This window comes from Manacus vitellinus, unplaced genomic scaffold (assembly GCF_001715985.3).
Source record: "Manacus vitellinus isolate BGI_N305 unplaced genomic scaffold, ASM171598v3 scaffold_61_pilon, whole genome shotgun sequence".
Taxonomy (NCBI): domain Eukaryota; kingdom Metazoa; phylum Chordata; class Aves; order Passeriformes; family Pipridae; genus Manacus; species Manacus vitellinus.
Genome location: NW_021940696.1, coordinates 670,965 through 813,242, shown reverse-complemented (window position 1 = coordinate 813,242; position 142,278 = coordinate 670,965). Strand labels below are relative to the sequence as shown.

The 142,278-nt window shown below is 48.2% G+C and overlaps 2 protein-coding genes across 3 annotated transcripts in view; one reads left to right on the top strand and one right to left on the bottom strand.

The window, feature by feature from the left end:
- Positions 1–49,567: 49,567 nt before the first annotated feature.
- Positions 49,568–100,722, top strand: SMOX (spermine oxidase). Of its 2 annotated transcripts, none has more exons than XM_018083199.3 (7): positions 49,568–49,677; positions 76,252–76,486; positions 80,613–80,839; positions 88,612–88,785; positions 91,666–92,365; positions 98,793–98,953; positions 100,236–100,722. In XM_018083199.3, the coding sequence occupies exons 2-7, from the start codon at positions 76,279–76,281 to the stop codon at positions 100,371–100,373; spliced, it is 1,608 nt and encodes a 535-aa protein (XP_017938688.1). In that variant the 5' UTR covers positions 49,568–49,677; positions 76,252–76,278; the 3' UTR covers positions 100,374–100,722. The 2 variants fall into 2 exon arrangements, with proteins under 2 accessions (XP_017938688.1, XP_017938687.1); XM_018083198.3 differs by lacking the exon at positions 49,568–49,677 and adding an exon at positions 74,751–75,131.
- Positions 100,723–123,166: 22,444 nt separating this feature from the next.
- Positions 123,167–142,278, bottom strand: part of ADRA1D (adrenoceptor alpha 1D) — a 44,229-nt gene continuing 25,117 nt past the window's right edge. Inside the window, exon 2 of the mRNA XM_008934627.3 lies at positions 123,167–126,340. Within this exon, the coding sequence (XP_008932875.1) occupies positions 125,772–126,340 (569 nt within the window). The 3' untranslated portion in view covers positions 123,167–125,771. The remainder of the gene's footprint in view (positions 126,341–142,278) is intronic.

The window sequence follows — 142,278 nt, the reverse complement described above, 5'->3', positions numbered from 1 at the left end:
ACAGCTCTCACTGCTGTGGCACTGGCTCTGTGAATCAGCAAGAGAGTTTTGCTCACTGTAAGGTCTCACACAACCAAGGTCTTCTGAAGGACTGCCCAGCCCCTTGGCAGCAATGTCACAGCCCACGATCCTTCCTGCGGACACGGAAGCTTCGCATGGATGCTTGCATGGGAACTGACCTTTCCTAAAGCAGAATTCAGAATCAGTTTTTAGTGTAAATGCATAAAAAGAAGACAGCCTTCCTTCCTTGGGTGGGACTCTTTCCCCTTCCAGCCACATGCCTTTGTGTGCTCGTGGGTATGAATGTTCGCAGGAGATAATAATCCCAGAGCCATCGGTTGGCGTCAGAGCAGGATCATTTCCCTGCTGGGCTGCAGTAAAAAACAGGCACTCTGGAACATAAAACACCGGGATATCTAAGCTCCTTAATTTCCAGCTGCGTTATCCACTGATAAGGTGATTTCCACACTTCAAAGGGTGGCAGAGAGGTGACACAGGCTTGGAGGGCTGCTCTTCTGGACTGAGGTGGCACCGCTCGCTTGAGGGTCTCAAACACTTCACTGTGTAAGCCCTGGAGTTGGAAAGACGTGATGCTGAAGGGAAACACCCCTAAAATATCTGATATCAGCAGGAGGGATGAAGGAGAGTGTTTATAATATGTGAAAACAAGGTATTTGAGCACTTCTGAGGGCTTCTGATGTCCCTTTTGAGGTTTGTGTCACCTTTGTGGCTCAGTCACCTTTGCTGAGGTGTTCCACTCATGTGGCTGCAGGGATAGCTGTAATCCCCCAGGAATGAGCTCCATTAGCTGCAGGTGTTTTCTGCCTTTGGAGACATCCTTGGTGTCAAGGCTGTGAGGGCACAAATCAGACTTGATGGCCATAACCAGCCTCACCTGCAGCCTCCACCCTCATCCATGGGCTCTGGGCTCTATTTAAGCTCAACCTGGGGCAGTCAGACTCTGAGGTGTTTAGGAAGAGTGTGTGTCTCTGTCTTGGCTGTTATTTTCTTTTTAGGTGTCTTGAGACTTGGGTTTTGTGTCTCTTGGATGTCTTCCAGCCTTAACTGCAGCACAAGAACTTGTGGTACCACCTGGTCCTTGTGTGCTGGCCACAACCAGCTCTGTGTCAGCATCTCCAAGGTGCCAGTGTTCTGAGTTTGGATGTCCCAAGGTAGGTGGACTGCCATTTGGGATGACTGAGAGATCCCAAGCTTCCAGGGAGTGCTGTCTGGGACAAGGTAGATCTTCTCAATAATTTTAGAGGCCTTCTTCAACATTTCTGTGCTTCTCTATTCTTGACCAGCAAAGGGGGGAGGAAGGCATAAAGCATCTCCAAGGGCCCTGGATGCCTGAGGAACTGAATGGTGGTGTTCCAGCCAGACAAAATCCAAACTTCAAACTGGTCCTGGTGGGATGGTGAAGAGTGGGAGGAACTCCAGACCCTCACGTCCTCAGCATCCCCTTGATTCTCACAGTTGCTGCCCTTCACCTTGTTGCTGTCACCTTGCTCGCTGTATCCATGGGGTGATGCTGCCTTGTCCCTTGGATTTTGCTTGGTGGTACACTGTCCTTTCCTTCCCTTCCTTGTGGACTGCACTCCCTGACTGCTGAAGGCTGGCAGGCATTGGTGTGGGCTGGCTGTGCTGCAAGGTCAGGATACAGTGGGAGATGGATCCTTTGCCACTGGGGGTTGGAACTAGATGACCTTTAAGGTCCCTTCCAACCCAAACCATTCCGTGGCTGTGTCTTGCTCCTTGTGACTGAGACTTGCACCTTCTCCAGATCCCGCTAAGGTGTTCTTTCTGCTCCTGCATCCCAAGTGTAAAATCCAGGTGCTCAGTCTGCTCTGTGACTGACAGATATGTGGGCCACAGTGTCCCAAAATGAGAGAGGAGCCGAGGGAGGCTGTCCAGAAAACTGTCTCCTTGCTCCATGAGGTGGGATCACAGGCACCGCCACTTGGCAGGTTGCCCCCCAGAGCAGAGCCAGGGCCATGCTCCTGTCACCAGCTGGCCTTGGCACAGCTGGCAGATGCTCTGGGGATTCCCAGGATGGTGGTTTCAGTTCAGGGTTTGTCATGCAAGCCAGCTCAGCTAAGGGTTGCCTGCTCTGGGATCAGGTTCCCGGGAGTGGCTCGTGGCTCAGACTGTAGCTGTTGGATACGAGCACTGAGAAGTCAGATGTTTGCACTGGGCATTCAGCAAATCCAGAGATTGATGGCAGTGGAAGAGTCAGCTCTTAGGGTGCCTGAGAGCATGGTCCAAATGCTCCTTGAGCTTTGTCAGCCTTGGTGCTGTGCCCACTGCCCTGGGGAGCCTGTTCAGTGCTCAACCACCCTCTGGGGGAAGAATCTTTTCCTGAGATCCAACCTGAGCCTCTGACACAAATCCAGCTGTTCCCTTGGGTCCTGTCACTGCTCACAAAGAGCAGAGATTGGTCCTGCCCCTCATGAGGAAGCTGCAGACCCTGATGAGTCTCCCCTCAGCCTCCTCATCTCCAGGCTGAACAAGCCAAATAACCTCAGCTGCTTCTCGTGTGCCTTCCACTTTGGACCCTTCATCATCTTTGTGGCCCTCCTTTGGACGCTCTCTAATAGCTTTATAACCTTACATATTTCTATGTTTGTCCTGCCTTTCAGGCAGCCTTCCCAAATTCCCCTCTCTCTCCTGATTAACACCAGTGAGGATTTGTCCTTCCCAGAGACCTCCCCTGCCTATTTCAGGTGATTCAGTGTCACAGCAGCAGAGGTGGCCACAAGCATTTGCAGGCAACATGCAACGGCTTTAAGTGGGAAAGCAGCTGTCCTTATCTTTAATATCCTGTCCCTCACCTATGACACTGTTTCTCAGACAGAACAATTTCCTCGGGGAAACCCACAGATCCTGATTTCCTATGACATAGTTCAGATTCAATCCCAGAGCTGCTTCATCCCAGCACTTGTCCCTCACAGGGACAAGTGTGTGAACGTGTGTCCAAGCATCCAGGGTGAGGAGGGGAAGTTCACCTAACCAAAGCATCTCCCAACATTTTAATGTCAGCACCTTTGTTTTATTAATGTAGATTTCTTTTTTCTGTTTGTTTTCTGAGTGTGAATAATGTGATGAAGCTGAAACACACCTGAAGGAGTTATCCCAGCAGGAAAACTACATTTCTAATTATTTGAGACTGAAGGTAGTTTCTGAGGAAGGTACTTCATAGAATCACAGACAGGTTTGGGTTGGAAGGGACCTTAAAGGCTATCTTGCTTCAACCCCCTGCCATGTGCAGAGACACCTTCCACTAGCCCAGGTTGTTCAGAGTCCCATCAAACCTGCCCTTGATTTCATGTGGAAATCAGCTATAAGTAGTGAAATTTAATATCTTAAAATCTTCAGGAATACCTTCAGCAGTAAGTCACACAGATAAAGAGCGGGGCATAAGTAAAACCTTTTTTTTCCCCCAAACTGCAGATCTTTTTCCCCATTTAGAGGGATCTAATGTTTCTGTCTACTTACTGGCCTTTACTAGTCTGGAGAAGCTGGCTGCTCTCAGACTGTGAGGAGCTTTTGTTTTGGAGACTCTTGGTTTGCTGGGAACAAATTTTCCCTAATATTCAATCTAAACTTACCTGGTGCAAACTAAGGCCTCTTCCCCTTGTCCTGTCCCTTGTTCCCTGGGAGCAGAGCCAAACACCCCCCAGGCTCCATCCTCCTGTCAGGGAGTTGCAGAGCCAGGAGGTCCCCCCTGAGCCTCCTTTTCTCCAGGCTGAGCTCCCTCAGCTGCTCCTGGTGCTCCAGACCCTTCCCCAGCTCTGTTCCCTTCCCTGGACATGCTCCAGCCCTCAGTGTGATCTCAGCTGATGATCATCTTTCTCTGCCCTGAAGCACGAGGGCTGTGAGATGCTGCAGCTGCCTCTGAGCCAGAGTGACAGCAGATGCTACTTGTGGAGACATCCAAATATTTAATCCTTTGTTGGAAACCATCATCTGCAGTGTCACTGCGAAGGTGGAAGATCAAAAGAACACAATAAATGTGTCAGAACAAAACCAGGGATGAAGGGAAGTCGCTTGCAGGGGATAATTAGCAAACAAAGCATGGAGATCTTTTAATCTCTGGAAATTCCCTGTTCTGTAGAACGTCACCAGGTGGAAGTCAGGGGCCACTGTTCCTCACCTCAGCTCAGCTGCCTTCCCGTGGGAGAGAAACAGGCTCTCTGCTCCCGTGGGCCAGGAAAAGCTGTGCTGGGGTTTGGAATGTGATTTCTGGGGTTTTAACTTTAGGGCTCTTAAAATGCAATTTTTTTTTCCTTCCTTGTCGATTCCCTTTATGTGAACTCTGTGTTTCCTTGCCAGGCTGGAGGAGCCACAGGGCTCTCCTTGCTGACAGTGACTTATCCTGTGCTCCTTCAATCACGTCTCTCTGCCTGCTTCATCCCAAAATGATTTCCTCTGGATGAGTTGTGCTGGCAGCACTTGTATATATGGTTTGTATTGGGTGTGGAGCAAGACTGTCCCCAACAGTGCCCACACCTGCCTGTGGGGCTTTAATTCCAGAACATCCTTCTGCCCTCTACAGAGTCTGCAAAATTCCCCTTTTTCTGGGGGTTCAGACTTGGATTTAACTGCTGCTCTCCTCGATGGGCACCTTGCCTGGACTGGAAGGGGGTTAGAAAGCCAGGGCACCAGCATCTTTCCTCTTCTACCTTTGTGTTACTCTTCCTCTTAGAGGTGAGTGGAGGCATTTGGTAGTTTTAGGGCTTTTTTTTTTTTTTTTTCTCTGGCTATTTGTTTTTAGCCATGATGGAGAGGGACTATAAAATCATTATGAGCCACAGTAGATTTTGATGCTGAGCTTGGGTCTGGATCTGTCCCTGTGTGTCCTGAGCAAGGGATCCCAGGAAGAAAAATCTCAGCGTCCTCACTCTGTCCATGTTCCCTGTCTGTTTTTCCTATGGAAATACTTTTTGTCCCCTTTTCCAAGAGGCTTTCTCTGCAAAGCCAACACAAGGAAGCCACCTGGGTGTGGTGGGAGATGTTCCCGTGCCTGGTGCAGTGGCTTTTTGTGGGAAGTGTTCATCTTGGATAAGTGGTTATCCAGACAGTTTGGGCAAGCAAAACCACACATGGTTTGTGCTTTCAGGGTTCTGCTTTCAGCAGGTTTAGCTTTGATATTTAGTCTCTCATTCTCTTTTCTTTCAAACTTGTGCCCATGTTTGGGGTGTAGTTTCCACACAACCCCAGCCATCACCCCGGGCCACGTGCAGTGGTGTGCTCAGACAGGTCCTGTGGGAAGCAGTGCTCAGGTGCTGGGCTGGAGGAAGAGGTGGGATGCAGACCCAGGTGGACTGGCAGCTCCTGACCTGGAGATGTACCTGGTGGCAGGGAACAGGCTCCAGTGGTCGGTGTGGGAGTGGATGGGGCAGATCCAGCTTTCACCAGCAGGACCCCCATGAGGAAATCTGCCTGGGAATGCCAGATTTCAAAATCACAGCCCTGAGAGCTCCTCAGGAATGTGTAGCCTCTTGATTCAAAGGGAGGTGCCACCTAAGGGCTTTCCAAAGCCAACCCCTCCTCCCTCTCCCCCTTTCTTGGTGCAGATACCTCTACAGGACAGAGTGACAGGGATTCCCAGGAGCCCAGCAGACCCCCAAGAGATGATTCAGCTGGAGCTCCAGGCAGGCACTGTGCTGCTAGCTGGCTGCTCTCAGAGCAGGTCACAGCACCCTGGAAACACGGGTGGGCTCTGGGGCCCCTTGCAGCTGCCTGCCTGTGCACCTGGGTGTTTGATCTCCCTGTTCCACAGGGAGAGGGCTGCCAGGTGCTTTCCTGGGGAGCTGGGGCCTCGTTGCTGCCTGTCCCAAGGCTGAGCCCTTCTGGATGGGCTCTTCACAGATCTTGTCTCCTCTGGTTCCCCCTGCACTGACAGGAGTCCCTGGACATAACACCTGCACCCTTGCTGTAGGTCCCACTCAGGCAGGCTGAAGCCACCATGGACTCAGGAAAGTCTAGGAACTGGCTTAGGAATTAGAATATTTTTTTTTCTAGAATTATAAAAGCAAGAAAAGCTCTTCAGAAAAGCAAAGCAGTACACGAGGGATGTTCACCAGGATGAAACCTGGGGTCACGTCCTGCTGCAAGAAGTGGCAAACACAGAATCTTAGGATGGTTTGGGTCGGAAAAGACCTTAAAGCTCATCTAGTTTCATATCCCCTGCCATGGGCAGGGACACCTTCCACTAGCCCAGATTGCTCTAAGCTCTGTCCAGCCTGGCCTTGGACACTTCCAGGGATCCAGGGGCAGCCACAGCTTCTCTGGGCAACCCTGTATCAGGGCCTTACCACCCTCATAGGGAAGAAACTCCAAACACAATCTAACCCTGTCCTCTGCCAGTTTAAAGACATTCCCCCTTGTCCTGTTGCTCCCCTGGCATTTCACAGGCATTGCATGAGCATGTGAGGGACTCATGCTGGGCTCCGTGGCTACGTGACCAAAAGCTTCAGTGTGTGAGCTCCTCGTGAAGGGAAAGACTTTCTGCAACAGGCCACAACAGCACATGCCCTTATACAACATCCCCCCACATCCCTGGGAGATGGGATCTGTAACTGCACAGATGAGAACTGCTGTTGTGTTCTCAGTGCTGTGTCAGGGCCTGTGTGGGTGCTGGGAAGGGGTAGGACCACACAGCTGAGTAGAAGCAGGGAGGGATGGATTGCTGAGGATCTTCCCTCTGCTTGTGGGGATGGCTCAGCTGCACGTGGACCTTGGCCACAGAGTTCATTTTGCAGTTCTTGCACATGCCTTGGAAATAGGTGTATCTCTCTCTCTCCAACTCCCTGACAGGAGGGTGTAGCCAGGTGGGGGTCGATCTCTTCTCCCAGGTAATGAGTGACAGAACAAGAGGAAATGGCCTCAAACCGTGCCAGAGGAGGTTCAGGTTGGACATCAGGAATAATTTCTTCACAGAAAAGGTTGCCAGTCATTGGAAGGGGCTGCCCAGGGAGGTGGTGGAGTCGCCATCCCCAGCAGAGTTCAGGAAATGGCTGGATGTGGCAGTGCTGTGGTTTAGTTGACAAGGTGGGGATCAGTCAAAGGTTGGACTCTGTGATCTTGGAGGCCTTTTCCAACCTTAATGACTATGGTTCCATAACCAGGACCTGAGCAGGTGGGTTTGGTGGCCCAGGCCTCTATTAAAGCATGTCTATCTTCTTAGTACTCTGTTAGGTAGTGATTTAGAGGCAGGACTGCTCACAAATGTCCTAAAGCATGACATGGCTTAATGCTCCAGGGAATGTGAGAGCTGGTTGGGCACAAGGTCCACTTCTCAGCAGTGAGTGGAAGTGACAGTGCTCACCACAACATCCTTTTCATGACAATAAAGGTCTGACTTGGAGAGATGAAACCAAGAACGTTTGTAGCTGAAGAATGTCCTTAAATCACCTCTCAAGGCCCTCGCTGGATGCAGGTGGGAGGGAAGCACAGGATGTTTTGTGTAAGCTCAGCACACTCGGTCTCATCCCGAGGAAAGGGGGTGTGTGTGGTCTGGAGCAGAATCAAGAGCTGTTTGCTCTGCCTGGGTCACCTCCTGTAGCTGTGAAGAGATTCTTTGCTGTGAAGGCCCTGGCACAGGCTGCCCAGAGAAGCTGTGGCTGCCCCATCCTTGGAAGTGTTCAAGGCCAGGTTGGATGGGGCTTGGAGCACCCTGGGATAGTGGGAGGTGTCCCTGCCCATGGCAGGGGGATGGAACTGGATGATCTTTAAGATCCCTTCCAACCCAAATCATTCTGTGATGATTCCATGTAAAGGCTCAAGTTATGCAGGGGGTAACTGTGCCCAGAGGGAGCTTGAACACCTTTAATGAGTAGAGGTGGGCCCAAGGGAGGGTTTCCTTGGTCCTCACCCCCAACAGTGAAGGGAATCCTTGGTGAAGGAGGTGCTAGAGTGACAAGAGGACAAGCAGCATGAGGCATTGAAGAGCCTGCGTTGCTTTGGAGTAAACTAATGTCCCCTCTGAGAGGAATCTGTGCATGATTCTGGGCTTATTTGCACTGGAAGCCCTCCCTTTTCTCATCCATTTCATGTTGCATGGGTAAAATTGATCTAGACCTGGCTCTTTTTCTCCTGGGCAGTCCTCTAGCCCTTCCAATCCCCAGTCTCATGCTTGGATTCCACGCACAGGAATGTGACCCTTTGCAACAGGATACTGTGCTACAAACAACTTTCTGGGCTGTGACACTGCAGGGATGTTACTCAGGGCACTGTGAATGGGACAGAAACCTGAGAAATGACTGTGGGCCCAGGAAAGCCACGGGAGAAGCAAAGGGGAACCAGCCCCAGGAGATGCAGCTGGAATGTGCACAAGTGTGGTCTAACCACGAAGGTGTGAGAAACTCTGCAATGCAGGGACCTGGGGGCAATCCTCTCCCTCCAGCTGCCTTCAGAATGTATGTGAGCACTAGGAGGGGCAAAAAGGGGAGGAGAGAAGGAAGCACAAGGAAAAAAAAATGAAGTGCCAAAGAAGGAGAATGAAGCTGGGGAAGAGTCTGGAGCACAAGTCTGATGAGAAGGGGCTGAGGGAGCTGGGGGAGCTCAGCCTGGAGAAAAGGAGGCTCAGGGGAGACCTCCTCACTCTCTACAACTCCCTGATAGGAGGGGGGAGCTAAGGGGGGGGTGTCGAGCTCTGCTCCCAGGGGACAAGGGACAGACTTGAGGAAACAGCCTCAAGGTGTGCCAGGAGAGGTTTAGGTTGGATATTAGGGAAAATGTCTTCACAGAAAAAGAGGTCAAGCATTGGCACATGTTTCCTAAGGCAGTGGTGGAGTCACCCTCCTTGGATGTGTTAAAAAGCCATGTGGAGTGGCACTTGGGGACGTGGTTTAGTGGTGAAAATGGTGGTGCTGGGTTAATGGTTGGACTCAACGATATCAGAGGACTTTTCCAATTAATGTTATTCTAGGATTCCAAGGATATTACAGAGGTTAGAGGAAAGCAGAGGAGCAACAACTCTCTCCACCCTTTCCTTTATCCCACATAGGATAAGACGCAGGGAGAAAGCAACACAGGTGGAGGGAGGGGATTGTGCAAGTGGGTCACTCACTTCTGTGAGACCTGTGCTAAAACTATGGGGGAAAGGTAAGAGTTAAAGAACAGAAGCTGTTTCTTCACACCCTGGGAGGGGAAGGAAACCCCTTGCAATTCAGGAAAGCACGAATATAGAGCCAGATGGGGGGCAGGACACAATCCACTTGATTTCCCATCCCTGCAGTGGATGTACCGCTGCGAGATTTGCTGGCAAAGAGCTGCACCCTCTCTGCCAGTGGTGTGAAATAGCATTTCCTCCTGTTTGCTTTAATCCTGCTGCCAGGCTATGTCAGGACCTTCCAGTGCTTGCACAATGGGAAGGTGGTTGGAAGCACAAAGGCTTGGTCTGAATTGGCCCCCGGCCGTGGGAAGCTGTTGTGACCAAAGGCTGGGCACCCCAGTGCCTTGGGCTGTGCAGGTCTGGCCTCTCACACCCTGGCTGTAGGTGTTTGATGGGAAAATGACCCCAAGTAATAACAACAACAACCTCTTGGTTTTCTCTGCAGACCCGAAGAGGTGGCAGAGGTGGAGATAATGATGAGGTTGGGGGAGAACCACGTGCATCTGTGATCCCTGGCAGAGGCTGAGTTCAGTCTAATGGGACTTTTTGCACAGGCAGATAGTGATAGGGCAAAGGGGAATGGTTTTAAACTTAAAGAGGGGAGATTAGGATTAGATATTGGGAAGGAATTGTTGGCTGTGAGGGTGGTAAGGCCCTGGCCCAGGTTGCCCAGAGAAGCTGTGGCTGCCCCTGGATCCCTGGAAGTGTCCAAGGCCAGGTTGGAGGGGGCTTGGAGCAACCTGGGCTAGTGGAAGGTGTCCCTGCCCGTGGCAGGGGATTGGATCTAAATGATTTTTAAGGTCCATTCTAATCCAACTCTGATTCTATGATTCTAACCTGACCCCTTCCACCAGCTTAAGCCAGACTTCTCCTGACCAAGGATATTAAGAGACCAGCTTTGAAAAGCAAAGCTTCCTGCTGGAAGCACAGCCTGGTGACCAAGGGGAGCCAACACAAACACCTGGCAAGCTTCCCTGGCCAAGTTTCACACCTTAGAATAAATCAAAACATCTTCCTTCCTGCTTGGGCAGCCCCCGAGGAGCTGCCTGCTCCTGCCACACACACGTTCTGTTCTTTCCAGGACAAAACTTGCTTCCTCTGGGAAGTTCACACCATGAAACCTTTCATTTTAGACTGGCCCCCTTGACCGTGGTTCCGGCTGAGGGCTGGGAATAGGGAATGCTGGTCCCTCTCCTGTACTGACTTCAGGCACACTTAGCCCAGGAGGTCTGTGCATCTGTCATTAATTAGGGCTCCCCAGTGAAAAAAAAGACGTGGCAAAAACCTCACAAACAGCTCGGGGTGAGGAGAAAACACCCTCCCACTGATGGAATCTCTTTGGGCTTATGGAACCTGGGGTTTGGTCATTGCCCAAACAGCCCTGGAGTCACGTGGGAGTGACCAGGTCCCCTCAGCCTGCCTCCCTTCTTGTATCCTCTGTCCAAGCCTGCTGGTTTCAGAGTGATAGAGTTGCCCTGATATGCCAAGGTAGGTGGTCCTTGATTTTTATTTTTGCTCTGAAAGAGCCATTATTTGCAGGAGAGGGTGAGAGCTATGGCGAGGAATTTAGACTTCAGAACAAATCCATCAGGAAATAACCCTCTGTGCTCCTATGGAGGAAAATCACATCATACACCAGACAACAGGTGCCCCACCAGCGCCTCCATCATCCCTGTGGTTTCTCTTGATGATCAGTATCCCATCCAGCCTATTCCAACTGCTAAAGTAAATTCCAAGTGCTGTTTGTGAGCTGGGATTTCCTGTCTGTCCCCTGGTTGCTGGCCCAGAAGGACAGGGGGCCCAACCAGATCCCTGCGTCCCCGTGAAGATGGTAAAGGTCTGGCAGGAGTTCTGTAAGAGGAATGTTTAGGCTGGCCAGGACTTCCTAGCAGGTCTATCAAATCCAGTGTGACATGGAGGACTGGGAGGGACCAACTTGTTCATAGGGAAGTGGGTTTTTTGGAGGAATTTCTGGCTGCAGTTTATGGGGGATTTTTGGCCACCAACACCAGCGTTGTGTCCGTGCATTTTGCACCGCGGGAGAGGATTCCATGAGCTGGTAGAATAGCAAAGCAATCCTCTGGTTCAGCTTTCCATCACAAAAATGCCCTCAAAAACAACTCCAGAGGCAGCTTTGTCAGCCCAGTCAAACTTCAGAGCAGAAGGAGGAAGACACAACCAATTCAACGAGTTTATTGTTTGTCCAAGTACGTACTTGGACAAGAAGCATCCTACTGTATTCCTTTGGAAGAGGGGTAATTCCAGGCTGCTCCAGGAGCAAAGGGGTAGCAAGAGATTCACCATCCTGCAGCATTTAACTTTCACATACTTGGGTGAAAGTTGACACAAGGCTGCTGTGTGATGTGGTAGTGGAGGAGGATTTTAATCCTCCTTCTTATTCTTTTACAAAGTCTTCCTCCTGAATGACCTGCTGACCTAAGATCTTAAATTTGGGATTACCTTAAGAGGTAATTACCTCTTTTAGGATTGCTCTCCTATCAACAGCAGCAGCAGAAAGCAATGAGGAGGAATATGATTTATTATTATTTTTTTTTTGTCTATGGCAAATTTTGCTCCATTTTAGAACAAAGTATTCCTTGTCTTAGCTATTAGCTGAAGTGATTAGCTTATTGTCAGTGATTTATGACTCCTCTTAAGCTATTCCCAGGGTTAGTGGACTGACATCACCAAATTGCTCCAGTTAAGAGCAGGCAGAGCCAGCAGATAAGCAATCCTGAGGAGCTGCTGTTGTTCCAGGCAGGATTTGCTGAAGTACCAATGGTGTGAAATGCAGAGGCTGAGTTTTCTCACCCTGGTCCAAGCTCTGGTGCTGTTGAACTGTGAGCTTGAGCTTCTCCATCCTGAAGTTTAATTTTAAATGCCTCCAGGGGCTGGCAGCCCTCAGGTTATGAGAGAAAAGTGAAGCATCTTAAAATTGGCTCTTCCTTGCACCCCTGATAAGAGGCTCTGCAGTTGTGTGCAAAGCAGAACTTGCTTTTCTTTCATCATCTCAAATCTCTCTGCTCCTCTGGGTCTTCTGCCATATCCAGGACCATTAATCTATCCTGTAGGCACATCTCTGGTGGTTTCCTCTTGCTTCAAGCATTCTTACTTTCCCATTTGGTGTCCTCTGCAATAATGCTTCGTCCTGGAGCTTGAATCCCCTCTAAAACCAGACTCTGTGCCACTGCCACTGCTCTGAGTGGTTCTCCAGCTTGGATGAGAGAGGAGATGGTGGCTGCAGAATGTTCCTGGCAGGATCAGGGCTGGGCAAACTCTTGGAAATAGCCATCTGGTCATTGCATCTCATTCCCCACTCTTCTGGCTCTCCTCCTCCTCCTCTCCCTTCTGCAGATTCCCTCCCTTCTGGTGTCCTGGTGGGAACAGGTCATGGTCGAGCTGGAAGCTCATCCATACAAGCCAAAATTTCAGCAGTTTCAGCAGTTTGCAGGTGGTGGAGTCACTTGGATTTTCCATATGAATCCTCCTGCTGGCCCTTATGTGGATGGGGGCCAGGTCTGGCAGACCTTGACAGGCAGGGGCTGAGGTTCCCATTGCTCTGTGAGCTGCACAGCAAATGTCCATTCCAACAGAGGAATATGTCTCCCTGTCTGCTGGACTTGCTGAGAGGGAAAGCAAGCAGGGGGATGTTGCTCTGCAAAGGGGCTATGTCCTCCTTCCTTCCCTGGGCTGCTCTCCTGCAGGGCTTCACTCTGCATCCAGGGATGCTGCCTGGCTCCTGCTGCATTGTCTCTACCCATCTGCTCCCACTCAAACAGAAGTGCCCTTAAATGCAGCCCAAACACAGCCCTGTGCCCCCAGGCTGGGAATCCTTGGTCTGGAGGAGACAGACTGGACATCCTGGAGGTGGCTGTGGGTGGTGCCACCTCCCAGGTGCGTTGATGGGACACCTCATGGATCAAAGCTGTGGGAGCACATCCCTCTCCCAGCTCTGCAGCAACTGAGCTGGGGCCTTCTCTGAGCTGGAACCTCTGATCTGAGCAGCTCCTGTGTGTCCAGATCAACCAATACACCTTTTGGGGGGGCAAGTCCTGGCTGCTCCCTGTTCTTTAGTGGTTACAGGCTGCAGGCAGAAGATGCTGGAGAAAGATGATGGGGGCTATGCAGAGTCTTGGGGTGATGGATCCAAAGTCATGTTTAGTAAAACTCTCCTCCACTGCCCCTAAGCAAGGGCTTTGCTGTCCTGCTCCCACCCGGAGCTGCACAATCCATCTCTAAAACAGGATGCTGGCTGTTTTGTTTTCAGGGTGGACACCCTTGTCAAAATAAACCTTCTGAGATAAATCCTGCTGCTGTTCACCCCTGGGTCACTGCTTCAAACAGCCTGAGGTTATCAGGTCCGACCTGGTCATGGGTGGGAGATGACCCGGACACATCCAGCAGCTGTTGGGAGACCAAACTGGTGGTTCCTCCATGTGCCTGGTGGACAGACACCTCCCTTGGACCTCCACCCCATCAGCAGGGCTGTCAGGTGGCTGCTGTCATTGCTTCCAGTCCCTGCAGAAGAATTAAGAGGTGACTGGGTGGCAGCTTGCATGTCCCTCTGCCTCCCCTCTGGGCTATTCCCACCACAGCTGGAGCCTCCTGGCATCACCTCACTAAACACATACAGCACCAGCCACCCCTCTGTGGCAGCTTCATCCTCATAGCAGGGTCTGGGAGACAAATTTCCAGCTCACCACTGACTTCCTGTGAAATCACATGCCTGTCCCAGCCACTGTGTGCCTCAGTTTCCCCATGTCTGGAGATGGGAGCTGTCACCTCTGTGACCCTCAGCCCAGGACGGGCTGTCTCCTGCTGGGTCACCCCCTGCCAAGAACATTGGGGGTCTCTTGGGTCTCCTGGGGACAAGTGGTGGCCATAGGTTTGTCATTACTGTAGCAGTGGTAGCTTCTCCTGCCATGGGTTGTTCACCAAGCCAGCAGATAATTTTCCTCAACTTTCTACTGCTGATCCCCATCTTTGCCAGCTCTGAGGGCCCGAGATGTGAATGCTGGGCTGATAAAATGGTTCAAGGGAATCATAGAATCAGCGTGGTTTGGCTGGAAGGGACCTTAAAGATCATCTCATTCCAACCCTCTGCCGTGGGCAGGGACACCTTCCACTAGCCCAGGTTGCTCCAAGCCACATCCAACCTGGCCTTGGACACTTCCAGGGATCCAGGGGCAGCCACAGCTTCTCTGGGCAACCTGGGCCATTGTAAGAGGAAACCATCCAGATTTACACTCCAATTGAGACTGGAGGCAGAGCTTGCAGTGGTTGAAGAAACACCTTCAAAATGGAACAGCAAAAGGCTGTTATGATACCCCCTGCCCAGAATTTCTGCTCATCTGATCTGGGAATGGTCCCACCGAGGGATGTACACACGGAGACAGGGAGGGAGATGCCAGAGGACCTTCCTGCGCTCAGTGATGCAGTGAAGGGATTTGTTTGGTCTTGGACAACCCTGACTTTTTCTTTTTTAATACAAAACCACCCAAACCTAAAGGATGGAATATAAACCAAGAACCTTGAAGTTGGTGTGGAGTCTGTTCACACGGACAGCAGGGCTCAGTCCAGTCCAGCAGCCATAGGCTGTTGGAGGTGTCCTAGGATCTGCTGGCCTCCAGCTGTGGTGGGTCTCCTGCAGGACGTGGAGCATCTGCAGGTATTTAAGGTGCTGTAGAGCGTTTTTTTATGTCACCAGGGAGTCAGCTGCCCACCCCACCCCAGAGACTGTGCTCTGCCAGCCAACTGCTGTCCGAAATTCATCCACTGCCTCTCGCGGCTCTGAAAATGCAGCCCGGATCAGTTTGGAAGCAGCAGCAGCAGCAGCAGCAGAGGGAGCTGCTCGGCCGGCGGATGGCGGAAAATTGATACTAAAAAGGTGTTCTTGTTTAACCGAGAGCGCTTCAGGGGCTGGGCAGGAGCCGGCCTGGAAATACTGCACCCTGCTGCTGTCACTGGGCTGGATCCCGCGTGGTGACCGGGAAAATGACCTTCTGTCCTCTCAAACGAGCCCGGGAGGAGCAGGAGGGGTTGCGGAGTCCGAGCCGGGAGCTGCTGGGAGGCAGCTGAGCCGGGCTGAGCTCCACGAGTACACCAAGTGCGTCAGCACAGCCCGTGCTGGGTAAATAAACCCCGTCCCGCGTGGGTCCCCCTGAAGGGCAAGCCTTGGAGTGACACTGCCGGGGTCAGGGATAAATCCCACCCCGTCAAAACTCTCTGGGTTTCCCAGAAAGGGGGATTTTTCCCTCTGTTGCAGGAGAGAGTTGCCTGAACTCCCCTAGACTGAGCTTTTTTTCTGCTCCATTTGAAAAAGCGTTCGAGCTGAAGATGCCTCTTTTCCTTTGCAAGGAAAATCCTCTCAAGATTATCTCCTCTCCAGGAAGCAGATGTTGGCAAAAATCTTAGTTTCACGTCACTGAAGTTTGCTTTGATTTTATTTTTATTCTGTTTTTTTTTCTTTTTTTTTGGATAATCACTTATTTTAAATTACAGTGGAAGGTTAGCTCCATGATTTAGAAAGATGATTGTGGTTCAGGGAGGAAAAAAAAAAAAACATTCCCCTGGTTCTGCTTGTAAATCTGAGGGATCTTGGTAAATTTTTAACGTATCAACCACTGAGAGTCCATTAAAGTTTAGGTCCTTTGAATGAATGGCAATTTGGCAACTTTAGGGTTTGGGTTAAAATATGTTCTTGCCTTTCCTTTGCTTGTCCTAATTCCTTGTTTCTGTGAAATGAGAACCACTCCATCTCAGTGGGCTCTTGGGATGATGCTGGAGATGCTCAGGGGTCTCTGGAGCTCCCACTTGGGCAGCAAGGCCACGTGTGAAGGGCATCCCCTTGGTCACATCCCCTGATGGGGTGTCACACCCCATCCCACGATGTCCCCCAGCTGCCCCACTTCCCTGTGGTTTGACAAAGAGGTTCCCAGGGTGGAATCTGCTTGGCTGTGAAGGCTGATGGAAATCTCTGACGAGCCCCTGCCTGCTCTGCATTTCCTGCACATCTTCTGCAATCTCTGCACTTTCAGAGGGGACTTTTCCTCTGCTTAAACTTGATTCCCTTTTGGGCTTTAAGTCTCGAGAGCAGATCAATATCTCACGAACCTCCTCGGTGAGGATGGGTGTGATTTGCTGGGAGCTGTATCACCCTCTTCCCCCTCTCCTCTCCTTATTCCCACTGTAGGCACATGAAGTCATGCCACAGGCAGGGATCCATCCAAGGCTGTAACTGCTGTGGATGTTTCCTTAAGTGTCTCATTCAGAGGATGATGAGGTTTGAGTGCTTCTCCTAATGCAGGCACAATCCAGAGTTACTGGTGTGCTCTTAACTAATAAACTGGCAATTGCAGCCCAGAATAGCAAGCTCTGTAATCATGGAAAATTGCTTTCTGATGGGTGAAAATGCACGAGCCTGGGGTGGAGATTTGCTTCCCTCCCCCCCTTCTCCTCATTTTTTAAGGCAGTGAGTAGGAGGCTGGAGATGTTGCCTGATGGGGGAGGGAGGCAGGAGGATCCATCCTCCTCTCGCTGTCATTATTTCTCTTTTGGGCATCTGACTGGTTATCATTGCAAAGGGAGATTTTAGGATGAGTGGGAAGGGACATCCCTGAGGCACTGTGAAAGCTTCTCCACTCTGGGCTTCATCCAGCAGGTTGCTGGGCCTTCCATTGGTGGTGCCAAGTTCTCTCTTCCCTGGGAAAGTGCATGCTCAGCATCACGAGGAGAGGTGCCCTGCACCAAGAGGGAAGGGATGGGCTGGGAGCCTGGTGGCCCTCATCCCTTCATCCAAGTTTTCTGAAGCATCTAGTCTTCACTGGGGGGAATATGTGAGCTCCAGAGAGAGCTGGGAGAGCCAGAGACATCCCTCAGGGTAATGCCAGAGTGGAGAAGGGGTGAAGAGCTTTTCTGGTGGGTGGGAAATACTCCAGTCTCTCCAGCTGGAGAAATCCTGAATGGTCTGCAAGAGGCAGTGAGGGAAGGAGCTACTTGTGCTGCAGAGCAGTGACTCGGGGGACACTTGGGCTTACGGGTGTGGGCTGAAGGGCCACGTGTAACAAGGCTTGGCAGGTGATGAGATGCCAAGCAGTTTATGGACAGAAAAGGTCCCCTCTCACTGCCAGGGCAGGAACATCCCCCTCCATGTCTTTCTGGGGGGTGCACAGCTCAGCAAGGTGTGTGATGGGAGGCTCTGCAGGGAGCACGTGTCAGTGCTGTGCTGTGGGACACGGAGCCCTCTCCAAGGACACTTCCAGGGCCAGGAGCACGGCGAGGGAGTGACCTCGTGCAGAGCAGGGGGCACTCCCTGGACAGAACAGGGTTATCCTGATGTCAACCCGGGTGACTGCAGAGGATGTTCCCTCCTGGAGCCTGGCCTGGCTGAGGTCGGATTTCCGGGAAGGATAATGTCCCTGGAGACATCTGATGCGCTGTGTGTGCAGTGACAGTGGCTGACAGATAATAAACACAGCCCTTGGATGCAGCACATGCAACACATGGCAGTGAGGGGGTATGCCCAGCAGCCATAACTCACATCTTTGCAGCTCCAAAGTTGAACTCAAACTTCAGATTCAGTAAAAAAAAAAAAATATCTTAGATCCACCTTTCCTTCTGTGAGGTTTGGCCTTAATTAGGGCTTCTGTGTTCATTCTGGATTATTCATGAATAATTATTTTTCTCCATGCACACTGGTTTGGGTTATCCTGCTTCACCTCAGGCTGGCTCGTCTAATTAATTGGCACCTATGAGAATATGAGACACAAAAATCCCTCCAAGCCCTTTCAAGGACTTTGTATCTAAATTCAAAGACTATCCAAGGACTGAGGTTCTGGCTGCTAAATATTAATACTCATAAAGTAATATTTATCCTTATCCTCTTCCACTCCACCGCTCTCCTTCCTTTATGCTTCTCTTCCTTCAGTAACAAGATGAGACCATCGATCAGCATCACCCAAAACCTTCCTGGGGCTCCCTGCTTTGCAGCTTACCTGGAATAACTTGGTATCTGTGTTCCAAAGCACCTCATGAACTTTACTGGCAGCAGTAAAGGTGCTCTCCCAGTTGGTTTCTGGCTGAGGGGAGTAAAACACGGCCTGGAGCTCGTGTGCCAAGAACGGGAGCAGAGGGGCTCAGCCAAAATCAGATTCTCCATGGGAACCATAACTGGAATCACAAAATCATAGAATCTCCTGAGTTGGAAGGGACCCACAAGGATCATCCAGTCCAACTCCTGGCCCTGCCCAGGACACCCCAACAATCCCACCCTGTTCCTGAGAGCGTTGTCCAAACCCTCCTGGAGCTCTGGCAGCCTTGGAGCTGTGAACATTTCCCTGGGGAGCCTGTTCAGTGCCCAACCACCCTCTGGGGGAATAACCTGTTCCTGAGACCCAACCTAAACCTCCCTGACACAGCTCCAGCCGTTCCCTCAGGTCCTGTCACTGGTCACCAAGCCAGGGTGGCCACCAGTGACACCTCAGGGTTGTAGAAGCCCACGCATGGCTGAGGGTTGTCCCTCTTTCGTGTGTGTCTTGTGCCATTGAGTGGTGTCAGAAGACACCAAGGGGTGTCTGACAGAGCCAGCACCAGGCCACTGCATCCCTGGCTTCCCATGGTGCTGGTCCACCGAGGAGATGAACTTTGATTGCACCAGAGTTTTTCCAGGCAATGTGCCTTTCTTCCAAGGCAGAGTAAGACACAACCATCAAGCCTGGAGATCCCTGATCTGTGGGAAACTGCAGCCAGGTCCGAGGATGGGCTGATGAGGTGTCAGATCAAGGTCAGGGCCAACTGGGAGGGAGTGTATCTTTCCCATCACGGCTGCTGGGATGCCGGGGGGAATTGAAGAGGACACAGAAGCTGTGGGATGACGTGATGGTCAGAGGGCAGAGGTCTTGAACAAGAGGAAAGTCTCCAGTGGCTACAGCTTCATCCACACTCTGCCTCTCTTTATCTCACTGTGTTCAGGCTGGAAAAAACCCTCGAGGGAAAGAGGACCCTCTTAGTACCCTGCCAAGGTCTGGGGGGGTCTGGGCCAGGACAGAAGTTGCATCACTGGCTATTCCCACAGCAATGATGTCCTGCATGGGAAGGTGTTTGGGTCTTGAAGGGGGCTCCTTGGGTCTCATAGATGAAGGTCAGACCACAGCCTTGCCTGGCCAGGACAAGCAGGAGCCCTCTCTTGTAAGACCTCTGAGCTGCTTCAGCCCTTAGAGCAGCTAAAGAGCAAATCATGAAATTAAATAGGCACAAGCAAGCACAGAGATCAGAATTCAAGGCTCTCCGGCGCTTCTGGCCCGGGATTTGAAACAAAACCTTTTCTCAACTGGCTTTGAAAGGGAAACCCACACAAGCTCCTTTTGCTATTCAGCCCAAACACAGGGCTGCTACTCATTCGAGCCCTCAGAATGTTCCCTTAGCTCTGGGTTCACGGGCTGTGCCAAGAGCACAAACACTGAGGCCACTGGCTGTAGGTGGGCAGGAAACGACAGCGGCGCAGCAAAGCATTTTCCAGAGCAGGGCAGTCAGGGCATGTCCCAACACTCTCATCCCATTTTGTTTGCTGTAGAAAATGGGGAGAAGTGGAAGAGAGGACATCCTGGGGGCTGCTTGGCTTGCCCCTGTCATTTCTGTGACGGCTTTGGCTCACTTCACAAGGCCAAGCCAAAACTGTTCCTCCTCGTCCAGCTCCAGCAAGAGCGGGGCCAGCACAGGAACCAGCACCTGAGATATCTGACATGGGCTGGGGGATTGGCCAAAACAGCTCCAGAGCTCAGCTGCTGGTTGGGAAACTGCCTGCTTCATCTGCTGGGAATCTTGGGGGAAGGCATGGCGCTGGGATCCTCTCCTTGGGATGCACATCTTGGCTGTGCCTCAGTTTCCTTTCAGCCTTTTTGCTGCCTCACTGGGCTGCTGAGTATTTCATTAACTGTTCCACTGCAGGAAGTCCTAAAATTAGGCTCAGCAGCCCTGTGTTGATGTGCTCCAAAACCACGTGAGGGTTTCAGCTCACCTCCATGCCCTGGTTGTGCTGCCTGGGGTCCTCCCCAGGAATGAAACTATGGAGCAGTGTCCCCTGGATTGTCTGGGACCATGGCAGAAAAAGAACAGTGATTTTACACATTGCCTGCATTCTCTTTTCTGCTCAGGGGGAGATTTTGTCCCGTCTCCATGTTCTGTGGCCACTTTCAGGATGCACCTCCAGAAACCATTCCCGAATGCTTTGATTTTTAGCCCAAGGAGTATCAGCCAAGGGACGTGGCTTGTCCTCATAGCCAGGTCAAGGAGAAAGTGTCAGGCTGTAATCCATGCTCCTGCTCTTGCTTGTCCCTGGAGTCTCTGTGCTTTCCCTTCTGTTATGAAACAGAAGTTACAACACTCCTTTTACCTTCCTGAAAGCCTGGGATGTTCCCAGAGGTGTGTTGACCTGTAGAGATGGGATCACCCACGGCGGTGCTTCTCCCAGCACAGAGGCTTTTGCTCTGTTCTCTACTACAGAACAACCTCCAAGTATCTTCCCTTCTCAACTGCCTTGGCTCATCCCAAGGAAATTCCATCAGAAAACTCCTCCTGCCCTCTAAAGTGCATTTATATTTGATACCTGCCTGTGCCAGGCATCACCACCCCACAGCACTGGTGCTTATATGTGATTTTAAATCCCATTTTAGCTAACAACACAAGGATTTGAATTTCCAGCTCGTGAGCATGGATCACGCTAGGAGGGCTGGCCATGCCAGGAAATTCTTTGCATTTTCTTGGGCAATTTGTTCCTCTGTGCCTCCTTGCTGGAACGGGCTCTGACACAGCTTTTGTTTGGTGCAGCTGCTGGAGAACAGAGCCATCATGGTTCCTCTCCTTCATGGGTGAAGCTCCTTGCTTTGGGAGGGGAGTTGGCATTTTTAGGAACCTGCTGCACTGGCATCCTGGATCCCAGAGTCCTCTTGGGCCAAACCTAACACAGCCCAAGCTTCTCACTGTCCTATTTTTTTTGTGCTCACTATGGGATGGACACGCACCTGGACTTAGGCAATGATTCGATTGCCTAAATACACATGCACAATCTCCTTCCTGTGCAGATTATGTGGACAGGAGGGAGGATAGTTCAATCTCCTCCATCCCTATCTCCATCTCCATCCCCATCCCCATCCCTGTGCCTGCTGCTGAATCCCTTTCTCCATGTTCTTCCTGCTTGGATATGTTCACTCTTGGGTGAAGCTGTGGGTGAGGTGCCAGGAGCTCTCGTGCTGGAATTAAGAACCCAGGGGAAGCACCAGAACAGCTTTGTGCTGTGCCATGGATACAGTGTCTGTGTGCCAGAGGAGCTGGAGCTGGGAAAGGTCCAGAGAAGGGCAGTGAGGGAGGTGGAAACAGGGTGTCATATTCCCACGTGGAATAGCCAGGTTGGTACTTCTTGGCTTTGAAAGATGATCACGGAAGGACACAAGAGCAGTTTAGAAACTCATGGATGGTCTGGAGAGTGTGGACAAGGACTGGCTGGTCTTTGCCTCATATAGCTCAGGAACCAGGGATGATTTCATGAGACTGACAGGACAAACACTTTAAATTCCAGGAAATCCCAGAGATTATCCCCCCCTCCCACACCCTTGCTTGTGTTTCAATTGCTTGGTATCTATTGGAATAAACAAGATGGTTGACAGCATTCCCTACAACATCCACTCAGAGTGGAACTGCTCTTCCCAGTGGAAAATCCTTTGGGGATGGCTGCAGAGGACTCCACTGTTATTGCACACACTGCCCTAAGTTGCTCCTCCTCTACCACATCCCCCAGGATGGGTTTGGAGTGGGGCTCAGTGACTCCAGAGCCTCTCCTCTCTCTCTGTGGTGACCCACGGCTGGAGATGCCACAGGTTTCATGACAGATCTGGGTCCTGTGTGATGCAAGACCCCTGAGCTCCTTGTCACCCTCTGGGCCTCTGACTTCCTTTTCTCCTTCCAGTTTGGTTCCAGTTCTCCTTTGCCTGCTCACACAGGGGCAGCGTGTTTGTCTTTCAGCAGCTCCACAGGGTATTTTGTCTAAAAACATTTCCATTTTTTCCCCTGGATGATTTGGTACAGCTTTAGCTTTGGTCCCAACCCAGCAGTTCTCACTTGGGCACCCCACTGGGCATGGTTCACAATGTCCTGGGGACCAACAAGCCTCATGGGAGGAAACTTTTAAGTGGACAAGTGCCCAAGATGCCCTCCTGCACCCCAAGGGGAGGAATGTTGTTCTCAGTGGTGGAATATTTTATCTGGTCATTATCCTGAGGGAGTGAAGGACACGAGATCTCATCCCTGAGGAGCTGCATTGTGTCTTCCAGCCCAGCAAACTCTCCCCTGGGTGTTCATGCCCCCTTAATTTGACATGTGATGGGTTGATCTACATCAACCTGTTCTCCAGGACAGGCAGAAAACGCACAATCACAGAATGGTTTGGGTTGGAAGTGACCTTATGGACCATCTAGTTCCACCTCTCTGCCATGGGCAGGGACACCTTCCTACCTATCCCAGGTTGCTCCAAGGCCCGTCCAACCTGGCCTTGAACATTTCCAGGGATGGGGCACCCACCAGATAGATGTCACTGGATGGATTCCACAGAAATATTTGAGGATCAGAATATTCCATTAAAAAAAAAAAACCTCAAACAACATCATGAAAGAAAGTGCACCCAAACAAAACTTCTGTTTTTTACTCCTACTGAAAGCATTTGAGCTCTATGTGGCCTCTTTGTGATGCTGGTGCCAAGTGCTGACCAGGGTAGATGTTCTGCTGGGCCACAAATCAGGACAAACTGGTGTGATCATTGTGGGCACCTTAATTTTTATGGTGTTTTTCCCACATTTTTAACACACAGTTGGTGAACCCTTGTGCTGTGAGCTGACGCAGTGCTGCTGCAAATGGTTGGCAGGGGCCGAGCAAGATTTTCCACAGAGGTTTCTTTGTGTGCCTGAGTGAACCTCTCACCATGTAGGAGATGTCTCTGTGAAGGAGCAGTGGCCACTAGAGGGTGGCCATGCCATAGCTGGTCCCTTGGGGGCAGTGCCTTCCTGGGGCAGCTCTGAGCCTCAGGAACCTCATCAGTCTTCCAAATTCAGGCGTGTGACCTGCCCAGGTACCACATTTCTGATCTGAACGAGGTTTTGTACACCCTGATGGCTGATGGACAGGCAAGGGGTTTCCATATCACGTGTCAGAGGAGGAACAGAAGTGTTTGGACACCTGGGAAGGAAGAAGAAGAAAGGTGTGAGAGCTAGGTGGTTGCCTAGGCAGGGACAGGAGTCTCATGATCCTCTCAAGTTAGGGGCACCAAGGCAACATTTCCATCTGCTCAGAGCTGAAATGCCAGCTTTCTAAGCTCCAGTTTTTATCTGCTTGCACCATGACCTAACTTAACACCCAAGCCAAGGCAAACTCTGCTTTCTTGGCTTTTGCTTGAAAGCCTCGATGCTGTCAGAGGATGTGATGAGTCCCCCACCCCTCAGTTATCACAGGTCTCTGTGGCACGATGGAACTGCTACCTGTGCATATGTGTCATAAACTTCAGGACCTTGTTCCTGGGCTGGAGGTGGCCCTGGGCTAAGGCACCGTGTGGGTTATCATTGTAAAAGGACAAAGTAACTTGTCTCCCCAGTGCCTGGCTCTCTGCGGGTCCCCCAGGCCATCCCACGAGCGCTGGCCACATTCCATCATCCGCTTCCCCTCCTCTGCTCTCCTGCTGCAGGATATCTTGTGATGAAGCTGATTTCCTCACTCGTTCTCCCCCTGTTTTGGCTCTGAACAGGAGCTCTCTGTTCCAAGGAGACTTTGGCAAACAAGCACATTTCTTCCTTTCCCTCCAAGAGCCCCTTTCCTGCCCCAGAACTGTCCCCACCACCCTCCTTGCTCCGTCACCTGATGCTCCCTTTTGCGTTGGCTCTCTTTTTGCTTACCCTTCCTCTGGCTTCTGGTTCTGTTCCTCACAGCCCAAGCACATTTTAATCCTTCCCATCTGAAACAACTCTCCCTCGGCTCTGATCTCCTCCCTGATTGCCACTTCTGTGCACACACCACGCCAAGACCCAGCTCATGTCTTCACTAAAGCCTTGGCCCGTGTCTGACAAGACCTCGTGGATTTTTGGGTTGTGCCCAGCATCATTAATTTGTTCCTCCTGTGCTCTCTTGGTGTCTTCTCTTGAAGCCTGAGGACACCACTGTGTCTGCTGACACAGTGAATTTGTCCCCTCCTGCTTACAGACGTCTTATCCCAGCCCCAGAAATTGTGCTGTGTCCAAACCCTGAGGATGTTTTGCTGTTCTGTGTCCACCTCACCTCCCTGCTCAGCTGAGGGTCTCACCCTGGGCATCTGAACCCTTCATCACTTCAGGGATTCCTTCTGGCTGGTCACTGCCTTTCTGTACTGAATGTCTGACTCTGGCTTCTGTTCAGCCCATGGTGGCTGCACCCTTCTTGCTTGGTGGGGAGAATTTCTTTTAAACATCCTTATTCTCCTTAAATATCTCCTTAAAACACCACGACTCTGCAATGGCAAAAAAATTGAAAGCCTGTGAAGTCTCAGTATTGGTTTTTTTTATTATTTGTGCTTGTTTTTATTCATATTGATGTCTGCTGATGGTCTTTGACCCCATGTACTTGACTCCTGTGTTTATGGGACTTTGAATGAGCAGGAATTCGAGTGAACCTGAAATGATGAAGTGTCTTTAATCTAAACATCTCTTTTGCTGGAGTTGTGATATCAACAGCATTGAGTATGGTTTCCTGAGGTGTCCCAGACAGGCAAATCATAGAATATAGGATTGTAGAATATCCTGAGTTGGAAGGGACCCAAAAGGATCAATAAAGTCCAGCTCTGACAGGCAAAGCTGTAGGATGCTGCTCAGAAAAGTGCTGGGGAGACAGAGGATGTTTGCATGGCAGGCTGTCATTGCCAGCCAGCACCAGCTGGGCTCCAACAGGATCTGCTGGTGACTCTGTAGTTCAGTTTGAGCCTCTTAAAGCCTTACCTGTGTTCATGGAAAGGGCTGGTTGTGTTTGTGCACCCCTGAACACCCCGCAGTCCTGGGCCCTGAGCACCTCTCTAGATGCTCTGCTTAAGACAAAGAAGCAGGGAGAGGGGTGAAATTTGTGATTTCTGTGATCAGGGACAGAAAATACTAGAGAAGTCCTCTTACACTTCCCACCTTCTCAGGCTGTAGATCGGGATCAACGTGCCTCTTGCTTTGGCTGTTGAAGGTTCCTCGTGTGTCAGTGTTTGTAAAACGAGCCTGACCTTCCCAGACTTGTTCCTTTCTCTGCTGACTTTGCAAACATGGAGTGTTTGCCCAGCAGAGCACGTGTGAGATCTGCCCTGTGTTGTCTGTGCAGGGAAGATGTCGCTTCATCAGCAGGGTGGGGGCATGGGAGGGTTTGCCCATCTCCTGGGACAGTGCAGATGGAAAGGGAATGGGGGTTCCTGGAGGATAACACTGCTCAGAGATCTCTGCTCTGTCATGTCACCCATCCTTCAGGCTTTCTCTCAGGGAAATCACCCTGGAGAAATTCAGATCTTCTCTTTTTCTCCCTTCCAGTATCCCTGGAGTCTAATACAAAAATATTGGCATTTTTCTCCCTTTTTTTTTTGAAAAATGCCTCTCTTCAAGACCATTTGCAAACTCCTACTTCCTAAGGTGAGCAAGAAGAAATGTGTTACTAGAGCTGTTAGAGCTGCTTTGGCCTGATGGTCCTCTGTGTTCCAGGCTGAGAGGGCTGGGGTTGTTCAGCCTGGAGAAGAGAAGGCTCCAGAGACACCTTCCAGCACCATAAGGGGGCTTATGCAAAAGAGGGAGAGGGACTTTTTACACAAGCAGATAGTGATAGGACAAAGGGGAATGGTTTTAAACTGAAAGGAGAGATTTAGATTCGATATTAGGAAAAAATTCCTCCCTGAGAGGGTGGAGAGGCCCTGGCCCAGGTTGGCCAGAGAAGCTGTGGCTGCCCCTGGATCCCTGGAATGTTCAAGGCCAGGTTGGAGCAACCTGGGCTAGTGAAGGTGTCCCTGCCCATGGCAGAGGGGTGGAACTGGATGGTCTTTAGGGTCCCTCCCAACCTAAACCATTCCATGATTCTGTGATTCCATGCTCCCGTGTTTGGCAGCCCCTTTGTTTTGAGCCCATACAGGATGCACAGACCCTCACTGGAAGAGGCTTCAGCTGCTCATGGTCCCCTTGAGGAGCACCTGAAAGATGTTTCCCTGGCCTCAAATGACAGGTGAACACAAAGGGGAGTTGGAAAAGACTCAGGGCACCGAGATGCCCAAAACTCTGTTGTAGCTGCTGTATCAGTAAGTACGTGAGGACTCCTAAGGCTGGAAGGGAGACGTGTGAGAAGGGTTATGACAGAGGAACTATAAATCACTGGGTGGTGTGGGAAGGGTGGACTGGAAGAGTATGTTCCCCATCTCTATCTCTGCAGGAATTACAGGACATCGGGTGAAACCAGAAATTGTAAGTCCAAAACAAACAAGAGGAGGTGGCTCTTCTCCCAGCGTGTAATTAAGCGGTGGAACTCCTTGCAACAGGATGTTGTGGATGCTGAAAAATCGATGGGGGTTCATAAAGAGACGAGACAAACGGATGGAAGTTAAAATCATTGTGGGTAATTAAATATGAAATCGATCCCTATGGTACATGGACACAAATTGTTGGAAGCTAACTGGATGTTTTGGGGAAGTATCTCAAACTATTTGCTGTATTCTGACACTCTCCTCTAGACATCCACTCTTGGCTTTGGCCAAGGAGAAGTCACTGGGGTGAATGGACCTTGATGGCCGTTCTGATGGTCCCACATTTTTCTTCCTGAGTACCTGATGGTAGGTTAGGGCCCCCTTAATTTTTTATATTCCAGGTCTTGTGAGGGTGCTTTGGAGTTTCTCCTGTCTTCTGGCTTTGCTCACCTCCACAGAGACCACACATAAAATGGCTTAGAAACTGTTCGTGCCACCCCTGTGTCCTTAACATTCCATGTTCCCCATGATTTCCAAACCTCATAATATCAAGACAAAGTGCTTGTTTAAGCTGCATCTACAGACCAGTGGATCCTTTACAGTGGGACTCTCTGGCTTCAGCGGGAACCATCCCAGTGTGGAGAGGTCCAACTGCATCTCCAGTGGAGTTTAATCACTTGCAACAAGGCTGGTTGTGATGAGCATTTCATAGTTTTCCTGATCCTAATTCATGAGAGTAATCTCAGCAAGGCTTAGACCAAGCTTTGTTAATTCTACATATTTCTCTATTTGCAATTTTGAGCAAACACCTGTTTTATAGCCGAGGCACATCAGAGAAGCTTTTGTTGCCTCCTTCCACAGCCTTGTGTGGAGCAGGATCCTTGGGCAGATCAAGCAGCACCTTTGGGACCTGAAGGCACTTGCCTGCCCATGTGTTTGCTTATCGTGAGCGCCTCAGTACTAGGAAAACATAAACATGCACCCCTTCCCCAGTGCCCATCCCTATTTTTATCCAAGCCATCTCCTGTGTATGTCCACTCACCATAGAGAGGTGCAATTATGGGAGTTGATCCACTTGAAAATACACCTAAACATCATCAACACCATCAATGAGGTTGTTTTGAAAGCTGTGCTGGTTGCAACCCAGAGGACAAGGCAGGGGCACCGTGTGATGATGGGTGGGGAGGGATGAAGCAGCAATGCCTTCAGCAGGTTTTTCTGCAAAAACTCGGTGCTGGGAAGCCACAGGCTCGATGTTTGTTGATGTTTGCACAATACCACTGGCAAAGGTGCCGGTTTTGGGATCTCTGGGTTCACGTGTCTTGAAACAGGACTTGTGTGTTGGTCGAGAAGAATGGAGGCTTCAGGTGGGTTTTAATTTCCTTGTAAAACTGGCTTCTCGTGGGGAACACAGAGGAATCAGCAGGGATGGAAACTGCCACCCCCAGTTTCAGGACGTGACCTGTGAGCTCTCTGGTCCTCTCGAGCGCAGTTCCCCTCGGTGACCTTTAAAGGCACAGCACGTTCCCAGTGGGTGACCTACCGAGCAAAGAAAGAAGCTCCTGTGCCTGGGAAGCTCCAGGCAGTGCAGTTTCCCCATGAGGAGCCTGGCTCTCCCACTTCCCACAGATCACAAGGGAAGGGGGAAGTCACAGTGCTGGCACTCACTGTTTTGACGGCTGCGAGTCTCTGCTCTGCTGCAGCTGCAAATTAACATCAGCTTCCCCATCTGCTTCCCTCTGCAGGGCCAAGGAGGGCATGTCAAACTAGCCCAAGAAGAGGGAGTTGTGCACCTTGCTGACAACTCCCTGCCCTGTCCAGAGCCAAAAGTGAGAGGTGACTTTATCCCCAGGTTAAGACACGAGGCTGGTCAGTCATCCTGTGACAGCCCTTGTAGATTTGCAGCTGGAGGGTCCAAAGGCTGGAGGTGAGGGCACAAAAGACAGGCCTGCAAGTTCCCAACCCATTAACCTTTGGGGCAGGGCTGTGTGAGCTGCAAATCCAACATCAGTTAGCCTGTTAGGAGCTAAACAACATTATTGGGATTCAGAGGCGTGAGGTTCATAGGCCACGTCCTGAGCTAATAACAGATGGAGATTTTGAATAACTGCACATTGCAGCAAATGATGTATTTATTTATAATCTATTACTGCATTTAATAGATTTTAAAGCTGAGATATCAGAAACCTTTGTAGGAGAAGTGACCCCGTGTGCAGAGCTGTGGGTTTCTGTATGTTTAAGACCCATTTCACCTCACAGCATAAAATACTCTGGAGGTTTTTCTGCTCTGTCAGCAGTGGACACCATGAACTGAGGAGCTGGGAGTCCAGGATTCATCACTCTGATCACAGCTTGGCTTGTCTTCTCTTCAGTATATATAACATGTCCTGCCAAGCTGCATTAAGGAGGCACCTGAGGCTGGTTTAATGAATTCTCTTATATCAAGTTAAACTATCCCTTGAGTCCACTCCAGTTTAGGTGTGCTGCTTGGTCAGTGATCAGACAGGACATCTCAGGTTGAATGCCTGAAAAAAGCCCACTTCCCCTGCTGGGGCCACATTTTAGTATTAGGTATCAAAATAAGCCACCAGATTGACAAGGGAGGTCTGTGTAGGGTGGGAGGGACTGATATGCTCCCAAATTGTGGTCCAAAGGCTGTCATGGTTTGCAGTTCTCACCTTTGCCACATGCTGTGCTCAAAATCTGTGCTGTGGTTTGGTGCCTACGTGAGATCTGGCGGCAAAATTGTTAATTCCTCACAAATTCAGCTGAACTGAGGTGCACCTGAAGGATGGTCATGCCTCTCAAGATGGTCATTCCCTCTGGTTTTCTTTCAAAAGCCCAGAGAAGGATTTGGTTTTGCATCTTGGCCAGAAGCCAGACTGCAGCACCCCGAGTCCTGCCAGGCTCTGCCAAGGCAGATGGTACTATTTGACCTTCTGCAGTCACCTCCATTTTCACCAGCAGCTTTATAAAGTTTCTGGGCAAAGGGACATAATCTTGTTTTGTTTTATGATCCCTACCAGGAAGATCCTCCTGGAGACAGCCCTACATTATGTGCCTGCTCCTTTTTCTGTGGTGGGCTCTGCTGCAGGAAGGGGATGAGTCTGTCAGGCGTATCCTGCATCCTGCTCCTTCTGCTGACCCAGAAGGTCAGCATTCAGCCTCTTCAGCTACTGATTTAACTATCCAAGGTCAGTCCAAAGATGGAGCTCTCCCTCCTGACCTTCCCAGCCTTTTCCTGAACCTTTGGGCTGTTCAGCTAAAGCTGAACAACTCTTGCCAGAGAAGGCAGGAGAGAGGCTTCAGAAACAGATGGATATACATAAAAACCCAGGGAGAAATGGCACTTTGGGGTTACTTACGTGCAAAAACTTTCCATTGGGATTAATTTCCCTTACTTCCATAGCATCATGGAATCATAGAATGGTTTGTGTTGGGAGGGACCTTAAATGCCATCTTGTTCCAACTCCTTGCCATGGGCAGGGACACCTTCCACTATCCCAGGTTGCTCCAAGCCCTGTCCAACCTGGCCTTGAGCACTTCCAGGGATGGGGCCATACTTCTGGCCTTAAGAAAGTCAGGTATGGAATCTAAACTTTGCCCAGGCTCAGAGAATGGGCTGAGCTTTACCCCAGTGCCTGAGACAGTGATGAGCAACTTCCCTGCTCCAGCTGTGGTCTGCATGGAGAAGGTCTCCTTGCAGTGTCCCAGACTTGTGTTTCACTCTTGGCTGGCTGCTTGTTTCAGTCCAAGTTTGTCCCTAAAGAGATGGAGGGGGTGGAAAAGGACTTTTCTCTTTCAACCCACCCACCCCTGGGATTGCTGCCTCTGCTGCTGAACACGAACAGCAGCCAAAGGTCACAGTTTTAGCCCTCAAATGTCCCAGAAGAGGAAGTGCTGTACATGCTGAAACTGTCTCCTCAACAAAACAGTGAGACAAACACTGCAGCTGGGGCTTAAACAGCCTGACCTCGAGTAACAGGGGCTTGCCAGCTTTAAGGGAAAAGTAAATGTTGTGCTTTGGGGTAAGAAGGCAACTGTGGGAGGGCAAGTTTGGCTTCCAGAAGAGAAGATCTCTCTGGATCTTAGTGGAAATTGCTTCACTGAAAGGGTTGTCCAGCCCTGGCACGGCTGCCCAGGGCAGTGGTGGAGTCTCCATCCCTGGAGGGATTTAAAAGCCATGTGGATGTGGCACTTGGGGACATGGGTCAGTGGTGGCCTTGGCAGTGCTGGGGAACAGTTGGACGCAGTCTCAGAGGGTTTTTCCAACCTTTGTGATCCTGTGATTCCATGATGATGCTCCACATGGTGCCAGCACAAGGAATGGTGTGTAGGTGCCCTGCAGAGCAGGTCTGTGCCCCACATGTGCATTGCCAGGACCTTTGGGACAGCCAGGCTGGGTGGAGGCTGATCTCCCAGCAGTAGATGTGGCTGCTGGAGCTGTCCTGGGGATAGGGAACTGGTCCCTTTATTGAGATCAGCAACCCAATGAGCATGGTGACAACTGTGAGCTGCAGCCTGTGATGGGCGCTGACAGATCACCCTGGTCATGGGGATGTGCTGTCCTGGCCCATGTTTGTAAGTGCTGGGATCGTGCTGGGGATGAGGAACACAGCCTGGGGCTTCATTCCATTCATTCCTTGTTAGGGCACCTTGGCTTAAAGCATTTGAGTTGAAGTCTGGCTCTTGCCAACCTACAGGTCTCTCCAGCACCACTCCAGCATGTCTTGCACCATCTGCCATGGCCATATGCCCAGGGTTTTGTCCAAGGGCACCAAGTACATACCCTGGACACCACTCTGGAGGGTTGCAGCACAGTCCTCACAAGGTCTTTGAACTGAAAAAAAACCATTATAATTTAATTTTGTGCCCAAAAGAATCAGGGAACCAAAAAAAAGGGATGTGCAGCAATCCCAGTTCATAGTGGACATGGTTAATCTGTCCAGGCAAACAGTAGAGAAGAGCCTGCAGCATTTAGCCTGGAGACCAGAAACTGCTTCCTGGGGAGGGTGAGTGGCAGTATGGAGATAGTCCCAGTTAATTAGATCATTTGTAGCTTGTTCAAAGGGTGTGAAGGATCCGTTTGACCTTCTGTAATGAAAAAGCCCATTTTACACAGTGAAATAGGAAGGTTTAAGCCCTGGAGAAGGTAGTTACACACAGAAAATATGACTGGCTGTATGGACAGTTGACCTGTAAGGACCTTGTTTGCAAAGAGAGGCTGGAACAGGGTAATGGGCTGTCCTGGCCTGGATTGGTTTGGGAATTTCTGTGCGTTGTTATGTAAAGGAAGCAGTGGGAACAGGGACAGTGGGAAGGGCATTTCCCAGCAGGAGAATGGGAAGGGGTCCCTGACTCCCTGCCCGTGGAGCAGCCACAACTACCCTTGGCTTTTTTTGGTTTAGAGGTGGTTACAGACAGGAAGCTGGAGAGGGACTTTTGACAAGGGGATGGAGTGACAGGACAAGAGGGAATGGCTTCCTGCTGCCAGAGGACAGGGTCAGATGAGGTATTGGGAAGGAATTGTTGGCTGTGAGGGTGGTGAGGCCCTGGCCCAGGTTGCCCAGAGAAGCTGTGGCTGCCCCTGGATCCCTGGAAGTGTCCAAGGCCAGGTTGGATGTGGCTTGGAGCGAGCTGGGCTAGTGGAAGGTGTCCCTGCCCATGGCAGGGGGATTGGAACTGGATGATTTTTAAGGTTCCTCCCAACCCAAACCATTCCATGATTCTATGGGAACTTCCAAGGAAATATAAGGATAAAATCTCCCCCATGAGGATGGCCAAACAGGGAACCAAGGCAACAAGAGGGGGTGGACACCCCTCTCCTTGAAGATATTCAAAACTCAACAGCAGAAAGCCCTGAGCAATCTCAGCTCAGTAGCCCTGCTTTGAGCAGGAGGTTGGATCACCGAACTCCAGAGGTACCTTCTAAACTAAAATGTTCAGTGTTTCTAGGACATGTGAATGTGTGTGTGTGTGTGTGTAGTGGGTGTGTGTAGATGCACACCTCAGGAGTGATTACTATGTGATTTTTGAGGTGCCTCCTGGAGTTATCCATAACACCTCACTGGGCAGTGTTCCCTGATCCATTAGCAAATGAGAGAGTGGATAACCCACTGTAGGCATAACTTCTGGGATGGCATCCCCAAAGAAACAGTGAATTTCACCTGTCCCTTGATACTCCTTTACACTTTTTCATTATTCTTTTGTTCTGACTAACCTAAAATCTGAGTTGCTGTTGTGTCCCCCCTGGGCCCCTTTAATTGGGTCACCAGCCTGTTCAAGCATGAGTTCTTATCTGGCACCTCAGCTCGGTGATTTGTAGAGTGGGGGGTGAGAGGAGAAGTGATTTCCATCACTCTTTTCTGTCCCCTCCAGCACCAGCAGCAGGAGGAGCAAGCCTGGCTCTCCTGGATTCATACTCCACTCCTTTGTCTCATCTCCATCCACTTCATCTTCCTTCCTGAGGGATGACACCAACTCTTCATCCTATGGGAAAAGCCACGAGGCTGCTCTGGCTGCAAGGAAAAACACAACACCCCCAGTGTTTTAATGTTCATAAACCTCCCGTTGTTGGCACCAAATGCTCTTCCAAGTCCATGAAAATCCTCTGCCAATCTCTACATCAGGGAAGAAACTGCTGGGGTTTTTTTATATGCCTGGCTCAGCTTCCTTGTGGAATTTGCAATCAAAACACTGCAGGACGGTGCTATTGAACATGTTCTCCTACGCAAATCAAATGAGAAGTTCAAGAAAAATGGCACGTTGAGATTGCAGACTTCTCAGGAACGTCACTGTTACATAGAATCACTTATAGAATCACAGAATGGTTTAAATCATTATTTGAATCATGGTTTGAATCACAGGATCATAGTTTGGGTTGGAAGGGACCTCAAAGACCACCTCGTTCCAAGCCCCTGCCATGGGCAAGGGACACCTTCCCCTAGACCAGGTCATTCCCAGCCCCATCCAACCAAACTCTTGAGAATAACCCATCTTTTTCTACCTTGGTCACTTTATCTGCCAATACCTGCAACAAACGAGGTAAGGGTTTGGAGTAAAACTGTTTCCATTCCACTCATCGGGGCTATCAGGGCCAATAAATGGTGCAGGAGTTCTGCAGGAGAGAAAGACTGTGCAGGGACCACCTGGAATGTGTTACTTCCCAGCCTCCACACAGCTGATGGTTGTTGGTCACCGTCCCCCCTCAGCTGTGTTTCATCTGTACACAGAATTGTTGGCCAGAGTTGCCAATCCTTTGACCTGAGACAGGAAAAGGTGGATTTCAACCGTATTAGAAATGTAGCTTGGTGGGACCACATATCTCCTAGAAAGGCAAGGCTAGCAGAAGAATTGGAAGGGTTCTTGGTTGTCAGAGTGTGAGTGCAGACAGCATTAGAAATTTATTGGAAGGGTAAATTTCATTTAAGTCCTCGCTGGCTACAGAAATATGTTTTTTTCCCCCTCCAAATGGAAATCTCATAACATTTCTGTCTGAGGCCATGCCAACTCTGAGTGCTTCCAGACTCAAACCCCAGGACCCAGCTGAGGACTGAGGGCTGGAGCTGGCAGGATTCTTGCCAGATTTAAGGCTGCTATTTCCAGCCGTGCTGGTTTCAGACAGTGACTGCAGGGATTTTTAGGGGTAAAAGAAGCAGCAACTACTTCAGGTAACGCAGATTTACCTGGCTGGTGGGGCAGTGAAGCTGCCAAAAGGACAGTCCAACAGCCTGGAGAAAATGTGAGTTGGGATGGATCTGAAATGAGCTGCTGCAGGGCCATGAACTGCCAAGACAATCCCAATATTTGAGCCGTAAGAGAGACTTTTGTAGCAGCTCATCAAGTCATCACCTGGGATCCTGACTGCAAATCTACAAGCCTGGCTCCCTGGAATTACGGCCAAGTTGGTTTGTGAGGAGTTCCTCACGCCGTCACACGGACTGGCAGTCAGGTTCCTGATGGAAATTTTTCTTGTCCAGTGGAAACACTTCCCTGGCTTTGCTCCACCAGACGTTCAGCAAATGCAATGTGCTTTCTGTGAAACGTCCAGCGTTCCACAAATTAGCACATTCTGATGGGGGGGAAAAAAAAGTTTGCCTGGAAAATTCCCAAGCATCTTGACTGACTCTGTGTGGTGTGGTGTTAGGAAACATGACTGTGTCACGCTGTCCATCCCATCTCTTGGGTGTAACCTCATCTCAGACCTGAATAACCTGTCACTCTTGGCTCCCCTGTCTCCACTGAGCTTCTTTCCATGGATGTCTTCCACTGACGTGGCTTTATCTTGGTCTCCTAAGGAAAATTCCATGAGCACACTTTGTATATGTACAGAAGAGGCCTGGCTTCATCTGTGACCTTCTCTACTTAACCCTCTCTTAAAGCAGAGTTATAAGGCTTTTACAAGTTGGTGGTCAACTTGCACCAGAGCGAGACCACAAGGCAGAAATCCACATGGAATCCTTGGGCATTATCAGCTTAGTTGCATATTGAGCTACTTCTTCTTGCTGCCTTTCTCTTCCCGTCCCTGCAGGGTGAGATTGAATGGGCTAAGAAAGGTCCACTTGGCTGGCAAAAGGAATTTGCAGAGTTATCTCCCTATTGCCTCCCGTTGGGGGTCTGTAGTAGCTCTCCACAACTCAGAGTCGGGGTTGGGGTCTCTTCTTTTTTCCCCTCTGGGTGTTGCCCAGTGGAGCAGAACCCTGGGGATAACTGCCCATGGAGCTGCTCTCCAGCTCCTGTTTTGGCCTCCAAAATCCTCTGAGATTCTCCCACTTTACGAAAGGAGGTTCATTTTTCATGTCAATGGAGCAACTTCTGGCTTAGCTAGCCAGAGGCCTGCAACATGAAAACAACAAACATTTCTGCTTTAAAATTCACGTGCTCCTCAAGGGATTGCAGGGAGGCTCCAGGAGCAACCTGCTCACGGGTTTGGAAGTCATAAGTCAGTCCTTCAAACTCCACAAACTGGAGGCTGGAAAATTCAATGGATTCTGGCGTGTGTGTGTGTGACTCGATAAAATCTGGGTTTCTCCATTAATTGAGCAACTGCAAGGATGGGGTTTAGGAAGGGTGATGAAGATATGGACACTCCTGATGACAAGGTGTGAACTGGCAAAGTCCTTTATCCCAGAAACATCTCAGGTGGATAAAGTGGATAAAGTCAACACGGAAAGGACAAGTTTTCCTGCATCTGGTGAAACCTTTGAATTCTGGCATCCAGACTCTGCCATGAGTGTAAAATGGCCACAGTTACCACCGAAAGCAAGAGTCCTGTGTTGTCTGCACCTACACAGGATGTCTGGGACAAGCTCCAGGACTCACCTCCCACAGGGATGGCAGAGTCATTGGAGGAAAGAGGGACTTTTTTTTATAAAGCAGCATCTCCAGGGATCTTTGGAGAAATCCAGGTGCTGCCAAGCCTGCTCTGCACCTGCTCCTTGCTCTGCCAGAGGCAGCAGACTCCAGCCCTGCAGCTCCACGTTGGATGCTGTGCTAAGCAGGCTGCACTGCCCTCTGACCCTGCTCTCCTGGAGACACGACACATCTGCTCCTTGCATTCCTCGTTTGGAACAGGAGTCTCCCTCCCAGCCGTCCAAATATGCAGCTGCAGTGCCAAAGAGGCTTTCACAACCACGGCAGCAGTGGATGTGGGGAGGGTGGTGATGTCAAGGGTGGTTGCTGCAGCAACCCCACGTCAGGGTGTGTGCACCCTTTCTGAGAATGTGGCCGTGGTGCACACCTGACATGGAATCACAACCTCTGACGAGGTGGATGGAACACGGGGATCAGCTCGACTTTAAACCAGAAAAAACAGGGGGAGGAGAGGGCTAGGAAAGAGCCACAGAGGAATTTGAGGGGAACAATGGGAATCCATGAAGGACAGTATGATTAAAGGCCTGATCCTGCTGCTGCATACCAGCTCTGGGAGTGGCCACAGCTGACCCTGGTGTTGGTGGCATTTGACCACCAACATGCAGTTTCTTGCTGACTTGGTTTGACCAGACATGGAGACCCAACGGTGGAGGGAAGGCAAGAGGCTGCTCTTGCTTCCCTGATCTATGCCTAAAGCAGAATGGACATCTCTAACTGGTTAGAGGAGCTTTAATTAAACCAAAGTTGGAGGAGAAGCGAGGGTGTTGCTGAGCTGGTCAGTGGGGTGACAGTATCATCCACCACTGGATGGACCCTGGGCTCTGAACAGGTGGGGGACCCTGCCTTGTCTCTCTCTTTGGATCCACAGAGAGGATCCCAGTGGAAGGCAGGGAAAGACCATGGAGGTGTTTAAGGAGAGACTGGAGGTGGCACTGAGTGTAGTTGACTTGGTGGTGTTGGGTCATAAGTTGGACTTGATCGCAGAGATTTTTTCCAACCCAATTGATTCTGTCATTAGATCACCCTCTGCAGTTCTGTAAAAAAGGAGGAGAGTGACTTTTTCCCCAGCTAGAGAGTGATAGGATGGAGGGGGTGGGGGTAATTTTAAACTAAAAGACGAGAGATTTAGAATAGATATTAGGAAAAAATGCTTCCCTGTGAGGGTGGTGAGGCACTGGCACAGGTTGCCCAGAGAAGCTGTGGCTGCCCTATCCCTGGAAGTGTCCAAGGCCAGGTTGGACGGAGCTTGGATCAACCTGGGCTAGTGGAAGGTGTCCATGCTCATGGCAGGGGGTGGGACAAGATGATCTTTAAGGCCCCTTCCAACTCAAATCACTCCATTATTCTATGAATATATGATTCTATGATCTCCCTGATCTCAGTGACAGGCCTGCAGAAAGGTCTGGGGAGCCCAAGGAATGAATCTTTATGCTTCAGGACCCCAACACACCCTCCTTTCCTGTGGGAAAAGCACCTGAGTGGCCCTTAATCTGAAAAGGTGCCAAAGTGCTCTCTTGCCTCCGAGGAAGAACCAGACACAGCACTTACACTGCTGCATAACTCACACAGATCTCCAGGCTCCCCCCTGGATGGCAGCCCAAAGGTACTTTGTCTTGATTCAGTAACGCTCTCTGATGTGTGGGATCCACCAAAATATAAGGACATGTATCAAATTCCCTGTGTACAGCAAGGAGAGGGTTCAGCACGTTACAGCTTCCCCAACTTGCAGCTTGATTCTGTGGAACCAAAAGATAGGTCTTGATTTCAAGTCCCCCCCCATTCCCTCAGAATCCCAGAGAAACTCCAAAGAAATCCTCGGCCTTCCGAAAACACAAAGTCAACAGACTGAAAGGGCTTTCTCAGGGTGCCTCCAGACTGACAGCTGTTCACCAGATAAGCCAGATACTCTTCTTTTTTCCTTTTAACAGCGAAACCACCCTATGCAGGCAATCGATCCGATGTTTCTTGGTGAGCAGGGATAATTAGGTGGCTGTAACTATACGATACCAAGTGCTCTTGCTGCTATAAATAAAGGTCAAACACAAGACACTTCCTGCTACTTTTGCTGACACGTGGCTGCCATTTAGTGATTCATAAGCTCTACACACGGCTTGGCACACACAGGGGATTTTTTTTTTTTTTTTTAATAGGAGCTGTTTTCCACTTGTGCAAACACAACAAAGGATTTTAAAGGGACCTGCTTTGATCCACCTACACCACCAGCACAATCCAGCTGAAGGTAACTAAGGTGAGCAGGACCATGGGCTGTAGGTTGAACTGTGCACAAGTGGGAGTTGATCCTCTGCTGGCTTTCAGGGTCTTCAGGTTGGAAAAAGTTTAAAGCTACGCCTATTTTTTTATTTTCTATAGCATTTTTCTTCTCTCTATCAAAGTGGCTTGTGCAACTGCATAAAAACTGATAGGACTGAGCAGCAGAGGGGAAAATGGATGCTGGGAGATAGGAAAACCTGACAGTCTTTGGATAGGATTGTGGTGAGCTGTGGTCTTCTGGTCCACAGGCTGGGCTTTAGTTGTGAGATGGGCTCTGATGAGATTAATTTCATTGTCTGGACAGGAATGGGAAAAAATTGCATGTGAATTAAGTGCTTTCCCATGTTGGGCCTGTTCTGTGGTTCGTACAATGTACTTGGTAGCAGGAGTACAGGGGCAATCACAAAAAATGAAAAAAGCCCTTCATGTTTAGGAAGAAAACTGGGCATAATGTACTTGTTTCATCAAATGGGCGTTCTTGGTTTTGAAGAATTGTGTTTGAGTTACGTGAGATTGTGGTTATTTTATTTGAGACAACTTCTGTCCGTTTCTGTGGAAAACATCTGCAAGATTCAGACAAACCTGAAACATCAGGACATGGAGATCTGCTGGGTATTTGGGAATTTGTCCTGAAAGCAGTGAGAAAGAATGACTTTTTTAACACACTCTCACAATTTCTCAGACTGCACTACAAAACTGCCTTGTCTCCTCTTTTGATTTGTTTTAATGACCTCCTAAGAGGTTTCCAACTGGAACTAGACTGGGGGATGTGCACCTGTGAGCATGTAATTCCATGAAGGATTGTCTATTACCTTTGATGGTTAGTCCACTTAATTTCCTTCTGGTAACTTTATTTTTCTGCTGTGTACTCATGAAAAGTTCAGGGCAATGTTTTGAATTCTGTTGTTTGAGTGAATTCACCACTCAGTCATGAAATCATAGTCATGGAATGGTTTTGGTTTGAAGATGCCCTTAAAGATCATCCCATTCCAACCCCTGCCATGGGCAGGGATACCTTCCACTATTCCAGGTTGATCCAAGCCCCATCCAGCCTGGCCTTGAGCACTTCCAGGAATGGGGCAGCCACAGCTTCTCTGGGCAACCTGTGCCAGGACCTCTCCACCCTCACAGGGAAGGATTTCTTGCTAAAATCCAGTCTAAATCTTCCTTCTTTCAGTCACCTTGGGGTTTGCATTACAGCCCAGCTTGGAGTTTCCACTATGCTGGGGACCATTTAGATGTGCAGCAAGACCCAGTCCTTGCACAGGGAGCAAACAGCTGAGGGGAACAGGAGAGAAAAACCTGGCTAGGGAAGGGAAATCTGGAGTGACTGGCCAAGTGGGAGCCTTGCAGTCCATGGTCCTACCGACTGAATCAGGCTACTGATGTCATTTATTGAGGCTGTTTCCTGGTGAGGAAGAGACTCAGCCCCACACAGGTCACCAGCTGGTGCTGGCACACCCCAGAGCAGTGAATCACTGAGGCTGTTTGCTGAGTCCAAGCTGAGTCACTTGTGTGGACACAGACCTCCCATAAAATGCTCCTCTGTGAACAAAATACCCCCCCGGCTGGGTAAAAAACTCCAGGTCCCTTTTTTGGTGTCCTTTGCCTGACGAAAGGAGCATTTTGCTCAGTGGAATGCCTGCTCCTGAGGCTCTGCCCCATGGGGGTGTCCCGGTGCAGAGTGACCTGTGTTTCCAGCTGGCAGAACAAAGGCAGGGATCGTGTTTGCAGGCTGTTTGTTCAGCGTCCCAGTAACAGGACATCGGGCACCTGGAAACTCTGGCACGTCAAACTTGTATTTCATTATCTTTTTTTTTTTTTTTAAATTTATTTTCTTCTGTACCCTAAAGGAACAGGGGGGAAAAAAAAGAAGTTTTAATATGTTGGGGTTTTTTTCTTTCATTTCAACAAAAAAGCAAATTGTGCAAGGAGGGGGAAAAAGAGGTTCCAAGGCTAAATTGTCATCTGCTCACTTATAAATATTGGCTCAGATGAGATAAGTAAAAGCAGAATGTGGCCCTAGAGACTGAAGGAGAACACAAAGGAGGTCTGGAAAATCCTGTGTGCCAGGGACAGGCTAGTGAGGAAACAGCCATCCAGGGGCTCAGCCTCTACAGGGACTAGTGGCCAGCAAATGAAGTTGGTGAGATACGGGCTCCAGGCAAGCCCATGAAGGTGGGTCCTCATGCAATGGGTAGCTGAGCTGTGACACCTTTCTGAAGGATATTGTGGCTACAAGAAGGTCCAAGTGGTAAATGGGCAAGTGAGACGTGATGGAATTTACTAAGAAAGATCTTTGGGGATTTGCTAAGCAGACAAATCCCATCAGGCTCAGGACATCTCTTGAGCCTGAGGCAGGGAGAGTTTTGGGAGGACGTGTCGTATGTGTTTGACCCAACCTTGAGCACCTGCTCGGGGCCACTGATTTTATTTTTTTTCATCATGCTAACCTGGAGCAGCAGGAAGCAGAACAAGCTTGGCCATCAAAGCCACTGCACCTCACACCATGTGACTGGAGTTGGGAACAGCATCCTTGGTCACATGGGGCAGGAATGTGTTCTCTGCACGTCTCTACGTAGATAATCCCAGGTTTGAGATGCATCTTGTGAGGATGCTCAGCTTTGTCTTACATTTTCTTTTCCAAGTCCCTTCCCACATTTATCTGTACCTGCCAAAGGAGCTGCCCAAGCTGGAAAGGGCCTCGGCCAGAGCATTGACTGTTTTATTCTCTTAATGTGTCCCAGCAACACTGGGCAGCCAGCCTGGCATTTTGACTGAGATTTTAATGGCTTGCTATTACCAGTTCCCCTTTTCCATTTCTCTCCTAGCAACACTGGGTAATTTTACCTTTTTTTTTCTTTTTTTTTTTTTTAATTTTTTGTTTGTTTTGGTTTTGTGGTTTTTTGTTTTTTTTTTGGTTGGGGTTTTTTTGTTTGTTTTGTTAAACTCTTGTTTTGCCCTTCCTTTGGGGATTAGGACAAGGGGCATGGTGCCACAAAAGAGATTTGGGTGCCAGATCGCTGCTAGCGCCCGTCGCCAGCTGTAGTGTGCTGCTACCTCTCTCCTTCCCCACCTCAGAGCCAGGCAAACGCATTCTGTTCTTTTGGGATTATATCCTAGAGATCTGAATGTCACAGCAGGCTGCAGAGTTTAACACAGGAAACATTTGTGCCTGCTATTTAAGAGAAATAAGTTGCTCGTGTTTCCCTGGGAACCAGCCCGTCAATCGGGCTCGTTTGACTCCCCTGTTATTAAAATAAAATGTGAAAGAGCAAATGGGTGTGTTTTGCAAGCTGTAGAAGGGCAAAACGCTATCTGGGTATATTTTGTATCCAAAATACATATCCTTATGTAGAGAAGGAGCTACACTGGAGTGTTTTTCCAGCTTATTTCGATGGATTGTTATTCTTTTGGGTTACTTTTGGTAGCATGCCGTGTCTTCACACACAGAACTTGGAGCTGACTGTAAAAAAACCCCTGTAGCTCAGCAGTTGTCATATTATGTCTGTGTGCAGGTTACACACAACGCTTGCTCCCCTTGGCACTGGTTTCCTTGGCTGCCTGTGGGTGCACCGAGGCCGTGCTCTCTATTATGCTTCCTAGCCTCTTTCTTCAGAGCTTTTCTCTTCCCCCCAGGAGTGTTTTCACTTCTCATTTTGTTCAGGTTCACGGGAAGGTTTATCTTTAAGACCTGCGCCTCCTAAAGGCGGCAGGTTATCCGTGGGGCAGGCTATTTTTAGGGAGCGCAGTCCCAGGATGGCTCAGAGCCCTTGGCAGCGGACACGTGCGGAACACAAAGGCAGGCTCTGTCCCGGCTCGGCATCGCCAGGAGCTGAGACTGGCACGGGCAGGGAGCGGGGCACAGCAGAACAACAGAGCTGTTCTGGTCAGGGAGAAGGGCTGCAGGCTGGGAGCGGGGATCTGTGGGAATTGCAGTGCCCGGTGCCAAGGCAGGGGCTGCGGACACCGGGATGGAAACAGTGGAGCTTCTCAGGATTATTCCCTGGCTTTTGTAGGTATGACCCCTCGGCCTTTAAGGGGAAACATCCAAACTAGCAACACATTGCCCGGAAGAGAGATATATTGTTTTTAACACCGCTGTCACCTGGCCAGTGCTAGAGATCCAAAAGACTCGTAGGACTAGTTTGCATTTTCCCACTGTTCTCGCTGCCGTTCCTTGCGTTTTCCTCTGCTGCCTGCTGGGAGACAAGGCAGGAGCTGAGCTGCTGTCATCAGCAAAGCCTCCTCCCAGATTTCCTCATTCAGCCCCGTTCCTTTGTACCTGCCAAATATTCGTTTCCTGGATTCTTTGTGTTTGGAATAATTCAAGTGGTTGGGGTTTCATGTGAACTGTGATGAATTGGTGACAAACTGGGGGGAAAGGTTCATAACTGCTTTCCTAGGAAGGCAGGTCAGGTGAGATAGGTCTGGATCTCCTGGGAATAACTTGTGAAGGATGTGCTGGAGGTGTACAAAATAGTGATAAACTGCCAAGAATTCAGCTGTTCACTGCTTCACCCAATACAGGAACATGAGGGCATCGAGGGCTGGAGCACCTCTCCTGTGATGAAAGGTTGAGAGAGCTGGGGTTGTTCACCCTGGAGAAGACTCCAAGGAGAACTTAGAGCTCCTTCCAGTGCCTAAAGGGCTCCAAGAGAGCTGGAAAGGGACTTTGGACAAGAGGGAATGGCTTCCCACTGCCAGAGGGCAGGTTTAGATGGGATATTAGTAAGAAATTCTTGGCTGTGAGGGTGGTCAGGCCCTGGCACAGGTTGCCCAGAGAAGCTGTGGCTACTCCTGGATCCCTAGAAGTGTCCAAGGCCAGGTTGGACAAGGCCTGGAGAAAGCTGGGCTAGTGGAAGGTGTTCCTGCTCATGGCAGGGGGTTGGAACTGGATGATCTTTAAGGTCCCTTCCAACCCAAACCATTCTGTGATTGTTCTGTGCCTTTCCAGCCCAATTTTTCAGTTTCTCTCTCTCTTCCCCCTCCCCCCCCGCCTTTTTCCAAGGCATCTTCTTTGGAAGGTGGCTGGGGTACTGCCATCCTTCCTGGTGTTCCCCGGAGATGACTTTCTCCAGGATTTTTGAGCGACACACCAAGGCACAAGGGAAGAGGGAGTGCAGGAAAAGCCTGAAATGCTGACACCAGGATCTCTGCACCAATAGCCCTGCTCACCTGATGATGCTGAGGCCAAAGGTCTGGGAAGGAGTTGTCTCCTGTGCACTTTCTCTTTCCAGTACAGTCAGACAACAGCCTTGGCTGTACCAGCTCAGGTTGTTCCCACCATATATCCCAGAGAGTCCTGCAGCACTTGCACAGCCCATGGAAGATACAGCAGTTATCCAAGCTCCTTGCTGAATGATCCCAATGCTGTTTATAGGGAGGCACTGGGAGATATCCTGGCTGTGGGACAGCACAGCCCCTGGTCAGCACACAGGTGTGTGTGTGAGATAGTGCTGCCTTTGATCCCGCTTTCCACCTGGTCTCCAGGGAAAGTATTTCCAATTTTCCTAGTCCAAATGAAACCAAAAGGGTACTTTAGATACGAGAACTCACAGAAATGTAACCATGGGGGAGTTGTAAATTTAGCAGAGAGGAAGTTGTGGTAAGAATAAGTATTTGGGACTTTGCAGATACAAGCCATAAATACAAGCAGCAAATTTCAGGCATTCGGGGTGTGTGTTTGCTACAACAATTTATTGAGGATTGTTATGGATCTTTCATACAAAGGTATTTTTTTTTCCCAATTTTGTTGATTGGATACTTTTCTCAGCAGCTATATCCTTTCCAGGAATCCATGTAGGAAAGCCTGTAGCTCCCAGGATATCAGAAGAAATTACCATTTGAGCTTTATCATTCTGGAAATCACCTTCCTAGAAGGGAATATGGAAGAACAAACCTGAAAGGGGTAATTTCTCCTCCTCACCTGGGCTGGTTTTATTTCTAATCACAAAGGTGGGTTGGATCGTTGTTCTGTGTCTAGACTGTTTATCATCACAAGGAAATATTTATGATAGAGCTCCCTGTCCCTTGGACAGCTTGTCAAATGATGACTGAATAGCAAATGTCATTATTACTCATTCCCACGAATTGCAGCAGCTACACTGGGATGACTGGAAGGTCACAAAGGCTTTTTTAGCAAAGGGCAGACTCTCTGAAGTGACTTTTGAAACCGCCTGTAGCCTGAATATACTTTCAAAGGGAAGCTCCTGGGCTTTCAGGTTCCCTTTGTAGTCTTGGTAAAACCTTTCATTGAGTTATTGTCAGGGGAATGTGAGGAAAAGGGGAAATACACTCACAAGAAGCAATACTGTTTGATCTTTGCCCTTCCCTGTTGTGTTTGTGATCCACAGTCTTGCTTCAGATAGAATTTCTAGCGGGATTTTGTGTTTATGTCAGAATGTTTCTCCTGCGCCGGACGTGGTTTTGGTTTTTCTCCTGGGAACGTGTGTTTTTGTTTGACTGTTCAAGTGTTCCTCAAGTGGGTGAATGAATCATGGAAATTCTGTATTATGGATGGATGGAAAGATAATAAAGCATTATATCTGGGCCCTCCACGGTCAGTTTACTTTGCCTGCTTTGTGGGTAACAGAGATTAGTCTTTCTCTAGTAAACAAACAGTGTAGAGGATGGAAAACTCAGCTGGGCTGTCTGGAGTTGTTGTAGTTATTTAACACAGGTACTTTCAGACGGTTCTTGGTGTCCTGCTTGGGGAAACACAAATGGCTTTGTCACTGTGTGTCACCCAGCCCAGAGCAGAAGCCCAAATCAGCACCCAGCCACCCTTATGATAAAGAATCCTGGCTTAGAAAATCAGAAAGCCCTGTTCTAAGCTACCTATTTTCTGTTTGCCTTTGAGAGTTATATTTTAACTTGACAAGGGTCCTGCTAGATTTTAGTGTGGGGTGGATCCCTCCAAGATCTGAGCACGTGCCAGAGGCCTTTTCACTGCAGACCTGCTCTCAATGCACACGATGAACCTTGGCAAGAGTGGGCAACCTGTAAAGCACAACACAACCCCTGGCTTATATCAGGTGTCTTTGCACTGAGAGATTCCTGGCTTCAGGTTGATAACGGCATTTTAACCAATATTTTTAAATCTGAGGATGAAAAACACTGAGTGAGAATGGTAAGAGGCAAAGGCTTTTTACTCCAAAAGCCAGCAATGCCGTGTTTTGGAGCCTGGAGGGGTACTGCATGCTGCCTGTTTTTTCTTTTCCAGGCAGATGGATCTTTATTTTCCTAAAAAACAGCTTATACCAGGCTTGTTCCTCATCTTGCCTGACAGTTCTAGGAACGGGGCATTATGTTGGTCAATAGGAATCTGGAGAACAATCTCTTAATGGCTCTAAATCATTATTTTGCTTGTCAGGGAAAGAAAATAATCAATCCATCCAATAAACCTCCTTGGCCAGGCTTCAAACAGCCCCAAACCCAGAAGTACAGTTTCATAGAGTGTCCAGGTACCCTTCCACCCCAATTGTGCCCACCTTGTGCTCTCCTGATTTGTTTGCTGGACTCCCTTCCCCACCTGAATGTGTGTGTTGAAGGATGTGAGACCTGAGCTATTTCTGTCCATTCCTGAGAGATCTCTCCATGGTGCAGAAAAACCTCTCAGAAAGAGATCTTCCAGGCAATAATACACTTTTCTTTCTCCATTTTGATTATGTCTTGGGATTGCAGGTCTTGGCTATCGTTTCAGGTGTGTTGCACAAGGAGGTCTGTCTCCTCCCTAGTTCTTAGATTACTCTCTCTGGACATTTATCATTCACTTTATATTTCACTCATAAACCTGTCCTTCATGTGTTCTTCCCAGGAAAGATGCTTTATTTTCCACGTGGTCTATTCACAGAAGACAAGTATGAGTAAGTAAAATCAGCACAAAAAATGCTGATTTTAGGATTTCATCAAATTTCTTTGGAACTACTGTCTGAGCATGACACCAACCTCAGCCATATCTGTCATTTCCTCTTCCTTAATGCATCAAACACTGTATTAAACACAGACTTGCAATGTATTTTAGCTTTATTTTCCCCCAGGTTATTGCATTTCTGTGTACCCTCAAAATGCCTCATGAGCATGCCTGGGGCTTTGGGCTGGCTGGGCTCTGTTGCCAAATTTAAACTGGAGAAAGAGGGTAGAGCCCAGGGGACCCCAGCTACTCAGAGCTTTCTAGATATAGTTCAAATCCTTCAAATTGCAGCCAAGAGAGCTCAGAGCTGGTGCAGCCCTGCAGCACGGTTGTTTATTTGCTATGGAGGAAATAGAAGTGCCATTCAGTAGGAGTTGGCTCACCAGCTCTCCCAGCTGCTGGATGACTAGCATCCCTCATGGGTCAGCTTCTATGTGGGAACAGGGAGCACCAGTCTGTTCTTTGGGGCTCCTCTTTGTCTACAAACTAACAGAGCCTGGATTAGAGGCAGCCCTGGGGGCAGGTATTGCTCTGTGAGATGCTGAGGATTCCAGGCAGGAAATCCTGGCTTCCCCACTGTTCCCTCCAGACAGGTATCTCCAAGCTGGACCATCAAACTGATCCCATGATGATGATCTCGGACTCTGTCCGGTCTGGTGGGAAAGGCTGCTCTTTCCAGCCAAGGTAACCAACCTTGTTGCCAATTCCTCTCTTTGCAGATATAGCTGGTTAAAAGAGGCATATGGCTCATTTCCCTGAAGTCCTTTAATTTGCAAAGCTCTGCTTCCATCTGTAGGCTCAGTGGACACCCAGTGCTGAGGCTGTGGGGTGTGTGTGAGAGGGCAGAGCAGTCTCAGAAACCACCTTTCAAACACAGGGTGTGGCCATGAGATGTTATAGAATCACAGAAGGGAGTTGGAAGGGACCTCCATGAGGATCATTAAGTCCAACTCCTGAGCCTGCAGAGGACACCCCAAGAATCCCACCGTTTGCCTGAAAGCTTTGTCCAAATGCTTCTTGAACTCTGGCAGGTTTAGGGCCGTGACCACTGCCTTGGTGAGCCTGTTCCAGTGCCTGGCCCCCTCTGGGGGAAGAACCTTTTCCTAATATTCAACCTAAACCTCTCCTGAGGTTCCAGCCATTACCTTGGGTCCTGTCACTGGTCATACAGAGCTGAGATCAGTGCTGCCCCTCTGCTGCCCCTCGTGAGGAAGCTGCATACCCTGATGAGGTCTGACCTTAGTCTCCTCCACGCTGAACAAGCCAAATTATCTCAGCCCCTCCTCGTGTGGCTTCCCCTCTAAACACTTTGCCATCTTCATGCCACTCCTTTGAATGCCCTCTAATAGCAGTGTATCCTTCTTATATTGTCTCTTGTCCTACACTGACTGTCAAACACCACAGTGGCTTTGAGGGGCTTTGCAGGTATCGGTTCCAGCAGTGACAGCAGCAGTGAAGGGCAGTCAGGGAAGCGCAAGGCCTGGAAGAAAATGGTCTTCAAGGAAAATATGTATGAAATGGAAAAGTTTGCACAGTTATTTAACATCTGAGGGAAGCTGGGAAACCCAAATCCATGTTATTCTTGCTGTTTTCTTCAGGTGTTTCAGCTGGCTCAGCAACCTCAGCCCAGCTGTGCAGGTGTAAAACCTCTGGCAGGCAGCTGGCCGTGTTTTATAAAGCCCTAAAATGCTTGAAGGCAGTTTGCAGACATGACTGATTTCTATCCAAGGTGCACTCTTTCCTCCAGACTTTCTCTCCAGGCATCCAAGAGCAATTTCAGCCGGCGTTTAATGGGAAGGCTGCAGGATGTCTGTGTGTTCCAGCTCTGTGATGGATCCTCATCCCGTGTGTTACACATTGCTCGATTCTGGTCACAATTTTTTTTTTTTTTTTTAAAGAAGATATAACTTAATAAAACATGCTGTTTACAGGGCTGCTGCTTGGAGAGGAGACTTTTGCCCTGTAGCTGCACCAAAGGCATCAAACTCAGAATGAGCAGAGCTGTCTTCCCTCTGCTTTAGGGTTCTAAATGCTGTCTCCCAGCTAGTGACAATGGAATAGCATTATTTTGGCTTTCCCCTCCCTTTGGGAGAGATCTCCATGGCAGAGGCTCTGTGCCTCTATTTAAGGGTGTGTATATATCATATTTAGAACCACAGAATGGTTTGGGTTGGAAGGGATCTTAATTCCAACTCCCTGCCCTGGGCAGGGTCACCTTCCACTAGACCAGGTTGCTCAGAGCCCTGTTCAACCTGGTCTTGAACACTTCCAGGGATGGTGCATCCAATATGTACCACATATTATATATATAATATATATTATACATATAGTGTATATTTATTTACACTTGATGTGTTATTATATATATATTTAGTATATGTATGTACATATGTGTACATATATACACATTATGTATACATTATGCATTATATGTATATATGTATTATAGTATCTATATAGTGTATAGTGAGAGTTTATATATGCATATATATACACACACTATATATATGAATTATAGTATCTCTATATTTACTATATGTATTTTATATATCTATATATACTATATAGATACTATATATATTGTGTTAGCTGAGTGGTCTGCCTGAGGGCCACTGTGGGGTGGTGCTGGGACCCCCACTGCTGTACCCTACCCCTGAAGGAGGAGGTAGGGGGTTTATTAACCCTGAGTCTCTGCAATGGGCTTTGGCTGAGACGTCCCTTGTTCTGAGGCTGCTTGCCCTGCAAGAGGGACATAACCCTCCAGTGGATTTTAGAGGTCTTCGGGCTGAAAAAAGCTTAAAGCAACGCCTATTTTTGATTTTCTATAGCATTTTTCTTCTCTATATCACACTGCCTCGAGCAACTGCATAAACACTGATAGGACTGAGTGGCAGAAGGGGAAAACGGACGCCGGGAGATAAGAAAACCTGACGGCGTTCGGAGAGGGTTGTGCTGGGCTGTGGTCTTCTGGTCCCCCGTGGGCTGGGCTGTAGTTTGTGAGATGGGCTCCGATGAGATTAATTTCATTGTCTGGACAGGAGCAGGAAAAAAACTGCACGTGAATTAAGCGCTTTTCCACGCCGGGTCCGTTCTGTGGTTTGCAGAACGCCTCGGAGCGGGGACACCACAGCAGCCTCGGAGCGCGGCGGCGACCGGGAAGGGCGAAAAAGACCCTTCGTGTTCAGGAAGAAAATCGGGTTTAACGCGCTCGTTTCGTGGAATAGGTGTCCTTAACCTTGAAGTTTCGCGTTCCAGCCGCCCGGGCTGCCGGGCGGGGAGGAGGAAGCGGCCGAGGAGGAGGGGGAAGCGGCGGCGGAGGAGGAGGCGGGGCCGCTCGAGGCGGAGCCGGGGCGGGCCGCAGGGGAGGCGGCTGGAAAACAGGCCGGCGCTGGTTCTGGCCCCGCAGTGCCCGCAGCCGCCGCTCAGCAGCGCCGGGAGCCGCTCAGCCGCGGGAGGGCAGCGAGGCGAGAGCCGGGCGGGCGCCCAGACCCCGACAGTCCCCTCCGGCACCTGCACAGAGAGGTACGAGCCGGGCGGGGGGCGGCGGCGGCGGCGGCCCCCTGGTCCCCTCGAGGGTCCCCTCGGCCCCCTCAGCGGCACCTGCGGCCGGAGGGCCGGTGCCGCCTCGGCGGGGGCAGCCCGGGCGGCCCGGGGAGAGAGCGGGGGCTGTCTGAGGGGGCGACCCGGGACCCGTCCCCGACACCCACCTGCCCACAGCACTCCAGGGGCCGTTCGCTGCGCCCCATCCCACACACCCACCTGCCCCAGCCGCTCCAAGGTCCGTTCCCCGTGCCCTGTCCCACACACCTGCCCGAGGCGTGTGGTTCCCTGTGTCCCATCCCACACACCACCCTGACGGTGCAGCCCGGTGCCCCGTCCCACACTGAACCCTGAGGGAATATTCCTTGCACCCCATCCCACACACCGTCCTGAGGGGTCACTCCCTGTGCCTCATCCCACACACCGTCCTGAGGGGTCACTCCCTGTGCCCCATCCCACACACCATCCTGAGGGGTCACTCCCTGTGCCCCATCCCACACACCATCCTGAGGGGTCACTCCCTGTGCCCCATCCCACACACACCAGAACACCCCAGGAACGTGCCAACCCTCGTTCCTCAGACCCTCGACACCCCAGCTCAGGTGCAGAGCAGGAGGCTGCAGGTGCGGTGTCATCCCTGCCCCTGTTTTTGGGGAGGGTGGGAGAGTGGATCGCTGTTTCGACTCAGGGCAGAAAAGCCCGTGGTTGTGTCGGGATTTTGGGGTGCTTTGCATCTCTTTTCCCCCCTCTGTGTGTTGATGTAAGCGTATCTCCCGCACGCGATGCGCGCCTCCGCATTCCCCGCCTTGGCATTCCAGGCGATGACACGAAGAGGAAAGGTTAAGTGGGGAAGTCACCGTGGTCGGGATGTAAATGACGAGCTGTGAAGGCTCGCTCGGTGTTTCTTGTTTACACAAAGCTGTTACAATACCGGGGGCTTGGCAGTTCGCACCGGTCTGGCGTTTTCAGTCAAATCCATTGACTTCTTCGGAATTGCTCCTCTTTGAGGTCGCTGTGATAGATGAGGGGTTAGCCCTGAACTCGCGGCGCTGAAATGCACAAAGCCAATTGTCAGCTACCGAACCTGCCCTCAAAACAAAGCATTTCAGCAATTTACATCCTCACCCCGAGACGCGGAACTGCTCCGCTGGATCCTTGCTCTGATCACCCCAAAAAGTGCTGTGTGTGGTGTATGGACGCTCTGCCTCAAACCCGGTGCCGGGGCCAGCTGTATGTGCTGATATATCAGATGTAAACACAAGCTTTATGTAAAAGCGAAACCATATGTATCAGCTAACGTGCATCCACTCCACGATCCTGCACAAACAGAGTCGAGCCCAGAGCTCTGTCCTTAGCTCACCCTGTTGATCCACTTTTCCCGTAGCCTGTACGACGCAGCCCTACTCCCAGAGTTACCAGACAGGTTTAGTGGAGAACAAGAAATCAGCCCAGGAGCATTTCTGTGTTGTGCAAGAACGCTGTTATGTTCTCAGTCCTTTACAGATGTTGTTTTATTGACTTAGTGATAACATTTTGCTCTCCTAGGTCCTTTTCCCTTTCCAGACTGTTAGCCCAGCACTTACTAATCTTTTATGGCACTGCTGTGGAACAGATGTACCGTGTTTTGTAGGGAGTAGCAAGCTCCGTGGTTTCAGCTGGCTGTGCCTCTAAAAAAAGCCAGTGCTGCCTTTCCCCCGTGCCGCTGTTGTGGAGTGGGTAGCTGGACTAGGAAGCAGTTTTGGATGACTACTGAGCTGGCAAAGATCCAAAGGTCTTGTGTCTGACTCAGTGCCTGGATCCAAATCATTGTGTAGTTGCTCAAATGTTTACCTGGGCATCTTTTGGTTTGGAGGAGCATCCAGCTGGTATTTTGGCTGAGCTATGTATGGGAATGGGCGCAGAGTTCTGGGGCTTTAAGTCCTGAAAATGCTGGCTGATGTTGTTAGCTGTGGTTGTTTTTCCTTCTCCATCCTTTGGCTCCATGGAGCAGCTGCTCTGGAGCTGTACAGCTTTGTGCCACTCTTCCCTGGAATGCTGGGGTGTGTGGCTGGAACCCCACAAACACACTGCAACATGTCCTGGGATCCATGAGGGATCCCCTGTCCTCATCTCTGCTGCTGCTGAAAGCACTCCTGGATGTCCCTCTCTGGTTTGCGCTGAAAGGGCTTTCTCCTGTTGTGTGTCTCCCACCAAAATGTGCTGTCATGAGTCAGCTGTGGTGTCTCTGAAACCTGGGATGTAGGGATCTCACTTGACTCAGTGGGGTTGAAGGAGTTGAGGTGGAGTTTGGAAAGCTCAGTCAAATTGTTAACATTCCTCACAAACAGGGGACTCAGCAGCTTACGGGCTCCCCACAGCATCCTTTGGTCTAAGAGGTGTGATGGGGCTTTTACTGACCTCCACCTTTGCCAAGTAGTGCAGTTTGGGTTTTTCACCATCTTCCATCCCTCAAATGCTGTTGGATTCCTGCCTGTCTCTGCCTCAGAAGGCTGGAGGAGTATTCCTGCATCCTGCTGCCTGCCTCCAAAGTGTATCTGCCTGTCTCTCAGTGCCACTTATATCACTTTGTATTTTCTGCTCCTGTCATCCCACGGAAAAGTAATCCCTTCTAATCAAATCTGAGGTTCTCCAGCTAAATTCCTGCTGGCCCAAATGAGTTCCCAAGGAGAATGGTGATGCTGACTTCTGAAGTCTGTGGATTTACTTTGTGTGATTGGGTTATACAAAAAAGAGAGAGAAATTATTTTCTCTGTTCCTTTTACAAATGTTAAAGCACAGCCTGCTGTGTTTCACAAGTCTCACCGCTGTCTCCTTCTCTCTCAGTAATTGTAATTAACAGACCAGAAAATGGAAAAATGTAGAAATACCTTCTCCCAGTGGCCACAAACATTAGTCCTCTCCAGAAGTTAATGAAGTCAAGTCTATGGAAATTAAATAACTGATTTTTTAAGCTCTGTTGGTGAGCTAAAACATTATGTCAGAGGGATAAATAATAAATTAAAGGGGTATAAAGATTGCCTCTTGGAACTGATGTGGGTGAAGAATGGATTTGAACTCTCCCTTCTCAAGAGGGAGTCTAAACCTTTGGCTTAAGGATGTGGCTTAAGGATCTGTCCTTCTCTGCTTGAGTGCAAAAAATAATCTGTAGCACAGCAGTAACATGGGAGGGGGATGGTAACCCACCGTGGGAATAGGGAATAGAAGCACTGCCATAAAAAAAAAAACCCAAATGCAACCAATTCATCCCATTACAGACTCCTGAGAAGCAAATGATTTAACAAATGGCATCTCGAAACCACCTTTGTGGTTTTTCCAGGCCATGTTACCGTCCTTGTTGTCTTGCTGTCGAGGGCACATGAAAATTTCCAGCCACCTTGATGCTGTGTCCCGTTCCCATCGGCTCTGTGGATCTGTTGGCTTTGCTGTGCTCCCCGTGGAGGGCCTGTGGGTGTGTGCACTGGAGTTTATAGGAGTCGCCATGGAAATTAGTCTCAAATCTCTGCTTTATATATATATATATATATATATATATATATAATATATAATCTAATATTTCAGTGGTTTCTTTGTGTTTTAAGAAAAGATTCCAGAAATACCACGAGTGGGAATATGAACTGCTCAGAAAATAAAACTTGGTGGCTACTCCAGTTACCACCACGTGCACGGGTGGCACCTGAAGAGCACAGGGATGTGGTGCGGCTCTTGCACGGGGGTGTGGCTCCATTCTGGAGGGTGGGTTTTCAAGAACCTTATTTCGAGGTCCTGTTTTTGTGTCTGTGTACAATTATAAGCATAATTTTGGGGAGTCTGTGAGGTTCAGCTCCTCCCTGTACCTTGTGAAAGGATGTTGCAACCTGTAATAAAGCCTGTTGAGGTTAAACTCGACCACGTACGACTGACTTTTATTAAAGAGGAGACCATCAGTCGGTGTTGCATTGGGTTGCTGTACAGGATGTGTGCTCCTTAGGGAGTTCATGGCACAGTCCTTCCCTTCATCTGACCACATGTGGTGCCCATTGCATCACCAAAATACACAGTGTGTTCTTTATTTATTGCATGGGAAAAAAAGGCTTTGGATACTAGAGCCAGAACGCTGAGGGACCCCGGGCTAGGGGTTGGACTGTAGGTGAGTGCCTGAGAGAGCTGGGGGTGTTCAGACTGGAGAAGAAAAGCCTCTGGGGACGCCTTCCAGCATCTCCCAGGGCCTTAAGGGGACTCCAAGAGAGCTGGAGAGGGATTTGGAAAAGGGCTTGGAGTGGCAGGACAAGGGCAAATGGCTTCACACTGACAGAGGGAACGTTTAGATTTGGTATTGGGAAGAAGTTCTTTACTCAGAGGGTAGGGAGGCCTTGGCACAGGTTGTCCAGAGACACTGTGGTTACCCCATCCCTGGAAGTGTTCAAGATCAGGTTGGGTGAGGCTTGGAGCAACCTGATTTAGTGGAAGGTGTCCCTGCCCGTGGCAAAGGGTTTGAACAAGATGGTCTTTAAGGTCCTTCCAACCCAAACCATCCTGTGATTGAACCAGCAGCTCTGAGCTGTGGATAACACACCACACAGGGTTTTTATAACAACATATTTGCCATCTGAACCTGACAGCACTGTGACAGGGACGTTTGCTTTGGAGGATGTGCTCTGTGTACTGGTGACCTTTTCCTGGGGAAATCTTTAAATGCAGTAGATTTTAAACCAATGGTGGTGTTTGGTGAATTTTAATCATATCCTTGGTTTTAAGTGAAATTTTAGTGTTTTTTTTTTTTCTTTTTTTGGTGGCTGGAGTTTTTGTTTTGAGACATTTTGGGGCCAGGGCCATGACGTTACAAGGCTGAGATGTGAGGGAAGGTGAGAGGTGCAGCAGGGAGCGATTTGGCACCGGGAAAGGCCTGGGTTGCTCGGAAGGTAGTGAGATGAGCTCATCAGCAGGAATGTAATGCAAGAAGGGTCAAAAAGCTCGTCCTTGCTGTTCATGCTGGAGTTTGATCCCTGAGCTGTTCCCGGCTAGGTCTCTGCTACCAACCCATCCTTTAAGGATTGGTTAAACAAGGCAGCTATTGTTACTGCTCTGGGATAACTCAAAATGATGGTGGCTGGGAGCTTGCTGGGCCTGAGGGAAACACATTTTGCAGCCCGGGGGTAGTGATTTACACAGGGCTTTGGTTGTTGCATATTCCCTCTTCGGAGGGGTTTTCCACATCATGCTCTGAGACCATGTTAATCCCACTTCCAAGAGGGAGAACTGGAGGCCATGGAGCAGATCAGTGGCAGAATGGAGGTTGCAGTGAGTGAGGAGAGTCTCAGCTGTGGGGAGCCCAGAGAGCTGCAATGACGTAAACACAGACAATTTCAGCTTGTGGGGAATTTTTTGCTTTGGTCACATGCATTTCTTTTATGCAATAGGTCTTTAAAGGGCTGCAAAGTCTTTATAATGGTTTGAAAAGTTCATTTAATTCCACTTTTACTTCATGTGTATGTGTGTGTGTGTGTGTGTGTACCTACTGAGTTCAAAGGCAGGAACTACTGTTTAAGGAGTAGGAAAATATTTGTTTTCCTGGCTGACGAAGAAGAGAACTAAGTGGATGTAGATAATTTTTGAAGAATGGATATTTAGTTATTCATTTCTTCATTCATTATTCTGCATAATGCCAGATTTTTCTTTAGTGTGTCCTCTAGATTGAGCTGAGTGGCCTGGAACAGCGTAGGTTTTGCTGGCATGCTTGGCATGACTGAAATATTGGACAGGATATAATGATGTTTGCACACTTTGAGGAGGAGAGAAAAAAAAAAAGGCATGTTGGTTTGGATCATTTCTTTTGTGAAGTGCCTGCTCAAGCTCCCTTGTAGCTGATATATCCAGAAAATGCCTTGTGCTAAATGAAGCAGGTAGTCCTGGCCTATCCTTAAGCTGGAAATTGCATAGGAAAGGAAGAGTTTCGTTCTTTTTCTAAGAGTCAGTTCAGTTTAGTTCATTTTTTGGGACAGGTGGGGAATGGATTTTCTCCCAAGGCCCTCATACAGGTGTAATATGCAAGAGTTTCTGATGTTTCTGTTGGATGGGCACTTAGTCTGAAGCTGAATTAAAAATTCTCCTCTCCCATGGGCATGCATGTTCCAGGATGTAGGTGTAACCTCCTGCTTTGATCTCCAATCTTCTTCTAACAGGATTTTCTTTTTTGGAATCTGACAGGGCTGTGATCCCAGAGGACTCTGCGGGGAGGACGTGTCTGGTAATCCTTTGCTTGAGCTCCTGAAGCTCACAGACCCTTTGGGACAGCCTGGGAAGCTGGAGGGAGCGTTGTTGTGCAAGCCCCTGGTTCCAGGAGTGGAACTGCACAGAGATGTTTTCTCTGAGCTGTCCTGTCTCTGACTGCTCGTTTCCTCTCTTGCATAACTGTTCTCCAGCCCTGGCAGGGCACAGACTCTAGGGTGACTTACACAATTTTAAAACACTACTTCTAGTAAAAGGGTTCACCCCATTCTTGTGCATGTCCTGCTGTGACTGTGGGTGACAGGTCTTGGTCAGGGAACCCACACACCTGGCAGTGGATTATTACTTATTTTTATGGGGTTATTTTTCAGTTGGATCCAATCTTTGGCCTGTCCCGTGACTGCTGCTGTCAGCACCACAGAGACAGGGCTGTCCTTAAGGACAGTGCAAACTTGGATCTAAGGTTTCTGGAATTGCATAACTGTGCCCTCAGATGTGCTGGGGTGTGCTGACAAACACACACATGTGTGGGTATATCTGGGATGTGCTCCCAAACACACACACATGTGGGGTTATATCTGGGATGTGCTCCCAAACACACACACATGTGGGGTTATATCTGGGATGTGCTCCCAAGCACACACATATGGGTATTTTTCCCTGGGAACACTTTCTTATTGTGTTCTTCCATGGGCTGATGCGACTGAGAGCTTGGAGATTGACTTTGGATTTGCAAGAATAAGCCAGGAGGAGTTGGGGGGAGACTGGGGAGGCATGTGAGGAAGCAAAAGTTCCCTAAAACCCCTTTGATAGGCCAAGCTTTAAAGCTGAGGTAAAGGTTGGTACTTTGGAGGTTGCAGTTTACGCTCTGCTGTTTGGATGTTCTGATCCCACAGAACAGTTTGTGCTCTTCATTAAATGCTTGCAGGAGCACAGAGTCCTCCAAGCAGACTGAATTGAATGTCCCTTTCTTGTCGTGGGGAGCTCACACCATCTCTCCAGTGTTCCAGTGGCATCTGGTGTCTCTGTTTGGGCTTTGAGGAGGACTTGGCTGAATGTGACTGTGGGCTTTAGGGTGAAGTGTTGGGTCATTTATCTTTTTGTGTCCGGATTCCCTTGGGGTGGGATCCAGGGCTGAAGATCTTACGCATGAAAATAGTCCAGGGAGAAACAGAAGAAAGACCTAAGGTAAAAAAAAACAAACCACCAAACAAAAAAAAAAGAGAGAGCTGCTCTGACTGCAGAGTGAGATGGGAAGGAGGCAAATGGGAGGAAAAGTGTGGATTGTGCTCCTGTTAATAACTATCTCCATGCTGTGGGGTGGGAGAGGGGCTTTCTCGTTGGGAAGGCTGTGCTGGGAAGCTCAGGCTGTGCCTGTTCTGTGAGTCCAGCTCTATGTTGTCTCTATTACTCCTCCAGGAATGGAGGAAGCAGGTACCATGTGGGAATGGGCAGCTGCTGCACATGGGATCTTACAGAGTTTCTCCAGTGTATGATACAAATATCAGGGAAGCTCTTGTGCTCTGGGGCTGCTGTTGACATGTTCTGCTGTCATGTTTCTGTTACAAGCAAAGAGCAGCGGGGCCGGAAGGGACCTTAAGTTGTCTAATCCGACCTTCTGCCCCAAGACTGGGTCAGATCTATCTAAACTTTCCCAGCAGATGTTTGTCCAACACAGTTGTTAAAAGCCTCCAGTGATGGACTTTCCCCGTCCTCCTGGGGTGATCCTTGAAAGTCCTGCATTGTTCTTGCCATTACCAAGATTTTCCTAGTTTCTGACTTTGATTTCTTGTGCTGCAGTTGGGGATTGCTGCCCTCTTGCCCTTTTGTTACTGTACAGAGTGAGCTGTTCCATCCTCTGGAGCAGCCTTTGGGAATCTCTGGATCGTGTCTTTCTTGAGCTTCAGGGCCCAAAACTTGCCTGGACCTGCCTGTAGTGAGCCAGCAAACACCATTTTGTGACTCTCATGTGGACCTTGGGGTATGATGGATGCATTTTATTTTTGGACAGAGCACACATAAAGTGTTTTGTCACAAAAGGTTTCCTTATGGCTTCTTCTTTCTACCCACTATAGAAACAGGGCACATGCTCTTCTTGCTCAAGTGCTTTTCCACAGGCATGTGTTATGGATTTCTGGCTGTTCCAGAGTGGTTCCTCCCTGTTGTAAGGTGAAGGTCCTTGCCAGCTGCTCAGACCAAGGCTTTGCCCACGATTAGCTCGATTGCAGCTCAGGCATTGTGCTTTCCTGCTCTGACCTCCCAGCTGGAGCTCAGGAGTGACCTTCTCTTCTCCCTCCCTGCAGTGGTTACTCTCCCTGCATCTGATTTTGTATCTCCTGTATCTTTGTTTCCATGAAGGACTCGGTTATTCATGCATTTCTAAAGCTGGTAAAGCGTGGATGTGAAGATTATTCTGAGAGCGCTCAGACATAAAACGTGACAGAAAACGCAGCAGATAAGCACTAGAAACATTATTTACTAAGGTAAACTGCTTCACTTTATTGTGGGGGGGGGAAGAAGGAAAAACTTGTCTGTGTATATTGTTCCAGGCATTTTCTCTGGATCTGTTAACACCTCTTATACCTTTCAGTGGGAGAGAGTAGGAAGTTTGTGTGAAAGGTGTGTCTGCACACCTTTGTCCTGAGACAACTGAGGAAGCTCTCACCAAAAAGGAGGCTGGTCTGGACAGGTCTGAAACATCTCTTGGCATCAGCTCCTGTTTATTGCGGTGGGAAGAGCAGGTAGGGAGGAGCAGTCTGGATTTTATTGTTTGAACTATCACTATGTATCTTCTTTGAATTCCTCACAGTTTTCTCCAGAGCTTCTGTACAGCTTGCATAACGTGAGTCTCCAGTTTCTCTTGTTCTGTTTCCAGTGGCAGTGAAAGTTTTTAGTGTTTAATTCCTTACTCTTTTTTTCTCCCTCAGTTACAGATGCTGGCAGCTTTAGTCATATGGAAGGTATTTTATTGACAGCTTTTGAGTCTAAAGTACTTGTTAGCACTGAACAGGTGTAGAGTGATGTAGACTACTGGGCAAATTCCCTTGTTCAGTGTTCCTTGATAAAGATTTCTTAGAACTGGAGATTAACTGAGGTGGAATAGGACATCTGGAGCTCCCTTGTCTGACCTCCTGCTCCAGACAGGGCCAGGATCAAAGGTAGGTTTTTTGTGAACATTTCTGATCAAATTTTGAGCCTTTTCCAGTCAAGTATGGCAGGTTGATGCCATGCTTACTACTCTTGTGGTGAGGAATATTGTCCTCTTGTCTGATCAGAATTTCCCCCACTGCCAGTCATGCCCATTGTTTTGTTGCCTTTTGTTTCTACCATTTGAGTCTGGCTCCATCTGTAACCCCCCCCAGTTAGATAGTGGAAGGTGTAAGTTGAATCCCCTACTAATTTCCATTTCTTCTCCAAGTTTAACAAACCCTGTTCCCTCATTCTCTTCTCTTCCATCATGTTTTCCAATTTGCTGGCTCCTGCCTTTCGAGCTCAGTGATCCAACCAAATTTTAACCAGAGAGTCACAGAATCACAGGATGGTTTGGGTTGGAAGGGACCTTAAAAGACCATCCAGTTGCAACCCCCTGCCATGGGCAGGGACACCTTCCACTAGCCCAGGTTGCTCCAAGCCCCTTCCAGTCTGTCCTTGGACACTTGCAGGGATGAGGCAACCACAGCTTCTCTGGGCAAGCTGTGCCAGGGCCTCCCCATCCTCATAGAGAGGAATTTCTTCCCAATATCCAATCTGACCCTGCCCTCTGGCAGTTTAAAGCTGTGTGTTCCACCCATCCAATCCGTATCTCCCCGTTCATGAGAACAAGTTAAGTGTCTCTAGGATGGTCACACTTTAAAAGATCTGCTAATGAGGGAGTTGCTTCAAAACAGTGAAAAATTTGTCTATTGTCAGTGAAAAACTGACCTATGTGGAACTTTTCAGTGGGGTGAGTGAGCTGGGAGAAGGGGGGTGAGAAGTAAAAGCACATGGGATTCTAAAAAGTAGTTTTTGGCCTCTTCTTCTATGTTGATGAGCCCCTGGTCTTTTGTTCTTTCCATACACATTCATGGCCATTACCTTTGTTTTAAACAAAGATTAAAGCCAGAGGGTTAAACTCAGGAGAGTGAAACTCTGAATTTTCCTGCTGGATTTGGATGGAGGAGACTCCCCTCAGGCCGTGTCCTGCTTGCTTGCCTGAGCTAGTCTGTTCTTAGGAACATGTCTGGCTTAAATGGACCCAGCTAATCTCATACCTGGTGTTTTTTAATTTTGTTGTTCTCCACAGGATTCTCTCAGGTCTGCTTTCACAAAAAGCACAGCAGCTGCACACAGTGAGCACCCGAGGGCAAGACTTTTCAAGGCATAGCTGAGTCTTTCTGTGCATCATACCCTGAGCTTTGCCTTTATTCAGCTATGGGACACTGTTGAACCTCCCAGTTTTGCCTTGACCCTCTCAGAGTCTTTTCTGGAGTCTTGCTGAATAGGAAGTTGCTCCCCATTTTTGCATTTGTACCTGTGACTTCCCTTGCTCAAGTATTTCCTCTTGTCATAACTAGACCAGCGCATCAAGATAATTTAGAAATTGAAATCTGTACGCCACGGTGCTTGCAAACCCTCCCGGCTGAATCATCTGCTGGGTTTGTGGCCATACATTCCAGTCTGTCATCCAGACTGGTAATGAAAATATTGCACAGCCCTTGTGCCTGGCTGGACCCGCTTCCCAGTGCTCTCCCAGTTAGGTAACAAACCCTTGATAATTACGCTCCGAGAACGGTGTTGTCATGCAGCCGTTTGATGGCGATTGCATCCGATTCGTGTTTCCTTACGGGAATATCGTGTGAAACAGCATCAGAGCTAATAAAGAAGCATTTCTGAATGTCCTTATCACTTCTGGACGTTTTTCTTTGTTGCTCCATAGATTTCTGAAGCTGGAAGGGACCATAAAGGTGATGGGATCTGCCCCGTCTGTACTGAAAGTTTAGGTGAGCAAGTCACAGCAGATTTATCAGGAGTTTCGTAACAGGACGGTTGCGATGTGACAGCTCCAGGAGATCAAGAGGAAACAAACGTGATGTGCTCATGGGTCCCAAACAAAATTAAACAATTACCTGAATCCAGTCTTCAGAGCAGCCTTTGAACCAATCCCAACCCTTTTTCTGCAAGGGCTGGAAAAATAAGGAACGTGTCTAATCCGTACCAGGTATCAGCCGGCAGTTATCGGTGCCTACGTGCTGCTACTCAGATCTCGTTAGCTGTCTAATTGGATAATAGGCAGTACACTTCACAACTACATAAGTTTATTAAGCTTAATCTGCTTTGGAGCAGGGAGGGGAAGATGTGCTCGGTGACAAATGGGCACAAGAAGATGCACAGTGGGGCAGTGGTGTAAATACGGGGCCGTGTCCCCCTCACTTCAGTTCCAGCAACTTCCTGAGGCAGGGGCTCTGTATGTCTGCAAAATTTACAGTAATATTTGAGTCCCAGAGCAAAGAGTTGCAGCACTTTCAGACTTTGCCCACGTTGGCCAGGCAGCTTCACTTTTAAAAGCACAGTTTTTCTAGTGGTTAAATCCTTCTCAGAGGGGACTTTTGATAAAACGTGCAGGATCACTTTGTCCCTGTTGATTAATCCAATGTGTTATAGCAAAGAATATGCTTCTCTCTTTCTGTGTGTGTGTGGGACACCTGGACTTTGCAGCAAGTTCCTGGTCCTAAAGCTTGTTTCCAGTACATGAAGCTGTGCAGGATCAGAAAGCTTTCACAGGAGTTGGTATGACCAGTTCTATACGTGGAGGGGAGGAACCTCTTTGATTATTAAATACTCTTCCCTTTCTTTCCTGAGAAGATGAAATTACTGCAGTTACCCAGTTCTAAACTTTTGGAGTGGATTGACTCTTCAAAGGCATAACGAAAACAAAGCCAGACTTCTGTAGATGAGTGTTTTTATTTAAAGATGTGTGAATATGAGCACATTTCATGAGTTGTCACCACCTGTTATATTCTCAGGAGAAAGTTCTACAAGGTGCAAAAGATCCATCTGCCAAGGGGATCTTTAGCTCAAGGTAATGGGAGAGTGACTGTGTGAACTGTGTCGTGTCCAGATGCTGGATGCCTTTGGGATGGATGCCCTTTGGATGGATGGAGGGTTTTAGCACAAAGCTCAAGCTGAGCCCAACTTTTGGCCCTGTATCTTGGGTGAGCTGCCTACAGCTTTTCAATTATTTCTTACTTCACCTCATCTGAAAAGTACCTTCACCTTGTTTTGCTGTCCAGCATCTGCCTGTAGTTGGCAGGAAAGACAGGAGCAGGCCTCTTAATCTTCAAGTGTCTTAAGGAAATGTAAACTCTGCTAAGTGTGCTTATCACAGAGCAGCTCATTTACCAGCTGTGCAAAGTACCTTGTGGTTCATTTACATGAGATGTTTAGAGGATTCTCTGCTGCTTTCTGTCTTGACATCTGTGTTTGTGGTCAGTAAGGGTTAAGAGGGAGGCACTTGTATTGTGTTCCACTGTATTGGGAATTTAGAGCCTGTTGACTTTCCCCTGGAAAATCTTATTTAATAGGAAAACTCTTAAATCGCTTTTATTTTGGATGGTGGGAAAAGATTTCAGGGCGTTTGGTCCATTTTGGTTTATACAAACTCCCAAACCACCAATTTATTTTGGATGATCTAAAGGATATCAGCTGAATACAGAAGAGTTTTTATAGTTATCCACACCTGAACTAAAAGCATGGTCAGCGGGGAAAAATCATATTTTTTCCAAGGGGTAGCTCACGTCTCAGCATCCAGATTACTGGCACAAGCTCTGTGTCCTTGTTTTCCCTCCGTAGTCCCACTGAGGCACTGATGGGGGGGAGCTACAGGTAACTTTTTCCTTTCTGTTGCACATACCTGGGTCACATTGCAATTGGAGGCATCCAGAAGGAATGAAGGAGAGTGGTCTGCTGCAGAAGGTTCCAGAATGAGGTGATGGTTGCATGTTTTCTGTTGCAATATCCACTAATAATGCCTTTTATCTCCTGTCCCAATCTGCTGTGTAATGACATGGACTCCCATTCTCAATCCGTCATCAACTTCCAGTCAGGCTCGACTTCAACCCGTACTTATTAAAGGGTGAAGAATGCTCTGTCATGTGCAGTTGATAAGGGAATTCAGAAATAAAAGTGCATATTAAATTGTCAGTAGCCTTTTTTTTTTCCCCTTTAACTTTAGCTGGAAAAAAATGATGGCATAGCTTGTTTTCCTCCTCCTATGTCGGCAATATCTGGGCATGCCCAGCTCTGGCAGGATTGTTTTTCAAAACCAAGGTAACCCTTAGGCTGGTCCTGTCTGGCTGCTGCCTGCTGCAGATCAAACCTACACCCAGAAATGCAGAAATCAAAAGCAGAACACCTGCTTGCTTGGTCATTAGTGTCTTCTTGACAGATTTTAAAATGTGCTGTTTTCAGAAAAACGAGGAGTTGACAATTGCGCGCTGAGGATTCGTCCTGCCGCCCTGGCTGGGCATGGATGAGCTGTCCTTGTAGAGGGATCCACAGTGGGATGATGTCACTGTAGGTCTTCATTAGGGTCTTTAAGCACTATTTTAAGTTTCCTGAGCTTAAGTCATAGAAGATCTGACGCCTGGAGTCAAGGCCTTGCCTGTGACAGGCAGGGCTCTGGAGAGCTGCGCAAAGATCCTCGTGTCTCCCCAGAGCGGTGCCCTGTGTTTCAGAAAGGGACATTGTGAGTGAGGAGAACAAGTTTCGGATCACATGTCCCCCAGCAAGTACTGTTCTTTCGATAGGAAGACTTGTTGGAGAATGTTAATTGAGTCCCTTTTTAAATGAAGGAGGCTTTGCTTCCTTCCCAAGTTTTCAAAACAAATTTTCCAAATACAGTGCCTATGTTTCATTCAAGTGTAAATCCTTTCTCTTTAACCTGGAAGTTATCCCAGAAAAAAAGCCTATCCATTCACTGCAGGACAGACCTTTGTGGTTGTAGTGGAGAAAAAAGCAGTGGATCAAATTGTCCAAACAGGAAGGGAATTAAGAAAAGCCTTTGCTCAGTGAGCGGAGCTCTCATTTCGGTTTAAATGGTTGTCCTACAAACTCCACTTTACATCTCCATTGCTTTTGAAGCATCACACAATGATTGAAGTGTCTGCTAAATTTAGAAATGACAAATTTTCCCTGCCAACATGCCAGCCTATCTGTAGGGATTTCAGCATGTAGTTATGGGATGGATGCAAGCAGTGATTTGAAGTTTACTGGCTTGTTACCTCATCTGGCTTGCACATGGCTCAGTCCTGGTGGGGATCTAATACCTTACGCTGATTCCTTTTCATTTGAGGGCATTAATGGAAATGCTTTTTTGCCACAGCCAGGTGCCTGTGCTGTTTTACACTGGGTGAAGCCGAGGCACTGGGAGGATCAAGCGTGGTGTGCCGAATAAAATGAGCTCCCACCTGAACACGTTGAAATTGTGCTAAATTTTTAGCAAGTTACGGGTAGGATTGTCATTCTTTTACCCCAGTCACATTGGAAGACTGTGGAAGAAGAGATAAATCTCAAATGTCCCAGTTCCAAGATTCTGCTGTTTACCATATGACAAGTCTTCCTGCTCTGTGAAAAATCTCTTAGATCTAAAATCTGTCCTTTTTTTTTCTCAGCCTGAGCTATTTAATTTTTCTCTCTCTGAGCAACGTTTTATCTCAATTCTGTGAAGCTGTTTGAGGCACAGTTTCACGAAGAGGATCAATACAAAGTAAACTTCCTTTTTTTCCATTAAAATGTCTTGATTGTCACAGAGAAGGATTGTTTTGAGTTCAGGTGTGTCGGGAGAAATGAAAGGCACCTTGCAGCAGTGATAATCCATCACTGGAGTGCATCCCATGGCACTCCAGGCTGCACTTGCCTGCAAGGCACTTACTAACCTCAAAGCACAAGAAGTCGATGGGAGGAGGTTTTCTGTTGAAATCTCCAGACAAAATTTCATCCTCGGGCTTTGTTTTGAAGTTTGCAACAAGGTGGGAACAAAGCCCAAGGTGTCACTGTGGTGTTTTCATCTCCTTCCTCACCCACCCTTCTGTTTCTTGTCTTTGATTTCGTTTGACCTTTAAAGGTCCCCTGCAGCCCAGACTATTCTGTGATTCCATGATTCACGAGCTGTTTCTGCTCGCTGCTCCATTTCACACACGGGAGGAAAATCACTCAGCAAGGATGAGTTGCTTCTGTTGCTTTATAGCAGGGATATATTCCTGTGTAAGAGGTTTTCCATAGCAGTGCTGATTTCCTTTGGATATCTCCAGGTTACCTGGATGCACACAATGTATAGGGAGGAGAAGGTCGATGCTTTTGTGTTAAAACATTTCTTGTTGCTGCATGCAAATCTGTGGGGAAAGCTCCAGTCTTCTTCAAGGGTGGGTACAGACCTCAGCCAGCCAGTCTGCCAGCCATAAACCAGGCCTCCTCAGGATCCAAGGACATGCTTCCCAACCTGAATTCCCCTGCCTTGGGCTCTGGGCTGCTGTGTGAGCATGTTTGTGCAGACAGCAGGATGGAGAAGGCTGTGTATCTCAGCGTGCTGAGGCGAGCCCTGGTTGTATGTCTGCTGCCTTAAAGCTGGAACATGTGGTTTACCTTCAACCACGAGCCCAGGAGAAGTCCCCTCCACACAGCTGCACCTGGAGAGACATATTTTTCCTGGAGTCACGTCTGGTCTGTTCCAGGCTGCAGTCGATCCAGTTATTGTGGGAGTAAATCCATGTGGTGTTTGGCTTTTCTAATTTTGGCTCTCTTCCCGTGGTGTTTCTGTTGGATTTAGTGATTTTCCCTGTGGCTTGAATGGTGAAGAAGTGGTAACTGCTCGGGGATGGCTTGAAATCAAAGACTGAGTGTGGGTGTTGCTTTCAAAAAGAGAAGAAATGATGCTATTTCGAGAGCTGTGCTGCTATTTCAGGGCAGTTTGGTTGGTCTGGGTTCTGAGAAGTGGTGAGAAAAAATAATTGCTTTTGGGCTAGTGTGTCTCATATGGTGTGTCCTGAAATGATCCTCATGTACACATTGAGCTGGAACCAATACTGAGCCTCTCTGCATTGTAGATTTATTCTGTCTCCTCCTAGTAGAGAGGATGGGAGGAGAAGAAAAGACTCCTGTTGGAACTTTGCTCCCAAGCTTGCTGCAACGAATTTAAAACCCCAAGCCACAGTGAATTCCCAAGTGTAATTTGGACACCAGTGTTTATTTGACTGAGACAGGATTGTGTACTGAGTTGTGCAAACACGGGCATGTTTCCTATTTAATTAAGGCTGGTTTTATCAATTAATTTTCCCAAACAATTGGAGAGAGAAGGAGGGTGGAGAAGATAAGATCACACGGTTGTGCAGGCGGGATGGGATACAGCTCCTTTTGGCAGCTGGAGTACGAGTTCTGCAGGAAACTTGTTTGCAGAATTGTTCTATCCTTTATGTCAGTGTTTTTTAGTTTATAACCTCTTTTTTTTCCCCCTGTGATTTACTGTCTCTCTCTCCTTCCCTTTACAGTCCTGAAACACCAAGCTTTGCTTTCAGCAGGAGCTCAGCAGTGGCAGATACTTCCTAATGCTCAGTGTGATTGAGGAGCTGGAATTAGGGGAAGATTCCCACTAGGAGGTCAACCAGAGCCTGGGAAGCTTGCAAAGACATGGGGAAAGGCAGGCCAGTTTGGGACTGGTTGTTGCTTTTGTCCTAGTTAGTTCAACAACTCTGTTCCTGAGCTGTTAACCCTTTGTCCTGAGCTTGCTGTGCTGGTTTAGGTTCTGGCCAGCTGACAGTGTGGATAGGTCTCTGGTGGTCAATAGGATTTGGAAACCAGTGGCATTAGAGCTTTTGGCTAGATCACTGTTTCTATCCCCAGGGTTAAGATGAGGATATCCCATTCACTGCAGCAGGTTGAACACCACTCTGATGTCCCTGTTCTCTCCAACTTCTCCTGATGCAGAAAAGGAGTGTTCTGGCAGTGAAAGCTGTCTCTGTGATGCAGTAGAGGGATGTTGTGGGATGCCTTCTGGGTAGGTGGGACCTTTTACCTATCTGCAGCCTTCCAAAATCAGGGGGGTACTGATGCTTCAGCTACAGCACATGCTTGTTCAGTCTGCAGGGGATTTGCAGAGCAGTGGAGTTCCTGGATTTCCTCCTCTGTTGTCCAAGGAACATGCCCAAGCTGTGCTTTTTGTTGCTGCTGTGATAAGCTGTGTCCTGTGTAATAAATACTGTAGCCTCTGACACACAAACACAGTGCTACAATGTTCTGATCTTGCTGGCTGTGTAGGCAGGAGAAACTCCATAGCCCAGACTTCATTCTCAGCCCATTTCTCTGGGAGTCACTTGAGGATGATGACCTCCTCCAACAGGAGTATCTGATGGTAGAGAAAATCTTCCAGTCCTTAATTTTATCCCCTTGCTGTAAATCAGGATGCTGAGCCACTGGCCAAGGGGTGTTCCAGAGGCTGCCAGAGGGACCTTTGCAGAGTAGTTCCAGATGGCCTGCTCCCATCCCATCCCCTTGGAGCTGGCAGGGCCTGCCACGTTCTCACCGTACCCTTCAGCCAGAGGAACGCAATTATTTTAATTTATTTTCTTTTCTTTTCCCTCAGATGAGGAGGATTTGGAAAAACACATAATGGTGCATTTTATCAGCGAGTTTTAAATGGTGTGATTCATCCCCCGTGTTCTTGGCGTGACATTCCTTGGTTTATTTTTTGGATATCCGTGCAGTTCTGTCAGTGCCAAGCACTGTATGGAGGTGCCCCGTGGCAGACAACCTGCTCTGCCCATATGTTCACTTTAAAGAAAACAACATCCAGCTCATAATAGGAAGTCTTTATACTGCATGCCAAGACACTTGGGGCTTGTTAAATATATTCTACTTGTCAACAACTACCCAATTTAAGAAGTAGCCTTGGTGTGAATCAGCTTTGAACAAGTTCATTTGACTCGAGGGATATTTGCAGGCATTAAAACAAGTTGGATCACAGTGGTAAAAATGTGCAGTGGTTTCCTGATCAAAAGCACCAGCCAGTGACCCATTTTTTTTTCTGTTTAAATCTCCTCCAAACGTTCAAAAGTACTGAGATTTTCACAGTTAGCAAATTTTCGGTGATTCTGGAGGATGGGGGAGGCTTAATAGGACAAGTGTTTCAGGAGTGGGTGCTGGTGGCTCATTCCAGTGCTTCCCATCCCTCCTTGTCTTGAAGACCCACTTGTCCCAGATGCTGTTCCATCCCCATTTCCCTCTCTCCATGGACTGATTAGTCAAATCACTCAGGGATTTGGACACAATATATGTCTTTTCTTGCAACACAGCTTCTGATAAGCTACTCAGAAAATTGAGTGGCAAAGGAGGTGCCCGGTACCTCTGAGATAGCAGGAGGTCTTATCCTGGAACCTGTTCCACCATCTTTGCCGATTCAGACTTAATTATAAAATGTCAAATTTCATGGCTAAGGGTCTTTTCCAACCTGAATGGTTCTATGAGTTCTGTGGTTTGTTCTCTGTCTCCCCCCTGCATTTTTCCTGCATGATGATGGTGTGGAAAGAGGCAAAGGGGATGCCTGTCTTGGGTCATACTTGTGAAAAAATACCGTTTGTCAGAACTGTTTGTTTTTGTTGTTGTTGAAGAACTCGAACATTTCTGTTTCCTTTTCCAGCAGTGTAAGACCACGCAGTGGTGCCGTGGTGGGAGGCTGCATAAGATCTGATGGCCTCAACTTTAATATCCAGCAGCTTTGGGTTGCTTCTCATTAATAACTAATGGAGTAGTTTAGAGAGTCCATTATTTGTTGTGTGTGTATTGAAGAAGCACAGCTTCTTCCCAGCTTGGGAAGAGGAGACAATTTAGTGTGGCCATTTCTCTGTCCCTCCTGAGATGAGGGGAGGTTATATTTTGGGAAGTGAGTGGGTAAATGAAGTTAAAGCTTTCAGGTAAATGAACAAAAACCCAGCTAAGGTCAACTTCTAAGGCTGAAGACCTGAGTCTGGACTCTGTTTTTTAGTGCTGTGTTTCCCTCTGTCTCTTTTGCGATGTGTCCTGAGGAAGAAGAGCTCAGAGTCAGCCTGAAGTTCTCTCCTGCCTTGAAAAAAGCAGGATGCTGAGGAGGTTTTGGGCATGAGGCTGCAGGTTTGGTGTATGGGAAGAACAGGAAACATTTTGGCACGCTGCTGTCCAGGAGTACACGTGGGGTGTTATTAAAGCCTTTCCTTCCTTGATGTCTGATCCAGCCCTGCACTCCCTGTGTGTCAGTCACTGGGCTGGGTCAGTAATTTGTAACTGGGGCTGGTAGGTGCTAATGGAAGATCAGCATTTTCGGTGCCTCGAGCCACACTTGATGGCTTGGGCTTTTACCTGGGTTTATTTTAGTGGATTGTAGCTTTTGTCTTCAGTTCCAACTTCAGTTTCTCTCTCATAGCCACCCCTATAAATTCCAGAAGCTCTCTGGATATCAAATCACTTCATTTCAGCTCCTGCCTATGGAAATACAAGGGATTAATGAGTTGCTCACTGGCAGCAGGAGTGCTGGCTTGTTTGTACCACCATGGTGAGAAAGATGAGCATGGTCATCTCTCTTTCCCCAGGGCTGGTGGGGACAGGGGAGGCACACAGGACAAATGGATTGTGGTGATGGTGTGGGGTGCAGTGGAGAGGGTGCTGCAGAGGTGATGGAGGTGCTCCACTCAAGACCTGCTTGGGACCAGGGAGAGTTGCCCACTCTCACGTGTCCCCCCTGCAGCACCTGCAAGGCTCCTCGCTCTGGTCAGGCATGACAGGGTGATGAGGAGCATGGGGATGGAGTCACAGTGATGGGAAAAGCAGGGATTTTGCATCTGTCTTCCTTGTTTCAAGTGCTGGAAAACACTGTGTTCAGGGAGGCCGTGCCGGTGATGGTCCTGGTTTGAGTAGGGTCTTTCAAGGGCTGCTTCTGACCAACACTTGAGTTTCTGTGAGCTGTCAGAACAGGTCTCCTCTGCCCACACCTGGCAGCTGCCTGCAGAAGGGGGTAGCAGCGCTGGTCTGGGGCTGAGTGACTGTTCCAGCTGCTCCATCCACCTGGCAAACCTGTTCAGACTAAAATACTGACTCAGGTGAAGCCTGAGCTCGAGGTTGCCCATGAAGTGCCACTCTCCAGGTAGTTTCAGCCCAGCAGTTGGAGGTGAGCTGCTGGCATGTGCAGGAGTAACATGAGACAACTGTGATCTCAGTGGTACTTGTGCCTGAGTGACACAGGTTTATGAGCTTGGGAAGGGCTCTGGTATGTATGTAGGAGGCTGAGGACTGTTATCCTGCTCCTGCAGCTCTCCAGGTAGTTGAGTAAACGAGGTGTGTCGGCTTCTGATGCCATAAAGCTCCCGTTGGGCTGCAGTCGCAGCCTGGGCTGGTGTTTGCACAACCACTGTACAAAGGCAGTTTGTAACAGCAGGCTGGGTTCACCTGGGGGTCTGACTGACGTGGGGGACTTGAGTTCAGTTTATAACACTCCTGCCTCGTCCTGAAAGGGTGTAAATGGTGATTCTGGAAAGGATTGTGAGTTTGACGTGGATGAAAAAAAGAGGGAGAAAGGAAAAAGAGACGTACCTTCCAGTTTGACATGTTTACAGCCTGGAGAGCTTGGAAAGAGCATCTTGAAATAACAGGCAGTAAGGATTAATGTGCTTGTGTCTGAGGAGGCTGATGAAAGGGGGAAAGAGGGAGAAGTTACAAAATGCCTGTTTGTTGTGCCAGGAGCTGTGGAGAACCACAGGAAACAGCGCTGGGAGGCACTGACAGGCAGTGCTGGGGCCAGCCCAGAAATCCCTTCCACTTCATTTTTGTATCTATTCAGAGATATGATCTGTTCTGCCCTGACCTGTGCTCAGGGGACAGCCTGAGTCTGAAGCCTGGAAAGGTGTTAAGAGAGATAAAATTGCTCTGACTAGAATAATCTTTCCAAGCACTTCTCCCTCAGCTTAGGGAAAAAAGGTGCATTAGAGATGATAATTGAAAATTCTGTTGCTGCAGTTGCTTAGGCAAAGGTTACTCATTACAACTGTGCACTTGCTCAGTACAAGTAGTGCTGGGCTGTGTAATGAGTTAATGGCCTAAAAACTGCAGTGTCTCTGCATCTGCTGAATAACTCACCTTTCTGTTTCTGTTGTGGAGCTTTTGCAAATGGGTTTAGCTAACAGAGCTTTCAGATAACCACTTTTCCTTATGCAGCTGATGAAATAATAGAGATTATTGCATCTATTGGAAAAAGGCTTTTGAAACTCTGTATGAAAAAGTTTGCTGGTGTTATTATTATTTTTTTTATTGCTTTCTGAGGCCCAGGAGATGGGCCTCCAGATGCTCTGGACTGGATGGTGATCACAAATTTCCATTCCTCAGGCATCTCTGGAAACTACCTGCATGTGTGTTCCATCTCTACAACACCCTGCTAATAATGCAAGGGCTCACAGACACAGTTCTGCATCGTGGTAGATCCCTGAGGTGCAAAGACCAGAAAATTTTGTCTTACAACTCTGCCCTGGCCACACCCATGGAATGGGCAGGAGCATTCCCGGAACCACAGCCCTGTCTTCTGGTGGGACTGGAGTGTAAACGTCTGTGATAGATTGAATCCTGATTAGGAAGCTTCAAGCAATATCCTCTCTGTCTTCAGTGAAAAGGATTTCAGCAGCTGATTAGCGTCACTGTTAAAAATGAGATACTTTATTCTTGTTGTGATTTTTTTTTTCTAGCTTCTGCTCTTGGTTGCTCAGTCTCACTTTGTCTCTGCTTAGATTGAATGAAGCCTTTTGGTGTCAAGCATTCTGTGTTTGTAAACACTTTGAGGCTGTGATGACAAACCTGCATTACAAACACGTGTGTGTGCAGTGCCCCGTCATGTGCTGATAGGATCTTGAATAGCTGCACTTAAAATAATGAGAAAATAGTGGTGTGTTTATTTCTTGTGCTTCCATTTAGTCTTTCAGCTGAGTCTTGCTGGTTTTATCCGAGTTCCTTTCAAACACATGGGATATTGTTGCTTAGTTTTTCTGATTAAGGATGATGCTTAATTCCCATAGTTTCAAAACCTGGAGGGAATAAAGTGATTCTGGTGCATTTTTATGCTGGGGCTGCTCAGTCTGTGCAGTCAGCAGGGAATTTGTTTGTGTTGATGCTGCATTTCTCACCCTCCAGACTGGCTGTTACACTTGTTAATGTGAAGACTGTTGATATAACACCATATAAGAGCACTCAGGAAGGTTGGAGGTCTGTTTTAAATGGTCTGTAAGCTCCCTTTCAGCTTGTCCATCCTGAGATGGGAATGACAGAGAGCAGCAGGATGGATTGCTCCTCCTCTCCACGACCTGAAAGGCTGAGGGCAGCAGATGCAAGTTGGACACCCAAAATAATGGGGTTTGTAGAATGCCAGGAGCTCACAGCTATGGCTCATGGGTATAAGACAACCTGAAGTCTGAAGAAAGGTCACTTTTTAAAGATGAACCAATCCTGATGGAAAAAAAAAACCCAGCAAACAAACCCCAAAATCCCAACCAACCCCCAGCCAAGCCTTCAAGCACACAAGCCTTGTTTTCAGCCTTGCCCAAATCTTTGTATCGTGACAGCTACAACAGTACTACCACGGGAGCCTTTGGGTGAGCTAAGAATAGCAGATTTCCTTGAGAAATGCTTTTGTTTATTTGGGTTTTGTATTTTTAAGTAGTTGGAGCCTTGGTGACCTTTTTCTGAAGGGTCCTAGAAGAATAGCCTGCTCAGAGAGCATTGTTGTAATAAGGAGGGCAGTTGTGAACTGCCTTAATTCTCTGGCTTCTTCCTTGTGACCTGCAAGGTTTACTGGCAAAATGAGGGAAAAAAAACCTCATGAAGTTGTCACACCTCTGAACTTTTCATAGCTGAGATCAGCAGAGATTAAAGGATGGGGAGCTCAGAGGATTGAAGGGTAAAAATGCCAGGAATGGAAACCCATGATTCTGGGTTGGTAGAATGATGCCCAGCTTAGAAAACATATTTTTGCAAAGATTTGTCTGCTGGGAAACAGCAGTTATGCTCAGGATTTATTTTCTTTTTCAGGGAGGGGTTGGTTTCAGGGATTTTTTTTAAAGGGTTTTATTTTTTGAATGAAGGAAGTAGAAGGGGATCAATGAAGGGGTAGTGGCACGTAGGGAGGCAGGGGCAGGATGATGATAGTGAGGAAAGGGAACAGGTCTGGGAGTAGAAGTGATTTAAATATCTTGAGTGAAACACACATGTGATAAGAGGATCAAAGCTGTATATTTAAGACAAAAGAAAGATGTGTATTTGGATATTTAATTGTGGCCTGTTGGCTGTTGGGCAGGAAGGCTGTAAGAAAGACAAAGCGGGGGAATTTGACTTTCAGTGACACTGTGCTTTAGTGCTACCCTTGCTCTTAGATGGACACAAAGCAAAATTACAGCCTGAGAGAGACTCACAGTACAACAGCCAACACACTTCCTACCCTGTGATTAAAAGAGAAAAAAAAAAAAGAGAAAGAAACAACTGGTTTTGGCAACTAAGAAAAAGTAAAAAGCCAAACTATCTTTGTGTCAGGGGACCTGGTGATATTCGCTGGCTCGAGCCCTGACTGGTGGCTTGGCAAGTGCTGAAGGGAGAGCACTGAACACACTGAACTGTGTTTTATGTGCTTGTCTTAACTTGGGAGCCGAGAAAAGTGTACAATTGATACTGAAATAAAGTGCAGTGAGGATTCATGTATTTGTATCACCTGTTCATTTCACAATGGAACGTGGATCCTGGTTGGAAAGCTCGAGCTTTTGCTAAATTTTAATTGCCTTCTCCTACTGATCATACAGTAAAGGTTGTTTGCTGAGTAGGGGTGGTTTCCAAATCAGGGTTCTGTACACACAGAATACCCTGTTATTTTCTCATCTGTCTAGACAGGTCACCTAATCCAGTATTAAAATGCTGAAACGGGAGGGAAAACATTTTCTGGAAGCTTTCATGTGAAGAATTCACAGGAGCTCGCCAAAGCCAGGATTAGGAAAGCTGTGCTTGAAGAACTGAGCTGACCTGTTTCAGTTTCTATAGGATGGCAGAAAAGATGTTTCCTTCTTGTGGCAGTTAAAATATGTGGATCAAAGTGTTATCTGGAGATTGAGGAGTGTTGTAGAATGTCTATGGGAGTGAGTTCTCCCCCTCTGTTCTGCCCCAGTGAGACCCCCCCCTGCAGAGCTGCCTCCAGCCCTGGGAACAACAGCACAAGGACGTGGAGCTGCTGGAGAGAGTCCAGAGGAGGCCCCAGAGATGCTGCCAGGGCTGGAGCCCCTCTGCTCTGGAGCCAGGCTGGGAGAGCTGGGGGGGTTCCCCTGGAGAAGTCTCTGGGGAGACCTTCCAGCAATTATAGAAAAGAGAGAGAGTGACTTTTTACACAGGCAGACAGTGATAGGACAAGGAGGGAACAGTTTTAAACTAAAGAAGGAGGGGTTTAGATTGAATGTTGGGATGAAGGTCTTACCTGTGAGGGTGGGGAGGCCCTGGCCCAGGTTGCCCAGAGAAGCTGTGGCTGCCCCTGGATCCCTGGAACTGTCCAAGGCCAGGTTGGATCAAAGGAGCAACCTGTTCTAGTGGAAGGTGTCCCTGCCCATGGCAGTGGGGTGGAACAAGATGAGCTCTAAGGTCCCATCCAGTCAGGATTCTATGGCTCTCCATTCCGTTGGGCAGTGGCAGTTGGGAGCTGCTGCAGTGGCAGTTGGAAGTGGTGCAGTGCCAGTTGGAACAAGCTCTGATGGCAGAGCCAGAGTTTGCACACACTGTGCAGATCCCTAGTGCAGGTGAGTCCAGCTAAGGGTGGATTGAGCTGAAGCTGTTCCAGTTTAAAGATTTTCAAAACAGTTCTCAGAGCCCCATTGGGGCCACCCTCCTTTTCATACCACTGCTTAAAACTACAGTCTGGTGTCAGCTCTCCTCAGAGAGTGGATGTTGCTTGGTCAACATACATAAATGCTCTAAGATCCTGGAGAAAAAGGGACTCTCCAAATGAAACTGCTGTTACCTTGAACTTCGTTAGTACATGTGATCAGAAACTTCAATAGTGTCTTCAGTGCAAAGGTTCAACCCTTCTGGTGATGGAAGAGAGGAATAGTCAACACTTTGACACTGGCCAAGCGTTGGGTGAATTGAGGAGGAACTCAGAAGGGGTATCCAGCAGCTTGGCAAGAGGAAGAGGCAGAACACTGTCTCCTTGCATAGCTCTGTATTCAGTAAGTGTTTGGGGAGGGAGGATGGTAAAGCTAGGAATTGTTTTATCCAAATCATTGGGCACCAACAGATTCCAAGGGCGATGAATTGTGGGCTGTGTGTTTATCCTTTGCAAGCTGGGACTGATGCCAGTGTGGGCCTGGTGGAGTTTGGGTCTCTGTATCCTGTTGCTTCACACTGTGGAGGGCAGGTGTGAACTGCCCAGAACCAGATGTCTACACACTGACATTTGTGTGTAAAGACATCCTGCATTGGTGATCCCTGATTAGGGACCCTTAGCCATGGACTCAGGCTGCTGAGTCCCACCTACTAAAATAAGGTAATGGGACCTGAGAACTAAGGATGGACACTGGTATAAAGATGACTTCTGGGAGTTTACAAAGGAAAATTGGGTCATGCTCAGAGGAGCCGTTGGATGTATTGGGTAGGTGGAGGTAGGGTTGAACTGGTCAGGACTGGTGTGGGTTTGAACCTCTCTTCATCAAAGCCCAAGGCTGATCCTGATGTGGCAGGACAGCGTTGGCTCCAGAGGCTGCATCACGTGCCTGTGAATTTCTGAACTGGCCCTTGTTGGCTTTCATCAGTTGAAACGTTTTCCCGTCTGTCCCATTTCTGTAATGATTGGTTTGATATCCAGTCTCCATGCTCAGAGCTAAACCCTCCCTACCTAGTGCCCTGGTTAGAGGATCTGAAGCTTATGCTTTGTGGTTGCCACAGTGGCACAGTGGAGCTTCATCACTGGGTCGTGGAGCTCGTCGGCACTGGGGACGTCGTTCTTTTGTCTTTATTTTTCAAAGCCTTTACCACAAAATTGCCACTTTCAGAGGTTATATAAAAACATGAGAGTTTGAAAGTCCTTTGGAAATAGTCTACATCGTACAAGAGGGTGGAGATTTCTGCAGTTTCCAGTACTGGTCCTCCAGGCTAAAAAGTTTGTTGCATCCCAGTTTGACCTCAGTTATCCTTTCCGTGCATCCCATTTTGAAAGGCTGGGTCCAGTTCACAACTTTCTTTTCTCTTCTGCCCGGCTTCTTTATTTCCAGTTTTCTTTTTGCCTTCCCTGGGAACTTTTAACCGCGGAGGATAAGCGTTTGTAAGCACTTGTTTGCTTTCTCCCCGTAGGTTCCTTAGAAAGAGAGCTTGGACGGCATGCAAAGTTGTGAAATATCTGCAGACAGCACGGATGATCCTCTTAGTAGTGGCCTACGGAGAAAGCGACAGCCTCGAATAGTCGTTATCGGTGCTGGGCTCGCGGGCCTGTCGGCAGCCAAGGCGCTCCTGGAAAGTGGCTTCACGGATGTAACTGTCCTCGAGGCGACCGACCGCATCGGGGGCCGCGTGCAGAGCGTGAAACTCGGTAAGAGGGGCCTTTCCCTGCCCTCCCGGGGAGCCTTTGTGTTGTCGTTGGGTTAATCCGGCCTCGGGAACGGGATATGTGCACGTGCAGCGTTGGGTTGGGGCGTGGTGATGTCGGGAATGTAAATCCCCGGGCTCCTTTCGGGGTGATCCCGTGCTGTCTGGTGCATCAGTCCCGACCCAGCGCTGCTCCAAACCCCGTGTTTCCGTGACATAAAGATCTGGGTGATTGTTTTCACTCTCGCAGGAACAGCTCTGTGATTAAGGAGCTGTACCGAGACAGTTTCCACCCAGGTTTTCCAGCCTGACTCTTGCCCAGGAGCAGCCAGTAAATCTCCAGGCTGGCAAATGTTTCTCAGGGCTTACAGCGCTTGCAAAGGGGAAGCTCTGAGCTGTTCTGCCTCACAAACAGCCCCATTCATTTCCCTTGAAGTAATTTACTGTGTAGGGCACTACCCACTGGGAATCAGGCTGCTGGAAAAACCTCTTCAATGTATCCTTTCATCCTGATTTGCAGCTTTCCCACCTCTGCAGGTTCCTTTCTTGGTGTGTAAGAGAGGTGCAGACGCTGGATATTTGAATCCCGTGTCAATTGGAAGGGCTCGTAAAATCTCTAAATGCAAAACTCGTGGAACAAACGTTGTCCTTTGCAGCACAGGAGTCAGTGAAACTATCTAGGAGGACATTGCTTGTCTCTTCTCTGCAGGAGGGGAAAATCTCTTCGCTTTTACTGCATTTTCCTCCTGATTTCAACAAACTAGTTCTGTTTCTATCCCACTGTCTGGATTTATTACCTTTGGCCTCTTCCTGCCCTGTTTTCTTTTTATTTCTTAGGTGATTACATCACTTACTGTGTTTTACTCAGTAAACTCACCACAGTAAACAAACAGCAGCATCCCGTGAACTTGCAGAAGGGAAATGAATGGAAAGGCAGTTGGACAAATCTAATCTCCAGGGTCTGAATAGGGCACTTCACATTCTGCTGAGACTTGGCATAGAGCTGAGGATGGGAAGTGTGTCCTTTACTCACAATCCGCTGTATTAAAAATATCCTGGATCGTGCCTGTGAGAGGAGGGAAGTGCCAAAGAGCTGAAATCTTCAGGGAGCAATAGATCATTCTGCCAGTGCACCTGTGAAATAGTTTTGGTGTATTAGTTTTGAGATTGATTCTCTCACCTTTGGCCACCTTCACCAATAACTCACATCTTTGCCTTTGCTGGGAATCCACCTCCTGTTCGTTAACACTTCTTAATTAACACGAGACAAGAGCAGACATTACAATCTGGGGGAGGTCTCACAGTTTGCAGATAAAACTGTTATTTGCAAGGCAGAGCCTGGAATCCAAAGTCTTGATCTTTTAACACCTTTCCTAAAACTGCAAATGGTCTTTTCTTACCTTCTGCAAACTCTCAAGGCTGCCCTGTGTGGGTGTGGGCTGCAGTTCTCTTTCAAGGTGGATCCGTGTTTTGACCCCCTGTGCTCTTGGCAGATTCATGTGCCTTTTAGCAAACGATTTTGGAACCCTGTTGGGTGGTGAAGCAGCACATATTCAGAGCCTGCTTATTGCCTGGTAGGAGGGCATGGTTCTGGGCTGTGTTTTCTTCTTCTGTGCTTCCTGGAGCAGCAAGACTGCACCAAGGATGTGCAAGACCTGCTCATTTCTCAGAACTGGCTACAGCTGCATAAACAACTGTTAAAGAAGTGGTTCTTCTGGGCCTTCAACATATGACCAGTTTGGTCTGGCCTTTAAATGTTAAATGACATTTAAATGTTAAACTTCTCTGGCCCCACCCCTGTCTGCACACTTGACTAAAGATCTGATTTAAATCTTTATCAGAGCTACTAATTAGGAAGAAATTCTTCCCTGTGAGGGTGGGGAGGCCCTGGCACAGGTTGCCCAGAGAAGCTGCTGGCTGCCCTGGATCCCTGGAAGTGTCCAAGGCCAGGTTGGACAGGGCTTGGAACAACCTGGGACAGTGGAAGGTGTCCCTGCCCATGGCAGAGAGGTGGAACTGGATGGTCTTTTAAGGTCCCTTCCAACCCAAACCGTTCTGTGATATGGTGGCACCTTCTCAGGATTACATCCTAATCCTTCCACTCCCACTGAGCCACGCTGTGTCTTGTAGGGCATAGTATTTTCCCTCAAGTGCATGGAATATGTTGCTATTCAGCACAGGGAAATAACCTGAATTTTCAGAGATTTGGTTCATCTTTTCTAGCACAGGTGAGGCAGAGGGTTTGTGTGTTTGTGGGCTGTGTGTGTCTTGCACGTGATCTGTACCATCTGTATCCACTGCAGATATTTCACAACAGGATATCCAAGAAATAGTCAGGGCTGCGAAGGGAAATGTGGAAGTTGCTGTACATATTCAGGAGGCTTCGTGCACAATCTCTGTTTTCCTTTGGTTATTTTTGTTGTATTGGGTGATTCATTCAAAGTAGATTAATACTGAACCTAAAATCCTTTAAGGCCCTGAAAGTAAATTGGCTGTCTCTGTTTGAAAGGATCTTATTTAATTTTACACTTTTAAATAATTCATCGTGTAACTTAACACCCGGTAACAACTGACTTATCTGCTTGGTAGTGATGTGTTTGAGTATTGCAAGGCACGAATTACTGCTTTTAATTTGCAGGTATTTGTTTCTATTGCACACAGCTACTGTAAACAGGAGAACCTGGGACACATCATCGTTGTTCCCCAGCACTAAGACAGCAGGACCTGCTGGCACATTGTTTTCTTTCAAAGACCAGGTGCATACAGAGGGTTGTTGTGCAGCAGAGAGCAAGCTCCTGCCACAAAGCAGGAGGCAGTTTTCCTGCTGCTGCTCTGGCATGGGATGACTGCAGGGGGTTGTGTTAACAGGGGGGCTGCCACATGCAATATTGATGAGCTCTGTATCTTTGACTGCCAGTGCTCAGTCATTTCCACCTGGCTGGGTGCTCTGGACTTTGTGGCACCTTAAATATTCACAGGCTTGTGAGTTGATGCTGTGCTTTGGTGTAGAAATCTTGTGCTGTAATGCAGATTTTGAAGGGCAGTCAGCATGGTACTTAATGACAAGGTGGTTGTGTGAAGAATGAGATCCATGGAGCTTCCCTGGGAGGCAGATTCTCAGCTGGAGAGCAGCATTCCTTGGGGCTTTCACCCATTAAACTTGACTGCATTACAGCACAGTGCTGCAGTGTCTCTGTCTGAGCATATATTTACATGTTAAACAGCATATGATGACTGGTAACTGCACCAACCTTTCTCCATCAAGCAGGATCCTGTTAACTATCTCACTTAATCAGGCATTCCCACGATGCTGGGAGAGGCTGCCCAGCTTTGTCAGACTTCAAAACAGCTTTGGACTCCAGAGAATCTGTCAAAATGTAGGGGGAGAACACACCCCAAGCTTATTTTTAGCACCTGCTTTCAGCTGCTGAGCATCTGCCTGTGCTCTCAGCACAGTCCTGGCAGTGCTGGGTCAGGGGAGAGCCCTGGTGCAAACCCCAGTAGTTGTAAGGAAGGGGGAGAGTGGGGATGACCAGAATCTTTGTGTTCTGCAGGCTGAGAGTACAGGTGATGAAAACTAAATGAATCTGGTGTTTAACCTAATGGTGCATCTTTTTAAGGAGCCCGATATAAATCTTCAAAGGCGTAAATAATAAAATGCAGCTTATTTACTCATTTGGGGAATGGAAATACACGTTTTATTGCAGTTAATCTGAGGTGTATTTGTAAGTAATGAGCATTTTTAATCGCAGGAGGTTCAGTATTCAGGCCAGTGTTACTATCCCAAGGCAGCCCAAATTTTCCTACGTCTCCCTGCTGGCAACAAGAACCAGGATCTGAGAAAGGTCTGAATTTCTCCTGAAGTACCAGAGGTGTGTCACTGTGGTGCATCTTCCTTGGAAACATCCCATCCTTGTAGCACTATCCAACCCTGTATCTCGAAGGACTGGTTTGAAGAACACTGTCACTGCCTGTGTCTGACAGAGAAAAATCACTTGTGATGTTCAAACACGTGTCATCCTTGGGCGATTCTGCCTCTGCTCGTGAACATTTTAGTTCAGGTTGAGCGTGACAAGCTTTCAGGAAAACAGGCTTCAATAACCCATTTTCTTTGGCTTCCTCTCCCTCAGGGCATGCCACTTTTGAGCTGGGAGCTACGTGGATTCATGGTTCACATGGAAACCCAGTCTATCATTTAGCAGAAGACAATGGTTTGCTTGAGGAAACCACTGACGGCGAGAGGAGCGTTGGGCGGATCAGTCTCTACTCCAAGAATGGGGTGGCCTATCACCTCACCAACAATGGGCAGAGGATCCCGAAAGATGTGGTTGAAGAATTCAGTGATTTATACAACGAGGTTGGTGCTCAGCTGCTTTGGCAGGTTGTAGGTTTGCCTGAAACACTGAGGCCCCTTCATGGTTGTGACGATCCGGGACAAAGGTAGAAAAGCTTTCATTTCTTTGTAAAAAAACCCCAAACCACTAAGTTTTTTTTTAATCTCATCTGCTTCACTGTACCCCGTTGTTTGTCCCTGACGTGGGATTAACTCGCTGTTGTGAGGAAGAACAATCTTTCCACGTTTGTCATCAGTTTAATCACTTCCAGCAACTGTTTCTGGGGAGATACAGTTGTTTGCTGGAGAAAGTTGCTACTTAATCAAAAGAGTAGAGGAGAGATCAAATTACTGACCAAAGTAGACGCAAAACCTTAGCAACAACCAGCTAAATATTGTATCCCTATGACTTTTTATAAATACCATAATGTGCTGTGTAGGGTGCCAAAGTCAGTGTAGTATCATAAGAGTTGTAAGTTTTCTTGCATCAGAAGGAAAAGGGACATCTGTGCTGGGAGATTCAGACCAGCGTGGACTTCACTTCAAGGTTCTTTTAAGTCTTTTCCTTGCCAAAGTTAATTATAATTATTCCCCACATTTTTTAATGTCACATGAAGCACATTTAGAGGGGTCTGTACAGACTGTCTGGCCCTCCAGGTAATGTGATCTCTCAGGGGGTTATGTAAAATGGAGCAGAACATGAGGATTTTCATCAAGCTGTAGCCATGCCTAAAACCTTTGGATTTTCGTCTGACAGTGAACTTCAGTGTTTGACTCTTGGCTGAACACACACTAGATTCAGGTTTCTGTTGCATACTTTGTTTAAAAATATGTCTGTGAGCCTGTAAAGAATTATCAAGAATTGGGTGGGGAGCAGAAAAGGGGATTTTTTTTCTTCTTTTTTTTTTTTTTTTAATTTGGAAAGACTTTTGGCACTGTCCTTTGTCTCTGAACTGGAATGGTGATGGGATGGCACAAAGGTCGTTTCAGTTTTAGAGAGGAGTAGTAGGAATTTAAAAGAAACTTTGGTATGGAAAGGATTTAACAACCTGTGGACAACTTCCTGGGCAAATGCAAATGGAGGTAATTAATCTGAACATCTTTTCATATTACTGGGTTGAAAACAGAACCAGAGCCAAGCAGGAAAAAAAGACAGGTGAGATGTGTGTGGAGGAGGATGAACAGCAAGTAGGGCTGGAAAGAGAAGTGAAAATACTGCAGTGAGCAGCATTATTTATGTAAATGGAACAGTGCCAAACTGCAGGCAGGGCTCAGTGATCATCCTGTCTGGAAGATGATAGGAAAATCTCCAGCAAGGGGAGGGCAGACTCTGAAATGAGAAGAGAATATAAAGATGAGAGCTAGTCAGCTTTGAGATAAACCCAGTAAGATAAGGGCTATAACAAGGTACCAGTGTTTTAGAAATGATTAATTTGGTAAATCTACCCTTTCTTTTAAAGGGGAGAGAAAGGGGCAGCCAGTGACAGGAGAGAACAACACATTAAAAGTTAATCTTCTTTGCGAAACACCTAATTAGCTTATCATTGCCACAGGATATCTTTATCTCTAGCAGACAGAAAAGGCTTTCACATTTATGGCTTGTAAAAATGTCTACAGGCACTCACAGCCATAAAAAATATGTAAGGGACAGCTGAAGCCAAGCACAGGGCACCAGCCAACCCCTTAATTGCTCCTGCTGGGAGGTGCTTTCTCTGCCTTCCTCCAAAGCCTGCTGGAATTTCTTGCAGAGGCAGCTCAAGCTTTTGTTGAGCTGCTTGTCCCAACCTCTCTGGGGTGCCAGGTTGGATGATCTGTAGTGATTTAAGACAGCTGGCTGTGGTTTCTGCCCTGTGCTGTGTAGGAAAAGTGGGAATTAAGGCGAGCAATGTGATCCCCTGAAAATCTGCAGTTAAAATGACTGTAGGAAATACAAGTGCCCTGGAGGGTGGGCAGCCAGGAGCATGTGCAGGAGGTGTGTGGCTTTGGGGACCTTTTCCTCTGGCATAAAGTGCAGAGAGTGTTTCACACATGCTGAGTCTGGCTGGGGCATTTCTGGTTTGTGTTTTGTTGAGTCCCCCATTCTCTCAAAGTTTTCATTATTATTTTCATTAGAGTCCATTCCATCATTTCTTATTTCATCTTGGCTGGCCAAAACTCTGTTGCTTTAACTGATGAAATGGGTGCTGGGAAGGAACAGCAGGAATTTGATCTTCGGTTCTGCATCTTTGCTGTTTTGAGGAGGCAGGTTTTTTTGAGTGGTTTTGTTAAAACATCTTGAAGTTGTCCAGGATAAAAAGCCATCTGACAGATCACTGAGTCCTGAGGTCAGGCTCCTCCCTTGCCTCATGGGAGCTTCCAGACCCTTCTCAGGTTACTGTTAGCAGTCCCACCATCAAGTCATCTCATCCCTTTAGAAGAGGCTGAGATAGCAAAGTCTGTGGCTTGAAAAGAAGGAAACCCCCATAAAACAACCAGCAACCCCCTTGAGGGATGCAAAGCCTAATCAGGGTTGAAGTGGAAAATGTATTCCCAAATGGACAGGGCCAGATTTGTCCCCATTCCAAAGGCCTGCCCTCCCTGCACAGCCGGCTCACTCCCCATGCACTCACACACTGCCCAGCTTTCCCTGCAGCTGCTGCTGGGGCTCCAGCATGTGCCTCCAGCTCTGCTCCTCCATCTGGATCTCTCTAGCCCCACTTATCTTGTTGCCTGGACACCAGACTCTGGGGAATACAAAGTGCAGGGGGTCTCCCTTCCAGTGTTTCACTGGTGCATGTGGAGCCTCTGAAGCTCAGTTCTAGCAAGGCGAGGTCTCTGTGTGCTGAGTTTTTCTGGAGTGAAAGGCAAAGCACCCCTGAACCTCCAGAGCTTTGCCTCACTAATTCATTTGGAAAGTCCTTAGGCTTTTTCCAGGCACTTGTCCAATCTTTTTTGGCTGGCTTCTTCTACTTCAATACAAGTTTTGCTTCTTTTTTGTTTGCAGTAGCCTGAATTTTTAATAGCTGTAGGGATGTCTCACAGAAGCCTTTATTTGGTTACGAGGAAGCCAAGCAATCAAACTGCTTGAAAACTGCTCAGCTCTTCATTTCTGTAGCAAAAAGTTCCCTCTGAGGGGCTGTTACCCTGCACTGAAGTCAGTCAGAATCTGTCATGAGCTTGTGACCAAGGTGACTTGAATCCCCTTGGGAGAGCACTGCAAACTGAGCAGTGCTTCCAAGGAAGGTCTCCAGTCCTGCAGAGCATCCACCTGGATTTACAACTGTGCTTTGCCAAGGGAAGCACCATGAGATAGGGCAGGAGAGCTCTCCAGCCACTGTCATTTAAACACTGTCCTTCTTCGACCATGTGCTGTGTGGGGCTGGCAGTTCTCAGGGTCACTGTCACTGCATTTGGTCAGTCTCCAAAAGGAAAGGGACACCAGCACGGGGAGGATCCCCAGGCTATGATGCTCTGGCCATGTATTCATAATCTTCCCACCTTCCTCTCCATTCCTTCTGGGATAACCGGGGAAATTCTGGGGCTGGGGGAGAATTTTGGCCTGTTCCAGCTTATGCCACATCTGCATGACCTTCAGGAAAGTGTCAGGAGTGCGGCCCTTGAGGGCAATGTCTGCAGCTTCAGGGTCTCTATATAACTCCTGGAAAAATGTGAGCAGGGACAATTGATCTCAGAGTTGCTCTTCTGTCCATGCTAAGTCCTCACTTCCCTCTCCAAAGAGGTATTTAAAGCCAGCTCCCAGGTATTAGTGAAGGCTGGGAGGGAGGTGGTGAGCTGGACAAGTTAAGTGCAGGTGAAAAATCACACAGTCCATCGACCAGCCTGATTTAGAAAAAGTGCCTATTTTTACTTCAGCTTTTCAGTAGGGATTTGGTCCCTCAAGACCTGCTTCCCAGGAACCCTCCCTTTAACAATCAGCTAATTAACAGCCTTGTTATCTGTCAGCTTTCCCCTGTGTTCTGCAACAGCTTCTGGGGGAGGGATGCAGCCAAAGAATGACAGCGTTTTCCACCCTCCTCGCCCCCACCCCGTGCTGGGCTTTCTGCCATCCCCAATTAAGCTCCAGTGCCTTGCCTTGCAGTTATCGTGGAAAGCAGGACCAAAGGGCCACCAAGAGTCACTGTTCCCTCCCTGCCTCTATTGCACTGACAGATGTCTGGCCTGGAAACAGCCCGGACCTGTCTCCGTCGGGGTTTTTCACTGCCCGGGGATTAAATCACTGCAGTTTTTAAGCCAAGTGAGAAAAAGACAATGCTGTGGATCGTCACCGGCGCTGACAGGAAGGAGTGTGGATTGGGATGTGCTTTCCTGGCCTCCTTCAGCGTGGAGAAACTTCTTTATTTAGATTTGTTCTTCCTAAGAAACTGCCTTTTCCTGTGGTGGAGGAGCACGTATGTAGGGAACATGTGGAGGTAGAAGCTGGTAGGTGACAGAGGGGACATCCCTGCTGGAATCCACGTTCTCTGCACAGCCCCTGCTTGTGGGATGCCCCAGAGCTGGTCAGAAAGAAGACAGAAGATGTAAGCTGAAGTGAAGCTGTTTTAGGATTATGGACATTTAATTCACTCCTTTTAGTTTCTGACCTTCAGCCCTTTCTGTCTTTCAGCACCAGGCTGAGGGAGTTGGAGTTATTCAGCCTGGAGAACAGAAAGCTCCAGGGAGACCTTAGAGCCCCTTCCAGTGCTTTGAGGGACTCCAAGAGAGCTGGAGAGGGACTTTGAACAAGTGCATGGAGCGACAGGACAAGGAGTGATGGCTTTAAAGAGGGTCGAATTAGATTACATATTAGGAATTCTTCAGTGTGAGGCTGGTGAGACCCTGGGACAGGTTGCCCAGAGAAGCTGTGGCTGCCCCATCCCTGGAAGTGTTCAAGGACAGGTTGGATGGGACTTGGAGCAACCTGGTCTAGTGGAAGGTGTCCCTGCCCATGGCAGGGGGTGGAACTAGGTGATCTTTAGGATCCCCTCCAACCCATGATTCTGTGAATTCCCTGCAGGACTGTATGTAAACCCTCAGAAATCAGGGAAGGAAATCTGCTGAGAATAAAGGGTTGTTTGAGGTGTTCTGTGTCTTTTGCTTCTGCTGCTGTTTTTCAGACAGGCTTCTAGGGCCTGCCCAAACCCAGAGGAGCTTGAGAGTGAGAAGTGATTACTTCACTGTGCTGAGAGGAGTTTGCCAGTGGTAGGAGCTGGGAGTTAATGCAGTCTGGTCTTTGTTTTTGCTACCTGCTTATATCCAGGTATGTGATAACTGAAAATGGAGAGGAGTCTGGACTGTGTGTGGTGTAGCTCCCCCCTTGCTGCTGGGCGTGGTGCTCTGGGTTTGGATGCGTGGATATTTTGTCATCACCAGGTCATTCTTGATGCTGCCTTTCACCAGGATCTTGGAGAGAAAGCCCCCATGAACTCTCTCATGAACCCTGCTGTCATCACATCATGCCAAAATGATTGAAGGAGGATGGGTTTTCAAATCCTAAAGTGCCTGTTCCCAGTGACTTCAGTGGTGGTCCCATAGGAATGATGATGCTTTCTGTTACTGTCAGCAGTTTCTCACCTGGGTAAAGAAAGCCTAGGGAATTCCAATTCCAGACAGCACAATTCTGCTCCTTCTTCATGGGGAATCTACCTTAAATGAGGGCTTCTATTGAACCTTTTCCATAGTTTCTTATACAGGATGTGTTTGCTGCACGTGTACATCAAAGAATACATTTTGAGCATCTTTTTGATTCTTTTTTTTCTGACAGTTCATCTCTTAATGCAGGACTTGCTGTTATTTCTCCTTGTGCTTCTTGCTTATGACAGCTTTGCCTTCCATTCTTCATCAAACGGTTCAGCACCCCCAAGAATCACAGAATATCCTGAGCTGGAGGTGACCCCACAAGGATCACTCCAACTTCTGGCCCTGCCCAGGACAACACCAAAAATCACATCACGTGTCTGAGGGCATTGTCCAAACGCTTCTTGAACTTGAAAAAGCAAGGAAATAATGGGGATTCTGAGAAAAAATAAGAAATCCTGATGGTGATTAAACTCACCTGCTCTCTGATCAATGGGATGGCACACACAGGAAAGACTTCACTTGATGGTTCCAGCATGGAGAACTGGGCCTTTCTGCCCTTTTCTCTATGGGGTAGAGAAGAATATAGTGGTTAACAGAAACATACCCAGGCTCACTCCTCCTGTTGGCCAAGTGGTAGCTGGGTTTTAGCACAGCTTTGCTTGTCCTGTGCCTGTGTTATCTGCTTACAGAGCGCAATCAGCTTATGAAAGCTGAGCTGGTTGTGCTGACGCAAGGTCTGTGCAGCTCCGACCTGCTGGAAGTGGTTGGGGCCTCAGAAATCAGTGAACCTGGGAACCATGGGGTGTTGGAACTGCCAAAGAGCTTTTGGCACCGGGGAACAGAGAAGGCACTATTTCCTTTGCTGGAAGCCTTCGTTTCATGTCGGGCATTGGGCTCCACCTTTCTTGTCTGGGAGTCTCCTTGGAAGGGCTGTGTCCCACCCAGTGTCTGCATTTCTTTTCTGTCTTCACCAGTTCCACTCACTTTTCTTGTAATTATTCTCTGGTTTTGTAGTTTATTTCCACTTTTTTTTTTTTCACTCTTTCACTTATTTTCTTCTTCAGTTTCTTCCTCATCTCTTACTTGCCCTTATCAACTCGTCTTCCTCCATTCACTCACAGACCTGCTCTTTCTCACTCCTACCACTGCTGTGCATTTTTCCTCACCACCTCCCTTTCCTCATCATCCCTCTAATTTTGCCTCCTCAAATTCGCTTTATTCCTAAAACCCATGAGGAAAATCAGGCTTCTGGGGAGAATCAGAGTGGAAGGAACCTAAAAAACGGTGGATTAGCCCTATCAGCAGGGAATGGGAAGCTCTGGGAGCCCTTGAAGGCAAGGCTGCCACAGTTCTACCAGCTTCCTGCCAGATGTTTACTGTTGGGTTCAACTTCTCAGCACGTCCAAATAATCTGTCTCCAAAAAAGGTGTAATCAAGCCATCTTTGGCAGGAAAAACTCGCCAAGCAGGGATGTCATCTCTCCTAGTAAGAGCACTGTGCACCCTGTGGCGTGATGTAAATGGACACACTCTGGACAAACAACTTGTTAATGGGATGAGTTGCACTTCTGAGAGGCATCTTTTGAAAGCTTTCCTGTGTTGAAAGATTCCTTGGAGTTTTTCCATGGAAATGAAGGGCCGTGACACAACTGCAGGCTCTTCTGGCAACGTTAGGCAGAAGTACAGGTTACTCCAGGCAGCCACAAGCAGAGGGCTGAGGTGGATGGTGTTTTCTTGCTTTTTGAGTGGAAAACTGGGGTTAAAAAATTGTCAGGAATATCTTCTTCAAAGAAGAATGATTTGTTACAATGGGTTTTTCTTTGTGAGTCTTCCTCAGGCTGGCTCCTGGTGGGGGCTCTAGAGATGTCACTGTTTTCCATGGATCTATACCTGTCTTGTGCTCAACAAATTAAACATGTGCACACAGAATTCCCTTGCTGTGCTGGTGGATTCCTGTTTTTCATGGAAAAATAGAAAAATAACTATGGAACTGAGTTCCCCTACTCTGGTGGATTCCCTCTGAATAACGGAGAAGGTGGAAGGGCTGGTACCAGGTTAGAGCAGCCTGGGATTGCACCTGAGACACGGAGATGGGAGAAGATGTGAGGAAGCCCGTGGGTTCTGCTGGCAGGAGAAGGTGATCTGACTGCGCTGGGTTGGGATGGAGGATAAAGCTTCCTGCTCGGGGCATGGGTTCTACTGGGAGTCATGTTGTCCATCCTTCTGTCCTGTCTCTGGCAGGTCTATAACTTGACTCAGGAGTTCTTCCAACGAGGTAAACCAGTCAATGCCGAGAGCCAGAACAGTGTGGGCGTCTTCACGCGGGACGTCGTGCGCAAACGCGTCAAGGCCGACCCGGATGACACGGAGGCCGTCAAGAGGCTGAAACTGGCCATGATCCAGCAGTACCTGAAGGTATGTGTGCATGCCACTGGGGTTATTTTTTTGGTTTTAACTACGGTCAGACAAATCCTGAACCTCGGGACCTGGCAGAGCCTTGCCCAGCACTGGGGAGTTGCTTTCTGTGTTTGTATCGACAGCTTTTCCTCCTGAGGCAGATCCGGAGACAATGGGCTGAAAGAAACAATGCCTTTACTCCTTTTTTTTCACCTTAAACTCCAAGCTTTCTAATTAGAAGTGGCTTTCTTAGGCCCTGTTAAACTTTCTGATGTGATTTAATGTTTTTTTACCACCTGAAGCTACTTTATTGTCAGGGTCTTTTAGCAGTGTCTTGTCTTGTGCCTTACACATGATTGTGCTTGAGTGTTTTTTACCTCTGTCCATATCTCAGAGACCAGAAGAAATGTAATCTTGATACTAGTAATTTGCTGGAGAAGTCCCCAGAAAGCATTTTGAAGGTAAAGCAATAAAATCCAAGGTAGACTGTATAAACTCATGTCCTAATCATCTTTCCTTATGGCTTTCCTAGTTCTTTTTAGCTCCTTGATGCCTTGGCTAAAAGACTTCTCTGTGGGATGAGGACTTAATGCTGCATCAAGCAGCACTCCATAAATACAGTGTAACAACCATTTCTATTTCAATTAGAATGACCTAAAATCTCCTGAAATGAGGCAGAGGAGGCAGGCAGCACTTTGTCATGTGGGGAAGTGTATGGAGTTCACCATTTACAGTGGGAACTCAAAGGAAAGAGAAATAAAGATGTAAAGAGTCTCACAGGAGGTTTGTGATAAAGCTGAAGTTTGAAGCCTGGTGTCCTGAGCCTGATATCTCAGTGTCCCAACCCAAAAACTTGTGTCACAGGGTGTCTCCACAGTTGCCACGTGAAGTTATTTATTGTGTTATCCAGGCAAGATCATCCATGCAGAGAGGGTTAGTCATCTGATACAGCTCTTGTTTGCCTGGTGGTTTCTTCTGTGGTTGCTACAGGTTGCCAGAGACTTTTCTGCAAGTCTTGCAAATCCCTTCTCATGTGTAAATACCTGAGAACAACAAAGCTTCTCATACTTAAGACTATCAGATGAGAAAGTGGGGATTAACCGGTCTCAGGCAAAGTATAGTCTTGGTAGTTGCTTGTTTTTCCCTCCGGCGTTTTGGCTTCATGGTTGAAAGACTCAAACAGCCATCACTGTTTAACTTCACAACGTGGAGTGTCCTGTTGGGGCATCCAGGCAGGATGAGCATCCTGTTGTGTGCCCTGGGGTGCAGGTTTGTGTTGTGGGTCAGCAGAACTGACCCTGGGGATGTGTTGGGAAGTTCTCACTCAGCCAGCAGGTGGGGTGGAACCACAGCACATTCTGAGGATGGGTCTTCACTCAGTCTCCACAGGAGTCATTGAGCAATGACCAGGATGGGAAAACCACCTGTTTGTCCCTGCAGTCACAGGAGCAGCCTGTGAACTACTTGGTACGACCTTGACTCGTTCGCTTGACACCTTATCCCAACACAGAGATTCTGCCCTGCACCAGGACGCTCCACAGGGAGAGGGTCTAGGCTCATCAGGCTTCTAAACATAGTCATTAAATTCTGGAAAGGCCTGGAAAATGGGTCAAAGGGTGAGGCAAGGAATTGTAATGTTCCTTTTGCCTAAAATGCTTAAAGAATTATAGTGTGTGAGTGATCGTGACTCCGGTGAAGATTTTAAGATCACTGTGTCCCGTGCATCAGGATTATCATTACAAGCTTATCACAAGACAGCCCAAACATCCTGCCTTTGTTCCAGGGATTGTTGGAAGCTACGGCTATGCCTAATACTCCTACACACATTAACCAACAGGTTAATGAATCTAAAGCTTTGGTAATCACATCAAGGGAATCAAACACACGTGTCTTACATCTTGGCATTTCCCTTTCCCGTCTCCTTCGGTTCCTTCTGTTCTGGGTGCTCTCACTTCCAGCAGATTGTTAGTTTGCTGATTGCTGACTGTTTGACAGCACGCTGAAAGCTGCAGACAGCAGAAGGAGCTGCCAAAAGATTTTCATGGCTCCTTATGGGAACATCTATTAACATTGGAACGAGCATCTGATTAACGCAGCTCCGGCTTCTGCTGTAGGAGCACCAAGAGGCCGATCCCTGGCCAGTGGAGTGGGTTTTAAAGGATAGAAAAGAGTCAGAACTGTAACCCACAATTGTCCAGAAGCAAAGACATCATGGAATCACAGAATCCCAGCATGGTTTGGGTTGGAAGGGACCTTAAAGAACATCTAGTTACAACCTCCCTGCCATGGGCAGAAATGGCTTCCACCAGACCAGGTTATTCTGTGCCCTGTCCAACCTGGCCTTGAACACTTCCAGGGATGGGGCAGCCACAGCTTCTCTGCACAGCCTGCCCCAGGGCCTCCCCACCCTCACAGTCAAGAATTTCTTCCTGATATCTAATTCAACCCTCTTTCAGTTTAAAGCCATCACTCCTTGTCCTGTCCCTCCGTGCCCGTGTCCGAAGTCCCTCTCCAGTCTCTCTTTAGGCACTGGAAGGTGATTTAAGTTCTCCCCAAAGTCTTCTCTTCTCCAGGCTGAACGCTCCCAACTCTCTCAGCCTGTCTCCAGAGCAGAGGGGCTCTAACCTTCTGGTCTCTGACCTCTGGATGATGCAACTGTTGTAGTGCAACCCAAGCTCGTTACCATGACAAAATGGTTTCTCTGGTTGCAAGGAAGGCTAAGGAGTGATTGTTGTCAGATCCTGTGGCCAAGCACTTCTTTACTAGCAAAAATAACGTGGTTTCAGAGTGCCATTCAGGACTCCCATCCTGTGCAGCTCCTCTGTGCCCTTGAAACGTTGTGCTGTGGCAAAAGGAGTTGCTCTGTGGCAATGTTGCTTTTGTGTTGCTTTCCCTTAGGTAGAGAGTTGTGAGAGCAGCTCCCACAGCATGGATGAAGTCTCGCTGAGTGAATTTGGGGAATGGACCGAGATCCCTGGGGCTCATCACGTCATTCCTTGTGGTTTCATTAAAATTGTGGAGATTTTGGCCCGCTCCATTCCCAAGTCTGTCATTCAGCTCCGCAAGCCGGTCAAGTGCATCCACTGGAACCAGTCGGTCAGCAAGGAGATTGAGAGGGTGGCTGACCACAACAGTGACCTCCCTGAGGAGAACAAGAGCTCTGATGTCTTCGTGGAGTGCGAGGACTGTGAGTTCATCCCAGCTGACCACGTCATCGTGACCGTGTCGCTGGGAGTCTTGAAGAAACGCCACGAGAGCCTGTTCCACCCCCGCCTGCCCGAGGACAAGGTGATGGCCATTGAGAAGCTCGGGATCAATACGACTGACAAGATTTTCCTGGAGTTCGAAGAGCCCTTCTGGAGCTCTGAATGCAACAGCATCCAGTTTGTCTGGGAGGATGAGGCAGAGAGCGAGAGCTTGACTTACCCCGAGGAGCTGTGGTACAAGAAGATCTGCAGCTTTGACGTGCTGTACCCACCGGAGAGGTACGGCCACGTCCTCAGTGGCTGGATCTGTGGAGAAGAGGCTTTGATTATGGAGAAGTGTGATGATGAAACTGTGGCAGAAACCTGCACCGAAATGCTACGTAAATTTACAGGTCAGCCGTGCTCTGGTGGGAGAGGGAGCGTGGGGCTGGGGTGTTGGATAACCACGAGGAAGGAAATGCTTTAAAGTCATTTTTAGTTCTTTGGCATTTTATGTCCCTTTGAACGTGCGTGTGCTCCCTGCACAGCTCCTGCTTGGGTGTGCCTGAGAGCTATTTATATACAGGGGGGCTGATAACCAGCTCAGGATGTGGTGGGCAGAAGTGCTTGAGGATTCCACATCCTCTGCTTTATTTAATCACAAATAACTCTTCACACAAATAACTCTCCAGCAGCTGAAGCTGTCAGACTCGGTACCTCTGAGGACTGGTCTCAGCTGTGGAAAACAGCAGGGCTCTTTCAGAAGTTGAACCAGTTTAGATCAGCTGAGATGTGGTTGAATCACATCCCTGACTTCCATTCAATATCAGCTCTGTGGAAATCTCATCAGCCTAAATTTCAAACAATCCGTTGATCCTGAGAGCTCCCCTTTTCTGGGTGCACCACTTAAACCTTCCTGGACTTCACAGATTTTGTGTTTATTGAACACACATCACATTAAGGGCAGCAGTTGGAGTTATTGTTATACTGAGAAAATCCAAGATGAAATCACTAAAACTAGTAATACTGCAGAGGTCTTAGAGATCCTCTGAGGGCTGAAAGAAATAGAGATGGACTTATTAGCAGCTTTGAAATAAGGATTTTGAATTTATACATGATTACAAGAGCAGCATCCTCCACAGTTAGATGTGGTTTGTGCTCTTCAGGTGGTGCGTCCTGTGATTAAATGATTTATATTTTTCTGCCAGCTTGTGTTAGCCAAATCTGAACACCCAGTGGGTTTCCAGCCTTACCACTTTCCATGGACCTCCAACTAACTGGAGAAATGTGCTTCCACAAGTGTAGCTTTCCCCTGTCCTTACAGACCATTTGCTACCAACAATACGGAGATCTAGAAAATCATAGAATTACAGAATGTGCTGAGTTGGAAGGGACCCATCAGGATCATCCAGCCCAACTCCTGGCTGGAGGACAGGACACCCCAAGAATCCCCCTATGTCCTGAGAGTGTTGTCCAAATGCTCCTTGAGCTCTGTCAGCCTTGGTGCTGTGACCACTGCCCTGGGGAGCCTGTTCAGTGCCCAAACACCCTCCGGGGGAAGAACCTTTTTCCTGAAAGGGCCCTGGAATCTGAGGACTGTCTGCATAACTGGCCACTGCCAGAAGAGGTTTTAGATTTTACCACTCTCTCCAGAAATCCTGAGTGTGGATTCAGAACCTCTAATGCAATGCCCAGACCTGCCCCCTTGTTTCAGCTGGTGCCTCCTGAGCTGTTTGTGTTCGGGGTGTTGGGTGTCCCTACGCTCCGTGTCACGTCAGTTCCTACGTACCTTTCTTCCCTCTGACCTCAGCAGGCCACTGCAGCTCTAGGCAGGCATAGCAGGAGGCTCTTCTTTCTCAGGCCAAGTTGTTCCAGTGCTGACGTCTCCCAGAGTGTACAAACAACCCTGTTTGTTGCAGCGTTTCAAATTTTATTTTATTTTATTTTTTTTTTTTACAAAACACCTCAATTCATCAGTGGGAATTTGGCTCTCGGGGTCTTTCTCAGTTTGGCACATGGGAATATTCTCTCCCTCTTCTCTCTGGGCTCGTTCAGTGTTATTGTTTGCGTGTGTTGGATGTTCCTCTCTTCCTCCCAGGATGGAAATATGTTGGCTCTGGGTCCTTGGGTATGTGCTGCAGTTGCTGTTCCAGCTGATGCTGCACCTGGTCACTGTCCATCAGACTCCTCAGCAGGGTGAGCTCTGTCTCAGCCCCCTGCTAATCCCGGGATATTTATCCCTGGAGAATTTCAGACTGAATTTACCAGGCCTTGCCCTACACGGAGCATTTTGTGCATCAGCTGAGAGGTGGCCTTGCTGCTGTTCAAAACAGAAGACGACCTGTTGTTGGAGCACCCATTACACAGCATGAGCTGTTCCACTTTCTGCCCCCAAAAAACTTGTTAGTTCGTAGAAAACCTTTTCACAGATCTTTGCAGGACTGCCTGGCTGAGGGAGCTGGGTTTGTCCTGTTGCCCTTGTTCCCGTTTTCCCTAGCAGGTTCACAGAAGGAGCAGTACCTCAGGGCTGATCTGGGCCAGGTGCCAGGCTGGCTGAAATAACAGAAGTGTGCTCAGCTCTCCGTGCACCTCCTGCCTTCTCTGCTGATCTGTTCCACTGGGAGTGGGAGAGGGAGCTGGACCAGCAGCCTGCTGTCTGTGATGCACCTGTAGTCACTTCTGAACACGGCTGAACTCCTCTGGTCCAACTCACACCACCAAACTCAGCTTTTAAACCTTTCCCACCACTCAAGTTCACATAAGTCAGTTAACCAAGTTAGGTAACTAGTCCTACCAGGATCCTAAGCTCAGTGGAAAGCCTGGGTCTTCCGTAAGGCAGCTCAGATCTTCCACACCTCACTTGGTGCTCTGTGACATCTTCTGAAGCAGCTTTTCTCTACTGAGTATAGAGGGAGCCTTATATTCAGTAATGAAAGTAGACAGTTTGAGCCTTTTAATGTTCACTTTGCCTTTTGTGCCTTTCATGTCCTGGGTATGAAATCCCCCACACTCTTACTTCTTATTCTTCTAAGAAAGAATTGATGCATTACCAGGTGGGTTCCCATCTTCTGCTGTGTTTTCCCAGTCTGTTGACCGTGGTGGCCTTTCCTTTGGCTTCAGAGTTTGTTATGCCAGTCCTAAGTTAAATCTGTTCTTTTAGACTCACACTGAGAATCCCTCTCTGTGAATTGACCTTAAATTTCACTTGCAGGCTGCAGATTATCTGGCTTTGCTGTGAAAAGCCCTGAGGATTGTTCTGACCTAAGAACCATCGACAATTACTGCTTTTCACAACTGGATCTGATTAAATGGAATACCTCAGAGCAATTAGGAATCTTGCTCTGCTGTCTTTGTTGGCTGAGCTCCAAGAGTTAGAAGCCAGAGGCAGTAGCTGCAGGCCTCGATCACTGGAGCCTGTCAGGCTGTGGATGGAGATGCCCTGAGTTGTCCTCTCTGAGCTCCAGCTATTTATCTAGAGGGGAACAGATCTCTTTTAGGTTCTGCTTCACATCTCCCAGCCCCATGTGGGTGTCTGGGGTACTACGATGTCTCTCTGGTGGTTGTAGTTCCTATTGTGTGAGTAGCACCACAGATCTCCCTTGATGGGATCTTAGATCCCTGCTCTCAGGGGTGTCTTAATCTGGATCTGTGAGTTGATTTTAATAAATCTCTGTAGTCACACCTCCCAGGAGCTGAATAAAAATGGGATTGTGTGAGGCATCTGGATTTGTCTTCCGCAGCTGCACAAGTGGAAATCTGTGGCAGAAAAGTGTGTGCCCTCCTACTTCAGTGAAGGCCAAGATCCCTTTTTTAGCCATTTTATCTCTCTTTGGGCAGTGAAAACTGAGAAGTTTCCACATCTGTGTTGTTACTTTTATCTGTAGGCAAAGGCATGTACGTGTTTACTCTATTTAAGAGCAGATTAAGTCCAATTAAATATGTTCCCTGAAGGAGTGTGGCTCCCAGTCTCTGTAGTTTTTGTCTTGCAAACAATGATTCAGGATCAGAGCTCATGTTACATGTTTCAACCAAGATCCTCCTCTATTCCTGCAGCAGAAGTGCACGTCTCCTGATCTTGCTCTTAGAAGCAGTTGCTGACATTAAAAGGTGCAGAAATGCAGAATGCAGGGGTACAGTGGTTGCACAGTGGGCTCATGGGTCTTGCTAACGTGGTTTGATGTCCTGGAGAACCTGGAAGGAGCTCATGAGAGCTGGTGCCTCTGCAGCACAGCCGGGGAGGGAGACTGGCTTCGGTTTTGGGAGCTGGTACAGCTGTGTTTTGGTGTGCCCAGGCTCCTTCCCCTGCTCCACACTGACAGCTGGCTCAGACATCCCTCCCTGAAGCTCTGCCACCTGCCCGAGGCCACACACTTCACGTGTCTGTGCCGCAGTCTCCCTTGAGATGGAGTTGCTACGTGAGGAGCAATTCCCTGTGGGAAGGCTGGTGTTTGCCTGTGTGAGGTCATCCCTGGGAAACACTGCAGAAGGACAAAGCTGGTGCTTTTGCCAGTCTGAGGATTGCTCTGTTCAACATGAAGGCCAGCAACTGCTGGGTTTGTGTCACTGGGCTGGTGGCCCTACAAGCCCTTTTGTGAACAAATTTCAGCCGTTTCACAGACCTGTGGCCTTACCTGCAGGCTGACAAACCCTCATCTCATGAGGGTGCTCCTCATGTTAATCATGGTTTTATCAACATCTTGTTGACTCTTCTGGGTACCTGGACATGGAAACACACACCAGCTACAGAAGAGGCACCCCCAGCCCTCTGCAGAGACTCCTTTGATTTGAAAATCCATCATTGCTTGTTGTTGTGCAGTGCAGGGTGATGGGTGGCCCTGCTTGGGGGTCTGTTGTCTGACGGCTTCCATGATGTGCTCTCCTGGGCTTTCCCACAGCCCTCAAAAATAAAACACCATGATTTGTTTCCTTGACACATCTGAGAGCTCCCTGTTCTCAGACTCCCTTGGGCTTTCCACTTCCAGGCATTCCTGCTTTGAAGAGTCTTGGAGGAGCATATTTTAGAGGCTCTGTTATGCGAAGCTGTTGCTCCTGAAACAACATTGGTTTGTAGGATGTGTTTTGTTTGTGGCCTGTATTTATTTGCTAGTCTGGGACATATTTTGATCTGGGGGCTGGTGGTTAGAAAGTGTTCACAGTGTACTCTGGGCAGGCCATCCAAGGGCTTCTGCTCTGTTCCAGCCCTGTATTCCATAACTCTGGTTGACACACAATATTCCTGCAAGCAGCAGCTGAACCAGGGAAGTAACCTGCTCCTGATTTCAGGGAATTGAAGGCACAGCTAAATAACAGTTTAGCAGAACTAAATAGTGTAGGGCCTAACTAGTCTTTACAGTTGGATGTCTCCCTCTTTAAGCTGTGATGAAGAAAGTGGGGGAATTTGGGTTGTCTCAGAGCAGGCTGAACCTGTTGAGTTGTCACAGAGTCTGAGTCTGAAGCAGGCACAGGATCTGTGTGAGATGCAGACATGTCTCCAAACCCTTCCTTCCTGTGACAGTCTCTTACAATCACAGAATGGTTTATGTTGGAAAAGCCCTTTAAGACCATTAAGTCCAACTGTTCCCCCAGAACTGCCAAGGGCAGCACTAACCCATGTCCCCAAGTGCCACCTCCACATGGCTTTTAAATCCCTCCAGAGATGGGGACTCCACCACTGCCTCAAAGTTGCCCCAAGGGTGGATCTTGGCTCCTGCAGAGAGAATTTCTCTTCATTGGAATTCTTCATGTCCCATCTCCCCATTCCTTTCCTACCCAGCCAGATATGATCATGGGACTCCAACAGAATGGGTGACACTGAGATGGCCCCAAACCAACCTAGCAAGGGGGTCTCCCTATTTATACCTGGCTCTCTCTATTTGTACCTGGGCCTCTTCTGCCACCAGCTGGTGCTCGGCTGCCTTGGCTGCAGTCCTGGATCCCATGTGCTCCTGTGCTCTTTGGGATGGGAACAGTGGCTGATGATCACTGTTGCACTCCAGTGCCCCTCATCTAGAGGTCCTGAAAATCCTACAGCAATCTAGAAATCATCCTACTTCCAACTCAAAAGTCTTCTTTCCATGCTGTGTGTGTTCCACAAAATGGGTCTGTTGGAATTTAAGTTTATTTGGGGGGGGGCAACTGGGTTGCAGTTGGAATGAGTAATGCAGGTTTTGAGAACTTTCTGACAGGTTTTTCTGTGCCCCCACATAATGAAGATTTGCCTTCTAGCATCCTTACCCACTTCTCTTTGGAGGTACATCTCTCTCTCAAGACCACCTAAAAACCCAATTCAGACTAGGCACCCAGTTAAATACCTAAAATTTGGTGAGATCAATCATGTGTTTCATCACAAGCAGTCTCCCCACCACAAATGAGAGCAGGAGATGCTCTGTATTTTCAGCTAGACCATGTCCAGGGTTCACTGAAGCTCCCCAGTCTTTCAGGAATGTAGACATTTTAATGATCTTTCCCAAAATGAACCACAGAATCATTTAGGTTTGAAAAGACCTCCACAGTCATCGAGTCCAACCTTTGACCAACCATCACCTTGTCAGCCAAACTACAGCACTGAGTGTCATGTCCAGTCGATTCTTGAACACCTTCAGGGATAGGGACTCCACCACCTCCCTGGAAAACGGAAAAGCTGAGATTAAAAGGGATGATGTTTCTGTTATACAGATAGTTAGAACTCAGTAAGAGAAGAGAGATCTGGTTTGGGGGCTCTTCCCTGTAACCTGCAGGCTCTGTTAGGATGGATGTCCAATAAATCAGACCGAATTTATCAGACCACACCTTGCACCCTTGCACACAGCCTCACTTTCTCTCTTCCGCTTTCGCCCCCAGGGAACCCAAACATTCCGAAACCTCGCCGGATCCTGCGGTCCTCCTGGGGCAGCAACCCCCACTTCCGTGGATCCTACTCCTACACCCAGGTTGGGTCTAGTGGGGCCGACGTGGAGAAACTCGCTAAACCACTGCCTTACGCCGAGAGCTCCAAAACTCCTGTAAGTGTGGCCCAAGCTGGGGCCGTGGCAGCAAAACTGATGTGATTTTTACTGGGAAGTGAGTTTTCTGGGAGGGAGTTGAAAAACACAGTCCCTGGCTGGGCTTTCCAGTAGTGTGTGTTCCTGTTTTTTAAGCTGTACATACCCCCTTTGAACGAATGGCGTCTGTGGGATTTTATCCCTTTAACGTTTGGAATGCCGGCATTCCCGCCTTCTCTCCCTGAGTTTATCAAGAGCTGCTCATCCACGTGGCTTTTGGAATTGTGATCTCTGCGTTTTATGGCCATTAGCCTTACTGTCCAGTTCAGAATTCCTTAAAAAAAGCACGTGTTAACCTGTTTTAAAGCTTGTTCTTAAACACATGCCCCTGCTGGTGTCTTAGGTCTGAATGTGTCAGAGGTGCATATTAGGAAATCTCTCTTGTGTTGGCAGTGCAGGCTGAGGGAGGCCCAGTCCTTGGCAGGGGAGGATGGATTTTCTCCTCAGACAGTGCCTTTGCTTTCTGAATATAGCAAGGAGCACACATGGAGATGGTTACCACAGCTCAGCTGACGAGCAGGAACACATTTAGCCAAATTCACCCCATCATTCAGGGTTACGTGTCCAAATCCAAAGACAAAGGCTGATGGAAATGCAGCCTTCTGAGCAGTTGCCCAGTCTGTTCCCTGCACCAGAGCAGATATAATTTTATTCAGCGCAGAAATCTACTTAAAAAAATGCAGCAGGAGCTTTAGGAATCCTTCTGTGTAGTTCCCAGGGAAGAGAGGTACCTGAAACTTCTGCCTCGGAGCTGAGTTGGAATTGTAGCAAGTGTTGGTGTAAGAGATACAACACTGTGTCTCACTCTCTGGGTTTTGAGACGTGACTGTTTTTTCCTTCTGAAGTTGCTGCCCAGAAGAAAAATTACCTTAATGCCTAAAAGGCTGAGGTATAATTTAGGGGAGCAAAGGGAGGAGATGGTATGGAAAAGGTGCAGGTTTGATTAAGGTTCCTGGAACTGGGACCTGTCCTTGTGGAACACCATGTTGGAATTTGGAGAGCCAACATTCCAAAACAGATGTCAACCCATGGGGATGCCCCATCCCAGGTTGGAGCAACCTGGTCTAATGGAAGGTGTCCCTGCCCATGGCAGGGGGTGAGGAACGAGATGAGCTTTAATGTCCTTCCCAACCCAAACCACGATTCCACGTGGGAGGGCACAGGGAGGTTTGTCTCCCTTTAGCCTCGCATCTGCTTTCCAGTGAGTTCTGCTGAGCTGTGCCACTTTTCCCGTCCTCTGCAGCCGATGCAGGTGATGTTTTCGGGGGAGGCCACTCACAGGAAGTATTATTCCACGACCCACGGTGCTGTGCTGTCTGGGCAGAGAGAGGCTGCTCGTCTCATTGAGATGTACCAGGACCTCCTGCAGTGCCGGACCTGAAAGAGCCCTGCCGGTGACCACCACACCTCCCAGACCCTCCTGCAGGTGTGTGGAGGGGCTCTTTTTTTAATTCAGTTCACAGTAGAACAGCCTTTATCTTTTCTATTAAAAAATAAAAACCCCTAATTGTTAAAAATGTTAGTCATCAATAGCTTCATTTCCATGTGCTGTATTGTTAACAGGGGAAGGGTGCTCCTTTGGTCTGGTAAACCGTTTCTTTGTCATTTTAATTCTAATTTCACTTTTGGTGCCTATCATATGTTTTTTTTTTCTCTGTTTCTCTTTCTGTATTGTAAGTGCCTTCTATACTAAAATAAATGTTGTAATAAAAAGACTGGGTGCTGTGGTACTTCCTGGATGCTTCGTTTGGTAACTTTAAAATCTTTTATTCAATGTTACAGAAGCAGGGGTTTTCTCTCTTCCTACAGATTTTGGTGTAGGATAATCTTGAGATAGATGTGGATACTCAATGTACTGATTGATCTCAACTAATCCTGCAAAGAATTGCACTGCAAAGGCACAGCTTATTTGCCTTGTCCAGATTAACACAGGGACCACTCTGTGTCACATATTTAACTCTGTCACCTCTCTGTGGGCATTTGTGCTTCAGGAAATCTGCTGATAATTCCATGGGGGAATTTGCCTTTCTTCTGTCCCTCCATCCCTTGTCCCCAGTCCCTCTCCAGCTCTCCTGGAGCCCCTTTAGGCCCTGCCAGGGGCTCTCAGCTCTCCTTGGAGCCTTCTCTTCTCCAGGGGAACCCCCCCAGCTCTCCCAGCCTGACTCCAGAGCAGAGGGGCTCCAGCCCTGGCAGCATCTCCAGGGCCTCCTCTGGACTCTCTCCAGCAGCTCCACATCCTTGTGCTGTTGTTCCCAGGGCTGGAGCAGCTCTGCAGGGGGGTCTCACCTGAGACAGGGGCAGAGGGGCAGAATCCCCCCCTGCCCTGCTGCCCACGCTGGGGGATCAACCAGGGCATGGGAGATTCTGGAATAGGAGAGCACATTCTCTGAGAGGCGATGGCACCCCGGAACTCAGACACACAGTGTCACCATGTCCTTTCCTTTGTGCTCAGCTTGGGCCCAGCTGTGTGTAAATATCTCGGTTCATCAACAAGATGAACAAGCCAGTGCTGCTGAACCACAAGGAGGCCAAACAGCAGTGCCAAGGATGAAGAATGTCTGACCAGGTTTGTTCAGGAGCCTGCCAGCTCCTCCTGGTGGGATCAGGACAGCAGCTCTGACAGTGATGCCTCTCGTGGTGACTGAGTAGAACTGCTTGGAAATACATTCAAAAGCGATTAAAAATGTCCACAAGCAAAACTGGTGAAAGAGGGGGGGTTATCAAGAAAAATCTTTGAAAATGAACTTGGGGTGAATGGATAAAGATGCTGCAACAAGCCTGTCCTGATGCGGACCATGTAAACCTTTGGGAAGGCATCCAGGATCCAACCTTCCTTAGGCTGAAAACAGGTTAGAAAGACATCACGTAAATGGTGTTTGTGGGGAAGAATCTCTCAGAACTGGGGTTTTCGTTAGGGCAGAGCTGACAGGACTGGTCAGTGTGGTCACAGCCCCAACCCTGCCAGGTTTGGACAACACTGTCAGACACCTGGAGGGATTCTTGGGGTTGTCCTGCGCAGGGCCAGAGTGGGACTTGATGTTGTTGGGACCTCGTGAAAGTTGCCATCTGGAATGAGAAAAGCCTTTTTTTTTTTTTTTAAATTCCTTAGAGAGAGAGAAATCCTGCTCTTCTTCAAAGTCCAGCGCACACAGTGCAGCCATCAGCACAGTTTAAAAATGTCTAAACAGTTTCCAAAAATAAAAAAACAAAAAAGTTTTCAGGATGAAGGCTTGGGGTGTGCAGCTGCTGCCTTATCTCCCCACATTCCATTTCTCCATCTGTCTGGCTGCTGGCCAGGGCACCCTGTGAGGAGTGAGGGATGTGCCTGGTTTGGCATCTGCTGCCCCATGTGAAGCGTGTGTACACTTTGTGTGTGTGTGGGGTGAGAGTCATGCTGATAAACGAGTTACAGAGAGGAGGAGAAGGGGCAGAGAAGAGAGGGAAGAATCCCTCTCCAGTGGATGAGTCAGTGCATCCCAAGATAGATGTCTGCAGAGGAGGCACCAACTTTGACTGACTCCAGCCTCAGCTGGGCTGTGCTGATTCCCTGCTGTAGTGTGGAGGTGGGATGCCTTCTTGGCTGCTGGAAAGCTGGAAAGGATGGTGGTATGTTAAATTTATGATGTTTCTCTCCCATTTTATCTCAGAAGCAACCCCCTTTTCGTGATGAGGGTGAGTTGGAAGAGAGTTGGGCTGTGGGAGGAGAGCACAGCACACTTGAAGAGAACAAAAGAGAAAAAATCTGTCCTGCTTCAGTCACTCAGAGCTCAGCTTCAAGGAGCCAGAGCTGATTTCCCAGCAGCCAGATCTGCTGCAAGTGGAATCAGAGGAGAAAACCAAATCCTTTGAGCATATGAGGCTGCGACCCAGGAAAAAACCAAGGAGATGCTTTCTCTCTTCAGTGAAGAAATTCAGGGAGAATTTCTTCACTGAGAGGTTGGTCAGGCACTGGAAGGGGCTGCCCAGGGAGATTGTGGAATCACTGTCCCTGGAGGTGTTTAAGGGAAGCCTGGATGTGGCACTCAGTGCTCTGAGCTCGGTGACAAGGTGGGTGTCTGTCACAGGTTGGACTCAGTGTTCTTGGAGGCCTTTTCCAACTGAAATGATTCTGTAATTCTGTGATTCCTGTGGCTTCTTAATCGTGGGACATCCAAGACAAGCAACTGTGCTGGTGATCAGGGTTTCAAAACTCCCTTCTCTGCTCTGTGCAGACAGTGTGATGATGGTGCCTGGTTTTGCCAAGCAGGGATCTGTGTCAGGGCAATCCTGCTTCGCCCCTTCACTCCTCTGCTTCCACCAGCCACCAGCAATCCAGCCTTTAATACAAGGCTCATGTTCCAAAGACACTAAATTTAGCGATTGTTTACTAAGAGGTGCTTAAAATTAGCAGCAAAGGCCACCCTGAGCATGTGACAAGGGGAGGTGGTGTCACCACGGGGCTCTGTGACCCCCCCACCTGCTCCCTCTTCTCCAAGACTCACTCCAGCCGTGTCCACCAAGAGCTCAGCAGTAGGATGAAGGTGGGTGGAAAGCAGGTGTGTGGGTGCTGGAAAGGTAAGAGGCATCTAATTGCTCAGAATTAATTAGGGAGAGCTCCCCTGGCTGAGTGGGGAAGGCAGTATATGGGTATCTGAAGCCTCATGGATGATGATGCCCCAGGGGAATGGGCACATCTGTCCCTGGCTGCCCCTCTCCTGAGAGATCCAGGAAAAATGGTTAGGAAAATTTTATTAGGAAAACTATTAGGAAAAACTTTCCTCGTGGAAAGGACTGTCCAGCCCTGGCACAGCTGCCCAAGGCAGTGGTAGAATTGCCTTCCCTGGAGGGATTTAAAAGCTGTGTGGATGTGGCACTTGGGGACATGGGTTGGCAGTGCTGGGGAAACGGTTGGACTGGGTGATCTCAGAGTTTTCCAACCTAAATTCTGTGATTCTGTGACCCTTGAACTCAGCAGCAAGAAATGCTTTATAAGGAGGTTGTTCGAAAAGCTGAAGTGAGAGCTCAAAGCTTCTCTTGCACGAGGAGGGTGGTGGAACTGTGGGGCAAGTCCTGGATTCTGCCTTATCCCTCCTGGCACAAACTGTTACCTACCAGGGGTGAGCAGAGACCCTTTAGTCTCTAACTAACCCGCTGTGGTTAGTCACAGAGTCACAGAATTAAGGTTGGAAAAGAGCTCTGAGCTCATCCCACCCAAGCAGTTAAGCCTGAGCTGGTGGCCTGTAGTTGTCTGTGCTGCCCCACAGAGTGAGGACCATCCAGACTCATGTTCACCAGCATGTTTAAGGCTCCCAGCATGATTTTCTGTGGATGTTTGCAGTGTTAATCCCTTCCCCCTTGCCCTACAGGACCTGTCCAGGACCAATGCTGGGCTCCAAACTGTGCAAATGGGCACAAGCCAGGCTGTACCAGGGGGTGCTGATTATACAGTTTACAGGATGGAGCTTGGTGCCCAGGAAATTTCCCTGGTCTTGATTTATTTGCTGGTAGGAAACACATACCCAAAGCAGAAAAGGAGACTGGACCCCCTGGGAGATTCTGAGACATGTAGGAATGGCAGCAGATTGTGATGTGCCTCTGAGCCAGACATATCATTACCCTGATTTTGCTGCTGCTGAGGGCTCCCTGCAGCCTTCATCTCCTCTTTCTCAGCCCAAACATCCCTTCTTGTGAGTTTTTTTTCCCCTGTGTGGAGATGCAGAGCTGGAAAAAAGAAGGAAAAAGCCCCAGTGGGATGAGAGTTGCAGTGTTCTGTTGGGTACGTTCAGGACTGATCTGCCTGAAGGTCAGGACATTAATGGTCATAAGAGAATCCTAGAATGGTTTGGGTTGGAAGGGACCTTCAAGACCACTTTTTTCAAACCCCCTGCCATGGGCAGGGACACCTTCCACTAGCCCAGGTTGCTCCAAGCCCCGTCCAACCTGGCCTTGGACACTTCCAGGGATCCAGGGGCAGCCACAGCTTCTCTGGGCAACCTGTGCCAGGGCCTCACCACCCTTATAGCTAGGAATTCCTTCCCAATATCCCATCTATCCCTGCCCTCTGTCAGTGGGAAGCCATTTCCCCTTGTCCTGTCACTCCAGGCCCTTTTCCAAAGTCCCTCTCCAACTCTCTTGTATTTTCTCTCAGTGCCTGTGGTCTTGCTTTGCCTCATCTGCACCTCTCAGCACATCAGACCAGTTCCTCCAGCTCCTCGGTGCTGTGGGGTGAAGCCCAGAAGCTCTGTGTGTCCAAACCAGGCTCAGAGTCACCTCGGGGTTATCACACGAGTGCCTGAAAGATGGACAAGCTCAGGGAAATAAAAGTGCCTGCAATGAGGGGCTGTTGAAATTACAGGGGGTTCAGTGATGAAAAACGAGGGTCCTGGCTCTGCACTTGATGGGGTTGGATATTTTCTCCTGCTGGGGCCGTCCCTGGGGTGAGACCACTGACTGCTCCCTGCCGCAGGGTCTGGAGGACCTTCTGCAGCCTGAACACGCAGTGGGGAAAGGTGATTTTGTGCTGCCACCTCGTGGCATTAAAAACGTTCCCTGGAGCTGTTAAAAATTGGACACTGTAAGAAATATGTGCAAACTCACACACGTGTTTGTGAGTGAAGTGAGAGCAGCGGGAGCCCGGAGGGGTGACACAGACACGGTCCAGGGAGTAGGTTGTTCATCAGTGGGTTGTGTTTCCGTTCCTGGCATGCCCTGGGATATCTGAGGGGCTGGCAGGAGCTGTGGGAGGCGGAGGGAAGAAGCTGGATGATCTCCCATCTATCAGAGCCCACGTGTGTGAGGTTCCCTTAGAGACTGATTGCCCGCTGCTTGGTGTCCAGGGAGTGGGTTTGGCTGAGGAGCCTCCCATCCCCCAGGGGATTTGGGTGTCCCCTTGGAGAAATAACAGTGATTAATCAGGTCCTGTGTGTGGGTCCAAGAGTGATGTGCTGGATATGGAGGATTTCCATGAGTTGCAGGGATGTAGAATCATGGAATGTTTTGGGTTGGAAGAGACCTTAAAGATCATCCAGTTCCAACACTCTGGCTTGGGCAGGGACACTTTCCACTCTCCCAGGTTGCTCCAAGCCCTGTCCAACCTGGCCATGAACAATTCCAGGGATGAGCCACCCACATATGGGAGCTCAGCACCTTCCAGAACCTCCCTCTGGTCCCCTGCTCTTCCCTACTACAGCCTCTAGCTGGTCTGCAAGGATAGTTGGTCACACGTGTCCGTGTGGACCAGCCTCCCTTCTCACGGACAGGTACTGGTGACATCTCAGGAGGGGGACAAACCACAAGGGATGAGCCACTGGCGTGGAACTACTCCAAGCCCAGGGCTCTGATCCCAGCAACTCCAGCTTGATCCAGTGCAAAAAAAAATAAATCCAAAAATCCTTTGTGAAGCACGGGGAGAGATTTCCTAACCCTGGCTGGCCCGGTGTCTTCATGGCAGGAGGTTTGCTGTGGGTGTCTGTAAGATGAGGGGAATGAGTGGGAGAGCAGCAATAAAACGAGGAATTATGTTGGGAGGAGGAGGAACAGCTTCACTTTTCTCACGGGCAGTGTGGCCCTGGGCAAGGTGGCTGCCAAAGAGCAATTTGTCAGGCATTTGGCAACTGGGCATTGCCAAGTGGAAAAGCAGCAGCACAGGCAGGGATTCAAGGGATGGAGAAGTTGATTTATAAGGGGAGAGACTAAAAAAAAATAAAAAATAAAAATAGCAGAGCTAAATATGTCACATTTGGCTGGGCAGCAGGTGAGGGCTGAGCCAGTGGGATGCCCAGGGGAGGATTTGAGGCTGACATGGGTGGCATGGGTGGGTGCAGATGACAGATTAGCCAGGAGAGAGGGCACACACTCATCCTGAGATGGGAAGGTGGATGTGCCAGTGTCTGCAGCAGGGCTGTGCCAAGAGTCACCAGCTGAGGGCTGTAAATCTTCAGGAAACTTCGGCACAGGGACATTGGAACAAAGCTCTCCTTCCCTGCACTGCCTGCCTTCATTTACAACACGACTGGAAACCCTAAATGTACTTGCTTACAGGTAAGAACGCTTCACAGTCCAAATGGATGCTTTTTTCCTCACCTGGGGATGTTCAAACCATCTTGACAACACCTGGATGTGCTTGTGCCCATAAATACAGGCACCAGCCTTTGCTTGTCATGCTGCTGCTTCCTGGGTGAATGGGTTGAATTTTTACCTGCTTTGTGATGACAATCCCTGTGCTCCTGTGTGGTAGGAAAAGAAGAGGCTTGCACAAGCCAGGAATCATCAAATCATGGGATATCCTGAGCTGGAAGGGAACCACAAGGATCATCCAGTCCAACTCCTGGCCCTGCACAGGGCACCCCAACAATCCCACCCTGTCCCTGAGAGCGTTGTCCAAACCCTCCTGGAGCTCTGGCAGCCTTGGGGCTGTGCTCAAACCCCAGGGAGCCTGTTCAGTGCCCAACCACCCTCTGGGGGAAGAACCTTTTCCTGAGATCCAACCTGACCCTGCCCTGGCACAGCTCCATCTGTTCCCTGGGTCCTGTCACTGTCACAGGGAGCAGAGACCGGAGCTGCCCCTCCACTGCCCCTTGTGAGGAAGATCAACGAGGTCTCTCCTCAGTGTCCTCTTCTCCAGGCTCCTGTCCTGTCCCACTCTGCCAGCCTCTCTCATCTGGGCCATACCTGTCCCTTCCTTGTTTACCTGAGCCTATATGACCCTCCATCTCTCACAGTGGGATGTCTGATGGTTGAGTCCATCACCCTGTGACACCTTGCTCGTGTCCCTGGACACCGCAGGCTTGGCAGGGGATTTCTTGATGTGCCCCAAGATGGTCCGTGGACCTTTGGATCTCTCTGCAAGCAGAACCAGAGCCCAGACTGGGCATTTTAGGACAAAGATAGGCCCAGACTCATGTTTTGAGTAAGCCTGAGGTGGCCACCCCACCTTCATGCATATTAGTCCCTGTGCTTGGAGCTGGTGGCACCCATCCTGCTCCTCCCACACCATGGAGTCTCAGTCAGACCCCAATACCTTCCTTCTATTCCCAGGCTTGGAGATAACCCAAGAGGTTTGATCCTCTGATTTCTGCTCCCCTTTCAAAAAAAAAAAACAAAACGAGTTTAATTCCCATGGAGTTCTGGCAGGATTGCTGGGAAGGACTGGGGGATTCTCCATGTCCTTCTTTCATGATCCTGAGCCCAAGAAAACCATTCTGACATCACTTTTAAATGACATAAAAACTTTCCTGTCCCTGGAGAATAGGAATGTCAAGCTGCCTGCTGGCACAGTTGGCACTGACTGGGGCAGGCTTTCAGCACAATTAGGACAGAGTAATGACAGCTTTTTCCCCTAAAACTTTTTCAGGTGAGGGTTAGTTTTAGGCTGACTCCCTCTGCTTCCTGAATCCCATCTGAAGATGATGCAATCAGTGTTCTGTGTGTGGCTTAGCAAGGGATGGCCCTTCTGGTCAAACCCACTTCTGTCTCACCTCTTTGGGCCACATTTTTAGGTGGAAAAGCTGTACTTGAAATACTTCATGAAAAGAAGTGCTAAGGCACCCCTACTTCCAGATAATGGAGTAGGGAGAGAGCCAGAGTAGATAACAAAAAGTCAGAGGTGGGTGGAAAAGGGTGGATTTGGGATAAAATGCCCCTCAAATTACCTGGACTCAGTTGTTATTGCAGCTGGCTCACAGTTTTATTTGCTTGAACTGAAAACACTTGGTAAATATATCTATATATCTATATATACATACAGATATATCTATATATACATATAGATATATAAACTCGTATATTCTTCTTTGTATATTTATATAGAAATATATTTTGATCTAAATATATGTAAATATATAAATACACACTAGGGGGACTACAAATAGAATTTAATATAAAATTTAAATATAATATAATTTTACTATAAAATAGAAAAAAAATATATATATTAAAAAAATTACATATTTATTGCTCTCCTAAGCAGGAGCTGCCGATGCAGTGGACTTTGTAAAGTGTCTGCATGACCTTGAATTCCCAGATGAGTTCTGAACTCGTTCTCCAGCAGGATCCCTTCCCACAGCTTGCTCTAGCCCTGCACTCTCCACCCTCCTTCCCATTCCCCTCAGCCTGTGCAGAGTGTCATGTCCTTGCTATGCAGTAGCGTCACTGCAGCCACACCCGCTGCTCCAGGACAAATATTTCCACTGGGAAATGCAAGAGTGGGAGAGAAGGAGCTTTGCTGAACCAAGCAAGGCTCAGTGCCACTCATCCCTGCTCTGAGGACAGCTGAGACATATCCTTCTCATTCGAAAGGGATCCACCTCAATTCACCCTGGGATGGGGTAGATCCCCTTTTCCTCGAGGATTTGGGTCAGGATGGATGTGCCAATCCACTGACCAGTCCTTCCAGGGAACACAGGCAGGAGTTCCTCTGTGGGTAAGGAGAAAGAGAGAGAAATAAGGAGATAATGTAGAGGAACACTGTGATTTGGGAGGAGAGGTCTCCAGGCAGGTGCCCTGAGGACAATGCCAAGCATGTGAGTTGCTGGATGGAAACAACAGCAAGAAGAAACACAACTTTTCATTGGGCAGATGTTTTTGCACCACATTTAAGTGAGTGATTTTTGTAGAGTCATGGAATGGTTTGGGTTGGAAGGGACCTTAAATACCATCACATTCCACCCCCCTATCCACCCCCACCTTCCACTATCCCACGTTGCTCCAAGCCCTGTCCAACCTGGCCTTGGACACTTCCAGGGATCCAGGAGCAGCCACAGCTTCTCTGGGCAACCTGTGCCAGGGCCTCACCACCCTCACAGGGAAAAAATTCTCCCCAGTATCCTATCTATTCCTGCCCTCTGTCAGTGAGAAGCCATTTCCCCTTGTCCTGTCACTCTTTGCCCTCGTCCAAAGTCCCTGTACAACTCTTTTGGAGCCCCTTTAGGTACTGGAAGGGCCTTTAAGTTCTCCCCAGAACCTTCTCTTCTCCAGGTTGAATAATCCCAGCAGGGGTTCAAATTGTCTGGGCAAGCATTTCTGAGAAATTTAGCTAGGTCTTGGTTGACTTACTAAGGAAAAGAAGCAAGGACTGGGATTTAGGGAAGATTCCATTTATATTCAAAAAGCCTTAAGGTGAGGTTGGGAGAATTACAGGTTGTCCCTCCTTACACATGTCCTGGGGAAATCAGTTTGATATTGTATTTAAAACCAGGATAATGAAGTTTCAGGGAGATAGCTTAGGACAGGAGCACATGGACCCAGCAGCCTGTGGAGGAGAAAGGTCTCACAGAGGGATTGCAACTCAATGGCTGCATCAAGGAAAAGGGGGGATGAGGGAGACTTGGTGGACACGGTGCATTTGGATGCCCAGGAGGTCTTTAACAAGGTCTAAAGAGCCTCCTGAGGGAGATAAGGGGTCTCAGGGTGAGTGGGAAACTCTTGTCATGGCTCCACAGCTGTGCTGGAAGAAAGCAAATGGGAAATTAAATGGTCAGCTGTGGCAGAAGGTCACGGTGCAGGGATGAGCCCCAGGTGTGCTGTGCTGGTTAATGGGCTGATACATGGCTTGGAAACAGAGGCCAATGAGGCAGCTGATGGCACAGGACTAATTTAGGTAGTCAAAAGCAAGGGAGGAGCTTCAGAGACACCTAAAAAAAGCCCAGGGAATGAGCACCACCACAGCAGAGAATATTAAGCACTGATAAAATACAAACTAACATGGAAGAGGGAAAACCAAGCAAATCCTGAGCTGGAAAGGGTTCCCAGATGACCTGTGCCTATGGAGAGTGACACCTCTGCATCAGGACAGGCAGTTCAATACAAACCTCTTTTCACTCTGTAATTGCAGTCACGAAAGCAAACAAACCAGTGTGGTTTATAAATACTGGGGAGGTGATTAATGCTGGTAGAACCTTCTCAGAAAAATCAGTGTGCTGTCCTCAGAAAAGTGACAGCAAAGTCACTCAGATTGTCATGACTGGGACCCAGGGCTCAAGGCAACTGTGTCACTGGGAGAGACTAAAAAACACCTGTGTGTTTACAACACAAATAAGGGGGCTATTTTGGAAAAGCACATGAGGTAGTACAGGCTGTTTGATGTCACAGGATGCAGCAGACCCACAGGTGTGCTGGGACTTGTTGTCTTGCAGATTCAAAAGGAAGACAAACTCTGGGATTAGGTTACCTGGCCAGCTCTCCTTCCAGAGGAGGCTGACAAGCACAGGGGTGAGTCTGTGTTTCCTTCGTGCTGTACCATCAAAATAGAATCATTTAGGCTGGAAAAGCCCTCTAAGGTTGTCAAGTCCAGCCATTAGCTCAGCACTGCCAAATCTACCAGTAAACCATAGAATCAAGAGTCAAAGAATGGTTTGAAAGAGACCTTAAAGATCACCTTGTTCCCCCCCACTGCCCTGGGTAGGGACACCTTCCACTAGCCCAGGTTGCTCCAAGCCCTGTCCAACCTGGCCTGGGACACTTCCAGACATCCAGGGGCAGCCACAGCTTCTCTGGGCAACCTGTGCCAGGGCCTCCCCACCCTCACAGGGAAGAATTTCTTCCTAACATCTACTCTAAACTTCTCTTTTAGTTTGAAGCCGTTCCCCTTGTCCTTTGATGCTCTGCCAGTTTAAAAAACCCCTCTATTTTTCTACGAGCTCTCATGAAGTACTTGCAGTAACATGGCAGCTCCAGGGTCGTGGAGTGGCAGGTCCTGTTCCCACTGTCAAAAAGTGGCGTGGTTTTTTTGTCTCGCATCCCTTCCTCCCAGTGCCTGTCACGTAAAAATTCCAGAGGGACGTGGATGGGGGCAGCTCCTCTGGAGCCCCCAGGTCTGCCTGGTGCAGGCTGTTTCCTTCCCAGGGCCACAAAGCCTTACAAGTGCTGCTGCTCTGACCAAACACAGTTTTTTGATGCTCGATCATAAGCACTGGCCCTTCTCCAGAAAGTCAAAAACCCCTGGTAGCATCAGCCATATGAAAAATTTGGCAGCTTCTCTGCATATTTTGAGTTGTTCATGGAGGGTCAAAGATACACTTTGCTGGATTTTTGCGGGTTTTTTTTGGTTTTTTTTTCTTTCCCTGATGTAGGCAGTTTCTGGTGAGTTTGCTCTCAGTTTTGTCCCATCAAGTATTATTATTGGACTTCCTTCACTGATGAGTTTGGGCAGGGAGTTGGACTCGATGACCCTGATGGATCCCTTCCAAACTGAGATATTCTATGATTCCATGTGGATGCAATCAAAACATTGACCCCCCTCTCATGTACCTGGCAGGAAACTCAACCCCCTGGGGTGTCTCTGGTTTAATCTGGTGGGATTTTGTGATGTCCACATCACTTTAGCCCTTCAGCAGGTCCCTGAATGCTCTGACCAACAGTGGAACAGGGCAGCTTTCCAGTTCCTGGCACTGCTGTATCCTCAGGCATCATCCCACCTCTGTGCCAGGGCAAGAGCCCAGGTGCTGATGGATTTCTTGAGCTGTGGTGCAAGAAGAGCATAAATCATGCAAAGCAAAATGATTTCCAGGTCATTAGTGGGTGTGTGGAGGAGGGATGGTGGCCTGGAGCAGGCCTTCTTGCTGTGGTGGAGGTAGGAGTTAAATTGCTTGCTGGGGAAAAGGGTTTGGGAGCAGGGAAGGTTTTCCCAATCCCCGCGTGAATGGAGGATATTCTGACCACCATCAAGATTTTGAAAGGAGCCAGAGAGAGGAGAAAAGGTGCTGGTGTGGTTATTAATGCTCCTGGTTAGAGAGAGATCTGAACCAGCCAGAACTAAGAGAGGAAAAACACTGGGAGAGATCAGCTGCGGGATCAGCGGACTCTAACTTGGGAATGCTCACAGGCAGCTCTCCCAGAGATGAGAACAACTGTCAGATTTTTATTTATTTCCTTTGGAGCTGGTTTCACCACCCCGCACCAAGGTGCTTTGCAGCCAAGTGCTGCATTTTGGGCCTTTATTGAACTGCAACTCATTTAGATCAGAGCAACAGCCTCCCAGTAATTGCAACAATTTTCTTCTTAGCTCAGAGTCATCAAGGAGGAGGATAAAGAGCAGGAGAAGGACACGAAAAATGAAGCTGTGCACCTCAGCAGAGAGAGGCAATTGGTGTCACAGCAGCCACAGTGACCAGGGATAAGGGTGGTGGAGGTGTGGTACCCACCTGAGCCAACCTCTGCTTTTACACCTCTGAGCAGGTATTGCTGCTTCACTTCAAACCCACACTTTCCAAAGAGAAAAAAAGGGAGAAGTTATGGAGAGCAAAAAAAGGGAGAGAAAAAGAAGGTGGTTTTTTTTTCTGAATAGATGTGTATGTACACGGAGAACATGAGAGTGCTTTTATCATAAACTTCAATTACAGTAAATAAGACCGTTTTTTCGTATCCACTGGGGAGGTCTGATGAGGACATATTAGCATAAAAGTGACTCAGTCTCTGTGTCTAGATTCCTCTGAGTACATCCCATTTATTTTCTGCTTCTAATGAAAAATTTCACTTCCAGCCATCATTTTTTTCCCCAACTGATATTTACACACATTTTGTTTTAGAGCAAGCGAGGAAAAATCCAAGCGACACTGGGATTTTGTGTTAACTTTCTCCATTATCTGGTTAAATGGTGTTTGTGCCCCCTAAATGACTCCTAGGATCTCCTGAAGTTGGAGACACAAGCTCTGGGAGCTGCTGTCCAGCATGTGGAGTGTCCTGGAGAGATGGGTCACAACCAGCTCCGGAGTCCTCTCCTCTCTCCTTGGTGAGACTCAAACAGTAAGTACTGGGGTGTCAGGGTGAGAAGGTCTTTCTCTTGGAAACACATCCCTTGACCTTGGAGCCCTTTTAGTTGCTGATCATTCTGGTGATGGGAAGAGAAGTGATGAAAAGCTCTAAGCAGTCAGAACAAATTTGGATGATGAAAACTTAGCTCACTCCTGATTTATGAGCGCTGTCGGGGTGCAGGGTGTGCCGACCTTCAGAGCACATCTGAAATGGAACAACAGGGACTGTGGTTTCCCCTTGATGCAAACAAATCAAATCCAGCAGGGAAGAAGAGCAGTTTTAATTTTTTTTCTTTTTATTATCATTTTAGTATTCTGGATGGTAGCCAGTGTTTCTGAATGAAGTGTCTTTAAAAAATGTGCCCGGACGGCTCTGTGGCTGTTTGAGGGGTGTATGTGGGGCTGCTCTGTGGCCTGGTAGGAGCTGTTGCTTCTGAGGCTCTTCAGAGCCTCTAATCTGGCTGTTCCTCTCCAGAAAAAAAATAAGTAAAGCTCTACACTCTACCTGTCATGTAAAAAGGGATGACATTTCTCACTGGAGCCTCGAAGGAATTTAACCCAACACAAATTGTAGCCTACAAAAAAAAAGCACCTCCTAAAGGGCAGAGCTGGAAGCCTTGCACAGATGTGATCTGTTTTCCAAAGGATCTCAGTTTTGAGGAATAAAGGATGTTGGAGGTCTCTAACTCAGTCCTTTACTCGACATTGGGCCAACCCCAAGGTTGCCCAGGGTCTTGTTCCGTCCAGTTTCGGGTGTTTCCAAAGTGGAGGCTGCACATCCTTCTGGACCCCTGGTCAGGAAATATGGAAAAATGGGAATTTCTCTTGTTGGATGTTGAGCCCATTGCCTAGAGGGGAGCCTGGCTCTGTCTTCTCTGCAATCCCACTGGAGCAGTGCAACCAGATGCCCACTTCAAACCTTGTTTTCTCTGGAATGGGTAAACCCAGCTGCCTTGGCATCTCCTTTGTGTGCACCCTCCAAACTCCTGATCATCTCCATGGCCCCTTGACTCACTTTTCCACCCTTGTAGAGCAACCTGGCCTTCCCACAAACTGACAACCCTTCCCAAACCTGAGGATCTTGGGGACATCTTCTGGAGATGCCCAGATATCTCCCCTGGATGGGGAAGCATAACACTGTTTTAACTTTCCCTTTCCTTGATTAATTATTTATGGACTATGCAAATGCTATAGTCCCTTTTTTTTTTTCTTTTTACTCTTTTTTTTCCCCTTTTCAACTCATGATTTTCAACTCTCTCTGCTCTGTTTGATCTGAGACTCTCAAAGCAAGAGGTTCATCCAGCTCCTCTTTCAACCTCCCTCATAGTGAGCTGCAGAGCTGGAAGCCTTTTCCTCCTTTTGTTCTGCACTCTGCTGAGAGACTCCAATTTCATTTGATGACATTTCCAAATCCTTCTTCAGTTATTTTGGTACCTTATCCCTCCATTAGGTATTACCTCTTGAAGACACCTAGGATTTGGAATATTTTTTGGAATATTTTTATGCAATTATGGAATTTTTTTTTCTCTGTTTACTTAAATTATAAAAATGAATAAACTAATTCATGTAAAGTCTGGGCTGTGTCTGTTCACGGCCCATGAGCTCTTTTTTTCTGTGTTGCTGACAGTATTTTTAGGAATGCATTGGCAAAAGCACCATTTTCTTGTTTAAAATAAACACATGACCCTTTTACTTTGCAGTTGCCTGTCACATGGACTTTTGCTGTTTGACTGTCCATTGCTCCCATGGAAAAAATATTGGATCCAGTGCAGTTGGCATGTGAGGCATAATGTTCACAGTATCCACACACTCAGTGGCCTTTGAAATTTCTCTCCAGTGGTATCATCCATCCCTCTTCCACTTTTCTTTTCCATACAGTCAACACTGGTGGCTTTTATAAAGGTTTTATAGTGATTATAGCCTTGTTTCTACATTCAGCAGTTTACCCTGAAAAGGTTCCCATCTCCTTAAGCTGTCATGGGATAAGGTAAAAGGTCTTCTGGCTTAATAACAGATGGAATAAATAGAGAAGAAGCAAAAAAAAAATATGATTAAGCAGTCATTTCTGACACTGGACAAATTTATTAGGTCCCAAAAAGATCCGGGAAAAAGTGTAAATAGGTTGGTGACAGTTTGGTGATGATCCTTCATTACTCAGGGCAGTCAAAGCTAATGCTAAATGTGAATATTTGTGCAAGGGATGTCTTGATATCGGATTAGCAGGTGGTGAATTTAATGCTGATGAATGCAAAATAATGCAGATGAGGGAAAAACCATGCAGAGGTGGCCGTGCACTCAGGAGCAGGGAATTAGCATTCAGGGAAGGGCCGCTGGATCTTTGGGAGTAGCTGAAATGGGAACCTCAGCTCTGTGGTCAGAAAGGCCAAAATACGGTAGGAATTGATGGGAAAAGAACTGAGGATAAAGATAAATATAATTATTCCACGTGCATGATGATGTTATGCATGTGATGTTATTCCTGATGGAGCTGCAACTGGAATGGTCAGGTTAACTTTGGCCACAAGCCCTTAAAAAGGGTGTGATAGGCCTAGAAAAGATCAAGGTTGGGATACACATCTCTCATAAGTGTTCAAGGCCAGGTTGGATGGGGCTTGGAGCAACCTGGGCTAGTGGAAGGTGTCCCTGCCCATGGCAGGGGGTGGAAGGAGATGGGCTTTAAGGTCCCTTCCAACCCAAACCATTCCATGATTCTATGATAGAACTGCTCCATCAGAAAAGGGATGGTGAGGATGGACACGATGGTCTATAATTTGTGAATTAATTACACCCATTTATGCAGAGCAAATGGGCAGAAGTTACAGGGTGACTTGGAGGCTGAAAGCAGAGGTGGGCTGAAAAAGGAATTAGAAAAATCCAGTGATCCAAGGCCCGCTGGTGACAATTTCTTTGCATGCCCCGAGTGTCAAAATCCAGTTCCTTGGTTTACAGAGAGGATGGAGAGAGAGAGAGAGAGAGAGCTCTCAGGCTGTCAGTCAGGTTCTTTTCTCTGCTAATAAATCCCTCCAAAATAAATAACTAAATGAAAAGGATGGTGAAAAAAAAAAAGAAAAGAAATAACTTGTCCGGCCAATTTCCAGCAGCAAAAATAGCTGAAGGGGCCCTTGGTAGAAAAATGTAATTCAAAGAAAATGGGTGCTAAAAATAAAGCTGGAAATAAATAAATTACAGGAGAGGAGAGGAGACTTTACCTTTCCATGCAGGTTCCTTTGGGTCAGCAGCAGATGCCTCAGCACAGGGTATTTTCTCCTTTTAGCAGAACAGGTGCAATCTTTGGCCAACACTTTAAACTCAGCAGGACTTGCCAAACCAGACAGAAAAAAGTTTATTTTTAAGGGCAGACAGCATATTTTGGTAATTGAGCCTGACCTCCTGTGTAAGCAGGGCAGGAGAGCAAACTTCTGCATCAAGCCTGTTCCTTTTCTCTCATCCAGAGCATGTATTGCAAAATAATTCTCTCCTTTCTCCCAAGTTTTGCATTTCAAGAACCCCTCAAGTATTTGAGAAAAATTGTTCTGTTTGTTAACTACTCCCTGTGCTCACTTTTCAGTTTCCCTGACCTCATCTTCCTGCCAGTGGATTTACTAATCCTTTGCCTGTGGAATGACAGAGTCCTGCTTCCCAGATCCCAAGAGGTCAGTGCACAGAGAGGGGCTCAGCTGGAGCCTGTGTGACCCTCAGGAATAGCACCATGCCAGGGGAAAGATGATCATTTTGGGGCTGATAGGAGAAACTGGAGACTGGACAAAAAAGCTAAATCATGTCTATAGTAAATTAATCAGCAGGGGTGTGTTTAATTCTTTTTCACAGGCAGTTTGTTGGCACAGCCATTTGTCTTTGCTCAGTTTAAAAAGCTGGAGGTGGGATAAAAACCTACAGTGCAAGCAGAAATAGATGGCCAAGTCACAAAAATTGAAAAAAAACCCCCAGTTTTTAATTCCTCAGGGTAGGGTGGGGATAAGAATGATAGAATCGTGGAATGGTTTGGGTTGGAAGGGAGCTTAAAGACCTGCCAGCTCCACCCCCTGCCATGGGCAGGGACACCTTCCACTAGCCCAGGTTTCTGCAAGTCTCATCCAGCCTGGCCTTGGACACTTCCAGGGATGGGGCAGCCACAGCTTCTCTGGGCAACCTGTGCCAGGGCCTCCCCACCCTCACCGCCAAGAATTCCTTCCTAACATCTTATCTAAATATGTCCTCTTTTAATTCAAAACTGTTCCTCTTTGCCCCGTAACCATCTGCCTGTGTAAAAGGTCACTCCCTCTTTTTTGCATAAGCTCCCTAAAAAAGAGGTGAGAGCAAACACATGGAGCAGCTCAGAATATGGAATGATGCAGCTCACAGGAGCCTCAGAACTGCCCCACCTCCTGCAGCAGGATCCATCCTGCCTGAGATGCTACCCAAGGTAAATATTTGCCTGCACTCCAGTGAGGGACAATCCACCTCCTCTCTGGGCCACTGATTCTAGCAATGGAATATTAGAAAACTCATTGTTGATTTCTGCATCACCCACATGATGATGCAGCAGCTGCACTCAACGTGTGGACTTTTGGGCAGTCTGAGGAGGACATGAGGCACAGTCTGGGTATGATGGTGACCACAGACAGAAGAGTGCTTTTGCAAAAAGAGCACCAAAAAGTGATAGGAGGATAAATTGCATCCATATGTATGTCTTTATGTCTACACAGATTGTGTAGATGTATCTATTAATACATATATATGAATATGTACGTATAAAAAAACATATTTATACTCTGTCAGCCCCCCTCCTACATACCCTAAAACTTTGAGAAGCATCATTGAAGCTTGCAAGCCCAAAACAGGTTAGAAATGGAAGTGCCACAGCGATCAGAGTTAAATTGGATTTGCACTGTGAATCATCTGCTGAGCACTGGGGTGATAAACATGCATAAAACAATGGCAATTTACTCACAGATCAACAACTATGCTGTCAAGGGAGCAAACCTTTTAAACCCACAAAACTACCCTGCTATGAGAAAAACAGGGTTACCCAAGGGCATTCCCTTCTTCCAAGAACCTGCTGAGAAATCCCAATCTGTGTCAAGGCAGCTTGTAGATGAGAAAGAGTTTTTGGGATAACTCAATGCAAATTTCCTTTGGCCTTGCATGTTCTAGTTGGTTAATACTGGGTTTGGGGCTTTGGGGGTTTTCTCTTGTGCTCCTCTCAGTTTTCTGCATTTCAAACACCTTCTGCAAACTCTGGAAATGGAAAGTCCCTGCTGACAAGCAGAAAGACAGTGGTATTGCTCTCCTAATGATGCCACCTGGAACCTCCTGGCCACTGAAGGGGCGGAGATTTGGGACCTTCTCTTCCCAAAAACACCCTCCTGCCACGACTGAACTCGAATTTCTGATCCATGAGTTATTCTGTGAGGCTTTAAGGAGGCCACAGATCTGCCAGGAGAGAGCAGAGGGATTTGAACAGGCTGTATCTCAGAGCAGTGGTGCTGCTACTTAATTATGGTCACATTTCAGTGAGATTTATGAATCATCTACAGGCCTTAGGGAATTATTATTTTTTTTTCCTCCATCCAGAAAGCAGCAGCTGTGAAGGAAAGAAAAGTAAATATTCAGCACAGGAGCTGGACTGGGCCCGGATTTTATTTTTTTTTGGTGAAAATCCAAATGCTCTCTCTAAGGTCTCAGTGAGACTTTGAGCCATGGTCAGCTGGACCATCATGGGCAGAGCCCCTCGTTTGCTTCAGTCTTTTGGAAGGTAAAGGAGAGAAGTGAAGAAAGCCCAGCGGTCCCCAAACTGTGTGAATCGACCTGCTTGGGGCTGTGTTGTAAAAACATTAGATTGGAGATCTGGGCATAATAAACGCAAGATAACATTGCCAGAAAATGCATAAAGCCTATTTTTGATGCCCACACAGTGCCCTCAAGCCCCAAGGCACCCATTATCCACCAGCACTGCACGCAGAAATGTTGGGCAAGTTTGGTTTGTTAGGAATGGAACTGAACATTTTGCTATAAACCTTTTCTTTTCCTGGTCTCATGGGACCTCAATGTCATTTTCTATCTCTGATGTGTCCTTTCCACCGCCTTGTCAGGACTCCATGGATCTCCAGGAAGCCACAGGGACTGGCTGCTGGGATCCACCCTGCAAGTCAAGCATTCACCTGACTCTTGGTGATGAGCTCAACCTCAGCAAATATCCTGTGTCCTCTTTTCCTGAGGGAAGAGAAGGGATCAGACCTTCACATTCTGTCTGTTCTTTGCCCAACATTTACTTCTGTTCCCAGCTCACAGGTCAGGCCCTTCTGCTGTGATCCTGAGTCAGTTTTGCACAACAGGTTTTCCATCCTGTTTCCACATGCAGATGTCTTGGATAGCCTGGGATGGCTCAAATGCAATGGAACACCTATATTCAGGCAAAAATTATTGTGTTTTTTTTTTTCTCTAGTGAAGTTTAAACATGACTCACACACAGACCTTATTTGAATGGAGATGTTTTAAATCCACGAGCTGAATCCCACAGATGGGACTGAGAAAAAGCAAACCTAATTATCAGTGACCTTAATGTCACTCTCCATGATGTTGTGTCTCCATGGAGGGACATTCAGATATCTGAAAGTGGATAAAAAAAAAAAATACAGGTAGAAGCCTTTGCACAGGATGGCTGAAGTTTATTGGGAAAACTCTGGGCACATCCCAGCCCCAGCTACAATCTCTATCCTGTGGAAAGATTGTAAAAGTCAGTTTATTGAGGACATGGTTTTCAAATTCTGAGTGGTAACAGAAATTCCCCAGCAGAACTGGCACACAGTGATGGCAAAACCATGTGACCTTGATGGTTTAATGTGCATTGGAGACTAATCTTGAATTTTCTGTTTATTTTCTCATTTCAGCCTCTGAGCAGGAAAATGAATGATGTAACTGGGGCATGGATGGGCTCAGTTCAGATGGAGGGGACACACAGAGCCTGGGTCCTTCCAGCTGAATCCCCTCTCTCATGATGGAAACTGGGAGGAATAGAAGGAAAGAAAAAGCCAACAGTGAAATATCCCTTGAAATATTCTCCCAGCTGACAGCAATTGCTGCCTCAGGGATTTCTCAGCTCAGAGATTATATAAATGTTTCCAACAGCCCTTGATGGACTTACCTGTCACTGAGGCCCTCAGTTGCTGTTCTAACCCCTACAGACTTCTGGCAGGTGCAATATCTCATGGTGATGAGCTCCACCACTCAAAAATGTACCTCATTTTGTTCATTTTGATAATTGGGTTTGATGTCGTTTTATGAGAAACAGAGAACAGTCATCCACTATTCATCTTGTCCCCAGCACTCCTGGTTTTATAGAGCTCCATTGTGTTCTTCCTCAGTCATCTCTGTGTTCCAGGAAAGCGCCCCTTGATTTAATTATCCTTTAGATGGAAACTATCCTGTATCCATTCTAGGTCCCTTCTGTCTTTCTAGAGCTGGACTAATCAAAAGCAAACAGTAGTCAAATTAAAAGTGCATCATCAACGTATTCAGAGCTGCAAAGGTATTTTCAAAGTCATTCTCCATCTCTTCCATTCTCTGTCCCCAAATTCCCTGATGTATTTTTCACCTCTGACTGCTATCAAATACTGATCCAGTGTTTTCATGTTGTATCTCCTTTTGGTTTTTCCTTCTGCCTTTCCCTTTCGCCCTTCCCTGTCCTGTCTCAGATATGTATCACATACATATACTTATATATATTTATAAATATATATTTATATATTTAAATTTTTATATAAAAATATATTTATATATATGTGTATATATATGTGTGTATATATATACACACATATATACACACATACACACATATATATATATGAGATAGAGATATATATATATATACATAAGAATCACAGAATGGTTTGGGTTGGAAAGGACTTTAAAGACCTCCCTGGGACACCTTCTACTAAACCAGGTTACTCCAAGCCCCATCCAACCTGGCCTTGAACACTTCCAGGGATGGGAAATCCACGTCTTCTCTGGGCAACCTGTGCCAGGGTCTCACCAATCTCACAGGGAAGATTTTCTTCCTAATATCTAATCTAAACCTACTCTCTAGATGTGGCAGGTACAACCCCTTCATCCCTGAGATTGTCCTGCCCTGACTTGCTTTTATCACAAATTCTTGCATGTGGGAAAGATTATCCTTGTGAAATTGCAAAAAAAGTCTTTGAGAAATAACCACGAGCGGATAAATTTCAGGTGTTTCTTTCTCCCTCCCTCCCTCCCTTCCTCAGCCCCTACAGCCCTTGTTTTAAAAATCAGACACAGCAACAATTCACAGCAACATTTTAGACAGGTTTGTGCATGTATTTGGTACAAACAAACAAAAATATGTGCATTCTGTTCCATAGAGCTTACACCGATCTGACAGAACTCGGAACACAAAACAGAAATACTCTGGCTAATAAATACGTCTGGGGATGAAAAATAAAAATCTATACATAAAAAATTCCAATGTCTGCTAAAGAAAATGTACACTTATATACACGCTGTAAACAATAGTAATGCAACCCAACTGCAGTCCAGCTCAGGCTGACAGGGACCTTCCTTCCCTCGTGGACTCAGGGGAGTCCAGTGACACCAAAACTCATCAACAACTAGTTCCTTGAAGCAGCAAGGTCTGACAACGCAATAGTGACATGGAGCCAGTGCAATGAGGTGAGATCTGCTGCAAAAGCAAGGTGCAGGTGCTTTGGGGAACGGCCTGTGTGGCAAACTTGGAGAAACAGGGCCATTCCCTCAGCTGGTCACACCCTTGTGGGTCCAGAGAAATCCGTGGGATCAGACCGAATTTACCTCCTGAAGGTCTGAGCCCGTGTTTCCAAACTTGGGAGAGTTTGGAAAAGTAAGGGATTCAAAGAGAAACGCTCACTTTTACAGACCTGGGTCATATTTTACATGACATTGTTGTTCCTCCCCCTGCCAGCAATGATAGCCCTGTCTGCTCCCAGCAAATCCCTCCAGGAGCAGCCTCAGAGTCCAGTCCTGGCACTGCTTCTGCTGCAAGAGGCCAAATGAAAGAGAGGGTTCTGGCTTAGGTGAGAAACAAGTATTTTGCCTGAATGCAGCACAGCAGAGCTCAAAGCTTCCCTACAGCACCGTCTAGGGCATCTCTTGGGGCCAGATGAAACTCAGTAAGTAACTGAGCCAGAGTTTGGGCATTTACATGTGTGTTCATGTGTGCTTAAATATTTATCCTTGTTTTCTCCCTTGTAGGTGTGTAAAGAATTGGGATGGAGAGGCAGCAAACCTCCAGACTAATCTTTCTTTCCCTTCTGGGGAAGAAATTCCCTTTCTGGGGAAATGCTTTCAAGGGGCTGGAGGCTGTAAATGTAAATGTTTCAAAACTGGAGGAAAAAAAAAAAAGGAGTAGATAAAAAAGTCAGGGAGAAGTGTAAGCAATAATACCAACTCATTTATGGGAATGCTTGCCAACATTTACTGAATCTTCATTTATAGGAGGATGTTGGCCCCTTTGTAGGAGAATGCCTTGTATTTTGGAGATGATCCATGTATATAAATACAGTAAAGTGTGTACATGTATCTCTCTGGTCATGGATGCACTCATGGACTGCCCCCTCCCTGGTCCCTTCTTTGCTACATCTCCAGTGCCTCCCATCAAGATCTCCAAAGCTCCCTGGAAACCAGTGGCACCTGCAGTCCTTACAATGCAAAATGACTTTTCATGTCACCCCATCATCACTGCAGGGTCTCACTTCCCCGAAAAGCCAAAGATATAGGGGGAAAAAAAAGATGTATTTCCCCACAAAAATTCCCACGGGGTGTTGGGTCCCTGCTTTTGTGGGGTTGAACCTCCCCAGCTGGAACCTCTGGGTGGTTTTGCAGATGCTGGAGAACATGATGAGTCTGAGTTCAGTGTAAATGCAATGCTGCTCCATGTGCCTTGGTGGGGTTTGCTGCTGGGAGGAAAATATTTGGACAAAATCTCCTGATATTTGTGCAATAATTGGTCCAGTTTGGAGTCCTGCATCAAGTAAAGGGTACTAAGGGTTGTTGAGATGGGGCCAGCTCCAGATACCTTGTCTCAATATGCACTGCTCAAAAGACTAAAAAATAAAAAACTCCAGCTTTCTCTCTCTTTTGTTTTACTTTGAAGCAAATAAACAGCAGAAAGAAAGGTGACATTCTCTCTAATGTGCCGAGGAGCCTTTCATCTTCCTTTGGCAGCCACCCTTGATCAGCTGCATGTGCTGTAGGCACATTCATGAAAGACTCCTCATGGGTTGGGGGGACAGTGCTGATGTGGATGAGCTTCCACCCAGGAACACATTCATTGCCATGTTTCCACCTTCTGACTTCACATTCCTGTTCTTTAGTCACCTGGCTTGAGCTGCTGCAGCTCAGATCCAGACTTCACCTCCATCACCTACGTGTCTCCTGCCCACGCCTTAACCTGATGATCGTCATCTGAAGTTTGATAAAACCAGCCTGAATTTTGAAACCAGTGCCTGCAACACAGGGCCAAGTAGAGTTTGGGTGACCACTTTCTGAGTCACCTGGCCGAGGTGGGCCTGTCATGGCCCCAACTCCCTGAGTTTCCCGGAGGAGACCGTGGTGCCCTCCTGAGGGGTGCTCACACTCTGGGGCTGTGAGCAGGGAAAACCAACCCTTACTGTCGTTGCTTTTGACCACGTTAGCGGACACACCCAAGGCAAAACCAAAGGTTTGATGTATCAGGTTTTTGGGAAGTCCCTTGGGAGAAGAGTCAGGAGCGTGACCCTGACTGGGGAGGAGATCCATCTGCACATCAGTTCCATTTTAGCTTTGACTCAATGGGCAGTGGAAATGCAAACTTCCAAACTCAGCCATCCCACCTTTCCTGAGCCACAGAGCAGGATGGTTGAGGACTTGCATCACAGAATCATTATGGTTGGAGAAGACCTCTTGGATCATCGAGTCCAACCACTAACCATGTTCACTACATGGCACATGTCACCAGGTGCCACATCCACACATATTTGGACACTTCCAGGGGGGGTGACTCCACCACTTCTCTGTTCCAATGCCTGACCACCCTTTCAGCGAAGAAATTTTTCCTAATATCCAACCTAAACTTCCCCTGGCACACCTTGAGGCCATTTCCTCTCGTCCTGAGTGAATACCCCGGGATGTATTTTTATCCCGTGTTTTTTTCAGAGAAACAACTAGAGCAAGAAGGGGACAGAAAAGGTTGGGGATGACTGACACCAAAAGGAGCCGGTTACTCTCTGTATCACAGATGGATGAGCACTAAAGCAAGGTGGATTGCAAGTGTTTCACTGGAAAGTGAAATGGGAAATGCTTCACAGGCTGGAATTAGAGGAGAGAGACCTGCACACCCTGTGTAGACATCTGGTCTCCTCCTCCAGCCTAAAACCAGGTTATGTGGAAGGGGCAAAGCTGTGGTCACTGCAGAGATGATGGCTGAGAGCCAGGATCCCCCCACCCTGCTTGGAAATACCCCAGTCTGCTCAACCTCCAGAGCCAAGGGCTTGGCTGGAGGTCCTGTCCAGCCCTGCAGACCTACAAGCTCCCAACCCATCATCTAAAGGGTCAGCTGCAAGCTGCTGCTTGGCAGTGTCCTTCCTGGATGGAAACATGATCACATGTACTAAGGCAGGGTTGGCATCTTTTGGGGTTTGATCTTTCCATCAGATTTCACGGTGGTGTTTTTAAGGCAAAGGAGACATCCTGGTTTCCCTTAATTGCACAGCTTCTTCCAAAGTCAAAGACAACCATCCCCTGGAGGGAGACAGTTCTTCTCCTAAGGCCATATCCACCCCACATCTTCCCCTCCTGCTGAGGCTTGCTAAAATGGGATATGCCATTGGCTCTTATTTGAGGAACCCATAATCCCACAGAAGGGGCTGAGCGCCACGTGGGGGATTTTTGGATAACCTTTGGGCAACTGCATTTTATACCTGATTGCTGCTTCCAGTCTGCCTGACAGACCCACAGGTGGTATCCCTCCACATTTCTGCTGGATACCTCTAAAGAAACCATCGACAGCTGTTCCAGAGGGTTCAAATATCTGTTTCTCTCAGCCCACAGCAGTCTGTTAAGTCATGAGTTTGATAGTCAATGGTTTCCGTGAAATCGTGAGGGATCCCAATAGAGACAGACTCCACCTCTGTTTTGTAGGTGGCTGTCACCCCCCCTTTGCTGGAGCCACCCCGGATTTTGTTAGAAAGGCTGTTCATCTTCTCCTTCAGCTGGGTGGACGCTGGTTTCTGGAAAGGAGTGAGCATCTTCCAGCCCTTGAAGCTGAGCGTTCGCCTCTTACTGGCTCTCTCCTGGAAGGAGGAGTTAAATATGAAGGAGCTGTTCAGGGTGTTAATCCTGGGCCTCAGGTCTGTCTCAGAGTCCTGCACCGAGCTGTTGGCAGAGGCCCCTCTCCAGTGGTGGTCGTAGACTCTCCAGATGGGCCGTCTCCTGCGGTGGCACTGGCACTTGAGCAGCCGGATGAACGCGCGCTTGAACTCCTTGCTGGAGCAGGGGTAGATGATGGGGTTCACGCAGCTGTTGAAGTACCCCAGCCAGAAGATGATCTTGAAGACAATTTCGGAGGGCTTCAGAGACGGGAAGAAAGAACCTTGGGAGAGATTAAAAGAAACGTGGTTTAGAGGAAGAGGAGGGGGATGGGAGCACGGGGGAGCGAGGACGGTGGTCAGTCCAACCTGGGAGAGGTAGAGACGTGTAGAAAAGACTGAAGGTGTGATGGGTGGAGAGACACTGGAACACATTTTCTCAGAGAAGCTGTGGCTGCCCCATCCCTGGAAGTGTTCAAGGCCAGGTTGGCCAGGGCTTGGAGCAGCCTGGGCTAGTGGAAGGTGTCCCTGCCCATGGCCAGGAATTGGAACTGGATGACTTTTAAGGTCTCTTCCAACCCAACCCATTATGTGATTCTACAATTCTGCTATTAGGTCCTTGACTTGAAATGCCATTACCACCAGAGGGAAGATCTAGCCTGTGCAGGATTGGAAGGCATCAACCCTTCAGTGATGATGATCACAGAATCCCAGAATATGCTGAGCTGGAAGGGACCCACAAGGATCATCGAGTCCAACTCTAAGCCCTGCACAGGACATCCCCAAGAGTCACACCCTGTGCCTGAGAGTGTGATGGATAATAGTGTATTTTTGGCAGGACTCTCCTAGCCCCCACTGCAGAAGTTCTCCCAGCAGCTGAACCAGCACCCCCAGATCAGCTGTGAGTCATTGTGCAAACACACACAGCTCACAGGGAGGCTGGGCTGTCATTTTGGGGAACAGCTTCAGTGTCGTGGTTTGTCAACACAAGGCAGCCAGGCCCTGTCCTATTCCACGTCAGACAGGAAAAACTGTTTGGTCTGCATGGATCAGTTCTTGGTGCCTGCCTCTTCCTACATATTTCACTTCCCCTGCAGCCTAAAAGTGTGGATACAGCCCTGTCCCCTGCGCTGAGAGAAGAGCAACACCCCTTCAACTCTGCTGCTCAGGCATTTTGGATCATCAGTGTCACACACCCTCTCTTCAAATTTTCAGTCATGCTAAGGTGGCTCAGATAATATCCACTGCCACAAAGCCTGTCCCTCCCACTTGAAAACTCTTTTGTCCACCCAACCCCTATTAAGTTTTTGTGGAGTTTCCCTGTGGTTTTCCTGGTGAAAAAGCTGGAGATTTTTTTACGGAGCCAGAAGATGTCACTGTTGCTCCCGCGTGGCCTCAACACTTAGCATTCCCCCCTCAGATCTGAAATAACTTTCTGAGTCAGCCTTAATTTCTTTTAATTTTAGCTCTGGATGACAAATTGTGCCATGTGACCGAGCATTAATTTGTATTTTAGTAAATAACATTAACTCCGGATATCATTATTATTTTCCCCGAGCTAAAAAGCCTGGTGTCAAAACAGTAAAACAGGTGCCAGGAGCCAGAAATTCGTGACTGGTGCTGCATTAAAGCTCCCCAGGCTGTTTTGCTGGAGGAAAACCATCATCCAGGAAACTCAAGAGTGCTGGTTCCAGTAAAACTTCCTTACACCCATCCCTAAAAAGTGGAGAAATTACAGCCAGACTTAACATTAGGTATGTGGGCTATTCCATCATGGGGACATGAGAGGAGACAGACAGATCCCAGCGTTTTATGATGGTTGGGCAGGGAAAGCACAGATGTGGCCATGCAGCTTAACCATCTGCTGAAGGCCAATCCAAGCCAGGTTGGAGTCCATGCTGGCTGTCAATATGTGCTGAAGGAGGCACTGAAAAAGGACAGGAAGCAGGAATGACATCTCTGTGCTGGGAATACCCAGGGGCTTCATGGAAATCAATGGCATTTGCAGCTTAACATGCAGCTGCTGGTGGTGTAGTCAGTGGGTTTGAACGGAGCAATAATCACAGAGCCACAGAATGGTGTGGGTTGGAAGGGACATTAAAGATCATCTCATTCCAATCCCCTGTCTTGGGCAGGGACACCTTCCACTATCCCCACTTGCTCCAAGCCCTGTCCAACCTGGCCTTGGACACTTCCAGGGATGGGGCAGCCACAACTTCTCTGGGCAACCTGTGCCAGGGCCTCCCCACCCTCACAGGGAAGAATTTCTTCCCAATATCCCATCTAACCCTGCCCTATGGCAGTCTGAACCCCCTTGTCCTGTACTACATGCTCTAGTAAATAGTCTCTCTCCCCCTTTCCCGCCATCTCCCTTACACCAGGGTTAGCTTTTGTGGAGGCAATGACCCCACCTTGGTTGGTTTGGATTAAAGGAGTTTGTTCTTTCGGGGAGAGTGGTGAGATTTATGAGTTGGCTCTATGCTGCTTGAATCACCACATCTGATTCTAACCCCAGCAGAAACTGCCTCCTGAGTGACAGCCAGGGGCTTCTAAACCCCCCAGGGGTGCTGGGACCAGCCCCCCTTTGCACTGCATGAAGCATCTCCTCCATTTTCCATCTGACCATGGCTTTGAACCATCCCCCACTCTCACCCTGCCCCCATCCCACCACTGTGGACCCTCAGGAACCATTGATGCTTCAGGCAATGTGTTTCAGCCATGGCTTTCCAAGAACAGCATCAATCCCTCTCCTCAGTCTCAGGTCTTGGCAACAGTGGATGGGTTTGTTTTCCTGCCCAGACCCACACCCTATCCATTCCCTACGAAGACAGGCTGACAGAGGTGGGGCTGTTCAGCCTGGAGAAGAGAAGACCTTAGAGCTCCTTCCAGTGCCTAAAGGGGCTCCAGGAGAGCTGGAGAGGGACTTTGGATAAAGGCCTGGACAAAGGGAAATGGCTTCATACTGTCAGAAGGCAGGGTTGGATGGGATATTGGGGAGAAATTCTTCCCTGTGGGGGTGCTGAGGCCCTGGCACAGGTTGCCCAGAGAAACTGTGGCTGCCCCTGGATCCCTGGAAGCATCCAAGGCCAGGTTGGATGAGGCTTGGAGCAACTTGGGATAGTGGAAGGTGTCCCTGCCTGTGGCAGGGGGTTGGAACTAGGTGATCTTTAAGCCCCTTCCAACCGAAACAGTTCTATAATTCCATGATGTTTTGATTCCACCTGGGGACCAGCCTCTACCCAGAGCCCTGATCTCTCTGCAAGGTAATCCCTGGCTCTCAGCCCTTCAACATCACATTGTCCCAACTTGATCCTGCCATAGCTCCGTGTGTTTGGGAGCAAGGCAGGTGAAGGACTTCACTAAAGAGGTAATCCTGCTCATTCCCTTGTCATGGAGAGGTTTCATGCCTCAGTTTCCCCACCGGAGAAAGGGGCTAATTTCCCTGAACTCTTTCACAGTGTTGCTGTGAACCCTGTTAGCAGCACACTGGGTTCTCAGAGGAGCTGCAGCTTTATGCAGCACTTTTTTTAGCTTCAAGAGAGAGGAAAAGAAAACAAAAAGCTATGGTAACAAAGCAAATAAAAGAAGGGTCTCTTTTAAAATTCAACTAGTAATTACTGCTTGAGCCAGGCAACTTAAGAGATTGGTGCTTGCTTAAACAGCCTGTTGGTTTGTTAAAATAACAACTTATATCCAGAGTTTAGCGGTTCATTGCACAATTCAGTCTCTGTACTACGTGCTTTGTCTTTTGCATCCAGATACAAAACACAAATTGAAAAGAAAGAGAAGCCATGAATCCTCTGAATTTCAACTTTGGCCGGTTTTTCACTCGCTAGAACCTCGTGTACATCTGAAGACAAGGGGCTCATTACCATCCTCATTGCCATGCAAATAAGCCCTTGCAAGGGACGTGTCCTGAGTGCAGCCACAGTTTCCCCCATTTCTTTGCACTGGGATGAACAGAACTAGGCAGGGAGTCCCCAGAATAGCTCCTTGGCTGGAAATTTTGTACGTGCTGGAGCATCAGGCTCTTCTGATGGGCTGTGAGGTCTTACTTAGAGAGTGAGTAAAGAATGGAAGAAGTTAAGTCTTGCTTTCATGTACGTGAATATGCAACAACACTTCGAGAGAGGGAGCATTTTTGGGCTGGGGTTTGTAACAGTTACTATACAGGAGCATAAATGCTAGAATGTGTGGAGGGCAGTATTGAGTGGTGGACACTTGAAGAGCTCAGGAAACACAGAAAGATGTGTCCAAGGTCCAGAAATAGAAAACAGGAGTAAAAGATCAGGAACAGCAACACAGAGTGATGCACCAGCACTTTAACCTGACATCTCAGTGTAAGAGAATAGGGCAGTACCAAAGAACAGGAATAACAATACTTGTAGGACCTGTGGCACAGTAAAACAGTAAAACATGTTCTTGTTTCAAAGAGGATTTCTTCCTATTCAGTCAAAATCAGCCCTCTGGGCACCTCTCCTGGGCATCCAGCTCCACACTTCCTGGCAAAGCTTGGTGTCCTTTCCAAAGGAGGAGGCTGTGACACCCACCTTGGGGACATCCACCCTTTGGATGGTGTTGGTGTGGAGGGCACTGACACCACCCACAGTATTTGTGCTGGGATCCAGCACCCCCCTGCCATGCTGGAGCATCTGGGACCCCAGAGCCCTCACAGGGAGAGGACAATGAAGACCTGGCTTGTTCCTGAACAGGGCTGCTGCTTTTGGGGGTAGTGTTCCCAGCAGGGAAGCCTCTATCCAACCCAACCAAATCCACGTGTGAAAAACACAGAGACAGCCTGGGGAGTAGGGGCAGACCTCTGAGGTGCCCTTTCTTTACCCTGGCTGCCTGCCCAGTGATTCTCCCTCTCCTGGTGGATGGAGGATCCTGGTTGTACTTCAGTGCAGGATGCTCCAGGTAGGGTGGGACGCAGAGCCTCATCCTCTCTATTTTCCACTGCCTTGTTGAGAAGGCTCCATGTCAGCTTGTGGAGATCCTGAAGAGGACTTTATCTTCTTCTAATAAACAAAACCTTCTAATAATAATGCTGGGTCCGTTTGAGGACTTTATCCCTTTCATCATTTTATAAAAGGTCATTTTGCATCTTGGCAGAATCTGAATCCTAGTGATAGAGCTGGGTCTGAGCAAGGGTTGAAGATCCTGTTGCAACCCTAAATAATTGTCATCAGGACTATCAAGAAATTAAGAAGGCTGCAGTGAGCTCAGGGAAAACCTGTTTGCACCATGCAAAGTGACTGAAGTCACAAGCTAAACACGATCTGAAGATTAAATTTCATTTTTTTTTGGTGGTTTAAAATTTGAGGCAATGAAGTATGTGCTCATACTTTTTTTTTTCCTAGTTATTCCTGGTCACCCTGCTCATATTTGGGAAAGAGGCAGCCAGGTATAAATGTCTGGAGGCACAGGCATGCTCCCCAATGCTGTGACATTGTGTAACGGGTGACTGGTGAATGCAATTTCTCCTCCATTTATCCAAACACATATCCCACTTTTTTTGGGTTGTTTGAGCTAGCACAATCTCATAATCTTTTCTTGCCTGCACTTCTCCACCCTGCCCTCCCCATGACTCACTCGAAGGTGATATCACTGGATTGTTTGGAGAGTTGCTGGTCCCAGAGTTCAGTGCTTAAAAAATAAAGCAAAACAAGAAAAAAGACAAATGCACGAACGAAAATGGAGCCAGTCCAATCTAAATTCTGGCCCTGGCTCCCAGTACACAGCCAGAATCTGTGAGCAGGCTTGCTTTCTGCTGCAGTTGGCAAGGGCATCTTTGTTTTAAAAGGTCCCTACTTTACAGCATGTCCTGAAGAGTCCATGGCACAGAAACACTGCAGACGTGAGAGCAGGTGGGAAAAACACAGTGACAAAGTCATGCCCCAGTGCTGTCCCACCATGAACTTGGAATTGCAAGGACCAGAAGGGCTGTTCACACTGACAAGGGTGTTGCTGTTGCTTGGTCTGGACTTTGTGTCAGAGATGGGCTTGGAAAATAATAAAAAAAAGATCTGCCAAGTTGCCAACCAATCTGTTCTTGAGTCAGAAAGCTGCAGAAATCCATATATAGGATTAGCACTGTGGTGGGGACAGGTGTCTCATTGCTCAAGTTTCTCCTGAATGTGGCCTCAAATGACTTAGGAGGGGGTTAAGGACTCCCTCGGGGTGCATCAGAGGAGCAAGTCAAGAGAATAGGAAAGAGTATAGGACAATCCTTGACACAGGAGGTACTGTAGCTGCTGAAGCTCACTGTGGGCTCTCCTGGCCAAAGAAAGAGTCAAAAAATCACAGAATCATGGAATGGTTTGGGTTGGAAGGGACCTTCAAGATCGTCTAGTCCAACCTATCTGCCATGGGCAGGGACACCTTCCACTAGGCCAGGGTGCTCCAAGCCCCATCCAACCTGGCCTTGAACACTTCCAGGGATGGGGCATCTACCACCTTCCTGGGCAACCTGTGTCAGTGTTTTACCACCCTCACTGTAATAAACTTCTTCCTTATATGTGATCCAAACTGATACTCCATCTCTTCCCTCTTTTTCTCTCACAAAGCAAATTAATTAAATCTATTCCAAAGTAATCACTAACTGCCCCTTTCTGCTCATTACACAGCCTGCCTCTCTCCTTGCCAGATCCTTCCCAGGCCCCTGTGGTGGCTAATCCCTTTGATGCAGGTCCAAGCTATGGGAGAGCAGGCTGGATACCAGCGAGGATTTCTGTGCGTGACTGGGAGCCTCAGATTCCTACCAGTCTTTCCCAGCCTGCTCCTCCACCCTCTATCAACCACCTCCACTGGGTATTTGCAGGCGTATCAGGGTCCTTAGAGGGTTAACACCTCCTTGCAGCTGGTGGCGTGCCTTGGAGTGATGAGGGAGTTCACTGCCCTCCCAGGATGGATCCAAGAGCTGCTTGGCGCAGGGAGGAGGACAGCGTGTCCACGGCGGCTCCGGCGTTTTCCCTGGAGGACGATGGCGTTGGGATATCGGGTGGAATTCCTCAGGCCTGTGAGCCTTCCAGCCGACCCCATAAACAATGTCACAGATAAGCAGCAGCTTTCCAGTGAAAGCCCCGATGAGCTGCCTGTGTGTCTCTCTGCGCGTAGGCACTGCCTGCCTGCTCCAATTCCGCACTCTGAGCTGGCCCAGAAGAAAAGCAGGGAGAAGCCACCACTCCTCTGGTCATTGCTGACCCTCTAGACTGTCCCAGATTGTCCCAGGCCATGGCTGGAGAGCCCCTGGCCATGCCAGAGCCCATGGTGGGGTGTGCACATCTGGCGTGTGGGGTCCTCAGGGAGTGGGTGATAAGACTGTGGTGTGGTGGGGGTCAGGGAAGCTTGGTTTAATCTGGGGTGTTTGCAAAGGCAGGAGAGATCAGCCTGAGGGGTGTCAAGGCCTCTGAAAAACATCAGCACTCTCAAGCAGGATCTCAAAGCTGAGGTCTGAGCGTGTTTTGCCTGTCTGTAAGAGAAGAATAATGCAGCAGAGCCTTGTTCTGATCATTTGCTGGTCTAATCCATGGCCCCCAAACCTATCCCCCAACCTCTAGGAGTGTGGTCCTAGTGATGCCTACAAAGCTTTCCCCTAAGCTGCAGCACATCAGTAGGACTTTGACTGAAATTGCCCTTCACTCCCCTCAAAGCTCACATTGGAGCTTTTCTCAGGGCAATCCTGGGAATCTGGACCACTGGTGGGAGCCGTTGCTGTGAGGATGTTTCTGAGGCATCAAATTTCCTGAAAACTGCGGTCTCTTATGTGAATCACCCAACTGAACTTAAGTATCTGAGCAGGTCCTTGGGCTCAGTGGTTCAGATGACAGATCTTGTGGTGAGAATGGAGTGATCCATCTCGTCCTAAGTGTAACCCTGTCCTGGGCAGATGGATCACATCATGTTTCAGATGATCCTGGTTCATGGGCAACCACATCACGGCAACCCAAGGTTACACCTGAATACCTGATGGATTTGACCCTTAGAGAATCTGGGTGTCTGATCCTCTCTGAGAAGCTGCCAAAGCTTCCCGTGCATTAGTTTCTTTCCTGTGCAGGACAGGACTTTCACCAGTGCAGGGTGACAGTGAAGAGCCTCACAGACAGATCTGCTCTATTACCTGACAGAAACCTCACGGGTAATTTCGAGGCTTGGATTGCACACAGTGCTAATTTGCTTACCATGGTCCAGCCAGACCCCTCCAGATAAATGTGGTCCAGGGAACACTTCACTCCAGAGACCACCCTCAAAAGAACATGAAGACTTGAATGTGCAGCCCCCCCCAGCGCTGTCCCAGCAGGGTCTGCACCCTTAACAACCTCCATATGCCCCTGTGCCACATCACAGGGCATGAAATGCAAAGCATCTGCTTCAGACTGCAGATCCACTCTGGTGGGCTCCCACAAACAACACCCCCAGCTCTCCCAGAGATTCACAACTCCACAAGAGAGTAACTATGTGGTAGGACCACGGGGGCACTGCATGGGGCACGAGACAGGCTTTGGGCAAGATCCTATAAAGTACTTAGGCTGCTCTGGTCTGCTCTACAGCCCTCGTTCTGGGGGGCTGTGACCATAAACTGGCTTTCCCCCCCCATTTTCTTATTTTTTTAACAGCATAGTTGACGTCTAGTAATTAGCTTGATTCCTGAGCAAAGTGTAGCTAAACTTGTCATTTGTTGGATAGCATTGGGAATGTGCTGATGTGACTTAATTGTGGACAGGTGAGGGGGCTCAAAGAAGGTTCAATCACAGAATCATAGAATGGTTTGCTTTGGAAGGGACCTTAAACATCATCCAGTCCCACCCCCTGCCATGGGCCACTAGACCAGGTTGCTCCAAGCTCCATCCAACCTGGTCTTGGACACTTCCAGGGATCCAGGGGCAGCCACAGCTTCTCTGGGCAACCTATGCCAGGGCCTCACCATCCTCACAGGGAAGAGTTTTTCCTGATATCCAATCTAAACCTACTCCCTGTCAGTTTGAAGCCATTCCCCCTTGTCCTGTCACTCCAGGCTCTTGTAAATAGTCTCTATCCATCTTCCTTGTTGGCTCCCTTCAGGTACTGGAAGGCCAAAATTAGGTCACCCCAAAGCCTTCTCTTGTCCAGGCTGAACAATCCCCATTCCATTATGTGCCATCTTTCTTGGGAGGGCACTGACCCCTCATTTGGGGACTCACAGCTGAAAGCAGCAGCAGCAAATTCCCAGAAGGTCATTTCATTCACTGCATTCTGCATCCAAGGACCCGGATGTCCCATGCACAAAACTTCCTTGCCCTGAATGGAATATACAACCTTCCATCTTTCGTGAGAGATCTCTAAAGAAGAAAGTCATGCTTAAAATAGAGGAATAACTAAGAAATTCTGGCCTGATGCTGCAAAGGGGTTGATACCACAGTCTGCAAGGGGGAACTGTACCAGCAGCACACAGTGGTGTGAGAAGTGCATATTGTCTGCCTGGATTTCTCCAAGGCTTTCCACATGGTTTCCCACAGTCTGCTGGAGAAACTGATGTGCCATGGTCTGGACAAGTGGTCTGTGCAGTGGGTGAGGAAATGGCTGACAAGGCACCTCCTGTCAGGGAGTGGCAGCAATTTGCTCCTTCCCAAACTGGCAACCTGCTACCAGTGGGATCCATACTGGGCCCAACGCTGTTTAATGCCTTCATAAGTCACCTGGATGCTGGGATCAAGTGCATCCTGATGAAGTTTCCTGATGTTACCCACAGGAGTGTGGAAGTGGACGCTTCAGAAGCGAGGTCCACCCTGCAGGAAGACCTGCACCAACATGGGCATCACCAGCAGAGAGAAAGAAGTCGTAGTCACACTCTGCTGAGGCCACACCTGGAACACTGTGTTCAGTTTTGGTCCCCACTATGCAAAAAAAGATGTGGAAAGGCTGGAGCGGGTCCAGAAAGGGGCCACAGAGATGATCCAAGCACTGGGAAGCCACCATGTGAGGAAAGGCTGATAACTGAGTTTACTGAGCCTTGAGAAAAGAAGGCTGAGGGGAGGCTGTAGCACCATGCAGCTACAAAGAAGTTGTGACTCCCTTTTCACATGGAAAGATGAGGGGCAGTGGGTACAACTCACCCCTGGGGATGTTCCTACTGCATACAATTTTTCACCACGACAACAACGAGCCACTGGAATGATCTCCCCAGGGAGGTGGTGGATTCCCCAGTGTTTGGCACTGTTAGGATTCAGCTGGACAGGGTGCTGGAACATCTTGTCTGGACTGTGCTTTTGCCAGGAAAGGTTGGACCAGACGATCCCTGAGGTCCATTCCAACCTGGTGTTCTGTGATTCTATGAGTTTTTCCTGCTTCTTGATTTTCAACAGGAGTTCTGTGGACTCTACTCAGGCAGGACTAGGCAGAGGAAAGGGAAAGAGATTTTGAAACAAAACCTAGGCTTGGATACTGCAAACCAAGCTCACTCTATAATAAATCTTTTAAATGGGTAAGGCAATGCCTTCATGAGAGAATCACAGAATGGTTTGGGTTGGAAGGGACCTGGAAGACCATCAAATCCCTGTTATGGGCAGGGACCCCTTCCACTAGACTGCACAGAGGGCCTGATGGCCCCAAGCTTGGTGTTAGACATTGTCCTGTCCATGCCCTCAAACCAAGCTGTCCATTAACTGACCTCAACACTCCCCTGCCCTGGAACAACCTTTTTAGCTGCTTGGTTCCTCTCCAAGAAGGGCTGGGCAGCAGATTCAGGACACAGGCGGTGCTGAATAGAGCAGGGTCAGCAGGAAGATGGTCTTCGAAATTAGTCACAAAATTAAAGAGAAGACAAAGATGTAGGATTTTTAAATCTGACTTTTAGTATGGGCTCCCTTAAAGGTGATATTTTTTTGCATTGTTTCCTATGCTTGGGAAAGATAAATGTGTATCCAGCTGCCTGTTCCTTAATGATTCACAAATAATAGCCTGGCTGCAGCCCCCAAGGGGACTTGAAAACAAATCTTAGAATCATGAGACTCAGCAAAAGGACATAAATAAAATGAGGAAAAAAAAAAAAAAAAAAAAAAAAAAAAGTAAGGATTGACCAGTCTGAAAATCCAAAGGGAGACATCAGGAAGGTCCTTATTTACCAGATGCAAATGAAGAAAAAAATAGTCTCCTGAGAGAAGGAAAAAATCAGGGTAACCAATTCACATGTCAAGAGCCCTTGTGTTGCTGTCTGAGCAGAAAGGAGGCTGGAATCCATGTGCTGATGTGAGAGACCACAGCGAGACTCCTGCCTGGATGGCTCAACAGAGGAAACACGCTTGGGGCAGCCTTTAAAAAGAAAATTTCCATCTGGTTCAGGATGTGAATGGGCACAATGGCCTTGTGGGGTTGCTAGGTTCCCTCCAGGGCAATGCTAAGCTTGTCGTGCCGCTCAGAGAGGAGCATTCCCGTGGCTCTCCATTCTCCAAACGGGAGCATCCCGTGCTGCGTCCGAGGCTGGGGGTCCCTGCTCTGCACGAGGCACCTCAATCACTAGCACAGTCAGGGTGATCAGCCCTCAGGGAAGGGGAGCATTTATGGGTGAGCTGAATAACACCGTCTCAGCCGGTGTAAGCCATAAGTAGGATGTCTCCTGGGCAAAAATCCAGCCATAGGCATTGATTTTACACAGGTAGATAGTGATAGGACAAAGGGGAAATGTTTTTGATCCAAAAAAAGGAGAGACTTAGATCAGTTACTGGGAAGAAGTTCTTCACTCAGAGGGTGGTGAGGCTCTGGAACCAGTCGCCCAGAGAAGCTTTGGGTGTCCCATCCCTGGAAGTGTTCAAGGGACAGGTTGGACAGGGAGCAACCTGGTCTAGTGGAAGGTGTCCCTGCTCATGGCAGGGGATTGGACTAGATGGTTTTTAAGGTCCCTTCCAATCCAAACCATTTTGTGATTCTATGGAAAACTGTTAATCCTCATAATTTTTTGCTGCCTGGCTCCCATACTCTCTGGTTGTCCATGAACCATTTACCAGGCCTTCATGGACTATCAAGATCTGGCAACCACAGTTTGAGAACTGCTGTTCTAGACTACTTCTTGCATTTGTTGACAGTGGCACTTTGTGGTGAGCCCTCCAGCTGCCTTCTGCTGTGCAACTCCTTTAACAACTTCCCTAAACCTTCCTTTGCAAGGAACTGCTGTTCTTCAGTGACTGCTGCAAACAGAAGCCTGGCTTCCACTCACCTCCAAGATAAAATGTCCCTTTCCTATCAAGCTGCCTCTTCCACTCTGGTCAGAATCATTGGAAATGCACATTTTTTTCCAAGCAAAGGAGTAAGCTTGAGGAATCCTGTAGAAAAGGAATGGTGGGGAATGATTCTCAAGCAATCCATCCAAGTCTTGGAAAAACCACTGTGTTTGCTGGGTCGGACCCAAGACTACTCTTTGTTTTTCCAACTCAGAAGTTCTTTTCTCTGCGCTTGGTTTTCTAAGAATGTGAACTCACCCGCCCTGTCCTGTTTACAAGCTCGTAAATATGTAGATCAGATCTGGCTGCAGGGTAGGCCTTGGAAGGGCTGAATCCTGCTGGGAACACATGGCATTTCATGTACAGCAAGGCCAGATCTGAGCTGGACAGAGGAAAAAGGCAATTTTTCATTGGGCCCAACTCAACTCAGGAAAAAAAATCCTTACTCAGAACGTGATCCCAGACCTCGATTTACAGCTCAGGGTGAGCAGAACTCACCTTGGGCGGGTGAGTGTTGCCAGGACCCGAACACAGGTGACACCACTGAGCTGGAAAGATGCCACAGTGGAAGGTTTACTGACTGGTGGCTGATTGCTGGGAATTCTGGTGGCTCCCAGCCTGGAGAACCTTCCAGCGGCGGGATGTCAGCGTTTGGAAAGCACATTATCAGGGGGAAGTGTGGGAGCTTCCTCAGCACATTTCCACCGTGCCAGTCCCGAGGACATTCTGTTTATCTCAGGGCTGGGCAGACAGCACGTCACTGGCCACGGAGCCTGGCACTGCAGCCTGTGCCCCCCTCCCAGGCCTGCTGGCACCCAGGGATCCTGACCAGCATCCTCCAGAGAGCTGCACCGCCGGACACGGGCGCTGTGGCGTCACGGAGGAAAGGGTGGGGGAGAAAGGATGGGGGGGAGGTTGATATTTTCAGCTCTGGTGAAAAACTGTGACCGGTTTCGCAGGCTCAGGAGGGGCTATTCGAGACCAGCCAACCAGCTTCTGATTTCTTTTCAGGCTCAGAGGGGAAAATCCTCCAACGCCTGCCCTGTTTCCGCACTCAGCTCCAAGGCACAGCCTTTTTGGCTTCAGCTTGCATGGAAAAATCCACAGTTTCTCATCGGTCGCCTTCTCTTTCTTTATATTTTTTTTTCCGCGTCAAGGAGGGAAACTTTTTAAAAAAAAAAAAAAATTGTATTTCCGTCTTCTCCCCCAACCTGGAAATATTCAGGGGAGATAGCAGAGAGTTGGTCTGTCTCGGCCCAGCCACTTTTCAGCTGATATGAAGCTCTAAAAACATTGCACTTCAAAAAGAGACATTTTCCCCCCCTCTCAGAAAACAATGGGTCAGTGGAAGAGGGCTCCAAAAATATAACAGGAATGGTGAGATAACAACATCCTCATCACTCCCAACAGTTCCTGAAGCCCTTAACTCGAAGGGATGAGGTCCCCTGTTCAATGCTGCACTGGTTGCCTGTGCAGGATCCCTATTACTCAGTCCTTTCCACCATGTCCACACGGAGGGTCATGTCATCTGTCTGATGTGAGTAGCAGTACACAGAGTCATAGAATCATGGAATGGTTTGGGTTGGAAGGGACCTTAAAGACCATCTAGTTCCAAGCCCCCTGCCATGAGCAGGGATGCCACCCACTAGATCAGGTTGCTCTTATCTGCAGTGATGTACTTAAGCCATGACTCTTTGGGTACAGCAAACAGGGACAGGACAAGGGACCAGATTTCACCTGAGGGGCACCCAGGCTGTTAGCAGGGACCCTGGGATGGCTTTGGCCTGCACAGGGTGCAGTGGGTAGCAGAGCTGATGGATGTACCTGCATGGAGATGCCTCTTTGGGAGGGTTTGGCTATGGTAATTTGAAGTATATGGCTAAAAATTTGACCCTTTTGGTCAAAGGTTGGAGCTGATGATCTTGGAGGTCTTCTCCAATCTAAATGAATCCGTTAATGATGACGGGGTGACCAAACCTAATCACGTGCAATGATATCAAGACCTGACAGAGAGAAGGGATGACAAGCCCAGAAAACCCAGATTACCAACGTTTTGTGTTACCTGAGCAATCCACCTGGATGTCATGGCTGAACAGAAAGTAAAACAAGACAAGAGGCAAAAACTGACTGCCTGGTTGTCTTATCCAGGCCTGGTTGTCTCACCTGGGCCTGGGACAAGCACAAAGACAACGCTGGAAGGAACAAGAAATGTAGCAGCAGACCAATCACCATATCATGGTGGGTTTGTTTAAGCTTTACAGCCATGTGGAGTTCTAAGGAGACATTTCAGGAGAGAGAATGCAAAACCCATGCTGTGTTGCCTGGTTTAAATGCCTGCACAGGGCAATGAGGTCTCTGCTGAGGAGAGATGAATGTCTCAAAGTGCCTCATTATGGTGATGAGGCTCATTCTCCACTGACATGCTTCCTGCACCATCTCAGCCCTACCTCTAGTTCTTTTTTAATCTCCGAACCTGAAGGGAAAAGATGAAGATTTGCATTCAGTTTTGATGGCAACCTGAGTACCTCCCAGGAGATATCTGTCTGCCTTTCGCCTTTTCATGAGATAAACAAGCCTCTTTGCCTCCTGTGCTCTTCATTCACTGCTCAGAACTAATATACATGGGATATGGAGTGCACTCCCTGCCTTGATATGGGCTTCACTCTTAATTAGCTTTTGGATATGCTAATTTTGCATATTTAGTTCTCACTGCAGGGAAGTGACCTTAAGAGGACCTTCCCCTCCTCCTTGGGAAACTGCTGCTTTTGTGGACACCCTCTATCAAGAAAAGAATCATCCCAGGAAATTATTGTCTTCTCTTCTTCCGTCATCACCAAGTAGTTTCTGATTTGCCACCTCCCTCTTAGGGCACTTTGATGGCTTCTCATGTTGGGGAGACAAAAAACCATTCCATATATAGCTTGGTTTGCCTGTGCCCTTCCACCAGCAGTGCTGTCTAAAGGGAGACAGTCTGGGGGTCCAACGAGGGGCTCGTAGGGAGTTCCCAGGATGTCTTGGTCAGCAGGTCTTCCAGCAGAGTTGTTCAGTCTTATCTCTGTGCAATGAATTTATGGCTGGGTAAGGAGGCTCCACACTTGCTGTGAGGCAGGACTGAGCTTGCCTTCAATGCAGATCCCCTACAAATTGCCTCCAGATATTCAAAAGAGTAAACTTCCCTGGCAAGTCAGACCATCTGTCTCATAAAACACCAATGATATGCTTCTTCAATACCATCAACTTACTTGTAATTAAAGACAAGTATCTTCTGCTACTGGGTGAAGCTAAGCCATGTCATGATCCCTGACATAAAGGTCATGGCACAGATTTTAAAGGTAGTTACACACTGAACTCTCATTAAAGTCATGGGCATTGAGCATGACAATATCTTCTGAACACGAGGGTCACCAGTATCAATCCCAGTATTGCATTTATTGGCAACAATGTCAGTTCTGGATCAGTATTTTTGTGCTCACCCTGAACAGTAGCACGTGGGAATATTGTGGTGAAATGGTTCCTTGGAGGAATATTTTTCCTTCCAGGAACAAGTTGATGACTTTCTCTTACAGTCACCTTCCTCACTGAATGACTCTCAAGGCTGTTGGCAAAAAGACATGTATAATCCACCTAGGAACAACGTGTCATAGAAAATTAACAACAATAACGCATGCTCAGATCATAAAAAAGCCAAGAACGGGAACAGATGAACCAGACCAAGAAGATTGAAAAATGTAGGTTGCTCATGTGGAAAATCATGTCCCTTTTGAGTGCCCACAGTGCAGAAAAGAAGTCAAGGAGACAGAAAATGCTCTAAGGAGCTCTGCAAGACAACATGAAGGTCTGGAAAAATCAACTTAGATGTGAGATTAAAGGATCTTGATCTATTTGCATTATCCAGGAGAGAATGAAGCAATTTGCTCATGCATTGTAGTGAAATACAGGGGAAGCTGCTTCTGACAGCAAACACATCTTTAATCTAGCCAAGAATGGGGGAAAATTTAAAGGCTTGAAGTTATAGTGGCATAAATTTACTC

Coding starts and splice junctions, on each gene's coding strand:
- SMOX (XM_018083199.3), top strand. CDS start 76,279: ATGCAAAGTTGTGAAATATCTGCAGACAGCACGGATGATCCTCTTAGT. Junction 80,840..88,611: donor TCAGTGATTTATACAACGAG/GTTGGTGCTCAG, acceptor TGTCTCTGGCAG/GTCTATAACTTGACTCAGGA. Junction 98,954..100,235: donor CCGAGAGCTCCAAAACTCCT/GTAAGTGTGGCC, acceptor CGTCCTCTGCAG/CCGATGCAGGTGATGTTTTC.